Source organism: Vigna umbellata, chromosome 1 (genome assembly GCF_029865625.1).
Source record: "Vigna umbellata cultivar VRB3 chromosome 1, Vumbellata_1.0, whole genome shotgun sequence".
NCBI classification, from domain to species: Eukaryota; Viridiplantae; Streptophyta; class Magnoliopsida; order Fabales; family Fabaceae; genus Vigna; species Vigna umbellata.
The window spans coordinates 47,619,702-47,723,763 of NC_142165.1; the positions used below are offsets into that span (position 1 = coordinate 47,619,702).

The 104,062-nt window shown below is 32.3% G+C and overlaps 10 protein-coding genes, 1 long non-coding RNA gene and 1 other non-coding gene across 18 annotated transcripts; 7 read left to right on the forward strand and 5 right to left on the reverse strand.

Moving 5' to 3' along the window:
* Positions 1 to 12,237: 12,237 nt before the first annotated feature.
* LOC148205559 (bifunctional riboflavin biosynthesis protein RIBA 1, chloroplastic-like) lies at positions 12,238 to 18,113 on the forward strand. Of its 3 annotated transcripts, XM_088103476.1 has the most exons (7): positions 12,238 to 12,290; positions 13,013 to 13,382; positions 13,472 to 13,693; positions 13,847 to 14,169; positions 14,252 to 14,381; positions 14,470 to 14,742; positions 17,907 to 18,113. In XM_088103476.1, exons 1-7 carry the CDS (start codon positions 12,238 to 12,240, stop codon positions 17,949 to 17,951), a joined length of 1,416 nt encoding a protein of 471 aa, XP_087959602.1. In that variant the 3' UTR covers positions 17,952 to 18,113. The 3 variants fall into 3 exon arrangements, 1 of the variants encoding a protein (XP_087959602.1); XR_015783290.1 differs by lacking the exons at positions 12,238 to 12,290; positions 13,013 to 13,382; positions 13,472 to 13,693; ... (1 more) ...; positions 14,252 to 14,381; positions 14,470 to 14,742 and adding exons at positions 14,796 to 15,426; positions 15,611 to 15,720; positions 15,872 to 16,002; positions 16,652 to 17,547; XR_015783291.1 differs by lacking the exons at positions 12,238 to 12,290; positions 13,013 to 13,382; positions 13,472 to 13,693; ... (1 more) ...; positions 14,252 to 14,381; positions 14,470 to 14,742 and adding exons at positions 14,796 to 15,348; positions 15,611 to 15,720; positions 15,872 to 16,002; positions 16,652 to 17,547.
* Positions 18,114 to 29,485: 11,372 nt separating this feature from the next.
* On the forward strand, positions 29,486 to 30,999 carry LOC148205560 (uncharacterized). The gene has a single exon (XM_088103477.1). It carries the CDS (start codon positions 29,685 to 29,687, stop codon positions 30,660 to 30,662), a length of 978 nt encoding a protein of 325 aa, XP_087959603.1. The 5' UTR covers positions 29,486 to 29,684; the 3' UTR covers positions 30,663 to 30,999.
* Positions 31,000 to 31,429: 430 nt separating this feature from the next.
* On the forward strand, positions 31,430 to 31,501 carry TRNAQ-UUG (transfer RNA glutamine (anticodon UUG)). Its single transcript has one exon. It is a non-coding gene; the product is annotated as a tRNA-Gln (tRNA).
* A 1,974-nt stretch (positions 31,502 to 33,475) lies between these two features.
* LOC148205562 (uncharacterized) lies at positions 33,476 to 34,068 on the reverse strand. The gene is made up of 2 exons (XR_015785447.1): positions 33,949 to 34,068; positions 33,476 to 33,821 (listed from the first exon to the last, which is right to left on the reverse strand). It is a non-coding gene; the product is annotated as an uncharacterized LOC148205562 (long non-coding RNA).
* Positions 34,069 to 36,754: 2,686 nt separating this feature from the next.
* LOC124820063 (uncharacterized) lies at positions 36,755 to 42,653 on the reverse strand. 2 transcript variants are annotated; one of them, XM_088103479.1, is made up of 8 exons: positions 42,010 to 42,653; positions 41,742 to 41,858; positions 41,216 to 41,442; positions 40,900 to 41,111; positions 40,677 to 40,779; positions 39,254 to 39,639; positions 38,266 to 38,752; positions 36,755 to 38,081 (listed from the first exon to the last, which is right to left on the reverse strand). In XM_088103479.1, the coding sequence occupies exons 1-8, from the start codon at positions 42,170 to 42,172 to the stop codon at positions 36,921 to 36,923; spliced, it is 2,856 nt and encodes a 951-aa protein (XP_087959605.1). In that variant the 5' UTR covers positions 42,173 to 42,653; the 3' UTR covers positions 36,755 to 36,920. The 2 variants fall into 2 exon arrangements, with proteins under 2 accessions (XP_087959605.1, XP_087959606.1); XM_088103480.1 differs by having other exon boundaries at positions 39,254 to 39,624; positions 42,010 to 42,652.
* Positions 42,654 to 45,433: 2,780 nt separating this feature from the next.
* On the forward strand, positions 45,434 to 46,122 carry LOC148205563 (protein MIZU-KUSSEI 1-like). Its single transcript, XM_088111264.1, has one exon. It carries the CDS (start codon positions 45,439 to 45,441, stop codon positions 46,120 to 46,122), a length of 684 nt encoding a protein of 227 aa, XP_087967390.1. The 5' UTR covers positions 45,434 to 45,438.
* Positions 46,123 to 52,348: 6,226 nt separating this feature from the next.
* LOC124848761 (putative clathrin assembly protein At4g40080) lies at positions 52,349 to 53,632 on the forward strand. The gene has a single exon (XM_047326537.2). It carries the CDS (start codon positions 52,586 to 52,588, stop codon positions 53,564 to 53,566), a length of 981 nt encoding a protein of 326 aa, XP_047182493.2. The 5' UTR covers positions 52,349 to 52,585; the 3' UTR covers positions 53,567 to 53,632.
* Positions 53,633 to 69,575: 15,943 nt separating this feature from the next.
* LOC124828350 (uncharacterized) lies at positions 69,576 to 72,451 on the forward strand. The gene is made up of 2 exons (XM_047301622.2): positions 69,576 to 70,044; positions 70,779 to 72,451. The coding sequence occupies exons 1-2, from the start codon at positions 69,964 to 69,966 to the stop codon at positions 71,871 to 71,873; spliced, it is 1,176 nt and encodes a 391-aa protein (XP_047157578.1). The 5' UTR covers positions 69,576 to 69,963; the 3' UTR covers positions 71,874 to 72,451.
* Positions 72,452 to 75,778: 3,327 nt separating this feature from the next.
* LOC148205564 (uncharacterized) lies at positions 75,779 to 76,371 on the forward strand. The gene has a single exon (XM_088103483.1). It carries the CDS (start codon positions 75,843 to 75,845, stop codon positions 76,116 to 76,118), a length of 276 nt encoding a protein of 91 aa, XP_087959609.1. The 5' UTR covers positions 75,779 to 75,842; the 3' UTR covers positions 76,119 to 76,371.
* LOC148205565 (uncharacterized) lies at positions 76,121 to 83,523 on the reverse strand. Of its 3 annotated transcripts, none has more exons than XM_047301618.2 (15): positions 83,341 to 83,517; positions 83,162 to 83,230; positions 82,931 to 83,042; positions 82,724 to 82,825; positions 82,210 to 82,314; positions 81,494 to 81,577; positions 81,299 to 81,414; positions 81,107 to 81,208; positions 78,426 to 78,548; positions 78,288 to 78,341; positions 78,120 to 78,186; positions 77,824 to 77,877; positions 77,663 to 77,737; positions 77,525 to 77,563; positions 76,121 to 77,260 (listed from the first exon to the last, which is right to left on the reverse strand). In XM_047301618.2, exons 2-15 carry the CDS (start codon positions 83,203 to 83,205, stop codon positions 77,144 to 77,146), a joined length of 1,194 nt encoding a protein of 397 aa, XP_047157574.2. In that variant the 5' UTR covers positions 83,206 to 83,230; positions 83,341 to 83,517; the 3' UTR covers positions 76,121 to 77,143. The 3 variants fall into 3 exon arrangements, with proteins under 3 accessions (XP_047157574.2, XP_087959607.1, XP_087959608.1); XM_088103482.1 differs by having other exon boundaries at positions 77,132 to 77,260; positions 77,487 to 77,563; positions 83,341 to 83,523; XM_088103481.1 differs by lacking the exon at positions 83,341 to 83,517 and having other exon boundaries at positions 83,162 to 83,328.
* A 1,893-nt stretch (positions 83,524 to 85,416) lies between these two features.
* On the reverse strand, positions 85,417 to 92,761 carry LOC124828348 (uncharacterized). Of its 2 annotated transcripts, XM_088103484.1 has the most exons (16): positions 92,720 to 92,761; positions 92,315 to 92,605; positions 89,743 to 89,887; positions 89,518 to 89,626; positions 89,267 to 89,404; positions 88,381 to 88,485; positions 87,615 to 87,698; positions 87,419 to 87,534; positions 87,160 to 87,261; positions 86,776 to 86,889; positions 86,625 to 86,681; positions 86,483 to 86,549; positions 86,321 to 86,374; positions 86,139 to 86,213; positions 86,011 to 86,046; positions 85,417 to 85,807 (listed from the first exon to the last, which is right to left on the reverse strand). In XM_088103484.1, the coding sequence occupies exons 3-16, from the start codon at positions 89,760 to 89,762 to the stop codon at positions 85,694 to 85,696; spliced, it is 1,191 nt and encodes a 396-aa protein (XP_087959610.1). In that variant the 5' UTR covers positions 89,763 to 89,887; positions 92,315 to 92,605; positions 92,720 to 92,761; the 3' UTR covers positions 85,417 to 85,693. The 2 variants fall into 2 exon arrangements, with proteins under 2 accessions (XP_087959610.1, XP_047157575.1); XM_047301619.2 differs by having other exon boundaries at positions 92,315 to 92,721.
* Positions 92,762 to 99,271: 6,510 nt separating this feature from the next.
* On the reverse strand, positions 99,272 to 100,801 carry LOC124828349 (uncharacterized). Its single transcript, XM_047301621.2, has one exon. It carries the CDS (start codon positions 100,799 to 100,801, stop codon positions 99,503 to 99,505), a length of 1,299 nt encoding a protein of 432 aa, XP_047157577.2. The 3' UTR covers positions 99,272 to 99,502.
* Between the last annotated feature and the right edge of the window lie 3,261 nt (positions 100,802 to 104,062).

Genomic DNA, 104,062 nt, shown 5'->3' on the forward strand with positions numbered 1-104,062 from the left:
TTGTTTTAATATCAATTAATTAATTTATAAAAAAATTCTACAAATGTAATATAATATTATCAAATATTCAATTAAAAATTTAAAAAAATTGAATATGACCCGTATTGATATTCTTATCTGATTAATATGAGAATTTCTCATCAAAATGGGACAAATTTATTTGTTATTTTTATTTGAACTCAATTTTACATATTCTTAACCAACTTATGTAAGTTTAAGCTGATTCTATCCCTATTTTGGATTAGATTGAGTAAATATTTTTATATGTATAAATAATTTCTTAGATTAATGCTGTTTTTTTTTCACTTTTAAATAATTTTAGTTTACATTATAAAATTGTTCATGTATTGTTGTAATTCTTGGGCTTTTGTAAGTATTTTGATAGCATGAACTTTTTTTTGCTGGACCGTATTGGTGAGAACCAAATTCTATGGATTGCGATGAAACTAATAGGCCTAAAAATAGGTACAGCTAGTGAGATCCATCATATTGTCATTCCTGATTCATATAAAGGAAGGATAATTTTTTGAACATGCACATGTTACATTTTTTTAATACATTTTTCACAAATTACGAAAATATCAATGGTTTATATTTTACCGGCACATTATATTCCAGTTTAGTCCAGAAAATGTATAGAAAAGGTAATGGAAACAGATAGAAACGTTTATCACGCGTTATGTAGCAAAATTTCGGAAAATTATTTATATTAAAACTCCAGTACCAAACAAGAGCAGATTAAAGCATACGTGGGAAAAGTTTGTCCAATTAGGTTTACACGAAACGCCATCGTGGGTAGAACTGCCAAAAGCAGAACTGACTCGCAAAGTAGTCCTTTCTAAAAAGACAGGATCTGTGATTTAGGATTTGTTTTGTAAGCCAAAGCTAGCTACTCTGAATCTAAACACAAACAAACTATTTCTAGGGTGCTTGTTTTTCAATTTTCAACGCTGCATCGCTCGTATTCACACCTACCAAAATTCAAACACGATTAATCATCTTCCAGCTATTTACTATAGTTTATTTTGAAAAGATGAAAATTATCAACCACCAAAATTTCCGTCTCGAAATCTATAAAGACTCTCTGAATGTTCCATTTACAAGATTTATTTGAAAAAAATAAAAAAAATCTAAAAGTAATAAATAAATTTTAAATTAACTCAATCTAATAAAATTAATTTATAAAATAAGATTTACACTTACTTGTTTTAAATTAATTTTATCTAATGTGATTTGAACGTCTTGTAAAAGACAGAGACAGTAAACCTAGGACCCACAAGAGAAGCTTGGGAATGCGTAAAAACGTTGTCCCATTGGTCTATTGTCCGGTGGTACAGAAACAATGGCACATAGGACAGTGTAAGTTGAAGTTGGAGAGACAAAAGTTGGGGTTGCATGGAGAGGGAAAGTTTGAAAATTTGGCAAGTTGGAAGTGCATGAATATGAAATTTTCGATGGGGGGGAATGAACTAATTCAGCAAAGGTAACACAACACCACCTTAGCCTAGCTAACTTGTGAAACACAATCGGCCAATCACATGGGGTTCAGTAAAGTGGTGTTGATTAGTTGCAATGGTTTAGAAAGTAAGAAAGAGAGTGACCTTTTCCAATAGGACCTACCGGATACTGTGCATGGAATAGAACAGAACAAAAATCCTGATAGAGAAATGGAAGAAACGGCGAGAGAAAAACAAAGAAGAAATTAATTAATAAACGAATCCCTTACCCCACCATACCAAAAGAAAAGAAAAAGGAGACTTCATTTTTATTAGGTGAGAGGCTTTGTCTGACAGCGCATAACACCTAGTGCTACCCAACTTTCTTCTCTTTTTTAACTTGTTAGTGCTATCCATATCAAACACAGAATAACCAAAAGTTACGGCAAACAAAGAAAACAGAATCTCGACGCATTTTCTCTTTCTTCCATAACACTGCAACCAATCATCACTTACAAACATTTCACACCTTTCTCATACTGCAATTATCCTCCCTTGCACTTACCGTCTTTTCCTTACTGCAAACCACAAAATCTTCATATTTATAACATAAATAAAAGACATGAATCAGATACCTGTAGGCACTATCATCCGTTTATGAAATGATTAACGACTCTGCACACACAGTATTTCTTTTCCTTAAACCCTAAACCTATTTCTCCCATCATCATTCCTTTGTACCCTCTCCATCAAGTATCCAAACAAATACAAGAAATGTATGCTTCATTCAATTCATTCCTTTCCCCTTAGTAAAATATTCAATAGTGTGGTACCCACCCAAAACTACCATCACAATCACTTGCATCACAATAGATCATATACGTAAACCAAAACAAACAAGTAAACTTCACACGTTTATCAGATGATTATATTTCCATGAATATTATTGATAAATGATAGGTAGTGATCGAGTTCTAGAAAGAAATTTGGACCGCTCAATTTGGATACGAGATAAAAAATCAATCTTTCTTGTTACTGTATAAAATAGTTTGTGATGGATGTGTATGTTTGTTTTTACCGGAAACTTTTAATTCAGACTTTCCTAACAATAATACAAACCTTAAATGTTCATACTATTTATTGGATAAGAGATTAAATTGTGAAAGAGACTTTAGTAGTTAAGTACTTAAAAGACACTCTCACAGTCTCATAACCAACCAAGTATAGGAAGAAAATTAACATTCTTGAACTATTAATTAATCCATTATCTACTTTATCCTCTAAACAACATTTTCAGCTATTTAATTAGGTGTGATATTCATCCAATTGAATAGGGTTGCAACCTATATGACCAAGGGAAAAACATATGATACACTCTAACTAGATTATATTGTTTATTTACGAAGATGAGCCGTGGTTCATGGTTATAATATTATGTTAAAACACTAAGAAACTTTATTTTGAAATTTAACGAAACGTCTAAATGGAATAATGTTTAAATTGTTTGAATCGTCTAAGATAAAAAAACAATCTTTAATATTCAAAATGTTACAAAGAACTCTAACATAGCGTCTAGCGTTTAACAAAATTTAAATTGTCTAAGATAAAAGTAAAAATCACTAAATGCTATATATTAAAATGATCCTAAACGATGTAAATTACTCAAACAGACAACACATAAATGATAATACATGCACTATGCCTAAATGTTTAAAATCGTCTAACGCTTTAAAGCATGTACATTCTGGTACTTCTTTATTTGTTGTTTTGTTCTCTTTTTTTCTGTGTAGATCTTTACTTTTATTCAAAAGTATGCTTAAGATCAAAATAACGTTAAGAGATAAAAAGATATTTAGGGAATGTTTCCTTCATGCTTTCTATATGTCCTTTCTGTACACACAACACACTTGTTTTGTCAAGATGTAACATAGAGGACCCTGTGTGTATATTCAATACAAGGGGAGATTAATCTTATATATAGTTTTCACTATATTGAACATGGAGTCTAGAGCTAGGTTCTTTTGAGGAAAAATATTTTTGTTGCCTTTGTAACTACACTCGCTACCGACGGTAGGACCATCGTCTACCGCTGTCACTATTGAAGTTCTAGTTTCAACCGACGATCACACAGTTTTGATCATCTCGGCCAGGCAACCACCGTGCCATCACACACTTTCATCGGAGCTATTAGCGCCTTTTAAAGTTGTGAATCTACTCCGTTTTCCGTCGTGGATGGTGACACGTCTCGCAACGATTTAGAGCATCGAGGTTGCTATTTTTCCTCTTTTAGGTTCATTGTGCGTGGTCACACGTTTTGTCTCCTCTTAGACAACTATTTAGAGCATAAAGGTTGTTCTTTTTCCTTTTTCAGGAGCCTTGATTGGAGAATCTTTGGTTTTTAAGGTTTCTTTCTCTTGTTCATCAATAACTTCTTTTGCTGCTGTCTATTCTGACTTCCCTTTTGTCACCATTGTGTTTGACCCGTCTATATATGCTTTTTCTCTCATGGCAAAGATGACTTTTTTAATTTATTTATAGTCGTAGTGACTCTTCAACAATGACATTTTTATCGATTGGATGTCAACAATGTATTCCTTAATGGCGATTTGCAAGAAGATATTTACTGGAGCAACCTCCCAGATTTGTTGCTCAAGGGAGTCTTCTGTGTTGGTATTTCGTCTTCTATGTCGTATTTACAAATCATTAACAATTTGGTGTCACTCTAGTGTAGAAGCAGATACTTTCACTAAGTCTATTGATTATATTAATAACAAGCTTGGAGTACATATAATTTGTATGCACAAGTTTGAGAGGAAATGTTAGATATATTATGTTTATTTTATCTTTATCTTTTATCTCTGGTTAATTTGTTATTATTACTTATTTGTATTTTGGGTTTAGTCCTTATTTCTTCTATTATAAATAAGAAATCATATATGTATATTCAAACAAAAATGAGAGATTAATTCTATACATTGTTTTCACTATATTCAACATTTTTCATCAAAGAGCTACAATTTTAAATAAAAAACTAACATAAAAAAATGTGAAATCATGATTTTTGTGAAATCATAAAAATTAATTCAAAGCTATACTAGCTAGATATTTATCCTATTGTCATGCTTATTCCAAAAAATTGTTAAGCACTGTAAATTTGTCGATTATAAGTTGAAATCTAATTTTTTTATTTATAATTATTTTTTCAATGGTATCATATAAACCCTATGAAACATCCACTAAATTCTTCATAATAAAATCTGATGATTTTTTTTTTAAAGATCACTATGAATTACAATTTAAGAAAATGTAGTATTACTTGCTTAGAATTAAATTAGCAAACAACAATATGAAAATGGCTGTGTAATTTTTAATTTTCCCAAAGGTTTTTTTATCTAGAGTTTTGATTCTTGAAATTTACAACTATTTTAGCTTTATCCATAACTTCAAACATGATAGGTTTTGATTTTGCATCTATAAGTCTTAATATTTTGGTGTTATTTGACTCATTGCCCTCCCCCAAAAAATTCAAACAAAGCCAAATTTTTTTCGTATGCGCCTCCACCAAAAATTCAAACAAAGCTAATTTTCTTTCCAAAGAGATAAAATAAATAAAATCTTTAAACAATAACCAACGTTTTGTATAAAAAATAAAAATAAAGAGTATGATAAAAATTATATATAAATTTGAACAATTTTTTCGATAAAATAAATAAAAAGAATCCTTAAATATCAACTAACTTCATATAAAAATAAAAAAATATATACAAAAATTATATACTAATTTAAATTGTAGCTTCAATTTAAAAAAAAAATCATGAAACAACAATTAATTTTGTATTGAAAGATAAAAATAAAATAACATAATAAAAGTTTATAATAATGGGTATATACTAATGTAAATAAAACTGATTATTTAAAAGGCAAACAAATTGAAATTTAAACAAATTATTTTTTATAAAAAAAAGTATAATAATATAAATGCTATAAGGGGGTGTCTCAATGAAACCACCAAGAAAGCATATTCATTAATGCTAAATATTAAAGTTGTCTATGTCACTCTATGCAAAAGAGACTAATCTATATTATATGATAAAGATTATTAAAGGATTAGGTCAGGCAAATATAGATTCTAAAATATTGTAATGGAAAAATGTTATAGTAAAAGTTGAGCTCCACTCGCTTTAGTGTGCTTCTTATCCTAGAACATAGCCTCTTCTTTACAATGAGTCTCTTTTTCGCAAGTATCACACATTAACATTTTCTTGTGTATTATTTTTCTTTCTTCTTTTTCGTCTTTTTTACTTCTCAAAATGCTCTAATTCTAATCAGTATGCACATTAATTCATTCTAATAACCCTTCGCATTTTTTTTATGTATGTAGCTTCGTTTCGTTAACATGTGCACATGAATTATGCTCGACCAAATTGGATCACTAATCACACAATTCAACTGCGATTCAAGCTACGATTTGAGTTGTAAAACAATACCTCCAATGATATGTGCCTTGATCAGTAAGCCAAAAGAGACGGAATTGTTTGCAAGTGACATAATGGTTATTATTAATAAAAGGTTTAAAGAATAATTCTGATATATTATTTCAAAGAGTAGAGTACCATATATATACATTTAAGGATCCTATAATCCTTCATCTATTAAAGGAATGACAGGTGCACAAATCTGCACAAATTATAATAATATATAAATTATAACTAACATAATATTTGATTGCCTAATATCCTTTAATAGAATATTTAGCATATCTTAACACCCCCACTCAAGTTGGTGCATGGATATCACACATTCCCAACTTGAATAAAGACTCATTAAACAATCTTCTTGATACTCCTTTGGTGAGAACATCAGCCAACTGCAATTCTGATCTTACAAAAGGAAATGAAATTATTCCAGCTTCAAGCTTCTCTTTGATGAAATGTCTATCAATCTCCACATGCTTTGTTCTATCATGTTGCACAGGATTGTGAGCAATTGCTATAGCCGAAGTATTGTCACAGTACAAACTCATAGGTTCATTTTGTGTAAAGCCCAAATCTGATAGCACATTTTTAATCCACAAAAGTTCACATACACCTAGTGCCATGCCTCTGAATTCTGCTTCAACACTAGATCTTGCTACTACAGGTTGTTTTTTACTCCTCCAAGTTACAAGATTCCCTCCTACAAAAGTAAAGTATCCAGAGGTAGATCTTCTATCATCTTTTGAACCTGCCCAATCTGCATCAGTGTACCCTTCTACCTTTAAGTTTTCATGATTTGAGAACAAAATTCCTTTTCCAGGAGCGGACTTCAAATATCTCAAAATCCTTTCAACAGCATCCATATGAAGCTTCCGTGGGTCATGCATAAATTGACTAACAACATTCACTGCATAAGTGATATCTGGACGTGTATGGCACAAATAAATTAATTTTCCTACCAGCCTTTGGTATCTTCCTCTGTCTATGCTTGCTGAATTTGAGCATTGAAAAAGTTTATGATTTTGTTCAATTGGTGTATCAGCTGGTTTACTCCCAAGCAGCCCAGTTTCCGATAGTAAATCAATAGTATATTTTCTTTGGCATAGAAAAATACCATGTTTTGATCTAGCTACTTCAATACCTAAAAAATATTTAAGATTTCCAAGTTGTTTCATCTCAAATTCAGATGCAAGGTATTGTTGTAAACTAGAAATCTCATCTTGGTCATTTCCTGTAACAATCATGTCATCTACATATATAATCAAAGCTGTAATTTTTCCTTTTCCTCTCTTAAAAAATAAGGTGTGATCAGAGTTACTCGCTCTATAGCCAAAAGCCTTCATAGACTTGGTAAACCTTCCAAACCATGCTCTTGGGGATTGTTTTAATCCATATAGAGCCTTCTTTAATTTGCAAACCTTCATTCCAATTGAATCAGTCATGCCTGGTGGAGAATCCATATAAATTTCTTCTGAAATTTCTCCGTGTAGGAAAGCGTTTTTCACATCAAATTGTAGAAGAGGCCAATCTTGGTTTGCAGCTAGCGACAAAAGTATTCTCACAGTATTGAGTTTGGCTACTGGTGCGAACGTCTCTTGGTAATCTACACCATAAGACTGAGTGTAACCTTTAGCCACAAGTCGTGCTTTATACCTCTCAACAGTTCCATCAGCTTTATGCTTAATTGTAAAGACCCATCTGCAGCCCACAGTTTTCTTCCCTTTTGGTAAGGACACAAGATCCCAAGTGTTGTTTTTTTCTAAAGCTGCCATCTCCTCAACCATTGCTTCGGTCCATCTAGGATCTGCCAAAGCTTCTTGTACATTACTAGGAATAGAAATTGAAGATAATTGAGATACAAATGATGCATATGACTGAGATAACCTGTGAGATGACACATATTTACTAATGGGATATTTAACTTTGGCTTGGAGGTCTGGTTCATATTTAACTGGAGGTTGACCACGGTTAGAACGAGGTGGAAGAATATATTGAACAGTAGTAGACTCAGTGTTTGGTGTGCTGGTGGTCTCACGCAGACAAGAATCAATTTCATGATCAATTTCATTAGTATTATCAGAGATAGTATCAGAAGGTACCTCTGAAGAGTCAAGTTGAACCTGTGGAGAAGATTGAGCCAATTGGTTATGATCAGAAGACACTGTATTATCCAGAAAAGAAGGGTCCATATTTAGGATTGGCTCACTTCCTGCAGAATGATCCTCACACAATAATTTATCTTCACAATCAAACATACCAACATCACGATTATGCACTTCACTTTCATTGCCTCCCTGAAGTGGAGAATCAACATAAAAAAATTCATGCTCATTAAATGTCACATCCATAAAAATATAAAATTTCCTTGATGGTGGATGGTAAGCACGATAACCTTTTTGAGTTGATCCATACCCAACAAAAACACATTTGATCGCTCGTTCTTCAAGCTTTGTACGTTGATGTGGGTGTAAGTGAACATATATAACACATCCAAAAATATGAGGTGGTAAATAAACTATGGGAGGAAGGATACAATGATCAGACAACACATCAAAAGGCCTTCGAAAGTTAAGCACACTAGAAGGAGTTCGATTAATTAAATAAACGGCAGAGCTCACAGCTTCACCCCATAAATGAGATGGGACATTACCATCTATCAAAAGTGATCTTGTCACCTCTAATATATGTCTATTTTTCCTCTCAGCCACTCCATTTTGTTGTGGTGAATAAGGACATGTAGTTTGATGCAAGATGCCTTTAGAGTTCATGAACTCTATTAATTCAGTCTTAAAATATTCTCCTCCATTGTCTGATCGAATGACCTTAATAGATGTGTTAAATTGTGTAACAATCAAATGATAGAAGGAACGAACCACATCACACACATCACTTTTATATTTAAGCAAATATACCCAGGTTACCCGAGTACAATCATCAACAAAACTGATAAACCATTTTTTTCCATTATGTGTAGATTGCGGGGCAGGGCCCCAAACATCTGTGTGAATTAATGAAAAAGGAAAATTAGTTTTGTTATTGCTTAAAGGAAACACAACACGATGATTTTTTGCCAAAACACAAGTTTCACAAAAAAAATCAGAAATATTGCATTTATGAAATAGTGATGGAAATAGTTTTTTTAAATAACCAAAAGAGGGATGTCCCAACCGTCTATGCCACAACCAAATTTCTTTTTTGTTTTTATCTTGTATGTGATCGTTCGCAAGACAAGTCAATCCTTTATTATGGTTTGATTGTGAGACATTTTCAAGATAATACAGTCCTTCACTCTCTCTACCACTAGCAATCTTCTCCTTGGAATGGATGTTCTGAAAAAGACAATGGGTTGGGTAAAATAAGGCAACACAAGAATGTGATTTGGTTAACTTGCTGACGGAGATAAGATTACAGTTTAATGTAGGAACAAATAAAACATCAGGAATCGATAAAGAGGGTGAGAGGGATATAGTACCTATACCTTCAATAGGAGATGAGACCCCATTGGCATTAATAATAACAGTTTTAGAACAATTAGAGGAAAAATTAGTAAATATATGAGGATCACAAGTCATATGATCAGTAGCACCCGAATCAATTATCCAATTACTATCCTTAGTAACAACAGAAAGATTAAGGGCAGAGTTAGATACACCTGACTTGGTCACAAATCCGACAGCAGTAGAAATATAACTCTTGAAAGCAGCGGAAGTTCCAGAATCATGTTTCTCCGATTGATTGTCATCGGAAGAAGCCATCAGAAATATTCAATGAAAAAAGGCACTGATTCCTATATCTTAGAGGATATCAGTGTTGGCTCTTGATACCATAATAAAAGGTTTAAAGAATAATTCTGATATATTATTTCAAAGAGTAGAGTACCATATATATACATTTAAGGATCCTATAATCCTTCATCTATTAAAGGAATGACAGGTGCACAAATCTGCACAAATTATAATAATATATAAATTATAACTAACATAATATTTGATTGCCTAATATCCTTTAATAGAATATTTAGCATATCTTAACAATTATTTGGAAACATTCATTTATGATTATCTTCTTAGAATAAATTTATTGTATTTTTCGTTTAAGCAAGATAACTATTCATAATAATTATTGTATGGTATGTCTCGTCGATTAGCGAGTTGGTCAGATAGTCAATTACACAGTCATAAGTAATAATTTTATTATATTAATTAAGCGATTAAGATGATATCTTTACCAAACCAACCGATGAAGGTGAAATAATTTAAAGTAGAGAATCATTCTTATTAAACTCCTAAATAGATTATTGAAGTTTGGATCGTAAATTAGGCCAGCTATAATGAAAATTCCATTGCAAAAGTTTTTGTTAGAATCGTGCAGGAAAATAATCGTGTTTGAAGAAAAAAAGGAGATAAATTGGTTTGTTAGTAAAAATGTGCATTTTAAAAAAATCCCTTTTTTTGTAAAATCTGTCTTAGTAATAACAATGAATTCTTTAAGATATTAGCACATAAATAGTGTAAGGAAAAAAAATTTGCAGAAATAATTTTATACTAGTTTAGATCAAAAGACATTAGGTCTAGTTATTAATCTTTTTATGAATTAACTCTAACACTAAAAATAAATTGAAATTACAAACAGAAGCAAGAACAATTTAGGATAGATACACCTCTTTTGAAGCCACAAGAGATGAAAGACACCTCCCTTGAAATCTACAAGGGATGAACACCTCTTTTGAGTCCCACTAAGGATGAAGACATCTTTATTGAATCACACAAGAGATCAACAAACACCTTCCTCAAACGATGATGTCAACTCATCGTTAGCATTATCCTCATCCATTTCGACCAAAAAGCTCCTCAGACAAAAAAAGATGAACAATTAACATTACTATCTTAAGTAGGAAATTGAACAACAAAAAAGAAGTAGAGGAAAAAAAAAGGTGAAAATGACAGTCTCACCCCACCTATATTTGTAGAAGTGGGTGGCTTAATCATCATGCAGCCTCAATTGTTTGAACTCCTCACATCTAAATGTCTAAAATGATCTAATGTTTACATTTTCTAGCAAGTGCAAAGCTCGAAGTGCCCTAATAGTTGCCCTCAACAGTCATAACCCAACATGAACAGTGGATAGTGAAGACAAATTGGTGTGGAGTATTGAGCAGCCAAAACATAAATCCCTTTGCAACTCCTTAATGATACTCGAGCTTGGAAGGTTTGAGTATGGTATGTCCTATTTGGTCAACGAGTTGGCAAAACAGTCAACCTGTTGGACAACTGAAGGTGGTATTTTTATCATATTAATTGAGTGGTCGAGATGACATTTTTATCAGAAAGACTAAGCAGTGAAGGTGGAACAACTTAAAGTAAAAAACCATTCTAATTAAATCCCTGATCAAAATTAGTGGAATTTGAACAATAATTAGGTAAGTTATGAAAACTTATTTCAAAAGTTATAAATAGAAGTCCAAAATAAAGTAGTAAATGAGACGTTAATTATACATTTATTACATTAACTTTTAGACCGAACTAACTCTAGTATCGAACACCTTTACAAGATATTCAGTGATAAGGAAACAACCTGGAAGCATTGGATAACCAATCCTTAAATTGAGATTGATCAACTGACATACAAAAACATTATCTTAAACAGTATTTTCCCTCCTTCCACTCCTTAAATAATATTACTGAAAAATACATTTTAAAGGATAACTATAATTTTCTTTTGTTGATTAACCGTTGAAATTATAATGGTTTTATAGTGTTTTTATAGTTAGAACGTTATATGTGACAAAAAATGATTTTTGTATAATTAAAATTTATAATAAATAAACACTTTTACATATGTAAACCATAAAAATGAGAAAAGCTAAAATTTATCTTTTCTTAATTAGTTGACTATTCCAGATAAGTTCTGGCATGAAATTTTATTAAATATCCTATAATTTGATCCAAACAAGTAATAATGCTTGATTTTCATGGAATAAGACGTCAACCACGATTATTGGGAAAGAAAAATTCAAACGGCCCTGTCCCTAAAAATTATGTTCTACTTTCTGAAACAAAGCAAATTTTGTACATTTTGACATTTCTGCTCACCAAAAGGTCACGCAAAAATTTATTCTGGAAAGTGCGTAATAATAGCTATAAACAAACGATGCAATTGGATTTGTAAGTGGTGCGAAGGGACAATTAAGTGTCACAGCGGAGTTACCCATATACTTACATATAAACAAACCAATCGTGGAACCGTTTGTTGTAGCTGAATCTATGGTCTTGTTCGTTTTTCTTATCTGAGGTATCTTTGTCCCTGTCCTATCTATCACACACTATATGGCTTTCGTCAATTTTCATTGCTCTTCCATGTTCCTTCACACCTGTTCCAAGTGAGTCTGCCCTTTAATTAATCTTCTTCTTGTTGTATATTCTCTTTTCTTTCCTTTTGCATACCCTTTTGCATGCCACATGCAAGAACGTACCCTTTATGGTTTTATCATGCGTATTCATGGGAAACATTGGGATTGATATATAAAAGCTAATCAAATGAACTACAAATCCTACATTAATCTATGCTGTTGAATCTACCCTATAATTTGAGAGCAAGAGTGAGATCAATGTGAAGTAAATAAATGGCGATTCCTTGCATTTTGTTGAATCATGAGTGATGATGTCAATATTTGCATGTAAAATTAATCAAGCTATGAGTTCTATTTCTTTTCTTTAAGTGCTATTATCGTATCCTAGGACATATAATTGCATGCACTTCTAATAGTGTTTTAAATGTACTTATCATTATTTGAATACGTTAATCCCAGGGGTCATGTTTAAGGTGACCCTGTCCTTAAGCAAGATATGTAGATAAGGTGGCGATTTTTCCAATGCAATAGAGTGCAATAATTCATCACACTGCACAAATTCCCAGGCTAGAGGTTGGCATCACTAGCAGGTTTCTATGTAGAAAACAACTCTAGCTCAGCCAAGTATCAATATGCATACGCAGCTTTTTTACTTATTGCAAGTTTATTCATTCTAATGTCCTTTGAGAATTGTTGTTACTTGGTTCTGATACTTCCACTTGTGTAATTGGATGGTTGCTTCTTCTGTTTAGAAGGCAGTGCATTGTAAATGGCGTGCCTCCACTCCGATGTAAATCTGATTTCATGTTGGATTATCCAATTAGAAAAGTGAAGTTCAGTTTCAAGGTTGACAAAGTGAGGGCTATAATATCTGGTGAAGGAGATCTGGTATCTCATCCTAATTGCACTAGTCCGAGACAATATGACTTACTTGACAAATTAGTAGAAGAACCTACCAGAATTAGCCCACAACTTGATACATTTGCTTTGGAAACTGTCTCTGATGAGATAAATCCTACAATCGATGGTTTCTTTGCTGATAGAAATGAACATGAACTTGATTGTCCATCACAAGGGTTTTCTTCTATCCCAGAGGCCATTGAAGATATTCGTCAAGGAAAGGTTGATAATTAGTCTGTAGATTTGTTGATCAATTCTCTAACCAAGAGCACCATGTTAAAAAATTTCACTCATTTGGAACAAATTTGTAGTTAGTTATTGTTGTAGATGATGAAGACAGAGAAAACGAGGGTGATCTAATAATGGCAGCATCAATGGTAACACCAAAAGCACTTGCATTTATTGTGAAGCATGGAACTGGGATAGTGTGTGTGAGCATGAAAGAACAAGACTTGGAGAGGTTGCAACTCCCATTGATGGTGACGCAGAAGAATAATGAAGAAAAACTCTGCACCGCATTCACAGTGACAGTGGTAAATAGGTTTTTCATTCTTGATTCTTGATTGATAATGCTCTTGGAAGAAAAAACTAGAATAATGATATTTAAGCACATTTTTCTCTCTTATTTTTAAATATAACATTGACTTGATTTGTTCTGATACCAAAAGAACTGCATCGTATTATAGGATGCAAAGCAAGGCACTAGAACAGGAGTGTCTGCTGAAGATAGAGCAACAACAATCCTGAAACTTGCATCAAGAAATTCGAGGCCTGATGATTTCAATCGGCCAGGTCATATATTTCCTCTGAAGTACAGGGAAGGAGGGGTTCTTAAGAGACCTGGGCACACGGAAGCTTCAGTTGATCTTGCTGTGTTGGCTGGCGTGGAACCTGCTGCAGTTTTATGTGAGATAGTAGATGATGATGGTTCAATGGCCAGGTTACCAAAGCTTCGACAAATGGCAAAGCAAGAAAACCTGAAAATCATTTCCATTGCTGATTTAATAAGGTAATTTCTAAGAAATCACCAGTTACAGAATCATATAAAATTTGATGGCGATTTCTAATATATGCATGGTTTGAAATATCAGATACAGAATGAAGAGGGAGAAGTTGGTAGAGTGTGCTTCAGCTGCACTGGTATCCACCCTGTGGGGACCTTTCAAAGCTTACTGCTATCGGTCATGTCTCGATGGGATTGAGCATATAGCGATGGTCAAAGTAAGCAACTCACCAATATTTGTATTCTGAACAGCATCTTGAATTGCTACTGTGTTGGTGACAGTAATAACACGGTTGATATGAACAGGGTGAGATAGGTGATGGGAAGGAGGTACTTGTTAGAGTACATTCAGAATGTGTGATTGGTGACATTTTTGGGGCCACAAGGTGTCAATGTGGAAACCAGTTAGTGGTTGCATTGAAGCAAATAGAAGCAGCAGGTAGGGGTGTCTTGCTGTATCTTCGAGGACATGAAGGTCTTGGCTTAGACCACATTTTACATGATTGTCACTCTGAAGATGACAAGTACGAGGAATTGCATGTACCTGTTGATTCTACTGAGCACCGTATTGGAGCACAGGTATTGTTCTGGTTTTCTGTTTACCATGTTTTATTTTAGGCATAATACCCAATTTTGTCCCCACTTTGGTTCGGAAATCTCAAGTTAGTCCCTTTATAGAAAAGTGAGTTGAATGGATCCTTACTTGTAATTAATTGACTCTAATGAGTCCCTTCCGTTAAATAGAAGGAAACGGAGTTAGTGGACTGATGATGTGGCAATTGTCTTTGGTGAGGTGTCAATGTTTGCGTGCTTACGTGGTGTTAGGTGGAATTTTTTGCCTCTGAAAGTTCTTCAGGAAAGAGTCAGCCTTTCCTTACGAGAGTCTTGGCCAATTCCAGATCCTGCAAAATCCAATAGGAGGGTGAATTGCTGTATGTCAGTGTACTGTGCTGAGACCTATTGGGGTGGCGGAATCGGTGAGATAGCGAATCCTCTGCAATGGCCACAGCTTCGCAAAAGGCGACGCCACCACTACCGCCGCCGCCGTCCTCTTCTTGCTGTCCCGCCGCCGACTCCGCCGCCATTCCCCGTGCCGCCGCGATTGTGTGCTTGCGTGTATTTATCGTCGTATGCTTTTAATCATGGGAATGATAACCACTCTCGAGTTGGGAACACGAAACTCAAGTGAGAACGAGAGAACATGAATGCTTCTCATCTCGGTTTTTGGGATTTTAGTTTTTCCGAACTTATATTTTGGATGAGGTATTGATTGCTGAGTGGTGGCAACTTGTTTAGAAAACAGTGTTTAGAACTAACAAGTCAGAAGGAAATCTAACAAGCACTCTTAACATTTTTTTGAAAGTTCTTGAATGTAGGTTCTGATTGCTTTCGCATTTTTTTAATGTTAGCTAAACTATGTTACTATTTTTGTTGTAATATTGCATAGGAGTCACTGCAATGCCAAGGCCCCAGTCCAGCCACCCTTTGGACCCTTTAACTTCTGCTGAAATATCAGTGGCCGTGGCAACTGTGAGGGCCGCTGGAGCTACTCCTGAGGTTGTCAGCTACAGTATGATTTTTTTTTTGTATTTGTATTTTTATTCTTTGTTTAAGTGAAAGTTGGATGGTGCTGGAAACAATTAAATGAGTTCAAGTAGTGATTACTTATGATGTTTCATCTCCTTTCCGATTCTATTATATCTTACAGCTTAAAGATAGTATGCGCTTCATTGAAGTAGTTTTACTGGAGCCCGATAAGTACATGCTGTAACTCGAGGTGGTCATCACCGAGGAAAAGTAATTTCATCACATATTGTTCCTGATGTTCAGCCTCCAATGGTATGTTGGTCTTTACCTTATGACTTCTGATTCCTTTTCTAACCATCGTGTGGTACTTTATTGTTTTTAAATAATTTTACCCCTTAATGATGGTTTAGATTTTGGCAGACATTTTTGGAACCGGTCACTGAATGTGTTGATAGCTTTCTCTATAGTTAGTTGGCTTGCTTTTACTTATGAATGAGACTATGACAGTTTCCTTTATGAATAGTGAATAACAAACCTGATTAAAAAATTAAATTTAACCAAAATAATTTGTTTAGTGTTTCTACATATTTGTCACTATTTTTTTGGGTTGTCTGTATTGATCACAAAAAGAATTTAATCTAAAGATTTTTCAATCTATGCTTGCTCTACTTATATCTTTCACGTATTGGTTTTTTCAATCCAACAAACTACAAATTAAATGGTCAAAACTGCATGTCGCCCCGTTGCCATCAGTGGGAAATAGCAGTGATTGATTTAGTGTATTGGTAAAGTTTAAATCTGAAATTGGATGTCCAAGTTTTGTTATTCAAGATAATTAGAAGTGTAAAGTTTTGAAAAGCTGTGAAGTGATTTATCTCTGCGCATATGTCCAACATTTTCAAGCTGCTGTAGTTTTAATATTCTACAAACCTCAATTCCTTAAAATTCTCTCTATATTCAGGATGCTGAGGAATATGCAGAATGTGAGGCTGTAGTCAAAAGTTTTCCCCCATTTATTGAGGCTATGAAGAAAAGGGGTATTGAAGACATGGACCTTGTAATGAATCATTGCCATATTGATCTCATTTAAATGATAACATCGCTTAACAACTGTTAAAATATTGTGAGAATGTCTCTGCCCTTGAAGTTTTGAATTGTTTTGTCTGCTGCATAAAAAAACAATGTTTAACTTTTCCCACTAGGAAATTTGTTTGTTCAGGTGCTGAAATACTTACATTTTCTTTTCTTTCTTGTTTTTTTTTTTCAAAGGAAGGAGTTAGTGTTTCTGGGTAATCATACTTTTCTTTTAAACTTGATTAAATGTTAAACTTGAGGTAAAAAGGAGAAAGAGAAGCGAAAAGATGTTATGTTAGGTACCCTTGGCAGCAGAGGCATTGGTGGAGGAATCGACGGGACGAATGAGAGGGACGTCGGTGGCGGCGTTCCACTCCTGCGGCGGGGCGGCGGCACGGGGAATGGCGGCGGAGTCGGCGGCGGGACAGCAAGAAGAGGACGGCGGCGGCGGTAGTGGTGGCGTCGCCTTTTGCGAAGCTGTGGCCATTGCAGAGGATTCACTATCTTACCGATTCCGCCACCCCAATAGGTCTAAGCACAGTACACTGACATACAGCAATTCACCCTCCTATTGGATTTTGCAGGATCTGGAATTGGCCAAGACTCTCGTAAGGAAAGGCTGACTCTTTCCTGAAGAACTTTCAGAGGCAAAAAATTCCACCTCACACCACGTAAGCACGCAAACATTGACACCTCACCAAAGACAATTGCCACATCATCAGTCCACTAACTCCGTTTCCTTCTATTTAACGGAAGAGACTCATTAGAGTCAATTAATTACAAGTAAGGATCCATTCAACTCACTTTTCTATAAAGGGACTAACTTGAGATTTCCGAACCAAAGTGGGGACAAAATTGGGTATTATGCCTTTATTTTACATTAGCATGTTTTATTAATCAACTTCTTAGGAGATTTAAGTCATTCTACAGCTTGAATCAGTGTTTGAAAGAATAGAAGTGATGATCTATTCCAAATATGCAAGATTCAAGAAACCAGATAAATCGGTAAAGTAAAATTTGAGATCAGCAACCTATTAAAACCTGTTAGATTTTATCTTAAAGATTAAAAATAGGTTGTAGGCTCTACTATACCATATCAGACTTTATCTTAAAACTAATTGAATGATACATATCTATGGCAGATACTACGAGATCTAGGGGTTCATACAGTATGCTTGATGACATAAAAGAATGGTGCTGAGTACGAAGTTCCCAAAGGTTATGGCTTTAACGCTTGGAGGAAAGGTTCCTCTTTTGAGACCACTAACCAGACATCCTAGATTAAGCATTTAAGATTGATACTTTTGATTGGTTTTGGATTTCATCAATATAACACAACATTTTATCTTGTGTAAGTTAGTAAATTTTGCGTCAATTTTACTGAATGAACAGAGGCAACTATAATTTGATAAACAAACATAAAATCAGGATCGGTTTAAGGTTCACAGATAAAGTAAATGATAGCAGTAACAAGTTTTAAATTTGGGTTAATTATCTTTTTAGTTTATGAACTTACATGTAAAATTAAATTTTTTTTTTAAATTTTGATAAATTTTATATCCAAACTTAAAAGTAACAGATATAATCATTTTAGCTTAATAACATTAATTTTTTGAATTCGTATTTCAAATTGATATCTGAACTAAAACATATTAAAATTGTGAAAAAAAACGTCTTTCTAAAATGAGTTTAACACATATAAAATGAATGCCGTTGAGTTAAGGAAAGTATATCCATTATTTTTTAAGTTTGAGCATCAAAATATACCAAAATTTAAATAATAAGAATTTTAATTAATTTCAAGAGACTAGAAATATATTTAATCTTTTAATTTTTTTTCTTTAACCTTTTATCATGGCACACTATCGTAAATATAAATAATGAAAGAGATCTACAATGCATAAAAGATGAAGATAAACTAATAAGTATTTACTAACTTGTCAAATTGAACTACTAAAACAATGTCAAAAAAGAAAATAAAGAATAAGTATATGAGAAGTCATGAAAAAAAAAATAGAAATCAAAGTTAATTAGTAAAAGAAAAAAAACGATTAAATGTATTTTTCTTAAACAAAATTACAATTTATCTTAAAAATTTGTTTACTAATTAAATATCATTTTTAGTATCCATAAAAATTGACAGTTACTTATAATATTTTTTTATTGAGTTTTCAAGGATAATTTTATAATTAATTTAATAAATATATATTAATAATAATATTTTCAATCTTCTTTTAACTACTTCTACAAAATTAAATAAGCCATACTTTGTTTTATAAGAAATATTTGGTGAAATTAATTGCCACATTAATTAGAAAAAATATAAAAAATGTATTTATATGTTTTTTAATATAAATCATACATTTTAGATAAGAATATCATTTTAGGTAATTATAATTTTATTTATTTTTATTAAATTTTGAATCGCAATAAGCAACACTTGACATATATTTGTATTACTAATTTACACGTTATTTATATTTTTTTATTAAGAAATAACTCTTTATCAAAATAAGTTTGTTTTCTATATCAGTTTAATTAAGTATAATTACGGATGGCAAAAAAACTCGTGCCTGCAGGTATCTGCGGATTAAACCCGTTGTGAATAGTTGATACCCTCGGGTAATAGGTATTCGCGGGTAGCGAGTTTTTTAATACCCGCTTCCGCTTGTTATCGGGTTGGGTTCGGGTATTGCATTATCCGTACTTGCGGGTATCCGTTACTCGCTTAAAAGTTGAAATTACATCTTTATCCTTAGTTTAAATTAGGTTTTATGAATGTGTTCTATTTCTTTCCTCATACTCCATCCACGTGTGTGTCGTGTCGTGCCTCTTCTCTTTGCAGCTCCATGCGTGAACCGTGCCTCTTTGGAGCTCCAAAGAAGATATTCAAAATCTTTCTCTCGACCAGGGATGCACAGTGTAATGTACTTCTAAATCTCTTCTGTTACCTCTTTTCGGTAGGGTTTTGGGTTTGGGGATGAGATCGATTTCTGTGTTTTGGTTTATTTGGGAGTTTAGGTTACTTTGTGTTTGGGCGGGTTCGTAATGCCATTTCATGTTGCAGTTGTAAAGCTAGAAGAAGCAGAGAATCAGTTTGGGGTTTCATAGAGAAAAAAATTGATGTTTTGTTTGATGCTGACCTCCTAGCATCCAAGGAAGCACAAGAGGAGATTTTTATGATTTTTGTTTGATTTTGTTGTTGCTGATTACTTAACCTCAGGTACGTCCTCTTGCAGTTCATAATCTAGATTTATCATTTAGAGAAAAGTAAATGTCTTTGAACTTAGCTAGAAGCCTCGAAAAGTAAATGCCTTTGAACTGATATCTCGAAGATTGATATTAGAACTAGGATTCAATAATCATTCTCATTACAGAAAATCTCGTAAAATTTTTGGGACATGACATTCGTCTTGCTCCTTTCCTGGATTACTGTTATGCTGATAAAAGAGCAAGATTGATGATTCATTAGAATCAAAGTTGATCATAACACGGTCACTAACAACATGGTTTTTTTGGTCCCTTCTAATATTCCTTTTGTTTCAACCCCAAAGTCATGAAAAATTTTCAACTAGATGTGAGGGAATAATAGAAGAGTTGTGGAAAGAATCTGATAAATCCTAAAATTACACAATTCTATCAGAGTTGAAAAGAAGCACATTAAACTAAAGGAGCATGAGCATAAACTTCAACCAGCATGCCATCCTCACTACCAGACATGGCAAACAGCTCTGCATCCTTCTCTTCCTCACTGGAAAAGTCTCTCATTTCAAGCTTGGCATGAGTTGCAATGTATATCATTTTCTGAGCCCTCTCCAAGGCAGCTCTTAACTGTTTATTAGTTGAAAATTTCCTCATAAAAGACCAATTACTCTTAAACCCACATGAAGTTGCATGCTGAAAAATAAGCCTCACTGCAATCTTCCCTAAGGATTTAAACTTACTCAAACATGTTTCCCACACAAGTCTACTACTTAGTGGATTTGCAACTTTCATCTTCCCAGCCACTGTGTTTCATCTGTTTCCATCAACACAACATTAAGTGGACAACTGTCTTAATAACAGCTCTACATCTGTTTCCATTCACTGTGCATATAAAGCCACTTGTATATTTTCACATTTTAATACACATAGAACATACAATTTTACATTTCCTCTCTTTCTCTGCTACATCAAAACTTCTATCTTCTTCTCTATTTTATCTTTTGAAAATATCTCAGCAAATATAAACACATTGTGTATTAAAAATGTCTCGTGACTCCCTTTTATTTTCCCATACAAAGAACTATTAAAGCAAACGTTTCACAGTATTCTAGAGTTCTTTTGTTTTTTTATGACATTGATTTGACCTTTCTATAGGTATTGTCTTAGATCCCAGGTACAAAATTGATTTGTTGGATTATTTTTTCCCTCAAATATATGGCAATGAATCTGATTGTGAAATTGAAAAGGTGAAGATTCTTTTCAAGGACTTGGTAAGAGAGTATGAAATGTACATGAAAGGTAAGAAGTCAGTTTCTCCATGTCAAAATCCAAACATAAATGTAGGCCAAATTGTTGATGGAAGAAAAGATGCTTGGAGGAGAGATTTTGCAAAACATTAGATTGCAAAGAAAAATGAACCATCAAATTATAAGTTAGAACTTGATTATTACTTGGAGGAATCGACACTACCGGATTCAGATGAAAAATTTGACATTTTAATTTGGTGGAAGACTAATGGATTAAAATATCCAATCTTACAAGTGATTGCAAGAGATTTTCTAGCCATTCCTATCTCAATAGTTGCTTTTGAGTCTTTTTTTAGCACTGGTGGTCGATTTCTTACTCCACATCGGAGTAGATTACACCTAGACACTTTAGAGGCATTGATGTGTGTTCAAGATTGGCTATGGAGTAACATACAAGATAATTAAATGAACAATTCAAATTACATATTTATATTTATTCAAATGATTGACTATGACAAATGAATTAATTTTTCTTTTTCAGGTTCTTCAAAATTGAAAGTGAATAATATGAAGCTTAATACAATACTAGGGGAGATAATTGATGATAATGTTAGTAGTTTTCTTTATAATATTTTAATCTAATTTTATTAATAGTGTCACTTTGTCATTGATTGATGATTTTATTTGTATTTATTTGTTTCAGGAATTAAGTGGTCAAAATGAAGATGTAGAAGAACAAACATAAATCTTGTAGTGTTATTTTTAGAACAATTATTTGAATTTAAGTTTTAATTTGTACTAATTTGATTTAATTTGTATTAATTTGAATCTAAGTTTTAACTTTCATTTACTTATCTATTGATTTTACTTGCTATATGTTTTAAATATTATTTGCATTTTTTTTGCAATTTAATTTGGATTTTTTCATTTAATTCTCATTATAAAATATTTTTTTTTAAATATTCACGGGTTGAAAATGGGTATCCAACGAATACCTACGAGTTGAAAAAAATCCGCAAATTTTTTAAGGGGAGTATCCAGCAGGTAGCGGGACAGATAGCGAATAAAATTTTATCCAACAAATCGAGTTGTGGATAAACACTATCCGTACTCGACCCGACCCTTTATCATCTAGATATAATGGATGTTTGAGAAGCGGAGCATTAAGAATTTAATCTATTATTTCTAGCGGGAAATCAATGTTTTTTAGTTTACATATAAATAATCATATTCCGTCTGCATCATGATTATTTATATGAATAGTAATAGAAAGTGGAATAGTTTTTGTACAAATAAAAAGCAATTTTATATTATGCTAAAATATTTATTTATAATTTTTATTCAAAAATTAAATAATAAAAACCTTTTTTTATACATGGATTAAATCAATACAGCCCACGGAAACGGACTTCTCAGGACCCAAATTAATACCGAATAGAGTAAAAAATAAAATATTGGCCACTGTAAGGCCCGCTACATCGGTCGAAAGAGACCTCAATTTCTTTCAATGTAAAATTTAATGTGGAATTTTTATTATAAAATATTTATTTTATTTCCTAAAGGAAATATTTATTTAGTATTAAATATCTAACCATCAAATTGATTATTACATTTTAAAGGCTTTCATTGATTTTTTTTTTATTAATAAGTAGTTTTTTAAAATCTTAAAAAGAGATGACATTCGTATTTATATTTATGTATGTATATTTATGAGTTTCTTTTTTTATGTTTTTGATCGAAAAAATTATTGTGAGGATAAGTTAATTAATTTATTTTTTCTTCTTAAAAATTAATATAAATGATTTAATATTTTATTTTTATGTATTTATTTAAATTATTTTTATAATAGATAATTTATTATATTTTTGAAATATAAATTTTATCATGAATTTAATGTTAATTTTATATTTTATATTTTATATTTTATTGTATTTTTTTAATAATTTTTTATGTAATAGAAAATTATTGATAAACCTTGGAATAACGTGTCAACCTTCATATAAATAGAAATTAATTATTAGATTCCTACTATCCCATCATCCAACTAAATATCTTACAATTAATATGTTTATTATAGTAAGCAACTAAATAAGTTTTTACATACTTTCCAAACTTTTGCAGTATTGCCGTAATATGGTGAAAAGAAAACTAAGTTTTGGTATTCTTGAAATTTGTTCCACTGAAATTTATTTAATATTTTTTGATTCTTAAATGTTTTTCTTTTCTGTAAAATTAGTAAAGTTTTCTTTTAGATTTTATAAATTTTATTTTTAAAACATTTGAAATCAATACTTTTATTCTTTATAAAACAATGAATTTTAGTTCTAACTCTTATAAATTATCATTTATATATTTTTATACCTTCAACATGTGAAATCATTATTTTTAATCCTTAATATTTATTACAAAATATATTAATAATCTAACATTATATAAAGAAAATACACCATTTCATGTTATCTTTTAATTAGAAAAAATAATTTTAATAAATAAAAAATTATCTATTTAATTATTTATTTAATAAAATGAATAATTGAATGTATTTTTTATTTGAAAATAACTAAATATTCTTTTTTAAATAGTGGTTGTCTAATTTTTTTAATATTATATATATATATATATATATATATATATATATATATATATATATATATATTAACTTAACAAAAATATGAATAGATAATGAAAAGTCGAAAATAAATCTAAAAATATTATAAAAATTATCAATTTTATTATCAGTATTATAGTACTGATCACATCAATATCATTTTAATTACCGTTACTATTATCATTGTTGTTATCATTATTTGTGTCATCATCCTTATCTTGTTATCATCTTACTATTATCATCCTCTCCTCGTCTTAATAACAATCATCATCATTATTTTTATCAAATGTCATCATTTTATTATTATCATAATCATCGTGATCTTTATCAACTTCATTATTCTCATAATTACCACCGTTATTTATCATTATTGCCGATAGTTACTGCTGATATTATATATATATATATATATATATATATATATATATATATATATATATATATTCAACACAAGAAATATTAATTTCATACATTTTTCGTTACATAGCATTATTATCATAGTCACTTACCATTATTATCATCGCCATTTTCAATATCAGTACCATTGTTATCATCATCAATAATATTATTGTTATCATTTTCAATATTATACCATTATTATCATTTTCACAATCATCACTATCTTTCATATAATAATAATAATAATAACAATAACAATAATAATAATAATAATAATATTATTATTATTATTATTATTGGTTCAAGCATAAGATCATACACATACGTGTTTATTTTTTTTATTAGAACAAAAAAATTATTAGTGTAAAAATCTAGAAAACAATGTATTAGAAGTAATAGTCACTAGTACAAAAACACGGTATAACGTCGTTGTCTTTCAGCCTTTCACGTCGAATTCGATATCGACGTCGACGTCATATCGGAAGACGTTAAATTGACGTTCAACATAGAACAATTTGACATTCACAGTAAAGCAAATTAATGTCGAATTTTGTCAATATTCGACGTTAATTAGTTTTTTTTTGTTTTTTTAATTAATTATGATCATTTTTACAACTCTAGGAAGAACAAGTTTCAGTTTTTGATATTTTATAAAGCATGAACTATGAACGTGTAGTGTGGTATCAATAACAAACAATAATAATAAATAAATAACAAGTTCAATCAAACAACAACAATAACAAACAAGTTCAACAAATAAGTTCTTCAAAACGAAAATGAAAACTAACATTCAAAAGTGGGTTCGTCAAAATAAAGTATTGTCACTAGTAAGAGAGAAAGCAGAAATGCGCCTATAAAGGATAAGAACACAAAAATAATCGTTCAAAACAAACGAAAATCATACCTAATGTAGTTAATTAACATGCATTTGTAACAAATGAAAGAAAGATTACATGTGATGATCGTCAAACTTCGTTCCAGAAAAGTTTGAGCAGAGAAGAGAGTATCGCGGGCTAAGATAAAGTGAATGAATTTTCAATCTCCCGCTCAAATTTTTATTGAATTCACTAACCTTTTAACGTCTAACGCTGAGGCATTCGATGTTTTATATCCTTTTCACATCTAATTTTAGGAAATTCGACATCATACATAAATACATTTTCACCTTTCGTGCCAAATATTTTTTCAAAATTTACCCAATATAACAAGTTAACGTCGAATTACAATTATAAACGACGTCTAATAATTGCATTTATTTACAAAAATGTCACCGGTCATTTTTAACATTGATTATTTAGTGGTTGGACATTGAATGCGTGACGTTATACACTATTTTTGCACTAGTGAGTGTGCTCAAAATAATGAGACTAGCTTATTTTAATATTAAAAGTTCAAAATATAAATAGAATTTAAGTTAACGAGTTTCCTTATCTAAAAACATACTATCTCTTTAAAATGTGATCTCTAAAAGTTCTCTACCATCTCTCTAAGTTTTCTAAATTTCTGTTCATCTGTTTGAAGAACAGAGACATTAAGTGAACCTTGCGACGAGATCTTCAAGTCTGTACGATCAGTTTTTGCAAAAAAGTAAGTTATTTTATGCTTTTTTTCTCTAGTTTTCCTGTTTTCCAATGCCTGTGAGCAGCTTTCGACTACATGTGCCATAGGGTCTTTCATAGCAAGAGAAACACAAATAATAACTAGAAAAAAGTAAGGTAGTGATAATTTCAAATAACTAAAAATCTGTAAATTTGTAGACTATGTAATTTACTAACAACTCAAGCTATTCATACACCCATATTCTAGTTCAAACACATTATTGTAGACTCCAAATATACCTACTCTAGACCTAGTTTCAAAATACATGTGCAATGAGTTGAGTACACATCTAATCTTATAATTATCATGTAACGATGTTGCATAAAATCAAGATCAGCCCAAATTCACCAAGTCTAACAATCCCCCATGGCAAGGTTAGTTTACTTTGGCATTGCCCAAATTGGGCTCTCTATACCAAATCCCTCCATAGGACCTCCTCCAACTTTCATCCTTACTAGAGTTAGGATGATCGTACCTTTGGTATTCCTACTATGGTATTCCTCCTTAGGAAAAACCCTATTTATAAAATACACACAATTCTCATAATATTTCAATCCAATTATTCCATTAGCAAATCATATTGAACATCTAGAAAGTATTCCTCCATCATCAAAACCAATTATGTAATATCACATCTCCAACACCTAAATCAATAATTCACCCAAACCACTTAATGAGATACAAATAGGCGACCAACGCTATCAACTGAGAGCTCCACGGGAGAAAATTTTAAACGTACACATAATGGTTATATTTTCGTCCAACAAGTTGTCTTGTACCTAACGGTGAGTCTAGTGCCCAATGCCTCAAGCCCTTGAAGCATGGTAGAATTTAAATTCCAATTAGCAACCAACGACACCTAAGTAGCACCTAGCGTTATTCACCTATATAGCTCCCTAAAATTTAAAGTCAAATGGTGCCCAACAATCTCAAACTAGCATCCAACGTCGTAGACCACTGCTTCAAATTTCAGAGTTTCGTCCAATGGTACCATCTCACTGCCCAACACCATGTCAAAAATCAGATACGAATTGGCATATTAGTTTGCTCAATTAACTCTAATTGATGTTTTTATCCTTTTTTTATAGGTCCTAATTGGTATTAGTTATTGTATAAAAACTAACATAATCACGAACAATTTTTCCTAAGGCATGTAGATTCACTGTTCTTAAGGACTTATCCGCGGTGTATTGCGCAAGTCTCCCAGGATACAACAGGAATTTCCCATAATATCTCTGAGGATCTTAGAACTAGCGAGGATCTCTAAAAAGAGTATAAAATAAACCAAGAATAATTTTAGGAGAGGAAAAGAAGAAAGGAGAATTAGAAAAGACTGTTTTTGGTGTGTTTTGGAATGGGGCAAGAGCTCTCTATTTATAGAGCTAGGGAAGAATAAAATCAATAAAAGACAATAAAAGCAATAAATAATTTGACCTTGCAGCACTTAAAAATTTGACTGTTGCTAATCAATAAAATATTAACGTTGCAAGAGTTTATGGACGTTGCACAACTTTCAATTGCAATAAAATAATAATATTTTACAATATTAGTTTAGTTCAAAATGAACCATTAGAAGTTAATTGTTCAAAATCATACATTCTAAATCATTTCACAATTTAGACATCAATTTAACAATCATACCACATTTCATCATGTCAATAAACATAGTTTACTCACCAAGGTTCTTCACAAATTAAATTAAATCAAGCAAACTCATACCAATTTATCATATCTTATCAAGTATAAACATTCAAATAAAAAATAATTACAACAATCATTGATTATTACTAGCTTTCCTTATTTGGAGTAGAAAAATATCTAACTCAAAGTTGCTCTTTAGAGCTCTTTTTCTTATAAAATGACCTAACTATACAAATAAAATCTCTATCAAAAAGCATAATATATCCTCATGATCACAAATGAATACATGCACGGATCATAGAGCCACATGCAACTCAAAACAATACACCAACTAAAAAATGAACAAAATGTGAATTTACTCTATTTTGAATCTGATAGTTGGATGTGTAGAGTTCTTTGTAAGAATCCTTCCTACGGTCTCGAATATTCAAACAAACGAAAAATTAGGTCAAAAATCAAAGAAAAGGTAGAAAGATTCTTAGAAAAAAGTTTAGAGAGATGATGATTTTATAAAATAAGATTCAATTAATAAAAATGTTATTTATAATATAACGTTTTAAATAATAAACTAATTGAGTGTCACTTTTTAAAAGTCACTGCTACTTTTACCATTTTCTTAGTATTTAATAGTTATTAATTAAGCATTTAGATAAATGTCTCAACCTAACTATTATTATTAATAACAATCATAATTTCTAATTTCAATAAAAAAAATCTTAATAGCCACAACAGGAAAAATCAAGATTCAAAAGTATAATTGTTATTTTGTTTTGAACAATATATTGTGCTTGTTACAATCATACTAGATATTATGTGAGCATGTTACAAAAATTAACTTGCATTTCTTATACAGGATGGATCGGACTAATCCAACTCACTTTTTTAGATTAAATATAAAATGAATTAGTTTGATTTTATCTTCTTTTTTTACGATAAAAACAAAAATATGAGATAAATAGGCTTGCGTTGCCAACCTTAATATATCCACATACAACAATTTTCTAATTTAAAAAATTATGTATGTATAGATTACAGGTTATATGTTATGCATTTAAACCTAATCTATTAATCATAAATTAATCGATGTTTATTATTATTATTATATTATCTTCATTGCAGAAAATCCTTCCACAACTTGTTTCATTCACATAATAAATAATTTAATAAAAGAAATATCCCCACTCATATTACGCTATAGTAAAGATTCAGCGTGAATAAAGAAAGAAGATGAATAATAAAAAGAAACAAGTAAATATCGATGACAAGACAATAAGGGAAGAATGAAGGTGGAATATGACCTTCGTGACCTTGCGTCTTTGCCTTTGCTATTATTTCCACACTTTTTAATGTGTAGGGTTTCAAATAGGTAAGAAATATCAAAGAATAGAAGGAACTTAAAGCGTAATTTCATTAGCTTAGTACGAGCCACATGTCACATAGTTATTGGTTGCTGTTGTCAGGACACCTCTTGCCATAAAACGCGCCAGTTTCTCTTTTCTTTTTTATTGGAAACGATAAATGTGACATAATTATTAATCTTTTCTGTCTTTAACCTAAAAAAAATTAACAGAAAGAGTAAATTTGTAATTAGAAGATAAAATCTTTTACGCCTTGTTGTTTTGACTGGGTTTGAAAAAATTTAAGAAGATTTGAAGATAAATTTTTTTTTATTGTTTATTTGAGTGAATTTGAAAATAAATGAATGTGAATATGAAAATAAAATTTATAAAAATTAATATAAAATTATATTAACATAACAAATTAAAAAAAATTATTTTTAAATTAACTCTTATTTACCTTTAAATCCACTCAAATAAACGATAAAAACTCAGATTACCTCTCTCAAATCCAATCAGACTTACATTAAGAATGAAGAATATTGGCATCATTAATAAAGCAAGAAAAAAGGGGTCCAATATTTTTAGGGGAAAAAAGAAAGTTTACTTTTTGAAAAGGATTGTGTAATATATTACAAGGTATAATGTCCCACCACCATTAAAGTTAACGCGGAAACCATAAAAAAGGTTGATTGATTTGGATATATATATAAGAAAGCACCAAGTAAATTCCGGAGTCCAAAGTCTCCCCTACAAAACGAAATGGTCCCATCAAAACAATGCCCCATTTTCTCATTTCAGCATTTAATCATGCCACACTCTTTGCCTAAACAAATGCCAAATTTTCCACATCCATAGAACACTACCTTCCCTTCTCTTCCACCAATGCCTCCTCCTAAACTCGATGTCCATGAACATCCTGAGTTAATCGAACATCATAGGCATGTTGTTCAACTAGCGTTGGTTGTGACGACATGCATAGTTGGCGTGTTCATGTTTCTCTTCATCGTCTCCACTCTCATAAGGTACTTTTACTCCAGGAGATATAACCGCACCCCAAATGGAAGAAGAGACACACCCATATTGTTCGATTTCAACGGAGATGCTCCCACTTCGAACAACGATGATGACGTGGCGGACCAAGACGACTTGCCGCCTGTCCACCATGTATGGTACATCCGCACCGTCGGTCTCCAACAGTCGCTCATAGACTCCATCACCGTCTTCAAATACAGAAAAAATGAAGGAATCATAGACAGCTCCGAATGTTCCGTGTGCCTCGGAGAATTCCAAGACGACGAAACTCTCAGGTTGTTGCCCAAGTGCAGCCACGCCTTCCACGTTCCTTGCATTGACACCTGGCTCCGGTCCCACAAAAACTGCCCCCTCTGTCGCGCGCCGGTGGTCCGCGATGAAACTGGAGCGGTTGATCAGAATGTTCAGATGGATTCAAGCGTGTCTCTGTCTGATCATCAGAATCAGGATGTTCGGGTGGAGGATTCTGATGATGGAGCTGGATTACAAGACGTTGGTGGTTCTGGTGAGTCCTCCGGCGAAAGAGAAACGCAGCCTCTGAGGAGATCGATTTCGATGGATGTTTCTTCTGCTTCAAATTCAATGGATATAGACACCCCTTATGGGGAAAAAGTGAGTTCCAGTAAGATTCATACGAGTAATATTGTAGAGAAACATGGAAGTGGGAGTTCGAGTTCAAGTTCAAGTTCAACTACCATTAACAAGTTGGCTTCATTTGGACGTGCGTTGCAAAAGGGACCAGTCTCCATGGGAAGATCGTTCTCACATAACAGGAAATTTTTGTTCTCCACACACTATAGGAGTCAGAGTTCTACTCTTCCATTGTAATGAGTTTAACACTGCATCCATCTGCATTGTAAGGTGAAGTTTGAAAGATCAAGGGATTTTGTGGTGTGTAATGAACGTTGACGGAGGAAGATGAACGTTATTCCTCCATACATGTCTGTCTGTGTTCCTTTACAGACAAAACTATGCTTCAGATTTACCCTTATGAATGTGCTAAACGTATACGGCTGCTATGGAAGTATAGTGATACAAAACATTATACGAAAAAGTTTCAGAGTTTTGACCACTGTTTTGTCTGATGCTACATGAGGCTCCTGTCATCTATACATGCTCTCTCTTTTATTCTGTAAAATGAAATTTCACATGAAACCTTCCCTGCGTGATTTCCTGTTTTGGTGAAGCCGCACTATATTATTTTTATATGCTTCCATTTAAATAATCGTTAAGTTTTATTATTTTTAACTAGTGTGATGATTAAAGAAGCAGTGTAATGTTTGAAAATAAAAGACAATGTATTAATATTTCTCTAATGTAACAAAAGTAAAATTATACTAAAGTAATATAATAGTTAAAATAAACAGTGTAATATATAAATATGGTAAAACTAAAAATAATAAAATGAAAAACACATTATCTATCATTAATATCTTGTAAGGCAAAATTTTACGGTTATTATGTGGTGTTAATTCAATTTTGATTGAATAGTTTTAAACAAATTGTTTTATTCAACATTTTATTACATTTACATTTCATTTTCTCTCTGAAGAGAAATTATGTTAACTATATTATTATGAAAGACACTAACAAGTGGTTCTATGGTGTAGTGGTTAGCACTCAGGACTTTGAATCCTGCGACCTGGGTTCGACTCCCGGTAGGACCTATTTTTGAAAGTTTTACAGTTCCTGTGTTTCATCCAAGGTTTATTTTCTTCTATTGAGGTTGTAATTAAATAATATATTTTTATCATCAATAATAAATATTTTCTAATATTAGGTGAACAAATTGAAGGAGTAGTTTTAAAAAATCAAGTAAATAAAAAATTGTTACAATTTGATATTTATCAGAACTTGGGGTAGGTTTTTTAATCGTATAAAATTAATGTTTTTTAGTACTAAAGGAAAGATTCCACTTGCATAGAAATTGAAAGGGATAAAGATGGTTTGACTTGGTCAGTAGAGTGAGTAGCAAACTTCAACCTCACACGACTCATTCCCTTTCTATCAATTCAAGGAAATTTCTATCATCATAACGGGATGGATACTGAGAAAATATCGTGGAGGTATCAATTTCTTTTTATAAGTATATAAAAAATTTAAAATTTCAAAAACATACTAAAAAGTTAAAAATTAAAAGTTTTATTCATATACTAAATTTTATATGGATAAAAAATAATTGTAGACTAAAGCTTCACTTGCACACATTTAATATGGCATAGGTATTATGCTAACTAAATAGATTTGATGGTTTAAATAGATGTGATGTTCTAAACCATGGGACACGCAATCAGTTTGGATGGTACTGGATAAATTATAGAGTAACTATTAGTTTTTTTTTTCCTCATGAAAAGTTTAGTATGAAACTATGATATTAACTATTAGTGAAGGTTGAAAACGATACAATCACATAATTGTATTGTATGATAGTCTGATTAATTTTAGATCGGATTGTTTAAATAATTAGTCATGTCACAAATATAACAATGCACTATTTTTATGAGAAACGGTTGTGACCAATAGACCGAACGATCAGTCTATAAAGAGATTACCTTTAATACTGATCAATTTAAGATAAAGTATAATTATTACCAATTAGGTCGTCATTAATCCAAAACTTATATCAAAGTTTACAAAATAGAGGTTTGAGGTAAAAAAGTAGGTGATGACATTTAATATGTATTAATAGCTTAAATTGTTGAATTGGACAAACGACAATGATGAATAATAACTTGAGAACGAACATTTGGACCCCTAATGACTAAGTACAACAACAAACTATTAACTTCGGCCCCACACCCAAACACTAATGATAGCAACGATTCAATGCATGTTAGGTTTAACTCATTTTAAAAAAGAAAATTAATTATTTTGTATAAATATCAAACAATATTTTAAAATGTAATTATTTTTTCTAAAAAACTTATAATCAAACAAGGAAATTGTTCTTATCCTGTCTAATAGACATACTAAAAAGAACCGTCCAACAAAGCTCATTAAGTTTCTCCACTTTGAAATTGTCCAAACCTACGTCTATTGAGGCAATATTCACATAAGTGAGGTAAGTATTATGTTTAATCATTCGACAAGTCCTTTTTTGCTTAGAATCTCAAATAAGCCACATGCTTATTTTTTGTCTCAATTGGGTCATAACTTTTGCAAAATTGGTACAATTAAAGCCCTATTGTTAAATTGGAGTAACATCGTTAGACTAACGTATACGTGACATGCTGATGTTGGTGTTTTAAATCGTGAAGTTTGTTATTTATTCTAGATGATTCTGACTTGTATTTTCTTTTTTTAATTTAAAGAATTTTGCAAAAGTGAATTAAACTAAATAGTTTCTTGGAATTATGGATTGGGAAAAGAAACTTAGAGTTTAGGGTTCATAAAAATTGGGAATCAATTTCAAAATTTGGAAATTCATTTTGGGAAATTAGAGTTCATTCGTACTTCACATTGACATAATTAAGAGATTTGAGATTTGGCTTCTTTCAATGGAATCGCTCTTTGAGAATTTAGGGTTCACAAACTCAGTTCTTTTTGAAAGTCAAAGTTCTTTCTTTCAATTAGGGTTCATTGACAAAAAAATGAGAATTAATCAGAGATATATGTAAAAGCTTTTGTTCAATCACAAAATAGAGAAGAAACACTCAAAATCCCTCATTGCAAAAGTCAGATTCACAAGCAAAAATCTAAATCGAAAACGAAAACCTCAAATCACAATATCACAGGAAAAACTAACCGTAGGAACCCTAACACGAAATTGTGAAACCAAATATGCAGAAAATAATCAAGAACACAAGAAACGAAACCCTAAAATTCCCAACACAAAACCCTAATCTGAAACGCGAAATGAAAGTTGCAGCTCATTCTGTTGTCGTTGCAGTTTGCTTTGAAAGAGGGAGCTTCCACGATCTCCACCACCACAATAACGCTAACGAAACGAGCTCCTCATACTATTGAGACGCCGGAAACAAAACCCTCCTACAAGAATAATCAGAAAATAGAGGAAAGAAAATGAGTCTACTCTCCCTACGACGCGAACACGAACCATATTGAAAGAGAGGAAGAAGAAGGATGCCTTTCCCTCCTTGTGAAATCGAAACAGAACTAGAAAAGAAAGAAGAAGAGAGTGCCTCCCCTATCTGCCAAAGAATAACCAAACCAGAGAAATAGAAGATGAAGCACTCACAGTTTTCCCAAATTTGTTTTCTCAAATTTTTAATTCAAAGAGATGGTTGCGTTTAATTACAATTTCCCCAATTTCTTTAATTAAAAAATATTAATTTACATGTCACAATCTCCTACTAATCATATTACTTACGTCACCATCAGCATGCCACGTATACATCAATTTAACGATGTTACTCCAATTTAACGGCAAGGTTCTAATTGTACCAATTTTGCAAAATTAAGATGAAAAATAAGTAGGAGACTTATTTGATGTTCCAAGCAAAAAAAATGATTTGACAAATGATTAAACCTAAGTATTAGCATAGGTTCACAACCCATGTGAATTCTATAAATACAACTAGTATTCCTAAAGGAATATTGACGTAGTCACTTATATTCACTACTATATTCACTACTATATTCATAAGGATCCAAACTCTCTTATTGACTTGAATAAAGTATTGAATTTCGGCCATCAAGAGCATTCAAGCCACCACTAAGACCTTTCCACCTGTCCGTAAATTCCCACTCAAGATCTTGGTAAGATCACAATGTGGTGTCCTATCGTGGGGCAAATAACTAGGCTTTAAAACAAATCATTGGTCTCTTAAGCCCATTGGGGGTGACTAGTCATTTCTCTTATACCTCAATTGGGAGCTTATGTTCCTACTGCACCTAATAGTTCAACATTGCTTAGAAGTCGATGCTTAAGATAGTTTAAATAGTTATTTTTTCTTTCATCCTTTAAGGTATCTTTCAAGGACAAAACTGTAATGAGACTCTAGTCTTTAAAGCATACAATACCTCAAATGCATGATGATTGATCTTGACGATATCACTCGATAAACTTGGGATCGGAACATTAGAGCCCATCATGAGGCTGATTATAAGGTTCTGAAACGAATCATCAGTCTCTTAAGTTCCTATTGAGGATGATCAATCATTCCCCTTAGATATCTTTTAGGACAAAATCATTACGTAGCTCTAATATCCAAAATAGATAATACTTTAAATATATATGATGATTAACCTTATATATGAACGAACTTGGGATAAGAAACAAATCACATCCAATATACAATGTGAAGATCCAATATGATGAATTTTGAAAGAAATGATGAACCGTGAGATGCAGAAAAAGTTTATGAAGATTTATTTTTATATTTAATATTTATCTTTTTTAAATAATTCTATTTATTTGACCTTTTAATACAAAAATATATTTTAAAAAAATATGTCAAATGACAATTTTAACATTAAAGTAAAATCTAGCTCTCACCTTCGTTAATTCCATTAAATCAATCACACATACTAATAAATTTTTTACTCAAATGCATTATTTTTTGGAACGAGTAATGATTCTTTGACACACCTAAATTTTTTACATTCATTTGACTTTACTTATTTTTTTACTCTCTTCTTTCTTGAAACAATACAAAAGTTTACACTTTTATGACCATTTTAGCTTTGTAGTATGTGTCAAATGAATGTAAAAGTGTGTCACGATATCATTACTCTTTTTGGAACGGATTGAGTAATTTGAAAATCATTTAAATATAAAGCAAAGTAACATGACTTTTGTCGGAAAAAAGTCACTCTCCTCTTATTATTTTCTATCAAATCAACTTTTTATTTCATTTAGTTTTATTTCTAAACCATGCACCCCGTCAATCAAAGTAAAAGGTATGTATGTTGCGTTACAAAAAGATGCAAGGTATATGTTGCATAAAAGGGACTCGTCAAAGAAGTTATGAGTAAAGACAATAAACATATTAATGTATGGTGGTTGAAGAGACTTCCTACCGTAATTTTGAACAAAAGAAGGTCAATTTTAAGACTAGTAAGTACCAATCAAACTTAAAAAAAATCTAAAATCATTGGTTGTGTTTGTTTAAGTTGTATGCCATAGGTTAAAATAGGCAAATACACTTTGTGTTCTCATTGGATTCAAGAAGACTTCCAATGCTCGTAGAAATGTTCAACCACAAAAATGAAATAAAAATCTCGAGTAGAGTTGTCATGAAAGATCATTAATGGAGTTCAGAGGATCAAATGAATAAGCAGTTGCCGAAAATCTCACAATTCTTCAATTATGCACATGACATTCCTGTCAAAGATACAAGATTTATATCTAAGATTTATAAAATATGCACTATGGTCATCTTAGAACTTGCAAAATTTGAAGCAAGGAGAAAATGACAAATAGATAAATTATACGAAGAGAGAGCTAACGACAATTGAAAAAATCACACTGGGGAGCTTGTAGACAAACTTCAACACAAGCAACTATAATAGTCAAATGGGTTTTTAGTACCAAATTCAATAAAACGGTTTCATGAATAAATACAACACAAACTTGGTTATAAATGGTTCTGCTGAGGTATTTGGACACCCAACAACAAGAGTGTTTTGTATCTAACAAGAAAAAAGTTTCCTTGCAATGCAAAAGATTGGATTTTTAGGTCATGTTATTTCTCAACAAGGAGTTTTCATGGACCCACAAAAACTTGAAGATTATGGCAATGACCTATTTGGAAGACCAAAAGGTTGTGGAAGGGTTTTTGGTCTAACAACACGTTTTATACGAAATTATGGCAAAATAACCAAACCTTTGGCAACCCTATCACAAAAAGGAAATTTTGAGTTGACTCAAGACAGCCAAGATGCCTTTAGACAGTTGCATAAAGCTATTAGTATCGGTGATGCTTGATTTTTCCCAAGTCTTTTTCCATAAAATGAAACACTAAGAGAAAAGGATTAGAGATTGTACTATTCCAAGACAAATGACCCATGAATTTTTTCAACAAAGCATTCACATACACATCTCTCACAAAGTCTATATGTGGAATCATGACCACCTATATACTCAACGCTATATGGAAACAAAACTGGGATGAAAAAGATTGATATTCAAAGCCACCTCTTATAAACCAATATGTAAAGTCTCTTAACCACATGGCCAACTATAAAATAGCCAAGAAAAAGAATAAACAAAAATCCGAAATATGAGAGGGGCAGAAGGGAGAATCCCATGACCTTCCCAATGGGTGTGAAAGGAAGAGCAATTCCAATTGCAGAAGTCAAAACAGTAGAGAAAATCACAGGCCAAGATGCAACCTCCTGCATGAAAGGGATTTTCTCAGTCCTGATCAAGTGGATGATGAGGGTCTGCAAGAGAAGACCTTCAATGAACCAAGCTGAATGGAAAAACTTCTGAGTCACATCAGTGTAAGCCTTGTAATAAAACCAAAGAAGCATGAGTGTTGCCACATCACACAGAGTGCACACTGATCCATTCCACAGTATGAACATGGACAAGCCTCTTTCTGAGGATTTGTGAGGTGTCTTCACATACTCTTCATCCATCTTGTCCCAGGCGATGGCAATCTGTCCCACACTGTAGATGAAATTCTGTGTCAGAAGCTGTGTAGAAGTTAAGGGCTCATACTTGAATACCAGTGTTGCTATGAGGAGTGAAATGACACTTCCCAAGTTAGCAATCACTGACATCTTAACATACTTCATTGTGTTGCCAAAAGTGAGTCTACCATGCTCCACTCCCGCAACAAGCACGTTCAGGTCTTTCTCAAGTAAGATAATATCTGCCATATCTTTTGCAATGGCTACTCCTGAATCCACAGAAATGCTTACATTCGCAGCATCTAAAGCCAGTGAATCATTCACTCCATCTCCTAAGAACCCAACAACATGGTTTCCAACTGTTTGCAAGGATTGCACCACATGGAGTTTCTGAATTGGAGTAAGACGTGCTAGTACTGTGGCTCTTTTAACTGTCTCATGGAACGTGTCTTGGTCAAGTAGCTCTAGTTCAGGACCTGTTATTACATGATCGGTGCTTATGCCAACTTCTCTGCATACCCTTGTTGTCAGGGAGAGGGAATCACCAGTTAAAACCTTTGCTTTCACTCCCTTCTCACACAAACGCCACAGTGCTTGCTTTGCTGTGTCCTTAGGTGGGTCGAAAAATGTTATGAGGCCAAGGAACACCATGTCTTTTTCGATATCCTCGTCTTCTCTCTTGCTTCCATTACTTGTTTCACATGTTTGCGGCTGCAATGTCACATGTAATCTGAAATAGTCAGAGGTGCTCCTATGAGAATAGTTTTGATAGTGCTTTTAGTGAACTTTTCCTATCTAAATAAGAAGAGAAATTTAAACAAGACTCAAGAAGTGTTTGATGCAAAATCAATGTCATTCGTATAAAAATAAAGATTGAAAAGAAGAAAAGACACACCATTTCCAGCTTCCTTATAGCTACTCCTAGAATCCTTAACCCTTCATTGCTAATATCTTCTGAAAGATTTAAAATACGCTGATAATCATCGAAAGAGAAGGGGGAAACTTCATCTTGTTCGAAATTCTCAATGAAAGAACAAACTTTTAATACTTCTAATAGTGCTCCTTTTGTTACCATGAACCTGCCAAAGAATTCTGAGTGTCTGTCTTCTGTTTCTAAGATGACAGATACTCTTCTTCTTCTGAAGTCAAAAGGAATCTCGTCTATCTTCCTCCACAGTGATGGCCGAAACCTGAATCCATTTGAATATACAAATGCAAGAATAGCATCATCCAGAGGATACTTCTGATCAGTCTTAAAGTAAGAGTTGAGGAAGGCATAGCGTAAAACGTTTTCTTGGGGTAAACCCCTGTAATCAAGATGATTAACCATGACTGCATGATTCATTGTAAGGGAGCCTGTCTTGTCAATACAAAGAATATCCCTGCAACATTAAAAAAAAGTACATAGAAAAGAATTAGCTAGAAAAATGGAAAGTTGAATCATATTTTAATATAAGTTAGTTCAATTGTTTGCAACTCTATAATGCATGGATACTAAACGATATGTATCCGATACATGTATACGTTTATTTTTAAAATAATAGGATATTATAGGTGATATATGCATATTGCAAACTTACATAAATTCCTAAAATCATATAAATATAAGATTGTTATTATGTGAATCCAAATTATAATTGTATGTATTAAATATTTTCAACATAAAAAATTATAAATTATTGTTATCATAAAAGTACTATTATTTTGTACATTAAATACTTCATTAATAAGTATGGATAAAATATTCTAAAATATTGAACATAAATACGTGTCAGATACATGATCAAATTGAAGTATCGGTGCATCATTAGTTCAACGGCATGTAAATTTAGTGTCCAAGTCATCAATCAATTGAGTTCTTCTGTGAATGAATTAATACTTACATTGATCCCATATCGCGTATAGATGTTAAACTCTTTACTATACACCTGTCTTTAGCCATAGCAAGTGCTCCTTTTGCAAGGCATGTGTTAATGATGAGGGGAAGCATCTGAGGATTCAGAACAGATGCAACAGAGATGGCAAAAAGAACACTTTGGGTCAAATCAAGAGATGTCAAGTAATTTACCACAAACAGGATGGTAACAACTACTAGCATAACAGAAATAATCAAGTAAAATATCCATCTGAGACCCTTTTCAAAATCATCTGGTGGCTTCTTCTTCCCAACTTTTGAAAACATGGTGCTCATGTAAGTCTTGGATCCAGTTGAAACCACTAGGCCTGTTCCAGTACCTGATACCACGTTTGTGCCCTGTGATGTTAATAACTAATCATTTCTCAGCAAAATTCACCAATCAATCAGACAATCTCTGATCCTAAATTTAATACTTTTGAGGGCTACAAAACATCTTAAAGATATAGGAAATTACGAAATTGTAAAATAGGCAATTAGTGAATCTGAGACACTAATTTGAGTTAAGTACATCAACAGTATTAATGATTTGAGTTTCTTAATGAAAAATAGGAGACATAAATTATTGAACACATCAGAAAAATAAGATGGCCTGTTTATGGCTGTTTAAGGTCCAGCAAAATTTATCTTTGTCAAATAATAGGGATAAACTTGTTATATTTTAGTGAGGAATTTGAATTGGGAAAAAATGTAACCTCAGATAAAGGGTCATTGTTTAGACCCTTGATGGAAGATTGGTACGGTGTTCCCTGTTTCATCTATCATTGAAACAATTTAGTAGTTTACACACAGAAACATTCACTGATAGTTCATGGCTCTTCTCTGGTTCTAAGGGATTGATTCCCTTTAGCCTAACAGTAAAGAAGCAATCTGCATTATGTAGACATCTGAACGGGAAAAAAACACTCTTTAGCCTCAAGCATCTTTAAACTTCTCACTATCTACTTTTTCTACAGTTTCAGTCTTGCAGAGGCATCCAAGCCGAGCTCTAATGCCGTTAAATATTTCACAGCTAAACAACATTCACATAGTCTCCTTCTCTTGTGCTTTAAAAATATATAGGGCAATGTTACGCTTTACTTTCTTCTTAAGATAAAAACAAATTTCATGGTGTTTGAAGAAGTACGATGAAAAAGAACAAAAGAGAGTTAGTACACAGAAAATTGGTTTTTTCCTTTGGGCTTGGACTTGATATTGGAGTTGTACAGGTTATGAAGTTGCATTTGGATGTGTCTCTTTGATTTGAGCACTTGACCAAAACATAATCGAAGGCTTTGGTCCATTCCAATTTTATAGAGTATTCAAGTTCCACCAAATTATGTTCTGTAAACTGAAGCTATAACTTGCATTGAAACAAAATACAGACAGGGATGTGTTATTAACTCACTCACCATGAAACAGATGTTTTTTAAATCCAATAAAGGAGTATTGTAGTCTTCTCTGATATCAGAAGCTTTGTCAGTTGTCCAAGATTCCCCAGTTAGTGAGGCCTGACTGTTAACAAGGTATGAAAAACACCATTTGTTAGTTAGTTATCTAAAATGGCAAAGGGTAGAATACAAGTATCCACTGTCATTTACTAAACAAGCAGATTTTCCAATTGACATAACATACCTTACAACAAGTTGTTTAGAAGATAACAATCTGATATCTCCAGGAAAGAGGTCTCCAGGTTCAAAAATTACAATGTCTCCTGGAACTACATCCCTATGATCAACTTGAACAATAAGTTCTTTCTGAACAACTCTACCAGCGCATCTTTGAACTTTTATTGGACATTTTACAAATTCTGAAAGCTTCATTGCTGCTTTTGAGCTGCTGTATTCCTAATATGCGCAAACAAAGGTCCAAGGTTAGAGTGCAAGGAAGAGAAAACTCCATTATACCACTACTTCAATGCAACAAACTAATGAAGAAAAACGTGAAAAACCTGATAGAAACGGAGGGTGACACTGATGAAAACCAACACGAGCATGATAAATCCATTTGGACTGTCACGGGCAATGAATGACATAACTGACAGAATAATCAGAATGATATTAAAAGGGTGGAAAAGTGCGTTCCGTAGAAGATTCCACCATCTTGGAAAGGAATACTCAAGAGGAACATTTGGCCCATTTTCCCGAAGTCTCCTCTCTGCTTCTGTGAAACTTAAGCCTGCCAATATGACACAACTATTTAAACCATATCTGTAATTAATGATGGACTAAATCATCATCTCCAGGTAGTAATTGAGGGAACAAAAAGAAAAGACTGCAACAAAGACTGAGTTAGAAATGATGGATGTTAAAACGATTTTCAAACAAATTCAATAACCATAACAACGAAAACACTGGACCCAGCAGGTAATCAAACTAATTAGCAGGGTTTGGATAGTTCAAACTTTAGTAAAATCAATTTACACATACAAAAGAATGTACAATTCACAAAGTACAGCATAGTGTGAAGACACTTGCCTCTTTCAGTGGACCTAACGTACTCAAAGACCAAGTTCTTGTCAGTCTGAGCCAAAGTATATAACCAAGAGTAGACTTTCTTCTCGTCCTCGGTTTTTGAGCCTCCATCAACTTTTCCTACAATTAAACTCACCCCATATAAGCAGAAGAACAAAAGTAATACCTTGGTATGTGATATAACAGTAGCTACTAATTAGTAGTAACTTGATAGAGAGAGCGTGAATAAAAGGAAGGGAAAATGGAATTGAGAAAGCATGGTAAGGAATACCAGAAGGAATGAAGCGGCGAAAGAATCCAAAGAGTGAAAAGGGAAAGTGCTCTTTGTGGGAACTTGGTCTGTCTACAAGTGTTTGCCTTATAGTATTGGATTTAGGAAGAATGTAATGACTGGTGCCATTGGAAAAGAGATTGGAAATTTTGGTTTTTCCCATGAGGGCATTGAAATGATGGGAGAGAAAGAGAAGAGGTGAGAGTTGAGAGAAAAAGAGAGAGAAGCATTTGCATGTACATGTAAGGAGATTTGTTTGAATAGAAGGTGAAGAGAGTATGCAAATTTTGTCCACCTTGTGTTACTTCCCGGGCATGCCTCTAACTAACGAAACAAGGATGACAGTTAGGTGAGTCACCTTAGTGTTTTCTTTCTTTCGATGAATCAGTAGGGTAATCTATGCATGCACATAGCCTTATCAAACATTACTCTTTCAAAAATAATTTCATCCCCATTTCCATATATTCCAAATTCTACTTCACATATTAGCTGACATTTTGTCTCTTTCTATTATTTTAGAAAGTATTTCATAATGATAAAATAGATTAATTCAATTTTTTTAACATTTTTCTAGAACATCTAATAATTTCATATAGCTCAAAAGTCGAGATAAAAAATAGGTTAAATATATATTTTTCTTTTAATTTTTTGAAACATCTTTTAAAAATACAATTATGAAAGAATTTCAAGGAAATAATATTTTAGAATATATAGAACCTTACTCCAATTTTTTCTCCATCATCTTACACCCCTTCTTCTTTCTCCAATATCCAGCGAAATATTTTGAAAAGTAGTTCTGGATTTAAAAATATTTTTATTATTTAAAAATCTTGGCAGAATGATGAATCTAGAAGATGTTTCCAGACTGGGTTCTCCTTCCGGATAGAGTGTAATGCGTTGAAGAAGATTTTGACTGGAGGAAGAAGCATTAGAAAGAAAATGGTTAGATTCTATAACTCCATTGCAGCATGGATCATATACTTTCCACCAACCATAAATTTACCACACACTTCCCTCAATACAACGACATAGGGTTAAGGTTCTCCCTCAACACCATAAATTTCAAGAGCGAGTTTGTCATCGCGGATTTGCACGTGATGAGACGGTTTGGCGGGTACGGCGCCGGTGCCTGAGGCGAGCACGTACACATCTGCTTCTATTGGTGCGGGTTAATACTATCCTGTCTGGACGCGGCGGTTCGCGCCGGTTCGCGGCGCGACCGGAGATGAAGCGGTCGAGGGAGAACCGCTTGGAGGGAGCGAAGGAAACACAGAGGTTGACATAGGCATGTTATGGGTGCACAGAAAGAGCTATTGGAGGAAGAAGCTTGAAGAAAGAATGAAGAGAAAATGAAGGAGGGAGGTGTAGCAGTGTGAGTAGGCGAAGGTTTTAGCATTTTAGGATCTTTTTAGTATAACCTTAATGGGAATTTTAAATTTTATGAAGTGAAGAAAGGAAAAACGGGTGCAGGAAGAAGCAGCCAAGCATAAGGAGTGATGCTGTTACCCAATCAAATATTAGATGGGTGTTGCTCTTCCTCCACCTCCCCACATTACTTTTATCCTTAAATTAAAAAAAAATTTACTTTTTCCCAGCACCCACCCAGGAATTCTCTTCCCCTTTTTCCATTTTCATTTCACCTCCCACACTTCCATTCCTTTTTCTTCCCACAACATCCTTCAAAATATGTCCCCTAATAAAACAAATTCTAAAATAAAAAAAATAACCATTAAACGGAGATGACATCCTTCAACGGATGTCAACATCTTTTAAGAAAAAACGGATGTCTTACAGGTCACGAGGTCATCTGACATAAATAAATAATTACTTATTTAAATATTTATAATTGATTTAACCCATATTTCTTAATCGTTTAAAAGTTAAGAAATAAGATAATTTAAATTTTATTTTATTTTAAAATGAATAAAATCTTGACGAAGTCTCACGGAACAAATATAATATAAAGAATAATGGTATAATAATATATTTTTATATTTATTTAACACATATTATAAGCATAAGGATAAATCTTTTTGTATTTTTCCAAAAAAGTAAAGGGTAAAAAATATGAAAAGATAGTATTAAATGAATGTAAAAAAATTATTTTTGTGAAAGTATATTTTTCTAATATATATTTCATAATTTGCATGAGAAAAGCTTTTCATTCTCATCCACATATATAGAGGAATAATTTTTATGTTCTGACTAACTGTTTCACCAATGGTGGAATCAATTATTAAGTATCATGCATTTATACTCATCGATAAATTCCAAATATTTCTACTTGTTGCATCAAATTTCATACTGAATAGTATTTCCCTGTGAGCCTCTTTAGTAACAGACAAATAAGAGAGGAGGACAAGAGTGGAGCAACCAGGCTAGAAAGCTAAAAACATATACATTTTTTTAGCCTCCACACAACATGCTTTGCCTCCAAAGTTCATCTCACATGCAATACGCAAATAATACATGAAAATAAGATTCAGTGCTATAATATGTCCGACATATTTTATTTTGGAGAGCCAAGTCTTGTCATCGAGAGCAAAAGCATAAAAGATGCTTGTGTGTGATTAAATTAAGTTAAAATAAGAGCTTAACAGTGTGTATGAGTTTGGAGTTTTGTGGTCCGAAATCTAGTGCCCTCATCATTGAATCACACTGCTGTGTTATGACTGTACGGAAATCGCTGTCCCAAACTTCCTGCATTTTTCCATCAAAGTTAATTAATCACAAAACAATGGAGGAAGAACACGACATTCAATTATTTACACATTAACTATTGTTTTCCGACACTGCTGCTCCAGCTTGTTTTTTGTCCTCAACCGAAAAGAAGGCTCAAAGAATAAACAAGGGAATGAGAAAAGAAAGAAAACTATATATATCCACTTAAAGCGTGTGCATGAGTTGTTTCAGAATCAAGCAACGGGGTTGCATTAGATAAACCTTTTAGTTGGCACTCCAAAAATATCCAACCCCATTGGCTAACTCCTCACTAATCGACACATGTTACTGTGATCCGTGAATTTGTGGTTTCTTTTCAACATCTCTCTGTGAGGTCAACAGTTAAATATTAACAACAACAAAAACAAGAAAAGACATCATATTCTATATATTTTCCTTTTTCATTATCGATAAGTATCATCTGTCGGAATCAACCTTTACAGAAAACAATCTGGCATGTTCTTTAGTAGAGCCTGAGTTTTTGGTATTCTGAAATAGTAAAAATTTAATCTCCACCACTTTAATGGCATTAATACCTTTTTTTTATATGTATGAATCAGACTATTCATTATTTTTGGTTATCAAATAGCATGGATAGATATTATTTTAGTGTATCTTAATTACATCATCTATATGCATTATATAAAGAAACCCTAAACCAGGGTCAAGGAGAGTTAGACTGAAACAATAGCAAGAAGTTAGATATACATGGACAGTGGCGTCACTACAGTTGACTGCGAGAAACAAGTTAGATCATGGAGGCTGCTACGTTCTCTCATGCAACTCTTAGTTCCCACATGCAACTGTGCCACCATTATAGAAGACCAAGATGTAACAAACGAGTGCCTCGAAAATCCCACCAAATTCTATTCACCGTCACTCACGATGAACTCCAGCACCATCACAGGCACCATCTTCGGATACCGTAGAGGAAAGGTGAGGTTCTGCATTCAGGAAAACGCCAACTCCAACCCTATTCTCCTCCTGGAGTTGGCAGTTCCAACAACCATCTTGGCCAAGGAAATGAGAGAAGGAACACTGAGAATCGCTTTGGAGAGTTGTGGTGACAGCGAGGACAACAATAGTAACAACACAAACACGAACACACTTTTGTCCACCCCTTTATGGACTATGCACTGTAACGGGAGGAAGGTGGGATATGCCGTTAAGCGTAGACCGTTCAACAGTGATTTTGAAGCGTTGAGGTTGATGCGTTCGGTTGTGGTGGGAACTGGGGTGGTGAAGTGCAAGAAAGAAGATGGTGAAGTGATGTACCTTAGAGGGAGATTTGAGAGGGTTCGTGGGTCAGAAAACTGTGAATCGTTCCACTTGATTGATCCAGAAGGGGACATGGATCAGGAGCTTAGTGTTTTCTTTTTAAGGTCGAGGTGAACTTCTGTTTTGTTTGCACCACTTGGCTTAGCTTTTTGAGCTGTGATTGATGATAATGGTGAAGCAGAGCAGAGAGAGCAAGAACGTGTAGCCAGCTAGCATGGCTTTATTACAGTTATCCTTCCAACTTCCTTTTGAATATTTGGCCAGTGATGGTTTCGGAGGAGAAGGCAATTCTCGATACACTGTTTTTTTTTTGCCTTCCCCTGAACCTTGCTTTTACTGTTGTTAATTGCAGAATAAAAATGAATTATATGCGGTATATGTCATTCTATCAAATTTCAACAATATATGCATTTTTCCATTTTAATCATAACTGTTGCCATTTTGGGAATTATGGTTTTACAGATATATATAATATTTAATGATCAAATTATTCTAAATATACTGTAACTCCTATTATGGAGTTGCTTTAAGCATTCTGAATAAGAAGAAAATACTATTATAATCATTAGTTTGCTAATTTGTGTATTTGTGTATTTGTGTATTTGTGTATTTGTGTATTTGTGTATTTGTGTATGTACATTTTAGTAATGTGTATCGGGTTTTAATACAAAAAATATCCTAATATATCATAGATTATAAGTTATAAGATTAAGGGTATTTTAATAATTTTCATTTTCAAAACTAAAAAAAAAAATCTCAAACCCTTGCTCACATCCCTCATTTCTCTTACTCCAACATTTTATCTATCATCCCTATGCTAGCTAGTCCCAATTGAAAAAAATTAGAAACATTTGTCTAACCCTAATCTACCTTCTTCACTTATCCAATTTGTTTGTGATTTGTGAAGTTAAAGGTTTTATTTACCATTACATTCTTCTGACTTAATTTTTAATTAGCTAAACTTGGTTTGATTTTGATCTTGGTTTATTGATGATGGTGGGGGAGTTTGTAACACAACAAAATTCTAAAATTTAAAAACAAAATTTAATAATAATCACAAGGGAAAATATATAACACAGCTCTCCAATCAAAAATCAACATCAACATCATCAATTATTTTGTTATTAAACTGGAAAATAAATGAACGAACAGATCAAGAGTAACAAATTGCGGTGTCGCGGGTTGTTGTGTGTGGGTGAGGAAAAGTATGGAGATGAGAGAGAAACAAATTGGATAAGTGAGAAAGATAGATTAGGGTTAGGCGAGTGTTTTTTATTTTTTCAATTGAGACTAGCGTAGAGATGACAGAGAAAATGTTGGAGTGAGAGAGATGAAAGAGAAATGATTGAGAGGAATGAGGGAGATGAGCAAGGGGATTTTTTTTTTTAGTTTTGAGAATGAAAATTATTAAAATACCATTAACCTTATAACTTAGAATCCATGATATATTACGATATTTTTGTCTACTAAAATCCGGTACACATTACTAAAACGTACCAACTGAAAAACAGGCATATGCAAGTTAACAAACCCCTATAACTGTTTTTTATGATTATATTTATATTATACTAAAATTTTAGTATTTCATTTGGTTACATCTTGATAACACAGAAAATTGAACTATAAATTTTAATAAAATAGTATAATAAGATTAAATAAAAGTAATAGTTAAAATATGGGTTAAATATGTTTTTAGTCCTTAAATTATCAAGTGAATTTCTTTTTAAGTCCATCTTTCAAAGTAAGCTACATTTTGATCCTTCTCCTTAAGGAAACCATAATTTTTCGTCCTCCAAAACCAACGACGTTAAAAAGAAGCTGAGTTGGCTAACGATGGAGCGTCACGTCAATTTCTTTTTTCTGTCACTCCTGCCATGTCAGCGTCTCCTTCAACCCTTCTCCCCAGAACCCTAATTTCCCTCAGTCACAAGTCGTCGTCAATGTCGCACTGCTAACACAATGCCAACCTAGAGGGACTACATACAGAGGAGCGCTTCGGTGGCATCAGAGAGCATGTGGACGAATCACGTGGCCAAAATCACCCCGGCAGGAAAGGCCTTGGCACCCACGAGGGCTATTGTCGCGAAGGAGAAACGCGCTGGAATTTCTTCCCTGTAGTAGCACGTTGGAGGTTCTGTTTTAGGGTCTTCTTGAAGGTTTGATGGCGTCGCGGATGGAGGTGGTGAGGCGCTGTGGGGGTTGCGCGAGCTCAAGGGATTCGTTAGGGTTTCTGTTCTGGGTTTGATTTGAGGTTTTTTGGGCTGCTGCATTTTCTGGGTTTTGTCTTGCAGGTCAGGAGGAGAAAGTCGCGAGGAGCTTCGTCGTTTGGATGTTCAACGACGTTGCTTGTGGCGTTGTGATTCTGATGGTTATGGTTGTGGAGGCTCGCGACGACGGCAAATGGTTGCTCATGGTGGTGGTCCAATGCGAGCTTGGAGGATGACGAGGTTTTGATGGCGGCCTCGCGATGATGAAGGGAGAGTGGTGGCGGAGAGATTGAACTCCTAATGTTACTGCAAATCGACCTTACACATATCACATAACAAAAGTCATCTATATACATATATAACCTAGACTTAATTATCTAGATTTATGCATTTAATTGGACTCTAGAAGACTTGCACCTGTCATATAAAATGAAATTCTTAAGTGTTACAATCAATTAATGGTACCAGTTTTTGCTCCTCATGACAAATTCACTTATAACTTAAAAGAAAAGGGGTCCTGACATAACCTGCTATAAGAACTTTCTTTAACCTAGACTTCATCTTCTACATGAGTTTGTGAGACTAATAGAGTATAAGGATGACTTCACAATGAGTATCTCTAACCAATGCATAATACTAGACTAACTAGTTATACTCTTCCTCCTTAGAAATGATATAGTCATACAACAAATCACTGCATTCAAAACAATATATCTCATTTATTTATCTAAAAATTACCTCCTTGAAATACTTACTTCATTCTCATAATTTATTTCATCATAATTTCCTTCACATATAACTCTTTAAAATTTATAGACTCGCTCAGCAAGATCATGCATTCACCTAGTGAGCATCCCCTGAAGGTTCACTCGCTCAGCAATTAGTGTCTCGCACAATGAATCCAGCATTGGAACAAAAATATAAGATGGCTCGCCTAGCGAAAACATGAGTCCCCCCTCTTCTGACTCTGTCAAACTTAAGTTTGGCTTTCGCTTATGCTCCTCTGACTCTACAAACTCATCTTTGGCATTCATATCCAGTGAGAAAAGGCTCTTTCAATGAGTCTACATAACGCAAACACCAAAAATCCTATAATTTGATAGTGCCAACCATTCAAATAACTCATCTTATGCTTCACACAAATCACAAACACACCAAATTCATGATTGAACTCAAAATCTCAACAAAAATAGTGCATTCCTCAATGCATACCATAGAAACCTAAAATTTGAAACACATATAGACATGCATTGTTAATCCCATCATCTCATTTTAGCTATTAATTAACAATAAACAAACATGCCAATGGGACATACAATCACATTTTCAACACACAATTAATCAATTAAAATGAAATCAAACATGTAATAGTTATAACTAGTCTCCCTCACTTGAGACAAAAGTCTCATTTTCGCACATTATTGCTCCCTAGAGCTCTTTACAACACATGATCACCTAACTTGATAACACAAATTTCAATTAGAGGCCTAAGCATATCATCTAAATCATGGAACAACATAGATTTATCAAAAGTTTTTTGGAGTCACATACATAGTTTTAAGGTCAAAATGCAACTCAAGAAACTAAAACACTTCAAAAGAAAAAAAAGAAAACTTCCTTTGTTTAACTTTTTAATTGAATGAACACGTAAAATGTATTACCAAAATTGATCTTATAGTTCTTAATGTTTAAAAGGATAAAGTAAAGATAAAAAAAAAACTTAAAGAGATGACAGAAATAAAATTTAGAAGTTTTTTTTAAAATTAATGATTTAGTTATTAAAATTTTATTTATAATTTAATCATTTTATTGTTAAAATATTATAATGCTATTTTTTATTATTAAAATCAGCATTATTATTAAATAATGTTCTAGATTCTTACAAAATACTTTGTAATTTAATTTAGACATAATTTTTTTTATAATAGTTTGAGGTCAAAAAATAATTTTCTATAATAATTTTGAAAAGAAAACAAATTTAGTTCTTTAATTTATTGTTAGTAACATACTCGACATTTTTATTTATTTATTTATTTATTACTTTCGTATTTCATTTATCTGTAATCATATGTTGATCGATTTTTTATGTTTTTTTTATTTAAATCAGTGATAGTGATATATTGGTCCATATGTCTAATTATTATTATAATATCTTTTTTTTTATTTTATACTATATTATGAAAAATATGGTAAACAAATCATTTTTGTTGTCTAAAATATATCTGGATTAAGGAAAAGATAAAAGTAAAGAAATTTAATCAAACAAAATTCAATAATAAATAATTACATTTATTTATTATTCTTAAGAGTGGACCTCGCGATAAGAATAAAGTTTGAAGTGTACGTGTTTACTATAACATGTAATCAGGGACAGAAGAATACACTGACTTTGAATTCCCAAGATGCATAACGATATATGCATTCTTGGGAAACTGTACTTTATTATATGCTTCATATTATGTAAAAAGAAAATAGACCTTTTTTTTAGCAGTAAAGTACTTACACCCCCCAACTTCAACTAATTACGTAAAAAAAAATTTAAATAAAAAATAATATTTAATTAAATATAAAATTAAACATTCTTCAAAACTTATAATTTCACTTAAAAATAATTAAATTAAATTATTTAAATTATTGTAACATTTCATCTTGTTTATCTATAAAGTCGTGTCTAGAAATTGTAAGACTTTACTTAATATTTATATTTAGATTTTTTTTCTTTATAATATATTATTTTTATTTTATTTATCAAACATTTTAATATATAATTCACTAATTAAAATTTTATAATAAAGAAATTTTAATATTTTAGTTTAATATAATTTATTTAAATATTATTTTACAATGTAATCTAACAAGTTTTAATTTTAAAGCACTTCTCCAAAAATTTGTAAGTTATTGTTAATAAAATTCTATAAATATTATAGAATTTTATTAACAAAGAATTTTATTAACAAAAATCAATACATTAATTTGTTTAATTTTTGTGTTCTTAATTTTAAAACGCCTCTTAAAAATTTCATATATGAATAATAATTGTATTAGTTTTAAATTAGTAAATAAAAGAAATATTGTAGAATTTTTAATCGTATATTATGTTAGTATTTTAGTATAAAGTAAGGTCACCAAAATGAATGAAAGAATCAACAATTAAACTAACAAAAATTAATATGTAACTTCAAAATACTAATTGTAACATTATATAGATTTATTAATAATTTAACATTCAAAAAGAGATGTATTAGTTTTAAGCTAGTAGCAATTAATTAATATGTAAAATTTCTCATCCTTTAAAATTTATTTATTTATTCATTATTTTACTCTTTTGTAAGTGATTGACTGAGTAGATCTTTAGTCTTATAGCCTATTTTAGATCACCAATCAATTAAGCTTTTGGTGATATTGGAATCCAATTAATTCACTTATTTATTTTCATATACAAAGAACACGTTGTCACTAAACTAATAATAGGTCATTTCTATAAGCAAAAGGAGAAACATCTATAAGATAGACTGTTCCCCCCCGTACATACATTGGAATGCTCCAAGTACCTTCATTGCTTATACAGAAAACACACATTTAGAACAATTATATATCTTTTAAGTTATTTTATCATCAAATCGTAAAGCAAAATCCCAGTAATTGATTTAATATGAAAACCAAAATCATTTCGGCTTAAATTGATTAAAAATTAAAATGAAATGGATTAAATGATAAGACAAAAGAAATTGAATAGAGTAAGTTTTTCTCTTTCAACCTAATCCCATTGAATGGACGATATTTGAATATATATTTATCACTTAGTAACATATGGACAATCGATCGGTATTTTTTTTTTTCGTTGACAAGTCCACCATTATTAGATTAGTTTTTTAAGAAATTACCGGTCAACTGTTTCTTTTTCCTTCCTACATTTATTTATCTACTAAAATGTATACATATTAACCTAAACCTTTAATTAATATATTACTTACATGAAGTTTGAATTTAAAATATGCATAGAATTATCTAAGTTCCGCTTCTCTAAATTGATTAACTATTTCACACACGTTGAATGCATCATACGGTATTAATTTAAGACATTCTTAAAATACCACACGTAAGTGTTATCAGCATCGTTCCAGAGTCATCAACCATCGATGTGAACATGCCCAAACGTGAACAAGGCATACAAGTTTTTAAAAAATATCTAACTCACCATTATGGCAGAGACAGCAACGTGATTCCATTATCATAATATCATATTATGCCCCACTCCCAGGCCAAAGCCAAACACTCCCTTCCCAATTTCTAGTATCCAGATTTTCAGACACCATGCGTTGGCAGTGACTGTGTTTTTGTTTGTGCAAGTGTTTTCGCGAAAAGAAAATATGACAAAACTCACGCACCTGATTGGGATAATCAAGGACAAAGCGTCGCAGAGCAAGGCGGCGCTACTCTCCAAACGCACCACGCTCTCCTTGCTACGCGCCACCAGCCACGACTGTTCCACACCACCGACGACTAAGCATCTGGCCATGCTCCTCTCATCGGGAGACGGGCCACGCGCCACAGCCTCTGCCGCGGTGGAGGTTCTGATGGACCGGCTGCAGGGAACGAACAACGCCGCCGTGGCACTCAAGTGCCTGATCGCCGTCCACTACATCATCCGACACGGCAGCTTCATCCTCCAGGATCAGCTCTCGGTCTACCCCAACTCCGGCGGCAGAAACTACCTCAACCTCTCCCACTTCCGACACACGACCGACCCCACCACGTGGCAGCTCTCCTCCTGGGTCCGGTGGTTCGCACAGCACATCGAGCAGCTTCTCTGCGCCTCCCGCGTCCTGGGATTCTTCCTCGGAACCGCCAGCGACAAAGAGAGCAGAGAAGACAGAGCGTCGGGTCTCTCCAACGCCGACTTGTTGAGCGAGTTTGACTCTCTGGTGGCTCTGGTCGAAGGGCTTTGCAAGAGGCCCGAGCCCAACGGAAACCTCTTGGTGGAGGAGATTGTGAAGCTGGCGCGTGGGGATTGGGGCGTGGTGCAGGCTGAGGTGCGCGTGAGGTTGAACGAGTTTAAGGAGAGGTTCGGGGGGTTTAAGTTTGGGGAAGCGGTTGAGTTAGTTTGCTGTTTGAAGAGGTTGGAACAATGCGAAGAAAAGGTGTTGGCTACGATGGATGAGGCAAGAGAATTGAAATTGTGGGATATGGTGACCCTAGTGAAGGACATGGCTGAGATTCAGGTCTACAGAGAAGAGAGTAAGTTGCGGAGAGACACCCCAAAACTAAGGGTCAGTGAGTCCGATCGGTTTTCGGGTCGGGTTCTCAATAACCGTCACCTTCTGTCGTTCCCCTCCGGCAGATTGTTGTAACATTTTTTACGTTAATGTAGATAAATACCACAACAAAGAAACCACTTTTTTTCTTCTTTTTGTTTATTTATTACCACTGTCTCTTGTTATTATATCATGATTTTGAAACTATATTTATTACTTTTACATTAAAGAAAAACTGTTGTTGCATCGCATCATCACCACTCATTAATAAATAAGGTGATCATGATTGAGTTATGTGTATATATTATTATCCTTATTCGTGAATAAATAAGGTACCCCAACTAAAAAAGGGTAATAGCACTGCACAGTGTGTTCAACCAATCAGATGGGTGATGAAATAAATAGGCAATATAAAGTCCCACCTACCGCAACAATAATGTAATCACACTAACTTATAACGTTTTTTTTTTTTTATTTTACTGTATTGCAATATTACTTTTTAATTTTTTTTCTCTAATGTAAAGATTTTATAAATATTGGGTTTAAATCTTTTATGTTTTCTTTACAGTAAGAACACGTTAATCCACACTTGGTCACTCTCTATGTCAGGGCATTTCCTCCTGCACCCCATGTTTTCTTCCAACATTACCATAGGCGCATTGAAATGAACTCATTGCCCTTAATGAAAATTTTACAAAAAGAAAAATGTAAAATCACTTCATCGCCCACTACTTCTTTTGTGTTCCTCTGCACAACGTTGCTCACTAGTAAAAAAATACCTTTAGAACGCGTCTAATATGCTTCGGTTTTGAAAAACCCAAAACATATTGAAACGCGGTGGCGTTTTTGTAATTAACGGAAACTTATATACTTCGGTTATGAACAAACCGATGCCTATAGGTGATACGGCTTCGGTTATGAAAGAACCCGAGGCATAAAACTCTCTACAACTCACCTACTTTCTTTTCTGCTCTCTGCAAGTCAGACTGACCAAGGGGATACCGCCTCGGTTCTTTGCAGAACCGATGTCTAAAGTCTCTGATTTTCTTCTGAAAATGTGTGCGCTGTAGCATGGACTACCTCGGTTTATCCAGAACCGGTGCTGAAGTACGCTACGACCCCGATTTTGAAGCAAACCGAAGCATATAGAATTATTTTGAATTTTTTTAAAGATGTTTAGGCATTGGGTTTGAGTAGAACCGCTTTAGTAGCTCGCATACGGCTTCAGGTTCTTGTGAAACCGAGGTAATATCCTTTGCTTTATTTTTTCAAAATGATTTACAGTTCTTTGTCTTCCACCGAGCCCCTCCTTTCTCAGAGTTTTCTCTTCCACCAGAGCCCCTCCTTTCTTAGAGTTTTCTCTTCCACCAGAGCCCTTCTTTCTCTTCGACCAGAGCAAACCTCTGTTTCAATTTCTCTTCGACTAGAGACCAAACGCGAACTATTGCAAGGCGAATCTCTGTTTCGATTTCTCTCGTGGGTGGCCTTTGTCGTCTTCTTCGTGCATCCACTATCGTGCCGCCACAGCATCGCCAACAACTTCACTCCGATTTCGATTCAGAGATAGCACCGCCAACGCCCTCTCCCGCCTATTGCTCTCGATGCCAGAATGGTAAGCCACCGTGACGCCACCACTGCTCTATTTGTAAGCAGCTCTCCCATTTTCAAGCTCTCTTCTTTCTTCCATTATTCACCACTGCCAACACCTAACTCTCCACTACCATCCACCTCTGACGCGGATCTCGAGGCCAAGAAGAGTCGGAACGAGCTGAAGCGCAAAGTTCCCACCTTTGCTCAAAACTTGTGTGCTTTATGTTGGGTTGATGCAGGAACAAGCTAATAGTGGTGATGGGAAGCTCGGAGGCTAACGACAACCGAGTTGGGGATGGGGACTTTGTGACTGTTATGGATGATGTTGACAATGAGGTGATGGGGTTGGGGTTTGACTATGAGGCGGAGGAAGGGGAGGTGAATTACAGTGGGAGTTGTCGGGAGAGGAAAGATGCGGCGGGGAAAGGCTGGTGCAAAAGAAAAAACACTCTATTGCCTCGGTTCAGGTCCCAACCGAGGCACTAAACTCCACAATACTACCTCTGTTCGCAACCGAGGCAAAAATGGGTAAACTTTTTGTCTCGTCTGTATATGCCTCGGTTCAAGAACCGTTGTCTATGAGCCAAAACAACCGATGCCATATCCCTTAACTGCACCAGTGTGCTGCACCCACTTCATCCCCTGCACCTTCATTTCCTCCATCAATGGTGATAAATAAAACAATATTTCGTTGTTGCTATCAAATATATTATATATGAATATCATAAAGGGATCCTTTCAATGAAGGATGTAACTCATTCCATGAGAGGGACTCCCTTCAGGGCGCAGTCCGAACTCAATTTCAAGCAAATTGGCTTCCAAATACTTAAAAGATAAGAACACCAAAACATTATCTTCGAATCCAATAGTCCATGGGGGAAATTGGTTGTCAAAATCCACAATCCTAAATGGTGAGGTGTGAGTTTGTTAAAGTTCAACCAACCAATCTCAAATACAAAATGTCAAAAACCTAAGTGGAGGAAAGAGGGAAAACCTTATTTTCCCAACGAAAGCAAAGAACACAATGTTTTCGGTCGAAGATGATAGCGTGGAGAGGCAATAGCGAGAAGGCAATGGGTTGTGGAATAATGCGTGAACGAAGGAGTCTGGAAGTGTGACATAGAGAGAAAAGAGACAATGAATTATGGAATGATGTGTGCACGAAGAAGTCTAGAAGCGTGAACGAAGACAAGAAGAGAGGCAATGGGTTGTAGAATGATGCGTGAATGAAAAGAAGAAGAAAGGATCGATGCGTGAAATAACAACAGAAAAGAGATGCGTGAAATAACAACAGAAAAGAGATGCGTGAATGAATTAGTAAAATTAGGAATTGAGAGTGATTTACTAACTCTCACAGTAAAGAAATATTATGATAGGTATTCCCAGACTTATCACAATAGATTTTGAATATAATTTTAATTTTTCTACCGCATTCAACATATATTATGACATGCGATGAATTAGTCATAATAAATATGACAAGTTTTACTAGACTTATAATAAGTTTTCATCATAATTTCAATTTTGGCACTGCGTCTATTTATAATGACATGTCTCCTTCTACCTATTATAATTAACATTATTTGTATTTAAAAATACCATTACTCAACCTACTATGACAGATGAATTTCACCTCTCATAATAAGTTGTTATAGAAAGTCTTTTTTCCACTAGTAAGTGTGTATCTTAACCATTTTGGAGTCTCGATTGTTAGATCTTTTCGCATTTAATGGTCCAGCACTTCATATTTTAATAGGCACAAAGTTTGAAGCATCCTAACTATCGCTCTTAATGGTCATAATTCAGCACAAGCAACCTCCATGGAAGACAACACATAGTATAAAGCGGTCAAAGAACAAACCCCTATACAACTTAGATTATGCCCAAGCTTGGGGGTTTGTGTATAGTATATCTCGTCTAGTCAACTAGTAACCAGACGATCAACCCTTAAATTAGCAAAATAGTTAAAATTTCTCACACTAGATCAAACAGTCAATAATGCATAGTGTCATAACGATAGAATGGTTAAGGTATCACAAATTTACTCAAAAAACCATTCCAGTTAACAATTTAATCGCGATTAGTCATGTTTGGACCGTAATTAGTGTTGTGAAAATGGGTCACCCGATCCGGTCCACCACGGGTTGGCCACTTAATGAGTCAAGCAAACTCGGCTTGGTTATTAGTAAGCCGAAAAAATTCAAACATGGTGCCGTCCACCACGGGTTGGTGGGTTAAATAAATTGACTCACTAGCTCACTTAATTACAAATTTATATTTTTCAATTAAAAAAACATTTTTTTAATTCAAATCTAAATAAATATTGTTCCAAAATGATGTTAAACTCCAAAACCAATTAAAAAAAATACAATATAATTCAAAATCATCATAAATTCCAAATACAATCCAAAATCAAGCACAAAAGGCAAAACAAATAAGTATCTAACATTGATAATTTTTGTGTCACTTATCCATTTATAAGATTAAAGTCTTGAATAGATAAATCCATAATATTTTGCTCTCTTGAAACATCTTCCTCTTCATCTCCATTTATAGTGCAATAAAAAAGAGTGTTAACTAATAATATTGAAACATAAAGTAATAATTAGGTGGGTTATGAGCACTCACCACGAGTTCAACCTAGGTGAGTCAGATTCTTGGTGAATCGGGCTCAAAATTGTTTCGTATTGATTTTTTAAAAATTTTTCAATCCAACCCGATCCAAACTTATGACGGATCAAGTTGGTTTATGTATTCCAACCCGTTTTAACAACACTAACTATAATTAGACCGACATTAATAAAATATCCATTACAAAAACTATAATTAGATTTTCAAAGTAAGAAAATATGAGATTTAATAATTACGTATTTATTATTCTTACCTTCCAAAATGAATTAACTTTTACATGGAAAGACTTTTAATAGATATTCTCCGTCGGTATTTACAAACCAAAATTGAATTTAAAAATAGAAAAGAAACAACCACCTATTAAAAAGGAAAGGAGACGATCCATCTCACGTACCAGACCAACCAGTAGGTTTTCTGTTTAATTGTAACACTATTTATTGATAGTTATTCTTCCTTTTTTTCTATTTTTTCCTTCCTTTCCTAAAGTCTGTATATATGAGGACTTAAGACTTTCTTCTTCGTCATTATAAACAAATTGATCATATATGATGATTTGTGAATCAGATTCTTTATGACGTGAATTCTTAATTTTTTCTCTCTCTTGAAAAGTAAGCTCAAAATAAAAAAAATGATTGAAAAATCAACGGTTGGAAGACTGAGACTTCATTGATTTATCATAATACGTAGTTGAAATGGTAAGTTAGACCTTTCGTTCATTTGTTTTTATTTATATACATGCATTTGGTGGCAGGTAAATAGGATTTGAATATTTAGAATTTCGGATGAATGTTAATTTCTTATATTAAATAAGAGAATTAGGATAGTAATCCATAAGATTAGTTGACTCGTAAAATGGACTCACATATCAGCATCACGTAAAAAAAACGGTGGGCAAAAGATGGTTTGATTTAATTTCATTTATTAGGCATTAATCAGAATTCAAATCAGAAAAGATTAAACATAATTCAATGTAATGCCACATTTGTGAAGGTGCATTGATGTCATCCACATGAATGAATTATACCTAACATCTTTAAATTATTTTTGTGTGTGTAATACATAATATTAATGAACATGTGAATTCAGTCATGAGAATTACCTTGCTACTTTTAAATCAATCATCTTGATGCGTTAATTTTGATAGTGTCTTATGCAAGCATTCCTATAAATATTAAATTAGGATGTTTATATGTCCTTCTTCATAATTTAAGAGTAATATAAATTTATATATTTTTTAAATGGTAAGTATAAAATATATTATGTTTTCTTAGTAATAATTTTAATATGGATCCATCATTGGAGGTATAAAAATGTATTTAATTCTAAATAAATTAATAGAATTGCGTTTTAACTTTATGAAAAAAATAAATCATGTACTGAATTTATAATCTATAAGAGGATTCTTTCGTACACATTTTATTTTTAATTTTATTCTTTAAAAAAATTAAACTAAAGTAATTATTTTACTAATTTTACTCTTTTAAAAGGACATTCATTTAAGTTTAACCATTTTTTTATTTGATCCTTTTTTTCACTATTCTTTTAAACTAAAATAAATATTTATAATAAAAAAATTATCTGAAAAAAATAAAAATCACCTATAATAAAATTGTAAACATCATTTAAATTTATTTTTATAATTATTAAAATAATGATTTCATTATTTTTTGTTACCTTAATTATTTGTTCACCTGTGTGAGTTTTCACTCGTTTATAAGATATACTTAGTTAAATGTCCAAAATGTTACCCACAACATTTTTCTTTTGAGTGTTTCATCCTACACCTCCAACATCTCATCATGCACCTCTAAAAAATAAAATTTTAGAAACGTTAATCGGATATAGGCATCCGATAAATTTATAATCGGATATGGATATCCAATAAATAAATTTTTCTAAAATTTTGATTTTTATTTAAATTTTAATAATTATATAATTTAGTTTAATATTTTAATATAATTTAATATATTTAAATATATTAAATGTGATTTTTAATATTATTTTTATTTTCATTATTTTTACTCTTATTTTAGTTATTTTTATTTTTTAATAAAACTATTATAAAAATATAAATCATATTTTAATAATTATTAAAATATAAAAATATAATAAATAATGCTATAATTTTTAATTAAATTAAATATTGATTAAATTTTAAATAAAAAACAAAACTGATTTTCGATAACAAGTTTTTGAAAATTTTTGTTTTTATTTACAATTTAATAATTGTTTAATTTATTTTAATATTTTAATATAATTTAATATATTTGAATATATTAAGTCAAATTTTATATTATTATTTTATTTTTATTTTTATTTTAATTATTTAATTTTAATTATTTAATTTTTTTAATATAGTTATTATTATAATATAAATCATATTTTAATAATTATTAAAATATAAAATTATATTAAATAATATTTGAATTTTAAATTAAATTAGAATTATTATTAAGGTGGTGGAGAGTGTCTTTAACAAGAAAGAGAAGAAAATAGAAAGATATTTATTAAAATGTCTTTAATAAGAAAGAGAAGATAGTTAAAAATGAAATTTTTAAAAAAGTTGGAAATGTAGAATGTCAGAAGGTTAAAAATAAAATTTTTAAAAATACAGGATGAGATGTTGGAGGTGTAGGATGAAACACTGTTTTCTTTTTTAGTTATAGGGAACCCGTAAAAGAAGTAAAAGGTTTGGGTTCATTTGTTTGAACTCCGAAAGTACCAAACCCAAACTAGTTTCTATATTTCAATAAAAAAAAACCCTGAAGAGTTTGGGTTATCAGCCCTAGGCAACAATTACTTTACATTAATCTTTCATCTTTCACTTCCTGCACCCCCTTCAACTTATTTGTGCACCTTCAAAAATTCCAAACTAAAATTTTTGAAACAAAATTTAAAAAAAATTTAAGCATGAATGGCAGAGATCATGGTGGGGTCTAAGGAATTTTTACCAAAGTATGTAAATATATGGATTGTTCAAAATAGTGTCATGGACTAAGATATTTATATATCAAACTTAGGATTATTTGATATCTACTCGGCATTGTCAATATTGGTAATGAGTATATATCTTTTTTTTAGAGTAATAAATGATTGATACTTTTGAAAGAAATAATTATGATTGTACCAATGTTTTATGAGAAATACTCTATTTAATCACTTTTCAAAATAACTTTTGAAGCTCATGTTGGATCATTAAAAGTGGAATATACATTCGTATGTTTGATAGAATGAGATTGAGTCTTATGGCTGTAGGTCCAATTCTAGACCTCAATGTTTATAATGTTTATTGATTTTATTAAGGTTGATATTTAAGTTTACAAAGATCTCACTCCTTTCATAATTTTCCTTTCATTTGTACCTTGTATAAGTATAAGAAAAACATGTTCAATAAGAGTTGTTTGAGAAATGTGAGAACTTCTTTAGATTGACTCATAGATAATTCATATTAATATCCTTATGAAATATTCAATATATAGGTAGTCTTTTATTTTGATGTAGAACTCTTAACATTGTACAAATTATATATTTTTGTAATATACTATGAATAATTGCAATGATGTAAAATATTGAATTACACACACATATATAGGTTGTGTTATGATTTTATTTTCAATAAAAATAAATAATCTAATTTTTAATCAAATAATAATTATTTATATAATAATCGGGGCAATACATCTGTAAGGGGTTGAATCATGACAGGTGTATAGTCTTGATAGCCTTCTTCTCCTCAAGCTAGGATGATCCAAAGCATGAAGGTGAGACTGTGAAGGTGATGGTGTATGGTGGGTAATGCTTACGATTTTGGATGTTAGGAAGGGGGTAATGGTGATGTTGGATGCTCTTAAGAGAGGTTAGGTCATCTTTCAAGGAAGGTGGCCACAGAAGACCACATGAGATGCTCTAGTCTTGACTTTAGAGACAAGTAGAAAGACATAAAAATTTGACAACATTTAATATTAATCTCAAAGTAAATTTACATTGGGGGAGACACCTCTAGGCTTAAGGTGTTTCCAAATTATAGAAGCAAAACCTTAAAAACCTCAACTTGGCCACCTTGGAGATCAAGATAAAAATCTTATCCATTAGGACGATGACATGTGATCACTAACATAGGAGAATCTTCTTCATTTCTAGAGTGACACATGATCACTACATACGAGAAATCCTCTTCAATGAGAGCATGACACATAACCACTCTCTCTAAAGATGGGACATCCCTTATCCTTGCTCACCAAGCTAAGACAAAACCTTGACCCATGTGGTCAACTCTAGAAAACGTCTTGCTTAGGTCAACATTGGGTGTTAACTTTAGTTGACTCAAGTTGACCAAAACTCTATAGTACTTGGTCAAAATAAAAGGCTCAAAAATATTCATACTCTACTTGATTAGGCTCCATGATGACCCAAAAGAATAAGAGTTTAACTTCATCCTTCATTGATAACTCTAACTCTTCTTGAATTTGTTTGGCCATACCTTTTGTAATTGGACCTTGGCTAGAGGTTTGCCATCAAGTCTCCGAGTCAAGTTAAGTCATGAGGACTATACGTGTGTAACATGTTGGACAAGTAACTTCTCATACTTAAGTTAAAAATGATATTTTGTGGATATTATGACTTATATTTCTGTAAAAAGTAGAATATTTATAATTTATACTATCTTATATGTTGGCTGTGTTTATCCATATATAATAATCATATTATATATGAACAATAAATAATGCAAATAAAAAAATTGTGATACAATATAATTGTAGATGGTCTTTATAAAGATTAGTTGTTATTTATGTATATAATTTTTTATTGTGTAAATCTCTTAATTGATAAAATATTATTTATCTTTCAAAAATTTTGTTTTATTTTTCTCATGTAAATACATTTTTTATCCTTATATTTTTTGTTTATGTATTTTTATCCATTATATAGTGTTTAAAATTAGTAAAATGAATCATACTAAATTAAAGTGGTAGTGATAAACAATATATTATAAATCAAAATGTTGTTATCGTCATAAAATTCACTTGCTTCTAACAAATCTTTGCCAGGAATTGTTGAGTGGACATAGACATAACAAAATTCCTATTGTAAAAATTTCATTTTAACACATAAATATAAATTGAAATAAAAAAAAATTGAAAAAAAAGTGCAATGTGTAATTCTCAAGTAAAATATGTTGTTTGGAATTTGAGTGAAAACAGACGTTACAGATTAATTTAGAAGAGATAGTTAAAAAGTGTTTGACTTGGGTTTTGAAGAAGTTAAGAAAAAAGGTTTGTGAAGGTTGGTGAAGGAATGTTATTTTGTAAAGGTTGAGTGGGTTAGTATGGTTGTGATGTTTCTTTGTCTCTTCTCAATAACTTCTCAACTGTTTCTCCATTTCGCTCACCATACCATACATATAGGGTGGACTGCTTCCTTCCTATGACTAATGCTTCCCTTACCAAAAAACTATTCTCATAAATTATTACCTAATAAAATATATTTTTTTGTAATGGTCAATCAACATAAATTCATTTCTAAAAAATCATTCCAAAAATTATTTAATATTAGAATGAAAGACTACTATGAATATTCTATCATAAAATTAGTTGCTTCTTAAATAGTATTTTGTAACTGTAAACGAATATTCATTAATTTCTACTTTTTTAATTTAAAAATAATAATCCATTGACTATTTAATATTGTTTAGTTAAAATTATACGAAGGAATATATATTGTCACTTTACAATATTAATATTAGTTACTTGCACATTTTTAGTAAAAAGGTCATTTCGTTTTCTAAAAAATCATTTAAAAGAAATATACATATAGTTTGATTTTTTTTTTAAATTCTCAAATTTATTCAATTTTTTAAACTAAGAGATTGTTTTCAATATTTTGTGATGAAATTCGTTGTTGTTTTTTTAAATATATTTTATGATTTTAAAGAAACATAAATTAATCTCTAAAGTATTTATTTATAGAATTTATGTGAAGCCTTAGGAAATAGAATTTAAGAGGGATTAAGGTTCTTAAAAATGACACGATATATTTAATTAGTAAAAAGGAAAAACTATAAATATTCTTTTAAACAAATTCAATTTTAAGAAAACTTTCATCTTTTCTTTATAATTTAGTTCTCTAATGTCTTTATGTCCTCTTTTTAAAATCTCTTAGTCTTCTAACATCTATTTGATTAGAATTGTAATATAAGTAAGTTTCCATTCTTCCTCTTTTTTGCCCAAATTCACGATCTGTTGCATGCACCATAAACTTTGGCTGCATGTGTTCTTAGATTCTTCTAAGTGATTTCATGTTCTTCAATGATCCTTAGGGTAGTATTGGATCATTAATTTGAGCTCCTACTATGTGGATATAGTTGTTTAAGGGTTAGGTTTAGCTAAGAGTCATGTGAAAAAAAAGTTCATCATTAAGGATTATAAATTTAAAATTACGGTTTAGGTATTCTTCAAAAATTTGTTTTGATGAAATTGATACAAAGCTTCTTAAAATATATGTGTGTTTGATTTATTTTAACTGTATGGTGAAGAATATGCAAATGATAGATGAATCTATGAGTATTATGTAAATATTGATTTCTTGATTGTTTGTGATCTTGAACTGTGAGAGAATGACTGCTATCTAGAATTAAAACATAAGAAATTTAAATTTATTGAATTATAAAAGATTCAACAGAAAGATAAATCATTTAATCCTTGTAAAACTTGAAAATACTAAATTTGAGGTATTGTATTGTGTTGAGCGCCAAACACTACATTGACCTAGAGCATTAGAACTCTTGGTGTTGAGAGAGTCTCTCTCTCTATTAGGCCCTCTCCAAGTCATAGGGCATATGGAAAACATTTTAGATCGAGAAACAATAAATCACAAATTTTTATATTGATTCACTCAACCTAAGCTACATCTAATTCTCCCTTAAGAACTCTTAAAGGGTTCACTAATCTTTTTCAAGATTACACGAGTTTTGTCTCTCTAAGATCTCACCAAGTATTCTCATCACTCCTTATTACAATGAGTATTAGCACCACTTCTAGTTTCCTGGTCAAGCTGACTAGATCGAGTTTAGCATCTTCAGGATCTAATCCTAGACAATTGTCTATAAGTTCGACTCAGCCTGAGCTGAACAACCAAGTATTTGAATTCTCTCCAAAACTTAAAATAAATCCAAAATGGATTTTCTACAAGGTACAAATGAATGATTCTCAACGAGAGGATGTGTGTTCAAATACAATACAATATGTAACACTTAAAAGTGTTTCTTTCTTTATAAAGATTTTTCTTTGAAAGACATTGAGCGTTAGACGATGTAAGAACCTTTGAGCTTTTATTTCTTTTCTTGTTGCTTCTCTTATTATGTTATTATGCGCTTTTTCATCAACAACATATTCTCTTCAAGCTTTCTTCTATATATAGCTTCTCTTGAAAGATGACCCTTGGACCAAGAAGTTGACTTATGAAGAGTTTATAGCTTTACGATGTGAAGTTTGACTTTAGTCTAGTTTGTAGGGTCCAAAACTTTTTATCATAGCCTTAAGTAAAATTTGAACTTGTACGATGTGACAAAGAAAATGGCTTCAAGGAAACATTCCCAAAATGTTTTTCTTTTCTCTTAACGTCTTTTTCTTGGTTGTCGTGATTTTGACCATATCTTTTTGCCTTATTAATCTACATGGTTATCAAGAAACAAAGTACTTAATTATCGAAGTAATCTTTTGTACATGCATTAAATATTTTAAACGTTAATAAACGTTAAGCAGTATAGCGTGTTCAATACATTTTCTCATTTATTTTTTCACTAATTAATGCATTGTTTGGTGAGACAAATGTGTATTCATCATATTATAAGATGCTTTCTCAAGGCCAAAGCGTTTTGGTGGTCACTTATCAAATGATATTTTTAAGAATGCTTTGGTTGATATAACAATGTATAAGCATATTTCTTTTAGTCTTAATGTTATATAAGAGATAGAGTTCTATTTTTCATAAGAAGTTAGCTTACTTGCTCATAGAGTTCATTGAGAGATTTTCAATGAGAGACACTTGTTCTTAGAAGTTGTTTATGTCTTTCTAATTCATTTAATCAGTTTAGTCTATAAAACATTACTTTAACTCTCGGCTTCAGACGTTATAAGATGCTTCTTTTTCAAGCATTACTTGACTGAAAACATCTTCTCCTAACCAATGATATTTTGCTTAATGTTGACGGTTAAACTTCAAAATGTGGTTGCTTAGACATTCTACTCTCTAGACGATTTTTGCCTTAAAATTATGGCATAAGTGTTGCTTAAGTACCGTTAGGCGCTGATCTCACAGTGAGCTCTAGTGGTTGAGACGTTAAGCACTGCAAAGACTTGAATGTCATTTTGACATAGAGCTACAAGGAGAACTAGAGTTGAGTGTCGTTGGTGTACTAGTGGACGATGTAACAAGCACGAAGTGCATTGGTGCTTAGAGCGATATTAGCTTTGCTAGTATGAGATTTTCTGATATTGCTAAGCTATCTTTGATTGAATTATTATGTGCTTATTATTATCAGTATGGTTATTAAGTGAGGATTAATATAGATATTCCTAAAGGAGGAAAACTATACTAATATAATGTCAATATTTAGAAGTGACTATGTAGAAATTATTTTAACCCCTCTAAACATCCTACTCACTAGGAGGAAGATGTATAATTGTGAGAGTTGAATGAGATTATCTAGTTGAAACATTGAATGAAGATCAATTATTTAATTCTAGTATTTACTTGTCTTGCTTGTTAAAAAAGAAAAGTTTATAAAATGAAAGTCTATAAAAATTAGGACTGAAGATGACAAATACATAATCCTTAGTCTATTCAGTTTATTAGTATTATGGAATTAAAACTTTGTAAATTAAATAGTTTATACTTTGGGATGCAGTTAGTGTTTTACATTTAAGATTTCCATATATACTATGTTTAGTCAATTTTTTTGCAACCAAATAAATTAAATGTTAGTTTAATAAAATTTCATAAATTCACCCTTTTCTTATTTTATCTATGACCGTATTTTTTAGGAGACCATATGATGTTTTAGACTATGAAGTTAAAGGTCAATTAGACCGACAGAAAACGTGAAGAGAGATAGCTTTATGATCTTATGTTTTGGATGTACTTATATATATATATATATAATTGAAATGTTGTGTTATTGAAAATGTTAATCCTGTATTGGTGATGGTTATTTCTCTAATAAAATAGGTTGTTACAATTTCATAAGGAAATTACTTAAAATATGAGGATTTGTTAGTTACACTTTTTCTTATAAGAGGAATCACTTTCCATTCAATCGTCAATTGTTTTTAAAAGACGGCGTTTGTTTCAAAACGTCAAAATAATACGTTATTTTGAATACTTGTCTTCATTAAATTAGTCGTTTTTTAAATATGTTTTATAAGGGTAAAATGGACATAAATTAATTTCTAAAAACTAATACCCTAATTATAACTTTCAAGAAATTCTAATTAGATAAAACATACAATAGAGATAAAATGTCCCTTATATAAGCTATGAAGATAAGAGTAATAGTAAAATACACCATGTTTCAAATACACATTCTCTAAAAATAAGATTTTTTTTTATTGTAACAGAATATATATTAATTTCTGAAAAATGATAGAATATTTAATATTAAAATTTACAAACACGATCATTTTTTTAAAAGTCCACAAATTTGTTTTAATTTTTGAGGATAACAGGTTATTTTGAATATTTTATCATAAAATTACTTTTTTAAAGGTATTTTATATTATAAAAGGAACATATCAATGTGCCGGTAATTTGTTATGATTACTTATATATGTTATTACAATATTATAAATACTATGATATTTGATCAGAAAAATATTCTTTTGGAATTTAATTTATGTTTCTTTACGTTAAAAGGAAAATAATTTTTTGAAAACGGTAAAAAATATATATTATATTCTAATCCAATTTCATATAATTTATAAAAAATTAATAAATATGTATATCTAGCCATAAAATATTATATAGTATGAGAATTGCCATTGATATATTGATATAAATACTATGAGATATATCACAAAACTAGTAAGTTATCCAAAAGAAGTCAGTTTATGCTTGCAAAGGAATGCAAATTAATTATTTAGTATTATTTGATTAAAACGGTGAAACGGGATCGGGAAAATAAAATAAGAATAAAACTATATTATTGCGTATAGAATATTAAGATTCATTAGTAGCAAATTTTTGTTTTATAAAAAATCACTTCATTTAAATGAATATTTTGAATATTTAGTCATAAAATTAACTATTTCAGAGAAGAAAGCTATTTATGATTATAAATTATTATTATTTTATTCCTAAAAAATAATCTTTAAAATATTTAATATTAGATTATGAAACAAAATCATTTAAGAAAAACACAAGTTTGTTCCGTTTTTAAATCGAGAGGCTATTTTTAATATTTTGTAAAAAGAAATGTGACGTTAAATCGACAACCTTGTAAGCCCTTAGCCTTGCATAGGATTATTATCTCGTATACTACAATTTAGTCGAGTAGGGTCAGCATACAAAATAATAGAGGATGCAATGATTCTCTTCGTTATTTTTATTTTCTTTTCAGTCACATTGGTAATTATATTCTAAGGAATAATAATAGTAATAATAAGGATGGTTATAAAATATTAGGGTTTCTCTTTAAAGGAAGACGTTGGTTAAAGCTTGACTTGGTTGGCGGTTCGAGGGCAGGCCCACATCACAACGAAGCGGGCCACGATAAGCGACAAACTCGTGGTGGGGGCCCACGGCACAACCAGTTTCCACCTCATTGCTAAACGTGGCCCACTCTAACGTGTTTCTCTTCCTTATACTTGTCAATTTCCTCGTTGCTCTCTCATTATTTAATTTTAAATTAATAATAATTAATTAGGTTAACTTATGCTCCCAGATGAAACCCCATATAATAATTAATTAATTAATTAGGTTAACTTATGCTCCTAAATAAACACTTTATCGTCGCAACCCAACATCTCGTCGTGCCAGTCTTGGATTGGATGTTCCAGCACACGCATAAGCCAAACACCTCCTTTGCCGCTTCCCATTACCACGTCCTCTTCAAAACGACGACGTCGTCTCAGCTTCACCCGGAACCAACGCGACACTCTTCGTTTTTGCCATCACAAGTGTAACCAACACAAATGTGACACGCTCCTTTAACACTATATTATCCATTTTATTATTGGCTAATTTTATTAAAAATTACGCAAAGTCATTTATACGTTTCATTTCATGTTTATAAATCTGTTTAATTTTTTAATCAATTTTGTAAGAAAACAAAAAAGGAAGATGCACATGTGAAACAAAGTCGTACAAAATTATTCTTATCATTACACACCCAGTTAAGTGTTGAACAAAATATCCAACAAATTGTCTTCTTGAGATACTTCCAATAAAAAAAAAAGTCTACATTAAACTAAATAAATTGGATAATTTTTATTTGAAAACAATTATTTCTACCACTTGTAGTATAACGAATATATTGGATTCAATAAATAAAGCAAAACCGGGCACATATACGCTGGCTGACACGTGTACTGTAGCATTTGGAAATTCTCAACGCGAAGCGAATAAAGTACCCTGTTTTCTTGTGAGTGTGTGTGACTTTTTTTTAATAAGAGAAATAAAATAAGATTTATCTGAATAATTATCAACGAAAAAAAAGAAATCTTATCTCTGATATATTGTAAAATCGTAACAGAAAAGATATTATTTAAAATATTTTGGTTAGATAAGTTATGAACGGATATTTAGAGAGGTTATTAGAGAAAATAATAAAGTATTATTAGGAGAGCGGCTGAGCGAGTCAATAAACAGAACATAAGAACGCGTGGAGAAGAGTAGGGAGTGGGAGACTGAGTAAAAGCATAGTATGGGTGAAGGCTTTATGTTATAAATAAAAATAGGGAAGAAAATAAGAATAGCATAGAGAAAGGGGAATCTCAATCAATCAGGTAACGGGAACTTTTTTATCAGTTCCGTTGGAGAGCAAGCTTAGCTGTGTGGAGACGACAACTACCACCCATTTCCAAAGTTACAGAGAGGACATTACCTCCTTGTTTCTTCCGTCCTCGACTCTCTTTCTCCCTATACCCAAACTATAAACCTCGGATTTTCCTTCCTCTGTCTTTTGCTCCCTTCGCACGCGCTTTTTTCCTTATACGCTAAGATTTCACACGCCGATCTGCTTTTCTTTTCGTTCATTCTTTCATTCCTTCGACGCCGAAATGTGGTGGATGATGGGCGAGGCTGGAGGGAACTACTCTTCTAAGAAGACCGATGATCTGTGCAGCAATGTTTGTGGCCAGGTGTGTTGTGGAAAATTATTATTTTTTTTATTTTTTTTTAAAATTAAATGTTGCCTTTTCCGTTTGCGGTGTGGATAAAAGTTTTTCTTACTTGTCGCCTATTGGGTAACTCAAATTCAATGGGTTTTCAATGATGATGTGGATTGCTGTGTAATCTATATCGGTGGATTGACTCAGAAATTTTCTCCTAGATTTGCTCTTTTTCTGTTGTTTTTTTTTATTTTTCTTAAAAGGAATTTGGTGTGCGTGAGAGATTTTTTCGTGATCTGAACTTAGGTATCCGATAAAGCTGCGTTTCGGATGTTTTAGCGGTTGTTTTTTTTTTTCTAATTTTAGCAAACCTTCGAAACTATTTTTTGGGATTGTAAGTGAACGCCAGGGAAGACACCCTTTCCCTCTTCTTTTTTCTTCTTATTTTTGGAAGATTTTTCGGTTTGGAGGGAAAGGGTTTTCGTTTCTGTTGTAGCATAATTGGGTTTGGACGGGTGCAAGGTTTCTCGCACGAACCGCTTGCATTTGGGATTTTCCGGGGCATGATTCGTATCGCTACATGATTAAGCTCTGGTTGTGATTGCAATCGGTGATTAGAGTTGTATGATGCTTGAAATTTTGCACCAATAGAGAGCAGCATTGGGATTTTTATAAGATTGTATGATTTTGCATCACATGCTTATTTCATGATTTTTATTCTTCAAGGTGTTTTTTCTTATATGTTTTGTTCCTTAATTATGCAGGAATCAAGTCAAGTTTCAAGCATGTCAAGGATTCGTTGCATTCTGCGTGGTTTGGATGTTAAAACCTATATCTTCATGTTTGCCGTTGTCCCAATGTGCATCTTTGGATTCTATATACATGGGCAAAAGATCTCTTACTTTCTGAGGCCCCTATGGGAAAAAGCACCAAAGCCTTTCAATGTCATCCCTCATTACTATAACGAAAATGTCACCATGGAGAATCTCTGCAGACTTCATGGCTGGGGAGTCCGGGAATATCCTAGACGTGTTTATGATGCTGTGTTGTTTAGTAATGAGTTGGAAATACTAACCTTGCGATGGAGAGAACTGTACCCTTACATAACTGATTTTGTTCTCCTTGAATCAAATTCTACGTTTACCGGATTGCCCAAACCTCTGGTTTTCCAAAGCAATAGGGAGCAGTTCAAATTTATCGAGCCACGATTAACTTATGGTACTATTGGTGGGAGATTTAAGAAGGGAGAAAACCCATTTGTTGAGGAGGCATATCAGCGTGTAGCATTGGACCAGCTCCTCAAGATAGCTGGTATTAGTGATGATGACTTGTTGATTATGTCTGATGTGGATGAGATACCAAGCGCTCACACTATTAATCTCCTGAGGTGGTGTGATGAAGTACCCTCAATCCTTCATCTGCAGCTGAAAAACTATCTCTATTCATTTGAATTTCGCGTTGATGATAAGAGTTGGAGGGCTTCAATTCACAGGTATCAGACTGGGAAGACAAGGTATGCACATTATCGCCAATCTGATGACATGCTGGCCGATGCTGGCTGGCATTGTAGCTTTTGCTTCCGTCGGATCAGTGATTTCATTTTTAAGATGAAAGCCTACAGCCACTATGATAGAGTCAGATTCTCTCACTATTTAAATCCTGATAGAATTCAGAAGGTAATATGCAAAGGTGCTGATTTGTTTGATATGCTGCCGGAGGAGTACACTTTCAAGGATATCATTGGCAAAATGGGACCAATACCACATTCCTATTCTGCAGTTCATCTTCCTGCTTTTCTTCTGGAAAATGCTGAGAAGTATAAATTCCTTTTGCCAGGAAATTGCAAAAGAGAAAGATGATTTTGGAAAGTCATTTCTGATACTGGCTTGTTCTGAGCTTGTAGCTTGTACAGCTCAAGTGACTCTCCTCTGGGTTTTTAACTGTGGTTGTGATAATTGTGTGTCAGTTTCACTCATACAGCTCTATCTTTGTCCAGTGAGATATTCTTTGGGAATTCATTCATTTCGGATAAATTCTTTGATCTAGAGGGAATTCTGTATATAGTTACCTGGACTTCATTCGAGGGGAGCAGCAGCATTTCTACCTTTGAGCGACTGTTTGAGAAGAGGCTTGTCTTCATGAACCGTGTTTATCATTAATGTGATTGATCCCCAATACACGAGATTAGTCTAAAATCCCCCACTTTTTCCTGTATGGGAAGTTTTGTTTTGCAGACCAATTATTTTCGTATTATTCTTTGTTTATGCTAATTATCTAATCCGATTGGTTGGTCTACTATATCATCACAATACTGACTCAGTTCTTTGCATTATATAAATATAGTCTGCTGTATTCCATTAATTTCTTTTTCTTCATTATAATGGTATTCTCAAAGTAGAGGTATCTCACTCATTTTATATTATGTATTTTCTTAGCACATGCACGTCTTATCCTTCTGAACTTTTCTCTTTTAACCATTTCACAGTAAGACATGTGTGTTCATAATCAACCACTTCTATACTTTTCTAATACATTAATTTTAACCATTTCAGAATAAGGGTTTATGTGTTTACTATCATCAATAAAGTTCTCTTGTTGAAATTGAACATCAAAACGGGCTATTGTTCAGCCTTTATAACAGGATTGGTAAGGGTGATAAGAGAGTGAATTTGAAGAATCATCTGTAGATTTCATTGTTCTATATTTAATCTATAATTTAAGAGATAGCTGCGAAGTTTCTCCTTGATATAATTTTCTATGATTCATTGTATCTACCAATTTCATGTGGGGGAGATTTGGTCGGTGTTCATGAATGTATGTAGCCCAACGTAGTTTATTATCTTTTCTTTTTCTACTGTTACAAATTTAATTTGTATCATTTTGGGTATTTTTGGTTCATGAGAAGTGAACGTTAGGAGAGTTTTTATTTATTTTACTTTTGAACATTACTTTTAATTTCTTTGATTAACAAATTAAAATGGAAGAAGAGAGGGATAAAATTTATAATAGAAATTTATGCTTAGAAATGTTGATCATATTTTCATTATGATATAACTTATATGTCTTAGAGTATTTAATCATATAAAAAAAATATTCTGTAATATATTTATACTACAAAAGAGACTAAATTTAAGGAGATAATTAGGCTGTCAACTCAAGATGAAGGGCTCATTATTGTTTTAATTCCTCGCAATTTGACAGCGCATGTCACGTTGCAACTCCTTTATTAAATATCAATAAGTTTAGTGTTCTTAGTTTATAAACTAAATATACTATGGCACAATATTTATTTTTCAATAGTTAAATCTATAATAAATATATCTTAAATATAAACATTATAGTTTACATTTATAACGAATAACTTAAATCATGATATAAGATTTTCTACTTATTAACATTTAAAAAAAGGTTTAATACGTATTTTGGTCCCTCTTTTCGTAGGGTCTGTTCAAATTGGTCCTACTTTTTTTCAAAAGTTCACTAAGATCCCACTTTTCGCAAAAACGATGCACGTTAGTCCTTTTTTAGGTTTAATACGTATTTTGGTCCCTCTTTTCGTAGAGTCTGTTCAAATTGGTCCTACTTTTTTTCAAAAGTTCCCTATTTTGATCCCTATTTTGATCCCTCTTAGTGAACTTTTCGTATTTTGGTGAGCTGTACATTTTGATCCCTCAAAAGTTCACCTCAACGAAAAATGTACAGCTCACCAAAATACGAAAAGTTCACTAAGAGGGATCAAAATAGGGAACTTTTGAAAAAAAGTAGGACCAATTTGAACAGACCCTACGAAAAGAGGGACCAAAATACGTATTAAACCTAAAAAAGGACTAACGTGCATCGTTTTTGCGAAAAGTGGGATCTTAGTGAACTTTTGAAAAAAAGTAGGACCAATTTGAACAGACCCTACGAAAAGAGGGACCAAAATACGTATTAAACCTTAAAAAAAAAATGTGGTAAGAAAAGATGTTAGATTACGCAATTAAGAAAATCTTTCCCCATATAGATCAAGAAAAGACACATTGAAGACATTGTCTTAAACTTTCCTTCTTTCACAATACTAGTTTTGAGAGTTTTTCTTTCACGATAACATTTTGAAGGATTTTTCTTTAACTTTTGTATCTTTAATATTTTTAGTTCTGAAATAATGAAAATCAACATTGTATTATAATATAATAATTTATGATAAATATAAAATATAATTTATATGTTAAAAAATTAGTCCTTATTATAATAGATTTTAATTATAATATTATTACTCTATTTAGAAGTATTTATTTATTATAAATTTTAATTAATATAAAATAAATATTCGTTTTGACCAACATAAAGGCTAAGATACTAGTTAAAGTATATCCTCATTTAAAGGGCAGAAACACTGAATTTTAAGAATGACTAATTTAGAGAATAGGAAGAGTGAAAGCTAATAATATTATTTTTATATGTTTATGATTAGATGATTTGTTGTAAAAATGGATAATAATATTATGTTTTAGGTATTGGTTTTTATATAATGTTTTTTAAAAATAAACAGTTACAAGTTAAAATAAACTAAATCTCACGTTAAAAATGTATCTCTTATTATTTTCTAAAAAACATGTTAAAATTAAGATTAAAAAAAGTATGAATAAAATGTATCTAGCATATTTTTCATGCCTTGTAATTGAATTACGGGTCCAACCTAATTGCTTTGAATTAGAGAAAAGGAATATTGGTATCTCATATAATTTCCTCATTAGGAATCAAATTTGATTAATTGGTATCAGCTGTCTTTATTTTAAACTTGCATAAAGATTTTTCAAATTAACGTTAAATTACAATATACCTAATATCATATTTAATTTGGAAATAAAAAATGATTAATCAAAATTAAATACTATTTTATAAATTAAAAGTGATAATATGTTATAAAATTTATAACTAGTTTGTTTGAGTCAGTTTAATTTGGTTTCTAATATTAGCTATTAAAATTTTAGTTACTTATTATTATTAAATTTATAATTAATATTCAATTAAAAATAAACTAATAATATTAGAGACAAATTCATACTTTAAGTTTTAAATCAATTGTAATGTTTTTATAATAAAGACTGTATTAAATATTAATAATTTTTAGTTTAAAAATTATTATTTAAGAGTTAATATAATAATTATTTATTTTTTGGTTTCTAAATTAGTTGTTATTGAATGATTTTTTTGTTATCTTTTCTAATATTTTTATTTAGTAAAATTGAAATTTTTTAAGCTATGTGAAAGCTTACGTATAAGCTAATTGAAGTTTGCAAGCTGAAAAGTTATATGTCATAGTTGATTGAATTAAAAGTATTTGACAAAATTAATTATCAAGTTAAAAAAAAACATAAAACGACACAAATAGATATATTTAATTATTTGAATGATAAATAAAAAGAATAAGGAAATATCCAAGTATAAAAACTGCTATGGTGTTAACAAACAATGTAGTTTTAGACATCAGATTCTGAAGCATTTGCCATGCCACTGAAAATGAACAAGTTAGATGTTTTTTTGAACAACTTGAAGAATCAAATTTTCTCCTAGCTGTGATATCTTCGAACAAATTAAAGTTGGTGGCACTGGAATATTCTTTGAGCCATGAAAAATACCGAATTGGATGCTGCATGGAAAATATCTCCGAATAATCTCATGCATGCAGCCATAAAAAGGGTGAGAGAAGAAGCACCAGATTCTCTCTCATCATCATCATCATCATCATGGAGAAGAATAAAACTATATATAGTAGCTGAACTTATGATGAAGCTGCACCATAACAATTCAACCATTTCTGCATATTTCCCTCTGAGAAAACAAAAATGGCATACGAAAACAACAACTGGAACCATTATGGGTGGCGAAGCCCCTCTGAGGAGTACCCTAGGCATCAGAAGGGTCATGTGGCATTCAGAGACATCTATGAAGACACTGTAGCTGAAGCAGAAGCCAATAACTTTGAGCAAAGTTATGAAACTACTGGGTTTAACCATAATCACAGAGCTTATAAAAGCGTGGATCAAGAAGCTGATGCCTTTATTCTGTATGAGCACAATAGGATGGAAATGGCTAGGCTCATGTCAACAAGGGATGCTTGAACTTTTGTTGCATATATATATATATATATATATATATATATATATACACATGTCATATATACCTATTTATATATATCTACAGGGCCTTCATGTGATTTGATATATGGTTAATTTGGTGACCCTTAAAATGGTTAAAAGATTTTGGGGTGATATCAAATTCACTATCCATATCTACAACTGAAGTACTTAGGGACCTTGTTCTTTCTTTCTGTCTTTTGCTTCCTAAATAAATGCACCAAGGTCTTTAACTTTTCTTGGACTGTTTAACTTTTTTAACTGCAAAAACAGAGTTTATTGCAGATTACAAGATATGCTCGGCTCCTGCAGAATTAATACAAACTTCTTGGAGCTATAATGGGTTTGTTGGCTACAGATTTTCACCAATTGCAGTCTGTTACATGTGTAGAATAATGCAAATGGCAAGCAATGATATACGTTACAGAAAATTTGTGTTCTGAGTATATTCCTGGAATTATAGGTTCTTCTGCATAATGAGGATGTATTTGAAACTTTCAGTTCAGCCATGTATATATGCGCAGCGCATAGAATTAATCAGTTTATCGAGTTTGGTATGTTTCAACCGAATATGTATATGTCCCTTTTGCAGTTCTGTCAGAAAAATCTGATCACATGTTTGGTCTTAATGTTTTCTCTTATCTGAGTTAATTTTTTCATTGATTCGACTACTATTATCATGCTCCAGTTGTTTGTTTATTTTATAGAACATACTGGTAGCAGAAAAATTAAGAAATTCTCATGTGGTTTGTTGTCCAGCTTAAAATTGATCGAATAGATTCTCTGATGTGTTTTCATGCAGTCCTTCTGCTATACGTATAAGAATCCAAATTCCTGTACTTTTGCACAATGAATAGTTCATGGTGTAAAAATGATTTATTCTATTATTTCAATTGAATCCTTCACTTATCTTAATTTTGTACTGTTTATGGAATAAACTTATACAAAGATATTTGCTTACAAATTAAACAATAAAATATGAAAATAATGATATCGAAAACAAAGACAAGCTAATTATGAACGAGCAAATTAGAAAAATCAATTCCCTTGTTCTTGTAATATCCCTTTTCTGCGTTAGTCAATCTGCCCTGGAACATTCTCCACTCCATGCCACACCTCTCCTTCACCTGCCACCAATACCAAATGGAATCAACCACACATTTCAGAACCAAACTCCATTAAAAACAAAACACAATGTTATAAAACTGCTTCTTCATCAACTTGGGAATGAACCAGAACCAGAACCAAAACCAGTACACATTATATGCAGAGAAATCTTAATAGCATATTCTTTCAAGACATTGTTTATAATTACTAGCAGAAATTTGTAGATTTTGATATATTTTAACTAACAATTAAGTATGTTAATCATTGAAAAGTGCATAACATACTGCTCGCCATGCAGGTTTCCCAGAAGTTTGTGCTTCTCCCTAACAATCACAAAGGAAAACAAACAAGTATTATTATACAAAGCTACATTTGAGTGAATAATCAACATATGATAGGAATAATCATGGAAAAATAATTACCTGATTTCCTAGAGAGGGAATACCTTGGTGAACAATCCACTGAGCATCAACAACTCCAATTTTCTCATGGGCAGGCTATACCATAGGAACAAAGTATCAGTTTACATTTCATATGGCGTATCAGTTTCATGCAGAGTGAAGTAATCAGGTAAGAGACTCACCTCAACACATTTTCTAAAAGAAAAATCAAGACCCCATCCATGCACAAATTCATTCTGCAATCAGTAGCGTGTTACAGTCACAACTTAATGGAAATCATCAACAGTTGAGAGATTCTAGTGTGGACAGTTGGCTATAGAAATTAAGACACAACAAATCAATGTTATGTTGGTGTTTTTTTGTTGGAATGTTGGTGTTTTTTTGTTGGAATGAAGTGGTCTTGATAGATATACAATAGTTATTCTCAGTAACTTGTACACAGAGATGTCTGAAAAATAAAATAGAGTAATCATTGAACCTGAATCATATACCACACACAGCGCCATGCATTTCGTGAAAACACTGGAGCCATAATCTCAACAAACCTGCATGTTGACACTATTAATACAACATTGTGGAAGCAGATAAAAATGGCACAAGAATTTGTACACCCAAAAAAATCAATAATTATTTGAGAGTTACTTACGCTGCACAAGGAGGTAGAAGAGGGTACTTACACCTTCCTGCTTCCACTGCTTCTCTAGTACAAATCAAAGAAATAAACAGTCAAGAATCTCACATTATTTACCACAAAGCATAAAGAAGAGGTTCACATCACTCTTACTTGTGAACTTCACTATTTTCTCTTTTCTTTGTCATATTCCAACACACCCCTTTTGTACTTTTACTAGGTTCCAATGCAGGCTGTGATATCTCCAAGCCATACTTCCTCACCAGTTTTAGGTATCTGCAATTGAAATTAAAGAGGCACCAACACGTCCTTAACAATGCCAATCCAAGAAAATACGGAATTACATGCCATATATATTGTAGACAACAAACCTCTATTGTGAAAAAACTTGATTCACATATTATTGTTTTTACACAACGAACAACACAATTTATAGACTCACATTTCCTGACCGTATATTCAAAATAGACAAAAACGGCTATAAACGACTAACCTATTAACTACTCATGAGTCCTAATGACTAATACATTAACTACTTATAAGACTCCAACAGCTAATTAATTGACTACTGCCCATTTAAGTTTATTTCATTTAAGTTTATCCTTACATAACTCCTCCTCTAAACTTAAATGCTTTTTTTATATTTCATCTCGATTCTTCTATTCTTCACCCTGACTTCTCACATGTAGTAACTCTTCTCATACCATGCTTGTTCCTATCATGACTGTCTTCACTTTCTTGATGGCTGACTTTGCTTTTATTGTAGGCCGACTTGTTCTCTGCTCTTTCAATAGCCAAATTGTTCTTAAGTGAGTTCTTGTTACTAGGCCGAGATCCTTTTGAGAGATCGGACCATGCCTACGTATTGTTGCGTACAATCGCATCTATCTCTTCATCCATTTCAAGTCACCACTTCTCATCTTGGATTTCCATTGCAACTCTGGTCCTTCTCAGCTTGCAACTCTTTTGCAATATTGAAACATTTTGTTTAAGTTCCAAGTGTAGCTTATGCAAAACATATTTTCTTCTCTCTAAGCTTGCTTGTAGAATTGAATTGCCTCTAACCACCTTTTCAATTCTTTGTTGCAAATCACCTTTTTCAAGTTCCAACTTTTGAATAACAAGCTCGTCTTTGCACATGTCTGAGCTATCTGAGTTGTACGAGTGTACCACTAAGCTTTCCAGATGTCTCACCGAGCTATTCGAACTCCCCACCTACTCCACCAACTTATTCGAGCTATCTACTATTTCATCGAACTACATGGGCTACCCACCAAGCTTTATGAGATCTCCATGCATCTTACTGGGCTATCTGAGTGCACCACTGATCAATCTGAGTTTCTCACTTGCTCCACCGAGATATTCGACATTTTCATATGCTCCACCGTGCTGTCTAGGCTGTCTGCATATCTTACCGACCTCTCTAACCTATTCGGTTGTCTTGTGGAGTTCTCCACTCATTTGTGCTCGACTCACGAGCTATGTCCCATCATCAATAACACCACTTTCCCTTCAACATCTTCTGTGAGAAGGTTGGTCGTCTCTTCCTTATTGTCCTTAGGTCGACAAACTTTAGCAAAATGTCTAACCTTGCCACTACTAAAACACTTGTTTGAGTAACACTCCTTTGTATAATGGTTATACTTGTCACACTTAAAGCACTCAACATTTGAGTTTCCCAATCAACCTCCTCTCCATGGAACTCGTCCTTTTCCATGCCAATTTTGTTGACAGAATTGTTCTTTTTCTTCTTCTTGTCCTCGGCTTCTATCACCAAGACCACTTCCTATACTGCATTGGTATCGACCTCTACCTTGAATGTTCTGATCCTCTCCCTTCATTTGAAGTAGTTGATTAAGTGGCTCCACCTTCTTCTTCTTCTTCTGCTACTCATGCGCATCAAGGGACCGATAAGCTCTTTAATCGAGAGTTTCGACAGGTCCTTGGACTCCTCGGTTGTGCACACCACATTCTCAAAGTTGTCTGTCAATGACCTCAAGATCTTTCCCCCAACTCAGCTAGCGGGCCACGTCTCTCCATTTCTACTGAACTGGTTCACCATGGTTTCTATCCAAGTAATGTACTTAGAAAATCCTTCTGTCTCCTTGATCCTCATGCTCTAACTCACCTCCAAGTGTTTGAAGTTGTCCCTGCTTTACTTGATCACCCCACTTATACCCCTTCTCCAATATATGCCTCACTTCTTTTGAAGATTTGACATTTGCAATCTTCTCAAAGCCGGATTCGTCAACAACTCGGTACAATATGTACAGGACTACCTTGTCCTACACACATGCTGCTTTCAACACTTTCAACTAAGAATTTGACCAATTCGTGGTGTTTGTTGGTTCTTCATGACCATTTTTCACCTCCTCCCAATTGTCTTGGTAACCAAGAATGACTTTCATCTGGAGACTCTAATTGTCATAATTGATCGCTTTTGTCAACTTGGGTAAGAACACATTGTTCTTAAGATTGACCATCTTACTCTCTCTTGTTTTTTCAAACACTTAAGCTCTCTAACTCTCTCCATTTTTTTTCACTAAGACACAAGTTAAATGGCTCTTGATACCACTTTGTAGACAACAAAGCTCTCTGTGAAAAAACTTGATTCACCTCTTCTTGTTGTCGTTTTCATACAATGAACAATACAATTTATAGACTCACATTTCTTGACCAATGAATTCAAAACTGACAAAAACGACTATAAATGACTAACTCATTAACTGCTCATAAGTCTCCAACGGTTAATACATTAACTATCCATAAGACTCCAATGGATAATTCATTAACTATTGTCCATTTAAGTTTATCCTAACATATATATTACTTACTCTTCTGCATTGAAATTCTCAACCCCTAGGTCTTCATCCCACATGAAAATATAGTCATATGGTGCCACAATGTCTGGATGCAGAAACCTCTTGGCATACCACCTAAGAAGAGAAAGAAATAACAAGCCACTTTTAAGATTGGTAAAAAGTTAAAAATGTCCATGTGAAAATTTAAGCAGAGAATTCTTTTACCATTTGGTTTGTTTGGGAACACTGACATGAATTGCCTGTTTTGACCACTCAAACTCATCCCATTCCGTTGTTCGGCCATCATAATGAAATAGAAGGATTGTGAAATCCTTTGAAAACTGTTCAAATGACATATCTAGTTTAAACACGCGTCCACAAGCCTATGCAGAGGGAGAAAAAAAGAAAATGGGAGAAAACCTTTTTCACAGCTGCATCGATATTCTTTTTCTGCTCATACCCCACAGTGAAGGTCACGAGATACTTCGGTATAAAGGTTAAATCCTGCAAATATAAGTTTAATCAAATTCACTGTATAAACTAAAAGTATCAGAGGCACTACTAGTCCAAGATACGGAACAGCATCAAGCAAAAATAGAAAACTATAAATGAAAAACACATGTAGCAGCTTAAGTTTTTCATTCACTTTTCAACACCTCTCTCCAGATTATTTGAACCTCGTATTTAGGGAGTAATTTTTTTCCTTCGATGAAAGCAAGTAAAAGATCTTGTTAAACGATCCTAAAGTACGATGTTACGAGTCTGCATTTTGCAGAACAAGAAACTTAATATGGTGGACGAACTTTTCTCACTTAGTGGTCACAGACTATACTTTTGAGTTAGACTCCATCTTGATACATTATAGAATAAGATTTATTTCACACTTTTATTAACTATTTCATAATGTTTACCTTGAACTATGTTTAGATGCATTTTATGTAAGAAAAAACTTATATAGGTATCTTTTATCTTGTTCTTAGATCATGACTCAAGTTTCACTTTGATAATCTATATAATAAAATATTTCATTTTAAGCGTTAATGTGCATTACCAACATGAAACACTAATCGGAGAACACACGAAATATATTACTCTGCATCTACATTGAGCACATAGATTGTTATAGTATACTTGACCTCACTAGGAATACCAGACAATCTTCGCAAAAATAAGTCCGATTCTGCATTAACAATTCCAGGAGGTAACCTTTCTGCCCCTCTTGGATTTGTTGGAACCCAAATCTGCATACAGACATGAATCATCATACAAAATTTAACATGTCATATTTTCAAATACTATGTAATATACAGTACAAGTTCTTCAGCAATTATAAATACAAAACAATATGAATCTTGCTACATTTACTTTATCTTTTCCACTCTTGTCAGATAAAATCGTAAACCTCTAATATTATCTCAATAATCTTTTGATTTGATCGCCAACACTACTCCCTCAGGAGACCTAAACTGCTACAAACCTTTGAAGCATGATAATGCTAAATTAGAAAGGTGCTAAACCATTCTTGAATTAATCAATAGCTTTCCAACTATACAATTGAATAAAATCTGTTTTCCCCCTTAACTTTCTTGAATCACTGTACAACGTACAATTTCCAAGTCCTTCACATGGATGACAGGAAAAGAAGCATACCTTTGTTGGGTCACTTTGAAACTGCTCTTGAAATGAGGTGCTGCTATCTATATACTTTTCCTGTACACTAGAGAATCGAAGCAGGCCATATGGCAGATTCAACTGCAAATTGTTAAGCACCATCAGAGTTACTTCCATGATCAAGTTAACCAACATCAAACCATATGAATAAATGCCCATCAGGAACAAGATATTCAATTTCTGCACCTTGGTTATGGACAGTGGTGGGAGTGATAATCCAACAATTAATCCCAAAAATCCTCCAGCAAAAAGTAACACAATCTGTCTCATACTTTCATTCGGCTTCCTAACAGCAAAACTGCAGACAACAAAAATGCAAATGTCAAGTTTAGGTAGCAGCTGACTTCAATTGTAGCATATGTAAAATTTCTTAAGAACAAGCACAGCAACAATGTTATGTATCTCCAAAGATTAGACCTTCGAGTAGCTGTCACCATTTTCTGATCGTTTCCTCCATACATGAAACTAGGTCGCTTGTTAAAAACCCTGTTGAAAGTGTGAAATTATGAGATTACCAGATTACCATTCAAAAGAAAAAAAGGAGAAAACACACATATATATGGTAAGAGAGAAAAAGATCATAGTTTGGAATATACCACCACCCCAAATCAGATTAGTTATACTTCCACTATGAAGGTGTTCGTTCCACTTCCACAACCCAAGTGGAAAAGTCATCTTAAGATTTTCTTATAGTTTTTTCCAACTTATAAATAAAGTGAAAATTGTACAAGTGTGAACCCTCTGGAAAGCACATCTTATAAGTATGATCCAAGAAATAGCAAAAGGAACTAAATTTAAAAAATGAAGCCATTGTTGAAACTGAGGAACCATAACTATGTAACGCATGTGCTTTTGCCCCAAAAAACCTCTCCAAGTAACCTGTGCAGTTTCCTTCACAAATTAAGATGCACAATCAGGAATTAAAAAATTATGTGCCCTTTTTTTCTAATACAAGAAACGTGCAACCTCACAATTTTTTCAACTCAGTTTTTAATGTTCAGTGAAGTTTACGAAACTCTTCCTTGATAACACATCATTTGATTTGAGATCTATACAAAAACACTACACTACTTGAGAATTGAATTTTTTATGCAGTAATACATGAGTTCTGGAATGAATTATTTTTTTAAATATCTTTTTAGTGAATAAAAATGGATTAATAACATTTTTAGTGAGAAATTTTAAAGAAATTAGCTTGTAATTGTCATGCTGAAAACATTCTTGATATAAACTTTAAAAAGCAAGTAGTTTGTCTTTTTTTTTTCTGGCTAATTTTTCTTAGGTTTCATTCTACTTCTAACACTTTATTCATGAGGATTTTATTAATTTGGGCTTAAATTTTGGAAAGTGAACAGACATCTGCAGTTTCTGATGTTCATGTGTAGTTTGTGACGTTATTGGCTTATTCGAAAGTTATTTGACTTTCGAATTACACAGTCAAAAAATCTTCTTTTAAGAAAAAAATAATTACATTATTTGTTTATAAAGATGATTTATAATTATTTGAAATTCTGATTGGACAGTCAGATAGGTGTTTTCTAATGACTGGACGAAAAGTCGATTTTCTAATTTTAAGGTTTTCTGAAATTTAGGTCATAGGAAATTACAATAACTAATATTACTGTTTACCAACAATCAAAGTGATTGATTTGGTAAAACATGTTTTGGGGTGTGTTTCTCCCTCACGACATTAATAAACTATTTTCAGTTTGACATTCCTTAGCAAAGGGTGAACCATAAATTGTGCCAACACGCCATCCAAAAACGTGTCAATATTTGGGAAACTTGAGCAGAGAAAAGTAAGAAGGAAAATGCCATAGTCTTAAAAGTTCCTTAAATAGAGTAACTATAACTAAAAAAAGTGGAACCAAAAAATAATGATTGAAAAAAAATCTTACGCACCTAAAAGAATAATCCGTGGCATAACCATCGCAGGAAAAAGGTAGAAAAGCATTTTCGGTTGAAATTCCACCCGAAATTGTCGAAAAGCATTAGTCATACATGTTTCTTTCATTACAAAAAGCATAAAGACTTTCTTTCATTGCAAACATAAAGAAAAGAAACGATACCAGATAACTGAAATAGAAATATCAAATTTTAAATAGTTATTTACGAAGAAAATTAAGAATTTTCTTTTGACTATTAAGTCTGAGAAAAGTTCTACCCTAAGTTGCCATGAGGTGTAGGAAACTGTTTCTTAACTTATTTGAATACAATTTTTTAAAGCAGTATATAACTACTAGTTACAAATTAAAATTTACATTAACTATGATAAATCTTTTAACTTATTAACATGTACGAGTTTGTAAGTTATATTTAGCATTACTTATTAGTTAATGATAAAAAGAAAGCAATAACATTGACAATACATAATCAGACTCGTTTCAGATTTACTACCCTTTTTTTTCATTAAAACTATAGCCTAAAAGAAATTAATTATATATTCTTAGAAAACACAATAGATAAAAGTTTATTTACTTAATTGATTTTATACTTTATCTGTATCCATTAAACATAACATATTCTCAGGTGCATTTTTTTAACATTTTATACTTTCCATCTCTTCTCAGTTTACTACTTTCCTTCCTGTTTAACTTGTAATTTTGACAAATAAATTTTCTAACTTATTTTCCGTTTCAACTACGTAAAGGGCTTCCCTTATCACACCCAAATTGTGTATACCTTTATACGGTATTGCATTCGTATTCCCTGCAAGCAAAGGTTCCTAAAACAAAGAATATTATATAATCAAATACACTACTTACAGTAAATTTCATTTACCTATAATATCTAATTCTCTAACTTTTAACACTGGAATCCCACGTTGAACTGTTGTTTAGAACTCTGAGTTACAAGTGCAAGTAACTTCCAAACTTAAGAAAAAAACTATATATTATGCAAAATCGAACTCAACAATGGTGATGGATGTGTACAAGTCAGGTTCTGTCGTTAAGGAGTAGTTGAATTGAACATGTCTACTTCCACGGCCTTGTAATATGCATCTTCTGCATTTGCCAACCGACTCTGGAACATTGTCCACTCCTTTTTACACCTTTCCCTCACCTGCCACCAACACCATGGACATGATTCATCAACATGCATATTACTATTGAGTAATCGAAGTATTTGAATAATATAACAAGTATAATGTTCGAAGTATTTGAATAATATAACAAGTATAATGTTCAAGAACTATGCAAGCAAAACATTATATAGATGTGAGAAAGAGAGATAAAACTGTATGAAACGGGTATAATATAACATACCCCTTGCCAGGGTGCCTTCCCAGATTCTGATTCTCCCTAAAAAAACACAGAAAAACATGCATATCATACATCGGCAATAAGAGTACAACTAATGAGACTAACATCAATAACCATGGAAAACAAATTACCTGATTCCCTAATGAGGGAACACTTTGATGAATAATCCACTGAGAATCAACAACGCCAATCTTCTCATGCGCAGGCTACATGATAGTAAGAGATATTTGTTTCACGTTTAGGGTTTTTATAGGATAGCAATTGCAATTAAAGAAAATCAAATTTTGATAAATTGATGAGACAACAGACTTACCTCAACACATTTTCTAAGAGCAAAATCCAGGCCCCACCCGTGGACCAAATCATTCTGAAATGCCCAGAATGGTACACTCGTAATTAAAGAGCGCTTAAACAGACATTGAACAACTAGCTAATGGATATTTGAAAAAAAGAATAAAAAGAGTAAACATTTAACCTGAATCATATGCCACACACAACGCCATGCATCACGTGAAAAAACTGGAGCCATAATCTCAACAAACCTGCATGGGTAACAACATTAGATACCGTTTGGTATTAATAGATCATACAGCAAGAATATTGTAATTGATACTTACGCTGCACAAGGAGGCAGATGGGGATCACTACACCATCCCGGTTTCTCTTCCGTTTCTCTAATTGAAATCACAAAATGTAAACAGTAACTTATTACACATTCTTATACATAATATGTACCAGAAGAAAACTAGCACTGGAGTACTCTCTTACTTGTGAACTTCACGATCACCTCTTCTCTTTGTCATTTGCCATGTCAACCCTTTATTAGGTTCCAAACCAGGCTGCGAAATTTCCAATCCATGCTTCTTCACAAGTGTTAAGTATCTGCGGATGAAATTAGAGCATATCAAACTTCATGAGTAAAATAAAAATTAAACCTCAAGTATCACGTATTTGGTTTTGATTCATTATCAGTTACAGAAATTTCAAACACTGTCATCTAATCACATATTACCACATTCCAAAGGTAAGATGATTACTAACAAACTTAAAGACAATTCCTTTAGAAAAATTAACAAGTAATCAGATGATGTTGTAAAACTTTACACAGATATAAAGAATTAAACTATGAATTATATTATATTAAGTACTCACTTCTCTGCATTAAAATGTTCAACATCCAGGTCTTCATCCCATATAAAAATATAGTCATATGGTGCCACAATGTCTGGATGCAGAAACCGTTTGGCATACCACCTGGAAGGGAAAACAATTAAATGCTTAATATCATCACGTAATTAAATATTTGCATTACCAGAACACTTGGTTTTAGCTAGGCAAACAATAATAATGGTAAAAGTAGCTCTGAAGATTTGGCATCCAATAGTTATGATTGAGAACGGTGGATTCTTACCATTTAGTCTGTTTGCGAACACTCACATGAATTGCCCGCTTTGACCACTCAAACTCATCCCACTCAGTTGTTTGGCCATCATAATGAAATAGAAGTATTGTAAAGTTCTCTGAAAACTGTTCCGAGTAACGAAACTACTTTAAAGATACATACAGAAGCTTAATCATCAGAAAGACGAAAACAAACTAACAGTTACCTTTTTCACATTTGCATCAATATTATATCTCTGATTATAACCGACAGTGAAAGTTACAAGATACTTTGGCTTCATGGTTAAATCCTGCAAACAGCAACTTAATCCAATGCTCAGTATGATATATCGCAATACAAGCATCAGGGGCCTCTCCAGTTCAAAATTTTACAGACGGGCCAAATAACAAACAAAAAAATCATGCTAGAAGAAAAATGCACATGTGGCAAGCAACATAAGTTTTCTAGACACATTCTTTCGCAAATTATCTCAATCTTGTAATTGAGGAGTTTCATCAATTTTCCTTCATCAAAACAAATATCTGGTCACAACATATAAGTTTGGGTTTGGATGCACATGGACAAAATTTATTTTCCATAATTGATTTCGGTTAAAATTGATTTTTGAAGTGGCCTAATTTATGTTTGGATGTTTTTATTATAAAAACTAGTTAGTATTAAAACTCAGTATAAATTTTTTATCCAACTGAAAAACTATCCAAAGTTGCTTCAACTCAATCAATTCTAAACCATGATAATTTCCTCAAACATATATGAAATGTATCTCAGCATGATTCTAGAGAATCCAAAGGGAAATCAAACACGCATGAAGTCTTCAGTAACAAGTTTATTAACAATAGTAACTGGACCTTAATTAATATTTATAAGCATATGCATGCAAAAGAACGTGTTTTCTATGTTTTAACCCCCTGATGCTCCCAAAGAAAGAATGAAAAATAAAAATAATAAGAAAATTATTTTAGGATACACACCTCACTGGGTTGACCCCACAATCTACGCAAATAAAAGTCTGTCTCAGCTTCAATAATCTCAGGAGGTAATCTTTCTGCACCTCTTGGATTTGATGGAACCCATATCTGCAAAACAGAATCATGAAATTTGCAGCAATCATTAGACTTTAATAGACCAGTTTCCCAATATTGTATTATCCAAAATCATACCGAAGGCCACAAAGAAATGAATCATGTGGCCTTTCTGCACCTCTTGTTTTGTGTTTGATCTTGTTTAATTTTTCCAATTTTATAACATCGCCATAGCAGTAATTTCCTTGCACTTTAATCAATGTTTTATCAATTAATAAAAGCACATTGTTTCTTCTAGAAAGGAATTTGACTTTTCACATTTCAACTTCTCTAGATTGTTGATGGTAAAATAGTTTGTGGGTGTCAAACAGAGAGGGAGAAACAGAGCGAGAGAGCTTGTCCAAACATATGTTAACTTGAGTTAAATAATTTCTGAATTAACAAACTTACTCAAGACAGCAGTCTATTGTATGACTGAAAGGAAGATTTACATTACGGAATACTGGGAAACTCAAGTTTCCATCTACTTCATCTGGAGAGCCTATCCACTACAACCCATTAAAGCATGATTCTCAAAACCTCATTTATAATTGTAAAGTGACATTAATTGATAAAATTTACTTCATTGTTCTTGCCCACTTACTCATCACACTTTCTATACTATCCTTCATTCAACAAATAATGTGCATAAACTTTGAAGAGATTTTGAAACCTGTTCCAACTATATTATTCAATTACATCTTTTTCATTCTCAGTGAAAGAAGTTATGCAGATATTAACTTTCTTGCATCAAGCAATTTTAATGCCCTTAACAAGGCCGACATGAGCTGTGTACCTTCAACGTATCATTTATTAACTGCTGTTGTGATGAGTCGCCATTATTATTTTTCACAGAAGCAGGTGCATGAACTGCATATTTTTCTTGAATGTAAGAAAGGTCAATGACAGGAAGCAGGCTGGATGGGAGATTCAACTGCAAATTGTTAATAAGCCATTAGAGTTCAATTATTCAGTTAAAAAACGTTTATATTTAACCATCAAATTCTCAAGCACGAGGTATGCCTAACAGTAAGGTATAGTTTGCACCTTTGTATTCAATGCCGGAAATGACACTCCAATAAAGAATCCAAAAACTATTCCAACAAAAGTTGTCACAATAAGTCTCATACTATCACTTGGTTTCCTATTGGTAGAACTGCATTCAGCAAGATGCAAATGTCAATAGAACTGAGTTTCTGATGTAAACTTGCACATTTGAAATTTCTTAAAATGACAAACATAAACAAAGTTGGTCATCCTTGAAGATTGGACCTGCGTGTACTCATCCCCATTATATCCAAGCTTTTCTGATTGTATGGTCATAAAACTATACACAAGAGCTTTTCTTCTTCACTAGTTAGCAGGGCACGCATCCCCCATGTAAGGAGAAAAGATACTTGTTATAAGAAAACAGGCCCTGTAGAAAGGACAAAGAACCAGCTAAACGTGTTACAGAATGGAACCAGAAAATGTTTCCAAAAAAAGAGGAACATACACCATGTTGAGATTGAGACAAAAAATATTAGACTGCAGATGCATTATCCCTCCATCGCCAAAAGAATATCCTTACATAAATAGGAAACCAAATCTGTTGTAATGAAGAAGTAACAAATAGCCTATCCGCCACAATCAGATCATAATTTTATTCAAATCTGATTCTGAACAGATTTATTACAAAATCAAATCAAAAAATAGTTGATACAAAAATAAAGAAAAACTTGTGACCCCCCATGTATAGAACTCAAAATTTGGGCTTTGACCGTTGATACTTCTTTCTTAAAAAAAGAACCTTTCTTGGAGCATTCTTCAAGTATCTTAAGATACTACAGAACACTCATTTATGTTGAATATAGACAAAAATTTCAACGATGTTATTTACCATGAGATTCCTCTTGAGCACTTCCTCAAATATCCATTCTTGATCTCCCTTTTCTCTTCCCAGGACAAAAAATATACAATTTACTCTCTTACTTGTGCCTTATGGGGGGCCTTGGTTGTACATGTACATTCAACTCTTCTCTCAATACACGACTTCAACCAAACCACCTTAATTAATTTTGTTATTTATTTACCATGAGATTCCTCTTGAGAACTTCCCCAAATATGTCTTGTTATTGATCTTACTTTCCTCTTACTAGGACAAAAAATCATACAATCTACTCCTCATACTAGTGCCTTTTGAGGCCTTTGTTGTACATGTACATTCTACTCTTCTCAATAGACTCCAAACCACCTTAATTGATTTTACATTATTTTTTTCTTTGTCGGTATTGAACCAATCTCTCTTCATACACATTCATTTCGTATTTTGTCTTTTCTTGTATGGCCACACATCCCTCTTAACATTTTCAATTTTACCCCTCCGACTTTTTCTCAAGTTGTCCCTTCAAAGTCCAACGTCTACAACCATAAAATCTAGTCAGACCAACAGCAATATGATAAATATTGTCTTTGTGTTCGGTAGGTACTTTGAGATCACAAATAACCCTTCATGTCTTTCTCCTCTTTAGTTATCCCACTTGTATCCTATTAGGACATCCTCATTAAATTTTCCATTGCTTTGTAGTTTTGATACCAAATAGTTAAACTTAAAAACATGTGGTATGGTATCTTCTTCTTCCACATCAATTCTTCTTGTCATTTGCTAAAATTGTAATGCATATACTGCCTTACTCCTACTTAAGCAGGTACAATTTGTTTCCTATGTTTAAGTTGAGAGTTCTTCCTTTGATTCTTCAACCAACACTATATCATCCGCACAAACCATGCAATAAGAAATAGGTCTTTGTATGTCCCTAGTAAGCATCCATGATTAGATTAAACAAGTAAGGACTTTAGCCTTAATCATGATGTAGTCCTATTCCTATTGGAAAAACCATAATATCAGCTCTTGATGTTTTCACACTAGTTACCCCACATACATGTCTATACAGCCCAAATATGAGCACACAACTTTCTTGCACAAAATATTCTACAACAGTTCTCTTGACACTCAATCATAAGCTTTTTCCTTGGCCATGCCGCATTCTGACCATCTCACCATCAGTCTGTGATTGCCACCATTTTTATTTAATGCTTTCAAAATCCCATCTGACCATCTAGTCATATGCTCGTTGTCTCTCCAGCAGTTATTCAATGTTTTCAATGCCTCGTCAACAATGTTGTCGTTCCAGCTTCTCTGACGGGGAAACATTAAACTTTCAGGTTTGTTTTACAGTGTGTTTACAGGTAACAAGCCAAGACCTTAGCAAGCTTCAACTCTATGGGCAGACATCGAATATCAAAACTGTAAGTGTCTTCTGAGTCATATCTACATTACTAATCTCATGGACTTCTCCATGTATTAGTGGTACTTTATTAATACTAGAACTGCATTAATGGTATGCGTACCTAATGAAATAACAGTTCAAACAACTTCATATATTGTTTTAAATCACGTGGAAACATTCTTTTCACAATCTAAATACCTCAGTCACATCAATTATCAGCTTAATTCTTCCCTCTTCCATATAACCCCAGAATTTCAAGAGTCTGTCAACTTGAATCCTCCGATTATAAAGACGTTTGACTCCCTCATCCTAATTCTATAAAAGAAATAAAACAAAATAAACCATAAGCAAGAATATCACGTGCTGATTTTCTCCTTATAACCACCGCAAACAACGTATAAGCAACCAAGGAATATCCCTAAAATACTCCGCGATTAAGTAACTATGTGTCATTTTCCCCAATTACAAGGAACAACAAAGGAAAATTAAATAACAGCAAGTGGCAGAATAATATATGTTACACGATTTCTAAAAACCGCAAAAGACAACATGAGAGTGGAGAAGGAGAAGCGCACCTGAATCTGGAAGCAAGATCTGGCAAAGAGAGTGTGTTTTAACAGGAAAAACAACACTCAGAGTGGTTACTGGAAACCGAAATCTGAGGTTTGCGGCAATGGCGGTGGTAGTTATGGAGTTCTTGGAGGAGAGAAACAATGGTGAAAAAGAAGGAACAATGATCTTTGGAATCTTCTCTCTTACATTTTTGGGTTTGTAACACCACCGAACCCAACACCGATTTCGCTTTGCTTTTATCACTTTGTTCTCTGTGTGTTGTTTTGCCGTGCAACTTCTTTCTGAGAAAATTACTACAAAAAATTTAAACAGAGACGAATATTTGAATTTATAACAACTATTTGCTGTAATTTTCTTTTTGCTTTCATCTGCATCTGTTGCACAGTAAGATCTGAACGGATACTTACCACCCGAGGAAATTCAAGCGGAAAAATGGTTAAGTCACACTTTTCAACTATTTTTCTTTTACGGCACCCTTGAATCTTGCCGTGTAAAGTCATATCCATATTTATATTTATTCACCTAAATAATTTACTTTTTCTTTTATTATTAATTAGTAATAAAAGTAATAATAATAAAAATATACAAAGTCAAGCCGCTCGCTAATGCAAATTAAGGAAGTACGAGTATTGATTAGATAGCTAATGATTTTGTTTCTTTGTCTGGGTAACTAATTAAAAGAATTAATTTGATTTTATAGAAAAATTTACACAAAATAGGAAAGATCCACGAGTCTTGGTGACTGTGAAAGATAGAAATTAAATATAAAAGCTAACATTTCGGTTTCAAAACAACGATCACATAAGTATTTGTTTTAACATTTTAGTAAATGAACGATACAATTATTTAAATGATAAATTAACATAATTAGTATACTCTTGTAAAAAAAAATTGGCGGGTTAACCCATTTTAAATTTTCAGTAAAAAATAAATAAAATTTTGGCTCGAAAAATAAAGTTGGGATAAGTAAGTTAGGCGGCTCGATATATTTTGTTACCCCTATTCTTCAATACTTAATTTAAAAATATAATATATAGTCGTATTGGATTAAAAAATTATATACAATTTTATTTCAATAAAAATTCTGAATATGTGTGAAACATTTAAAAAAAAGTTAAACAACTCCAAATATTAAGTCAAATATTGAAGAGTTGTTTCAAATAATTATATTTATAAAGAATCTGCAGTTGAAATTTATGCGTGATGGATAACATAACTCTGATAATTAAACTTGTTTTCATTTTCTCTTTCCTTTCTTTTTCACTTTAACTTTTTATTTTCCCTATCAATTTTTTAAAAGGAAAATCTATTTTTCATTTTAGGTTTGTTGTCGTCTTGCACGAAAGGATCCACGCATCCAACGAATTCGACCTGTCACCTCACCATGTACGTTTCACCTTATAAAAAAGGAAAATGATACTTGAACAACCATTTTTGACAACATTTAGACACGCGCACACGTGTCAAAATCTGAGTGGTCCATTTTCATTTAATTTTTCCAACTGGACCACTCAGATTTTGACACGTGTGCGCGTGTCTAAATGTTGTCAAAAATGGTTGTTCAAGTGTCATTTTCCTATAAAAAAATACTTATATATATATATATATATATATATATATATATATATTACTTCTGTCAATTATATTTTTTAATCTCTGTTCTTTCACTCAATAATATCTAACATTTCAATACATTTGGAGTTATTAACACTCTAATAATGAGTTGTTTCTGTTACAAAATATTAAAAAACAACACTAATTAATTGACACTGTCAAGATAAAAAAAACCAGCTTTGAATTCTTAACTTAATCTTTTAAAGTTACTTTTTATTTTTCTGCTCAAAGAATTTTACTTTAACTAGAAACAATATTTTTTTAATATTAACAAATTTAGTTGTAATTAGTTATACAAAAATAAGTCAAATAAAAATGGTGTGAGAACATATATTTCAAAATTATGGGGCGCGAGACTTCTATTTTATTTAATTTCATAAAATTTATATGTGGTGTGAGACTACTATTTTATTTAATTTTATAAAATTGGTACTGATTATAAAAAAACAAAGGAAGATGATTTATGTAACATCTCAAAATATAACATAATATTATATAATAATCATTACGTGTTTAATATAAAAGATCAGTTAGAGAAATGATTATAAAGTATAATTTATAGTCATCTAAAATAATTATAAATTTAAAATTTTATATACAATATAGTTATATCAAAACTATATATAAGAATGATCATTTCAACCACAAAACAAAACAAAAAACAAATAAATCTACTACTACTGCAATGGAACATCGGAAACATCTTCACCAATAGTATGCCCAATTGACATCTCATCACTCTCTACTCACACCCACCAAGTAATCATCGCCAAACCAAACCAAGGAAACATAACAACAAACACAAACAAAAGCAAAAGGATAAGCTAGATTAAAAACAGTACATCATATAAGTTAAAACATAATAATCATATAGATAGTATAGATCAACTCAAACATCTTAGCATAAAAAGACCTAAACTGACTGTCCAGACTTAGAATGAATGTCAAGCTATGGCAGATTATGCACTTGTGGTGGCCACTACTGCTTTGTAAAGCTCTTGTCAATTGGGTTTCACCCTACCACACATCACAAGGTTAGTTTGTTCCGCGTCATATGCCATACTGGAAGCACCTAGACTAAGACCTCCTGTTAGTCTCACCACATGCGTCAAACCTCTCTATATGAGAATGTATGACCATTAGAGCGTCAGAAAAACCCCAACACTGAGCTACATACATTCATTCTACCACACTTGAACCAAACCAAGAAGTTCCACCTTGCAACTAGCCTTTATAACTTTGAAACCGTTGATATCACTTCACCTTTACATATTATGTCAATACATGAGACTACTGATCATACATCAAAGAAATAAAAACATCCTTACAAGTCATCAGAAATTACACAATAACACAATTCCTTCATGACATATTGATACTCACATTTAGATAAGGAAAACAACTTTGAAACCATGACCAACAGCTCTAAAAGGGTCCAAAGTCCCTAAAACGACCTATCCCCCCCCCCCCAAAACTGGTGCAGTAGTGCCCAGCTGTGCCCAATGGCACTCAGGCGCCTAGGGGCTGGCGTTCATTTCCCTGACCACTAGAAACAGACGCTCAAGCACTATCAGAAAGAACAAGACATGTTTTTCTCACTTTCACACTTTACCCCAACTTCTAAAGACCCCTAAGACCCTTCAAACATTGAGAAAACACTGAAAACACTACTACAACTCAATTTGACCCCTTGAAACCCAAATTCACTCTTATAAGCTACCCAAACTCAATTTTTACACTTTCTAACACTTATAACAGTTTACCAATTGCCTAACCAAGTCCAATTACACTTGTTATCACATCCCAACATCTCAAAATACTCACAGCCCCTCAATTTCAAGTTTTCACCATGCAAAACCTCTAATTTATACTAAAACTCCCAATAACTCAACTTAAGATAACCCCAATCATTCTAAACCATATTTCTATCATTTAATAGCCTAGACAAGTCCTAATACCATTTAAAACAAACTTCCAACCATCCAAAATAGTTTACACTCATTGTTTCAAAATCTCACTACTTAAAACCCCCTCTTTACACCAAAAACACTAGACAACTTTAAGTATGAACCACCCCCTTTGTTACATATCAGTTTTCAACCATCTAACTTTTCTAAAACCACGGCGATACCATATTAGAAAGTGGTTTTTAAGCCTAATTCAACCCCACAAATCTAGCTTGTAAGGTGAGGTTTGCACCCACTTATATATTATAAATTGGCCTTATCTCTAATCGATGTGGAACTTCCAACACACCCCTTAACGTCGAGGTATAGACATCTTGAGCGTGAAAGTATAATTAATGGGTGGTTCGATAGCGGATGGAACAGAAATGCCACATAGATCTCGCTAGGATACACTCTAACCATGGCTTTGATACCTCGGCGTGAAGGGGGTGTGTTAAAAGTCCCACATCGATCATAGATAAAGCCAAATTATAATATACAAGTGGGATGCAAACCTCACAATACAAGCCGGTTTTGTAGGGTTGAGATAGACTTAAACTTCACAATACAAGCCGATTTTGTACGATTGAGATAGACTTAAAGTCCACCTCTTAACATCTATCATCTTTCATTTTATATTATAAAAAATACAAGAATAATTAGATACATAATAATAATAATAATAACAATAATAATATAAAACTAATAAAAATATGAATATAATAATAATTAAAAATGTGAATAAGCAAAATAATAGCAGTAACAAGAAGAACAATTACAAATAACGAATAATAATAATCTAATAAAAATTAAATAATAATAATAATAATATTAGTCTTAATAGAAACATTAATAATTTATGCCGAGATTCACATTTTCTTTTACAATTTTATCTTTTAGTAATTGTTTTTTTTAAATTAAAATATGTATTAATTTTATTTTAAAAAAGGCTTAATACCTGTTTTTGTCCCTCTTTATAAAGGAAATGTTCAATTTCGTCCTACCTTTTTCAAAAAGTTCAATATGGTCCCACTTTGTGAAAAAAGTGTCCAAGTTAATCCTTTTTGGTCACGGCGTTAAATATTTAACGATCCTGTGCAACGTGGCTGTTTACCTTCATGACGTGGCAGTGAAAGTGTTTTTCATTAAAGTTGACGTGGCAGGAATTAACAAATTGTGCTCCGGCCCCAATCTCATCTTCTTCCTTCCCCTCCTTACACCCCTCACCGTGAACTTAGCACCACCACCACCGCCACCTTTTTCTCATTCTTCTTCTTCCATTCGATGGCGTTCGCTCACTGCCTGCTCGCAGTTCCCGTTGAACCCTGCGAATATCCAAAACTTCCCATATCCAACCAACCGTTGTCGATTTCCTCACACTGTTTCAACTCTCCGCCCCAAAACTCACAGCCTCTCACTATTCGCCAGGCTCCGCAGAATCGCTCACAAAGGTAGAAATGATAATTAGGAGAGGAATTTGGATCCTCTATCTGAGCTATTAGAATGTTGTTCTGCTATTCTAAGTTTTGGATGTATCTCTGCTTGAAGATACCATTTGAAAATCTCACATCGTCAAGGGTTAGTGTTCTCCCATGTTCTCTGTTGAACATGGTTCATAGATATTGCAATTAAGTGGTAGGGAAATTGCTTTTTTCCAGATTGAATTAAGTTGTTTACCAGGAAAAAAATTGGAAATTCGTGAAATATAATTATCTTATAATACTAACTGATTGATCTTGTTCAAAATGGAATCATTAATCTAAATGGGTTTGCCTTTCAGGTTTTTGTTTGATTTTTATTTTTCATATACATATAAAAGATATTATTTCATTCAAATGCATTAAATATACGTTTAATACAATTTAATGTATGTGTTTTTAACAACAAACACTGTAGCAATTGACATAAATGTTATATACAGGTCGAATTAAAGACCTATCTTTATTGAAAACTTCTGCCATAAAAAAAACGAAAAACTAATTTATGATCATAAAGGAAGGAGAAACAGAAATCCAAAAAATTGAAGAATATTTGTTAGAAGGGAATTGGGTTACTTTCAGATACTGTTTCTTTAGAATTTAGCTGAAATTAAACATAAAACGCAATTGGGTTTATGTGCTTTTTATGCTTTACAGTCTATCCAACACGCAAAGTCACTGAACAAAAAACAACAACCCCTTCCCAAACAGTAACGAAGAACATCGCAGATCCAAATATCCGATAATACCTTCCCTTACAGATCATGAATTCCTTTCAAGAATTTGACTCTTCGTCAAACTCCGATACCAAAGCCATCAACCTCTCAGCAGGTAACACCTCCAATTTCACATCACCACCACCACCTTCATCTTCGTCATCACCACCTTCCTCCTCCCCCACTACTCTGAGCCGCTACGAGAACCAAAAGCGACGCGACTGGAAAACGAGAAGATTCGGCGTCAATGGTGAAAACGAAAAGATGAAAATCGGTGGAAATGGGAGGAAAATGAGATTGGGGCCGGAGCACAATTTTTTAATCACTTCCTGCCACGTCAACTTTAATGAAAAACACTTTCACTGCCACGTCATGAAGGTAAACAGCCACGTTGCACAGGATCGTTAAATATTTAACGCCGTGACCAAAAAGGATTAACTTGAACACTTTTTTCACAAAGTGGGACCACATTGAACTTTTTGAAAAAGGTAGGACGAAATTGAACATTTCCCTTATAAAGAGGGACAAAAACAGGTATTAAGCCTTTAAAAAACTACCTACAAAATAAATAAATAAATTTACTTTTTATTTTACAAATTATTTATATTTATTTTTATATTAATAATTATTATTGTGTTTTCACTAGATAATAATGGCCTTTTTTAATTTTGTAAATAATTATAAAATTATTTTTTAATTTATTATTATCTAACAACCATATACGTTCTATAATTGATTGCAGTTAACATATTATATATATATATATATATATATATATATATATATATATATGTATGTATTTATACGATAATATTCATTTTAATATTTATACGTAAATATATAATTCAATGTGTAATATATAAAATGATTAAGTCATATTTAATTCGATCAGACTATATATATGCATTTCCCATTAAGTTGCACATATTCTCTCACGTCATCAGGATTTCCAAAGTCATGTTTAAATAAAAATTAGGCAAGAAAATTATGGTGGAAACAAAATCTGTCTGAACTTGATTCCGCTGTCAACCAAGAATACACACTTACTTATTTGTTTGTACTACATTGATGTCAAATATTTCAAACATGAATAAGCAGGCCATGCAATTTTAATCATGGTTTCTAGTTCACCTGTGATTATGAAGTTGATAAAGTACAGAACAAAATCATGTTTTTATCTTTCTTAGGAAGAAGATTTAAAGAGAAACACTGATAATTGACATTACAATATTTATTTATATGAAAGGGAAACTGAAATTATACATTACAAAGAGGCGTAGAGCCTTTATTCTGAAGAAACAGTGCATGCAGAAAGGAGAGGTTGTACGTACTTCACATATTAAAAGTGCTTCCTAAACGCAAACAAAAAACTTTATACGACAAACGACAGGTCTAACTTTGAGCAGACCAAAACATGTGATCTTGGGCACTGGTTATTAGTTTTTCTTGGATGGTGGATAGTGGCCATAAGGTGGGGGGTTGTAGATTGGTGGCTTCTCCAATGGTGGTGGCTCGTAAAATGGTGGTTTCTCGTATGGAGGGTGGTATAGTGGGGGTGGGTACACTATTGGAGGTGACTTCTCATAAGGGGGTTCATACACAGGTGGTGATTTCTCATAAGGGGGTTCATACACAGGTGGTGATTTCTCATAAGGAGGTTCATAGACTGGTGGTGATTTCTCATAAGGGGGTTCATAAACCGGTGGTGGTTTTTCATAAGGAGGTTCATACACTGGTGGTGGCTTCTCATAAGGAGGTTCATGTTTTGGTGGTGATTTTTCATAAGGAGGTTCATACACAGGTGGAGGTTTTTCATGAGGAGGTTCGTGTTCTGGCGGTGGTTTTTCATGAGGAGGTTCGTGTTCTGGTGGTGGTTTTTCATGAGGAGGTTCGTGTTCTGGTGGTGGTTTTTCATGAGGAGGGTGGTACTCTGGCGGCTTCTCATGAGGAGGTTGGTATTCTGGTGGTGGTTTCTCATGAGGAGGTTGGTATTCTGGTGGTGGTTTCTCATGAGGAGGTTGGTACTCCGGTGGTGGTTTCTCATGAGGAGGTTGGTACTCCGGTGGTGGTTTCTCATGAGGAGGTTGGTACTCCGGTGGTGGCTTCTCATGAGGAGGTTGGTACTCCGGTGGTGGCTTCTCATGAGGAGGTTGGTATTCCGGTGGTGGCTTCTCATGAGGAGGCCAATATTCTGGTGGTGGTTTCTCATGAGGAGGTTGGTATTCGGGTGGTGGTTTTTCATTAGGAGGTTGGTATTCCGGTGGTGGCTTCTCATGTGGAGGTTGGTACTCCGGTGGTGACTTTTCATGAGGAGGTTGGTATTCTGGTGGGGAGGGCTCGTATTCTGGTGGTGGCTTTTCATAAGGTGGTTGTTTCTGATGAGGTGGTTTTTCATGAGGAGGTTGGTATTCAGGTGGTGGCTTCTCATGAGGAGGTTGGTGTTCTGACGGTGGTTTCTCGTGAGGAGGTTGATATTCAGGTGGTGCCTTTTCGTGAGGAGGTTGGTATTCTGGTGGAGGTTTTCCATGAGGAGGTTGATATTGTGGTGGAGGATGATGATATGGAGGGTGTGGTGGTGGTGGCGGCGGCGGCGGCGGCGGTGGTTGGTAGGTGGGTGGTTTGTGAGTTGGAGGAGGGTCGTAGAAGAAGCGTGGCTTGAAGGAAGCAAAGACCGGAGTGGTGAGAATCACCACTCCAAGTAGGAGCAGCAGAAGTGAGTGCAGTTTACAAGTCATGTGTCTCAGCTGTTGGTGAAGAAAAATGTCATAACATTTCCAAACTATTTATAGGACATAATCAGACATGCAATTCTTTACTTATTTTACGATATAAATGGTAAAATAAAAAATATAAATGTAAACAAATTAGTCGGTGCAATTTTTATTCTTAAACTGATAACTACTCTCTTGAGTGAATTTTCCATTCATTTGAGTTTAAATACTACTAAATTTTAGCTTAAGTTTTTAAAATATTTCTTAAAACAAATTCTGAATTTTTTAATTATTTTAACTAAATTTTCAAAAACATGTTTAATATTTTTAAATATGAAATGGAATTATAGGCTTTAGTTCTTTCTATTCTCGAAATAAGTCGGGGTGTGGGATTAATTATTATTGTGCGAAAATCAGGTTTAAGTTTTTCTCTGTAAATTATTATTATTTATTTGTACATCTAAATAAATACATTGTAAATTAATTTAAAAAATTAGGAAAAATAAAAATATAATTAGAAAAAATAATTAATATTGTCTTAAACATTAAGAACAACAGTTAAGTATAAATAAACGTATTCCTAAGAATTTAATATTTACAAAGAAAATAAGAGAATAATGATAGGAGTGTAACTATACACAAATATCAAAGTTTAATTTTCATACCAAAGATAATGGAAATTGAGGTGAACGTGTCTTTATCTTCATTTATAGATAGAAAAAAATATTCATTTATTTATGTGTGCTTTTTTTCTTTTTATTTTTTTCTAAGGTGATTTATAGAATAGTGAAAAGTATTGATGATGAAGAATTAATATAACTAAACAAAACCTTTCATATTAAATGGACATGGTTACACAAAAAAAAAACAATTTTTTAATATTGTTGACATATATTGTTGATTATAATATTAAATCAACAATATGTTCAATTTTTCAAGTCGTTTTTATACTCACCATTTAATAAACTATGTGAAATTGATTATAATAGTTATTCGTATTTTTTAATTAATGATATTGACGTACTAATGTTGATACTTGTAAATATTTACCAGAATAATGACATATTAATATTGTTAATTCAGAGGAAGAAAATTATTCAGAAGATTAACTTTTTATACTTATTAAATGTTGAATTAAAAAATATTGAAATGATTTTAAAAGTATCAATTTTAATAGTACCAATTTGAAAATTAATAAAAAATTATTTATCCAAAAAGAAGTTTATTTTATTTTATTTTATTTCTTGTTGTTTTCTTTTAAAATTATTTGTGAAAGAGTGTGGCTAAATAAAGTATTTTTAGGTTACTATTTTTAAAATTAATATCAGTGCTTTGTTTTATGTATATGTATAACTCGCAATTTTAGTTAATATTCATTTCGGTATTAGTTAAGGTATCGATATATTCACGTTATACTCGTAAACCTGCATATTTCTAAAGGCTTAAATATATAATCTGACGAAAATTTCTATGGTTTTAGGGAAAACTTACTCTTAATTTAATATAACTGGTTAAATTTCATTTTATTTCCTTTTACCGATTACAATATTTTTTTTATCAAAATTTTATAATTGAATTTTTATAATATTTCATTATCAATACATAAAAGACGAATTTATTAAACTTGTCAAATAGCACGTTAAATTGGGTTATTTTTATCATTTTTTAATTATTATAAAGGTGATTTTTTAAAGTAAAAACAATTGAAAAGTTTTGTTTATTAAGTATTTAGTAAATTAACTCCATTATAGTATGAGACTATTTACAAATGGAGTGAATTTTAAGGATAAATTGAGATTAATTTGAAAAGTGTATTAGGTTAAATTTAAAAGATTAAGTGAAATAAACAAGATAAATATTTATAAAAAAAGTTTAAAAAAAATTGACACTGAACTGAAAGTTAAAGTCTCTATCAAGAAAAGCAAGTTTAAGAAAAATTAAACTGTACTTTCCTCAAATAAATAAAAAATGTGAAGTTTCTTTCAGCAACATGAACGAAGTTCCACCGCCATAGCTTGAAATGATAAAGGTCTAAATTTTATCCCTTCTATTACCAACAAGTTTTCAATATAATTTAGTAAATAACGTTTCTTTTTCAATATAATTTAGTTTTTTTTCTTAATACCCTATTTTGTCCCCAGTTTCGTTCGACAATGTCAAATTAGTTCATCCTTTCAAACGTGCGTCAATTACGTCCTTACTTAATAAAATTTTTATCAATGAAATCGCTTCCGTTAAATCCGTACAAACAGCTGACGACAATGTCAAATTAGTCCATCTTTTAAAACGTGCATCAATTACGTCCTTACTTAATAAAATTTTTATCAATGAAATCCTTTCTGTTAAAGCCGTTTGTACGAATTTAACGGAAGGGATTTCATTGATAAAAATTTTATTAAGTAAGGATGTAATTGACGCACGTTTTAAAGAATTGACTAATTTGACATTGTCGAGCGAAACTGAGAACAAAATAGGGGATTAAGCTTCTTTTTTTTTTTAATTTCAAATTCTTCTTGAGAGTTTTAGTTCTTATAAGTAAACAATGTTAAATTCGTTAATAATTGAAGTTAATTATCCTACTTAAAGTATTATTCATTTTACAACCTCAAACATTTCTCAATGTTTGATCTTTAAAAAGCATTTCATAGGATTAAAAAAACGCATTTAAGTTAACTTATACAAGACGACATATCTTATCCTTTAACAATACACTCAAAATTTATATATTTAATTATTATTATTAATACAACAAAATTTATACATGAACTTTCTAATTTGTTCTTCTAATCTTAAAAAAAGAATTTTTCTAATTAAACAATTATATCATTAATATCATGTTTGAGAATTGGAAGAAGTTAAATATGTATTATTTTCATCTTTATGAGAAGTTTCCCTTTTATCAATTTTAAAAAATAAATTTCTTGTTTTATTTTTCATCAATATATTTTGAAAAAAAAAACATAGTTTAAGACCAAAAACCAATTTATCAAAATCTAATAAAAATAACAGACATAATTACTAAAAGAATTTTTTGTAATATTAAACCACAATAAAACAAAATATGAAAAAAAAATACATAATGGATAACTTTTTCTTTTGTTTATAAAACAATATCATAAAAAACTGTTCATGAAATAAAAGAATACTATGACTATAATATTTCATTATCAAATAAAACAATAGAAAATTATTATTTTTTAAATGGAACATAATATATGAGAAATGAGAGTATAAAGAATCACTTTGTATATCTAACTTTTTTTTTCAAAAAAAAAATATAAGAAT

Bases quoted from the DNA above. Each gene is read 5' to 3' on its own strand.
- LOC148205559 (XM_088103476.1), top strand. From the start codon at position 12,238: ATGGCTTTCGTCAATTTTCATTGCTCTTCCATGTTCCTTCACACCTGT. The intron at 12,291-13,012 runs GTGAGTCTGCCC...TCTTCTGTTTAG, and splicing joins TTCCTTCACACCTGTTCCAA to AAGGCAGTGCATTGTAAATG. The intron at 14,743-17,906 runs GTATTGTTCTGG...TATCTATGGCAG, and splicing joins AGCACCGTATTGGAGCACAG to ATACTACGAGATCTAGGGGT.
- LOC148205560 (XM_088103477.1), top strand. From the start codon at position 29,685: ATGCCTCCTCCTAAACTCGATGTCCATGAACATCCTGAGTTAATCGAA.
- LOC124820063 (XM_088103479.1), bottom strand. From the start codon at position 42,172: ATGGGAAAAACCAAAATTTCCAATCTCTTTTCCAATGGCACCAGTCAT. The intron at 41,443-41,741 runs GCAAGTGTCTTC...TCATATTGGCAG, and splicing joins CGTTAGGTCCACTGAAAGAG to GCTTAAGTTTCACAGAAGCA. The intron at 40,780-40,899 runs GTATGTTATGTC...CCTTGTTAACAG, and splicing joins TCTAAACAACTTGTTGTAAG to TCAGGCCTCACTAACTGGGG.
- LOC148205563 (XM_088111264.1), top strand. From the start codon at position 45,439: ATGGACAGTGGCGTCACTACAGTTGACTGCGAGAAACAAGTTAGATCA.
- LOC124848761 (XM_047326537.2), top strand. From the start codon at position 52,586: ATGACAAAACTCACGCACCTGATTGGGATAATCAAGGACAAAGCGTCG.
- LOC124828350 (XM_047301622.2), top strand. From the start codon at position 69,964: ATGTGGTGGATGATGGGCGAGGCTGGAGGGAACTACTCTTCTAAGAAG. The intron at 70,045-70,778 runs GTGTGTTGTGGA...TTAATTATGCAG, and splicing joins GCAGCAATGTTTGTGGCCAG to GAATCAAGTCAAGTTTCAAG.
- LOC148205564 (XM_088103483.1), top strand. From the start codon at position 75,843: ATGGCATACGAAAACAACAACTGGAACCATTATGGGTGGCGAAGCCCC.
- LOC148205565 (XM_047301618.2), bottom strand. From the start codon at position 83,205: ATGTATGGAGGAAACGATCAGAAAATGGTGACAGCTACTCGAAG. The intron at 81,415-81,493 runs GTTTTCTCCCAT...TCATTTGAACAG, and splicing joins TCGATGCAGCTGTGAAAAAG to TTTTCAAAGGATTTCACAAT. The intron at 77,261-77,524 runs GTATGTTATGCA...TATTGGTGGCAG, and splicing joins GGAAACCTGCATGGCGAGCA to GTGAAGGAGAGGTGTGGCAT.
- LOC124828348 (XM_088103484.1), bottom strand. From the start codon at position 89,762: ATGGGGATGAGTACACGCAG. The intron at 89,405-89,517 runs GTGCAAACTATA...AACAATTTGCAG, and splicing joins TTCCGGCATTGAATACAAAG to TTGAATCTCCCATCCAGCCT. The intron at 85,808-86,010 runs GTATGTTATATT...TGTTGGTGGCAG, and splicing joins GGAAGGCACCCTGGCAAGGG to GTGAGGGAAAGGTGTAAAAA.
- LOC124828349 (XM_047301621.2), bottom strand. From the start codon at position 100,801: ATGACTTGTAAACTGCACTCACTTCTGCTGCTCCTACTTGGAGTGGTG.